Source organism: Symsagittifera roscoffensis, chromosome 6 (genome assembly GCF_963678635.1).
Source record: "Symsagittifera roscoffensis chromosome 6, txSymRosc1.1, whole genome shotgun sequence".
Lineage (NCBI taxonomy): Eukaryota > Metazoa > Xenacoelomorpha > Acoela > Convolutidae > Symsagittifera > Symsagittifera roscoffensis.
In genome coordinates, this window is record NC_087067.1 from 37,856,048 (window position 1) to 38,000,226 (window position 144,179).

A 144,179-nucleotide genomic window follows, 5' to 3' on the forward strand; every position below is an offset into this window, starting at 1 on the left:
ATTTATAGAATGACGTCGTTACCGTAAAAGGAAAATTGGGTAGGCGATTACGTCATTGTTAATATAAATATGCTTATTTTATCAGGTTAAATCAATAATTTTGTTTGCCAATCAGAAACAGTTAATTAAATTTTTCCTAAATTTCTACAATTCGTTAGTTCGCGAAAAGAAAAACGTGAGTTTTTTATTCAATTGGTACTTTAAACTTTTAATTTTGGAACACTTCTAGAATCATAAATATTTTTAGATAATGCCTGCCCTGAGCCGAAATGAGAAAATCAAGTGTGGAGACTGGGGAATTATGTACGTTAGGGCACATGCAGCTCGAAATCAAAAAAGATGTAGTAAAGGAGTTGTTTCTTGTCCTGACTGTAAGTATTTTACTTACAATCAACAACAAATGAACTATCGTATGGCCAAGAAGCATGCACCTTCAATTTCGAAGCAGTCAACGGTTTGTCCTTCTTGTGAACAAGAGTTCCCAAGTTACTAATCTCTCCAATAACATCGGACAAAGGAATATGGAGCAAAACAACGGAAACCCAAAGATTCTGTAGCGGACTTGAACAAGGTTGTGGAAGAAGAAGGGCAAGATGGTGAAAAACTAAAGAAGGAACTTAGTGCTTGTCAAAATTTACTGTCGAATACGGAGATTGAAAATGGAAGACATTAAGAATTTAACTTCCAAATCGCTAAATTAGACACGAAAACTATCAATGAGAATTTTGAAGAAGTCTTCAACAAGCTCGATTATTTTGCTAAAATCAAAATTGCTCTGAGTTTTGTTCTTCAAAATATTGAGAGTGGTGAATATCGATATTTCTACGCCCATGAAATCAATACTCTATTTGAAAAATCCTATTTGCTCTGCACTAAAGCAGACTTGATAACAATCCAAGGAAAAGTGGAAAATGTTGATACTGTTGAGCAATGTACCCAGGAACGTCAAAACACAAAATGGTGATTCAATGTGGTCGCAAATGTGACAATTTTGCTGCTTTACTCAAAAACATTCCAGTCTGTCTTACCCGAACCCTTACTACGACATACGCAAGTGAAATGTTTTTTATCTACCAAAGACAAGGAAACTTACAAGGATCATTTGTGTCTTTTCGCGCATTGGCAATGTACATGAACGGTCACAATGATCTTGACTCTCACACTTCTAGATACTTTACAGACTTTATATCAAAATCTGGTTCTGAACCTAAAATTTTTCGTGGAGTCTCACTAGAAGATTTACCTGTTTTCGAGGAAATTGTGCAAAGAAACATCTTTAATTACGATTTCGAAATCCAAGAAGGCGAATATGTAAAAGAACTAGCTCGACGAAGTATTGGAAGATTTGATAAAACAGTTAAACTACTGAAATTCAAAAATCATATAGTTCATACAAATGATTTCAACTGTTTTCGATGCCCTTGTTGTGACACTTTCTTTAATAAATCTGACAATTTTAACAAACATCTTCTGAGATGCAAGGATCGAGTGAGACATATTTACCCAAAGAACGTCTAAAAGCTCTGAGAAACGTTGTGTGAAAAGCTAGAAGTATTCGGTCTTTCAGTTTCTGAAAATAACAAGCTTTTCAATAATCTAGCAATTTTCAATTTTGAGTCGATTTGTGTTCCTAGAGAAGAACTAAAAGAGACGCAAACTACTACCTGGATCGGAAAACATGTTCCAATTTCAGTTTCTATATCATCGAATCTGATTGATGAACCCATCGTTTTGTACAACAAGGATCCACAGAACTTGATTATTGATTTTGTAACCAACCTCGAGCTGTTGGCTGAACAAAGTACGCTAGAGATGAGAAAAAAATTTCAAGATTTTGAAGTAGCTGTCAATGAAAGAATGAAAAAGATCTTTGATCAGCTAAACGAGCGAAGTCAAATCTATTCAAGCAACAAATTTGAGCACGAAGACGAATGCATTGAAGATTTGGAAGAAGCAGATATGTCAACACAATTCTTACGAATTCAGAAAAACCAGCTCATCGATTTGAAACAACATCTGGAGAGATATAGTATTAGTAGTAGTAGTAGTAGTAGTAGTAGTAGTAGTAGTAGTAGTAGTAGTAGTAGTAGTAGTAGTAGTATTAGTAGTAGTAGTAGTAGTAGTAGTAGTAGTAGTAGTATTAGGATAGGCTTCTGTTTGGACCCACGGGTGTGAACCCTAACTGATCAGTTTAAATGAGTTTTCCAGTTGGATTGCATTGTCGGCAGAGGCAGAGGATGCGCCAAGTGCACGGGACTAGTTCGTTGTACTGCGTTTCCACGTAGTTCCAATATACTCGTGTTAGATTTTGTTTCAGATTTGTTGCGTCGCTAAAGTCAACTTTTTTTGAGAAATGTTATACAGCAAAGCTGCTCTTTTCCAGAATATGTAAATACTTTAGCTGTTTTTGGATTTATCAGTGGTAGATATGAATTGAATTTGAACAAGTCCTACCTAATCCCTTATTTGATGCGCGATAAAGAACAAGAAACACCCGTCATCAAAAAAGCAAATGACTTTATATATTTCAAGTTTGGAGATAAAAATTTTCTCGACATAAGGAAGTTTCTGGGAGGGGCAACTAGTCTGAACTCTTTTCTCAAAGCCTATAAAGCTAGCGAAACGAAAGGATTCTTTCCTTATGAGTAGTTTGATAACCAAGATAAACTTGATTTTCCCGAATTGTCGCCGTATGAAGCCTGTTTCAATAAACTTAGAAACAACAATCCTCTAGACAAAGACTTCAATGATTATGAGAAGCTGAGAAAACGTAGGTTTGACGAATAACAGGCACTTAAAAAGCTTCAAATCAGGACTATTCCTTCGCTTGGATTGGATAATTAGCTTGGAATAGAAACGGAATGACAGTGTTCAAAGTCTTTTTGAAGTGGTACAACAACAAGAATGTAGTTCCAACCCTGGAGGCAAGGCAAAAAATGATTCAGTCTTATCATAACAAGGGGAAAAATATATTAAAACTTGGATGTACACTTCCAAATCTAGCAAACATATAACTACACAAATCTACAAATTACAAGTTTTTTTCCATTTTGCAAGAGTGATAAATATTTGTGTGAATAAATTAGAGAAAACATGACTGGTGGACCTTCCATTGTTTTCACTTCCATTGTTTTCACTTTCAGCTGTAGTTGATGACATATTCATCAGAAATTCAGAGATTTGACTTTTTTCGAAGTTCCAGCAGATTTCAGAATAGATTTGGGTAGATAGAAACAAGAGTAGCTAATAAATTTTTATTCGATCGAATTATAACAAATCTTATTGTGTTTTGAATTTTTTTTTGAATTTTAAATTTAAAAAATATCTCATGTTTTGCTCAAACTCTTACCGTTGACTTACTATGTATCAAAATACTAATTAAAAGACCTTCATTTTACAATCTACTCGTAATTAACCAGTGATATTTAACAGTTAGATAATGCGCGCCGAGATTTTTGCGAAAAAACCAGACATTTCCACACAAAATCCAAAAAATTTCGTTTTTCTTACCATTATCTTACCATCACACAAACCATAAAACCTTACCATTGGTATTCCCTATCTTAATACATTGTAGACTCTACACCCAATCTTAATACATAGCTGGGTGAGCGGATGATCTATTCCCTATTTTAATACATGGGGGTCACCCACCTCCCCCCTCACTTTAGCTCTAACATCTACTACTCTCATTGTAACCGGGAGTTAATTAACAGAAGACTTATTTGATACTGAAGAAAAAATCATGATAATTAATGTTGTAGAAGCATAAGAGAGATTAGGAACTGTTATGAAGTAGTTTTATTTGAAATATGACCACTTTCTAATATGCTTGTTTTTATCTGTTACCAAGATTGATTCAATACTGATACAGTTGAATAAACAAAAAATGTGTTTATCTGCAAGTGTGTCTATCCACTGAACTTTGTCAAATGATAATTGTAATTTTTGAAAAGTGTCTTTGAAGATTCCTCCTTCTTTTTCTTTTCTAAACACCAGAATCGTAAATGTGTTAAAGTCTTGGATAAAAAGGTAGGTTTTTTCAATTACGCAAGAGTAATGAAAATTCTCAGAATTTGTATCGATTTTAGTAAACTTCATTTGCCAATTTCAGTACCTTCAGGAAACTCTACCCTTAGCCTACAATTTTTCGGCGAATTCGCTAGAAGTAGCTTTCTTTTTTCTTCGAAATCCTCCATGCTTTCAATTACACCTTCAAGCCTATTGAGGGTGTAACTTTTTTCATCCTTGATACCGATTTCTACAAGTATATTGTGTCTGCTGAATACTTTTTCTGGACTGTCTCTCTGCTAATGCTATTTTTTGGAATTCTCTGCTAAAGGAAAAACCTGTTTCGTACTAAACCGCAATTTTTTGCTAACTTTAAGAATACATTCTTGATAAATCGTGAATTCCAAACCAAGAAGGCAGAATAATCAATTATCCGCCGTTATCAAAAACTAGAAGAAGTTTTCGGACTTTGGTTCCATTTGGATTTTGATGTACACACAATTTTTTTGACGCAAAGTTTTTAGCCGCTAATATTTTGATTTTAAAGTTTTTATGCTTCCCAGCTTTCCAAGATAATCATAAGTGCAAAACTTATGAGCGAAATGCTACTCCTGCCGTCTAGCAGTATCGATACCTTTTTGCCCTTCAGTTGTAACTCCCGATTGAAACTTTTTTTTTGTTAGTTGAACGTACCCTGAATATGTTGGTTTCCTCCTTGTTTTATTTCCAAGACAGTTTCCCTTAATGTTTAATGTGGGTTAAATCCGAAAATGATCAATTTTTCTGAACCTTTTTTTGGTTTGTCAGCTCGTTTTCTTCAACTTTGCGAGGAAATTGTTCAAATTACTTTTTGTATATCAAGAAGAGTATACAGAATTACAACCGGCCACAAAAGTTTTCAAATCGATCAACTAATTGTCATGGTTTTCTTGATGAACCTTAATTTTAACTTGATTTAACGATGTGTTTGATATTTAAAGAATTTTCCGACAAAGTCGGCAAATTTGGTCAATTCGATTTTTTTTTACAACCAACTTGTTCTTCTTGGTTTATGTTCTTTCCTCTGTCGCCATTCTAGTATCACATTAAGTGCCCCCGTATAGCTGGAAGAAAACTAATCCAATGTGCCAAATATTAAATACTTCCCAAATCAAACACCTTGAAAAAGTCTCAGGTATTTACAGAAACTCAATTTGAATAAACTATTCAAGGTTAGATTCGGTTATTGTTGGGTGATCAACATATGGTTTTGGGAGATTCAAAGTCTTGTTGATTGTGCCGGGTTTCACCGTTTTTCTCTTTCATTAGCTGAGCAAGATTTTGAATCTTCTCAGCTTTGTTTCTGCATGCTTGTTATATAAAGTTTGACTTATGTTTACAACGAAATTTAACCAATGGAAAACTCGTTTGTCTCTTTCCTCATCGGTTATTTAGGATTTCAGGTCTCAGACATTATAAATTATCTATCAAAACAAAATATTCATATTGTTCGAAATAGGCGTTTATCAGACTTCAAAATTTCTTTAAAAATTTAGAATGATAGATTGATGACGTTGATGAGGATCTTAGTTTTTTGTTGAACAGAAAGACCTGTAGTTTTATAAAAGACGTAGAGGATACTTGATAAGAAAGTCATAATGCTAGATTCATGAACAAATTTTTCGACTACAAGATTGGAGTTGGATTGAGTGCTCTGTAATTCAATAACAAACCAATGGAAAATCCTATAAAAAAAGTTGAAGAAGAGGAAAGTCAGAAAATTGTGGGTGAATCAATTTGATTGGTTGATTTTGAATTTCCTTACCTATAGATTTGCTAATAATCTGTGAATACTTCATTCTGTTAGTTAATATCAAAACTGTTTGAGACTTTCGAAAGATAAGGTTAGGTCAGTTTTGATTGATTGATATCAAATTTACTCAAATTTCCTTAAACAAATTAAGCACGGTTTCTATTGATTTGTACTGCAGTTAAAGTTCTTTATATGGGTAAGGCTCAGAACTGATTAGATGACATGAAAACGGATGAAAGTTCCACGATAAGAAAAGCTTGATTCTGATTGGTTTTAATCAAAATATTTAAAAATAAAAAGAGAAGTAAAGCTCGATTCTGATTGGATGATATCAAAACTGCTCAAAACTCCAAAATAAGAGAGAACACTATTGTGATTGAGTCTTTTTTTGTACAATACTTCATCACATTTTATTCGTTTTGACTTTCCTTGACAATCAAATCACTTGTTAAACTTAACCAACTAAATTTACAAACTAATTGGATGATACTAATTTTCGTTCAATATTTTGGATATTTCACAGCAGTTTAAGTCTCACACATAATTTTTTGGAATTTTTTAAACCTCTCACTTCTCAAAATTTTTTTTTATTTTTTTGTTATTTATTGAGATGCTGTCACTGAATAGGAACAAGAGCGTTGCATGTCTTGAATGTGGCAGAGGTTAAACTCGCTCTCAAGCATCCAAACTTTGTACTGTGGCAATGTAAAGTATTCGAAATGTAATATTTTGACATATAGCAGCAAGAAAATGAATGTTCACATCAAGAAAAAGACTTGGATTAGAAATCGGTTGTATAAAAGATACAATCGTCTACCTAAAAATGAAATTTTGTGGAAACTTTCATCCAAAATTTTTTCAATTACAAGACAATAATTTGAGTTTTGAGAATCTTTTTATTCAGATATCATTTGTTTAATTATGTAATTTTTTCGAGAGAAATTATCTGAGACAATTCTACTTTGACAAAAAAACTTTCAGTAATTGATACAGTTTTGCCACTAAACTATTAGGTTTAAGTTTGATGCAAATTGATTACTTTTGAAGATGTTAGACGAAGCAGAAATCAAAAATCTGCTTTCAAAGCGCTTATTTCCTGATTTTTCCAAATGAAAAAAATGACCTAAAACTTACAGAAGAAAGATTTTTTTGCAAAAATAATACGACTTTTTGATTGAAATTTTTCAAAATTACTGATAATTTTAGCAGAAATATATTTTAAACTGTAATTGATCTGATATTTGATGAATGGAATCAAGGCAAAAACTGCGATGTTTTTAATTTCGATCTGGTTGCCTCAGTTTCATTCCATTAAAAAATTAAGAAAATATTTAAGTTCGTTTTTTATTCGAACTTGCTTAAATTATGTATTACAAAAATGTTTAAGCGACGCAAATCAATCACAATTTTTATTTCTTAGTTATTTTTCCAAAATCGTTTTTTTCTAGCTTTTTTACAAAAATCAGAAAAACATAAGTATTTCGCTTGTATTTCAAGTGAGAACCTCACGAGAAAGGTATGCTATAGAAAAAATTTTAGATAACCAATAAAAGAATTGCTCTTATTTCAATTACTGAGTTTTTGGTTAAAATACACCTATGTATTCCATTTCTCCCTTGTTTTTATGTATTTTCTTTTGAACGCTTTGAATGGCTCCAAATCGCTCTGAATTAACCAATTTTGAGAATTTCGGACAAGTATCAGGATTTAAAAAAGGCTTTACGAATAATTTGCAAGAAAATTGTAAGTTTTTGGCCGCAAAAATTTAAGTTTGCTGACACGTTTAAACTAGCTACTCTTTTCGAGAAGTTCATTTGCAAAATATAAACTGCCCAAATTACAACATAATGTTCAGAAGTTTGAGATTTACCACTAATTTTACCTCTGCCGTCAAATTGTTTGTTCAATTGATACTTCTTCCCCTTAAATTCTCCGGTTTTGCCCAAATTTTCAGGCAAAGTGAGTTCAATAGCGAGAAATTATATAAAACAAACCGGGAATTAATTAACTGAAGACTTATTTGAAAAAATCATTATAAATAATGTTGTAGAAGCATACGAGAGATAAGGAACAGTTATGAAGAAGTTTTATTTGAAATATGACCACTTTCTAATATGCTTGTTTTTATCTGTTACCAAGGTTGATTCAATACTGATTTAGTTGAATAAACAAAAACTGTGTTTATCCGCAAATGTGTCTATCCACAGAACTTTGTCAAATGATAGTTGCAATTTTCGAAAATTGTCTTTGAAGCTTCCTCCTATTTTTTCTTTTCTAAACACCAGAATCGTAAATTTGTTAAAGTCCTGAATAAAAAGTAGGTTTTTTCAATTATGCAAGAGTAATGAAAATTCTCAGAATTTGTATCGATTTTAATAAACTGAATAAAATTCATTCGCCATGTTCAGTACCTTCAGGTAACTCTACCCTTAGCCTACAGTTTTTTGGAGAATTAGCTAAAAGTAGCTTTCTTTTTTCTTCGAAATCCTCCATGCTTTCAATTACACCTTCAAGCCTACTGAGAGTGTAACTTTTCTTATCCTTGATGACGATTTCTACAAGTAAATTGTGTCTGCTGAATATTTTTTTCTGAACTGTCACTATGCTAATGCTCTTTCTTGGACATCTCTGCTAAAGAAAAAACTTGTTTCGTACTAAATCGAAAATTTTTGCTAATTTCAAGAATACATTCTTGATGTATCATTAGTTCTAAACCAAGAATGTAGTTTATTGTTGGTTAATTCCGAAAGTGATCAATTTTTTAGAACCTTTTTTTGGTTTCTCAAGTCGCTTTTCTTCAACTCTGCGTGGAAATTGTTCAAATTACTTTTTGTATATCAACAACAGTATACAAAATTACAACCCGCCACAAAAACTTTCAAATCGATCAACTTTTTGTCATGTTTTTCTCTGGTTTTCTTGATAAATGTTGATTTTAACTTGATTTAACGATGCATTTGATTTTTTAAGAAATTTCGGCAAATTTGATCAATTCGTTTTTTTCTACAACTAACTTGTTCTTCTTGGTTCATGTTTTTTCCTCTGTCGTCACTGTAGTATCATATTAAGCGCCTGTGCAACTGTATAGCTGGAAGAAAACTAATCCAATGTGCCAAATGTTAATTAATTCCCAAATCAAAGACCTTGAAAAAGTCTCGGGTATTTACAGAATTTCAATTCCAATAACCTATTTAAGGTTAGATTTGGTTATTTTTGGGTAATCGAGATTTGGTTTCGGGAGATTCAAAGTCTTGTTGATCGTGCCGGGTTTCCCCGTTTTTCTCTTTAATTAGCTTACCAAGATTTTGAATCTTCTCAGCTACGTTTCTGCATGCTTGTTATATAAGCTTGACATAGGTTTACAACGAAATTCTATCAACGGAGAATTCGTTTGTCTTTGGCCTTATCGGTTATTTAGGATTTCAGGTCTCAGACGTTATAAATTATCTATTAAAACAAAACATTCAAATTGTTCAAAATAGGCTTTGTTCAGATTTCGAAATCTCTTTAAAAACTTAGAATGGTAGAGTGATGACGTTGATGAGGATCTTAGTTATTTTTGTTGTACATAAAGTAATTTTATAAAAAAACGTAGAGGAAGGATATTTGGTAAGAAAATAATTTTCAATAATTAGTAAAATAATTTTCTTTATTTCAATAAAAAACCAATGGAAAATCCTATAAAAAATTTGAAGACAGGGAAATTAAAAAAATTGCGAGTGAATCAATATGATTGGTTGATTTTGAATTTCCTTCCACATAGATTTGCTAATAACCTGTGAATACTTCATTCTGTTAGTTAATATTAAAACTGTTAAGACTTTCGAAAATAAGGAAAGCTCAATTCTGATTGGTTGATATCAAAATTACTCATATTATATGAAAAAATTAAGCCCGGTTTCTATTGATTTGTACTGCAGTTAAGGTTTCTTTTATAAGTAAGGCTCGGAACTGATTAGTTGACATGAAACCGGTTGAAAATTCCACGATAAGAAAAGCTTGGTTCTGATTGATTATAATGAAAAAATTTAAAAATTTAAAGAGAAGTAAAGCTCGTCTCTGATTGAATGATATGAAAATTGCTCCAAAATAAGAGAGAACACTATTGTGATTGAGTCATTTGTTATACAATACTTCATCAGTTTTTATTCGTTTTGACTTTCCTTGACATTCAAATCACTTGTAAAACTTTACCAACTGAAGTTACCAACTAATTGGATACTACTACTTTTCGTTCAATATTTCGGATATTTCAAAGTAGTGTCAGTCTCACACATAATTTTTTTGGGATTATTTAAACCGCTCACTTCCCAAATTGTTAAAAATTTTTTGTTCCTCATTGAGATGCCGTCCTTGAATAGAAACAAGAGAGTTGCATGTCTTGAATGTGGCAGGTTACACTCGCTCTCAAGAATCAAAACTTTGTACTGTGGTGTTTTAAATTGTTCGAATTGTAACTTTTTAAAATATTGTAGCAAGGAAAAGAATGTTCACATCAAGAAAAAGCCTTCCATTTCTGCTTAATCGTATTTTCGATATTATCTACATATTACACAAGACGATTGCATGCACGTAGAGCAAGCTCCAAAGAGAAATAAATATTCCAAGAAAACGTATTTTTTTAATTTCGAAAAACTAGAATAATGAACCAGTGGGAAAAATTAGCACAAATACTGAGTTTTTTAAATTGCGATATATGTATTGTAGAAAATAGTTCCAATGGAAAATGACGCAAATTTTTTTAAACCACAGTAATGAGGGCCGGAAAAGCAGACTGATGGAAACTCTGTTGTGTTAAACTTTCAATGAAAGTGACTTTATAGCCTAGTGAGTGAGGACATACGAAATATTAAAAATTTGTAACAATTTCTGAGAACTTGGACTAGTTGAACTGTTTTGGTTAGCTCTCAATTTCATAATTTCACTTGCTTAGTAAATTTGAATATTTCTGGAGTAGCGCTTTTTCCAAACAGTCAAAAGGTTGCTTATGCCTTGAGACTCATGATTTTCCTTTGTGTTTTGATTTTTCTGAAACTTAACATAGAAAAAATGGAAACCTTGAACAATTCAAGGAAAAAATTTGTTTTTGGTCTGAAAAATTTGCCATGTTCAGTACCTTCAGGAAACTCTACACTGGTTTTCTTGATGAACCTTGATTTTAATTTGATTTAACGATATACTTGATTTTCAAGCATTTTCCGACCAGGTCGGCAAATTTGATCAATTCAACTTTTTTTACAATAAACTTGTTCTTCTTGGTTCATGTTTTTTCCTCTGTCGTCGCTGTAGTACGACCCGAGTATCATATTATTGGCCTGTGCAACTGTATAGCTGGAAGGAAACTAATCCAATGTGCAAAACATTAATTATTTCCCAAATCAAACACCTTGAAACAGTCTCAGGTATTCACAGAAACTCAATTCGAAAAAACTATTTAAGGTTAGATTTGGTTATTTTTGGGTAATCGACATCTGGTTTTGGGAGATTCAAAGTCTTGTTGATCGTGTCGGGTTTCCCCGTTTTTCTCTTTAATTAGCTGAGCAAGATTTTGAATCTTTTCAGCTTCGTTTCTGCATGCTTGTTATATAAGCTTGACATAGGTTTACAACGAAATTCTACCACCGGAGAATTCGCTTGTGTTTGTACTTATTGTTTATTTAGGATTTCAGTTCTCAGACATAATAAATTCTCAAATACTTTCAAGATTTAGTCTTTAATTTTCCTTTTAAACACTTCCGATTACCTTCACAATATATAGTTTTGAAAGTTCAAATGCTGTCTTCCCTAGCTCAGATTTTTCTAGGTAAGATCTGTTAAAACTTTATCTTATGTACCGAGGAACCCAGGGCAGGTAGTTTTCTCAAGCAGGGAAGCTCTCTCTTATCACAGGTTGCGATCACTGACTGTGTACTTGGCACATACTGAATAAACTACCTACGAAGAAATTATGTATTTATTGAGCCAAGGGAACAAAAGCGCAGTGACATTCCCGCGCTCGTGCCCTCATTTCCACACTGCCTTAGATTCTGTCCTACGGGTGAGTACTCTTTCCGTGTTCGTCTCTTCTAGTGGTTAGATGTCGAACCGTTGGGCCAAAATAGATGGGGTTACATCCACAACTTGAAATCTTGATTCGCAAATATCAGACTTTCATTGCGTCGGTTGTGCACCACCATCATAGGTGGTGTGCCTGCATTAGCAAATCTCCTTTGATGTAGGTCGTTACCAGGGCTCTTATTGGTTTCTCCTTTGATGAGTCTGTCAAGAGTCCTTGAAATAATTTTATCAGTACAAGGTTCTGGATATTGGTTGCCCACCCACTGTTTTCTATTTACCTTTACGGCATCATCGAACTTATTCCAAGTTGAAGTGCTTCTAAAAGTTCGATGATCTTTGCCTTCTATTTTGTTTTTCTTATAATGGAGCGAAGCTCCTAAAATTAAGAATTTTTTCCGGTATCAGTTGTTTTTTTGATACCATCCGCAGATTACGTTCTTACGTGTGTCCACGTTAATGTTAATGTCAAGAAAGGTTTAGTTGCTCTTCTTGTTTGCCTATCCCCAGTGACATTCCCGCGCTCGTGCCCTCATTTCCACACTGCCTTAGATTCTGTCCTACGGGTGAGTACTCTTTCCGTGTTCGTCTCTTCTAGTGGTTAGATGTCGAACCGTTGGGCCAAAATAGATGGGGTTACATCCACAACTTGAAATCTTGAATCGCAAATATCAGACTTTCATTGCCTCGGTTGTGCACCACCATCATAGGTGGTGTGCCTGTATTAGCAAATCTCCTTTGATGTAGGTCGTTACCAGGGCTCTTATTGGTTTCTCCTTTGATGAGTCTGTCAAGAGTCCTTGAAATAATTTTATCAGTACAAGGTTCTGGATATTGGTTGCCCACCCACTGTTTTCTATTTACCTTTACGGCATCATCGAACTTATTCCAAGTTGAAGTGCTTCTAAAAGTTCGATGATCTTTGCCTTCTATTTTGTTTTTCTTATAATGGAGCGCAGATCCTAAAATTAAGAATTTTTTCCGGTATCAGTTGTTTTTTTGATACCATCCGCAGATTACGTTTTTACGTGCGTCCACGTTAATGTTAATGTCAAGAAAGGTTTAGTTGCTCTTCTTGTTTGCCTTTTCTCAAGTAAACTATAGATTAAGATGTAATTGATTTGCCGCGTTTAGCATTTTTTCTGGATCTCCTTTCACAGTTCCCGCGATATCATCTACGTATCTCTGTAGGAGTTTTTTTCCTCTGAGTGTTGGTCAAGCAAAACCAAACAATCTTAGCTATAATTTTATATTGCATTTCTTGAAGCTTACCAAATTCTTGATGGATCCAATTTGAACATTTTTTACAATAAACACATTTCTGACTAAACATAAATTTTTTAACATTCTGGCCAGATGCCACTTAGATCATCAACTGGCTTGCAATTTTTGGGAACACGTTCGAACTCTTTTATCCACAAACTTTCCAGTATGACTGCAGGAGAAACTCCCATAGCCAAACAATCCTTCTGTGTATACCACATGCTACTGCATATAAATTGTACTTGACCTACAGCAAGGTTTAGCAATCTCTTCATAATTTGGCGTGCACTGCCGGGAGTTTCTGTTGCTCAGAAAAATTGCTGCGTGCAATGTCGATAGCTTCTTTGAGTGGAATATTAGTGTATAAAGTATTTAGATTAGAGAAATTATGTTCTCATCAGAGTCTAATTCAGCGTGATCAAAAATTCAAGAGAATTATTATAAAAAGTGAATTTCAAACTTTATTGCACCTAGGTGCATCATATGGATTTTTACAAAAAACTAATCTAATTGACAAAAAAATATCATTTTACAAATGTTTTTTACAATAATTCACAAACATTTCGGATCTAAACCATCAGGTTAAAAAATTAGCCAACCACAGTTGACTTCTAGAGGTTCTGTTTAGAATAAAATATTTTTTACCTCTACAATTATTTAATAGACTTTCATGTATTTCATCTGGACGTTTCTGAGTCATAGTTTTGATTTAGAGATGTACGTTTTAAAAAAAAAAACAATTTTTTTCGGACTAAATTTTCAGTGTTAACCTCCTGCTCTAAACTCATCGCTTGTGTTCAAGATCGGTTTTTCTTTCCTGATATTTATTGCCTCTAGTGTTAACAGTTTTGTTTGGATGTTCGACCTTTCTATAATTTCCCAACTAACATCTGCGCTTTTCCCCTCAAGACTACATTGCTGATAGTTCAATATAGTCGCAGTATCTGATGGTTTTTGATACCAATTGCAGGTTACAACCCTATTCTGCGATACATTTTTTTGTTCAAATCCAGAAAAGGCAAACTTCTCTCTGAATTAGTTTCCTCTCGAGTGAACTGCAGATTTGGATGAAAAGAATTGGCGGCATCGAGAAAACAAATCGGCTCACATTTAACTGTTCTAACAATGTCATCCACGTATCTGAGGAACAAATTTATTTGAAGAGTAGCCTTCTCCTTGTTCTTAGCATGGGAGGAGCTTTCACTATACCAGACTATCTCGGCTTTTGAAGCGTATTAATCATCGGATACTTTTCCGCATTTTAGATTATGCCAGTTTTGGCAACTCTCGCATTCAACCTTCAACCCCCTTTGATCTGTATGTTACTTTCCTGCTGCAACATGGGCACAAACCGTTTTTGTCATTCATCGGCTGTATCTCCATTCTTGCCAGTAATTTTAATCTTAGAGCAAACTCAAACTCTTTCAGCAATAGGTTTTAAAAAATTACAGCGAGGGAAGCGCCCATTGCTAGACCATCAACTTGCACGTACCATGAATAATTAGATTTGAAATATATTTCGCTGGCCGGCATATTCGAAAGCCTTTTCATGGTTGCTCTTTGAATTTCAGGAGGAGACTCTTGGTTGTAGAGCTTCTGTAAGGCAATTTCAATCGCCTCCTTCAGAGGCACATTGGTGTGTAAGCTTTTCACATCAAGTGATATTATGATTTCATCCGAATCTAGATAAATGACTTCATTTTTTTCTGGCATCTTTAGTATTGTTATCTATATTGGATTCATCGATGTTGTCAAAAAACTATGCTAGCATTTTGTTATCCTAGCAACTTTCATACGAGATGCCCGGAAGTGATAGTACTGGTCGTACGGGGTGTCTCAGCATTGCTAAACGGTTTAAACGGTTGGATTGCGCCCCTGATGACCTCATCTTAGAGAATAATTGATAGCTTATTTCGTCTTTTTCGTTCATGGCAAATAATTTTTTGTTAAGTTCATTCTCAATTTCCAGCATCATCTCATCAGTGGTTGCCTCTTTTTTCAAAAGCAAAAAAACTGAGCAGATTGCGACAAAGATTCCAGTTTTCATTCATACATTTGTTTCTTCTTTATGGAAAAACCAAACCTCTTATCAAAAGGCACAGCCAGCAACCCAATATGTTTGAGACATTTCCTCGTTTTTTTCAACGGCTTTGCCTCTTGCGGTTTGCCTTACTTTTTTCCACATGCATTTACCGCGGCTTCTAAATCACAAAAAAAATTCAACAGATGTTTTTCTGTTTTTCGTTTGTGAGAGGAAAATTTCGATAACAGCCAAAAAGAGCGTTTTGTTGAATTTGTGTCTAATTGGATGCTTCGGACTCATTGATAGCACTTCATGTACCCATCCAGGCTGTTCAATTTTATCAAGCACTTTAACTGATCGCTGATTCCCCCCAAGAGGTTTATCTTGTCTCTCGGACAGTTGTTCGAACTTTTTTCTATAACTTTCTGATGTTGTCTTTAAGCTTGCCTTAATTTGACGCCTCAAGAAATGGAAAATGGATGCCCACCACTGTTCGTCAATTTATTTTTGCGCCAGCGATTTGGTTTTCACTACCGTCTCGTCATACCTTTTCCTGTCCTCATTTGCCCTAGACGTTTCAGTCCTAAACAGTTTTATTTAAAAATTATGCACAACTTGGTCCTAAAAACCCTGTTCTCGCGGACCCTAAGTTTCAAAAAGACCGGTATTGGATCGTTTTTCAGACACCTTCTCAGAAACTTCAGTCTATTTACACATACTTGAAAATTATTAAAGAACTTTTAATAGTCTAAGACATATTTCCAAGTTAATTTTCTTTTTAAACTTCGTCTGAGCGAAACAGCAGGCAAAAGTACTGTAGTCATTGTTTTGCAGGCTGCGAGTAAAAAATCTCACAAGTCACAAAATCAAACAAATCACACTCTCCTCACCCCTGTCTCTACTCCTTGTCACCTTCCTCCTTGTCTGCGATGGTCTCTGTTGTTTGCCCCTGATATTACCATTCAGTTCTGCCAGTCTCTGTTTGTGTGCCCTTACCAATCTCAGTGACTTCAGCTCCAATTCAGCACTCTGGGACAGCTTTAAGTATTCCTTGAGCTGCTCTGGGTCGTTCTGTTTGCTCTTGGAGAGTAGTCATTTTGATGCAGGAATAATGAGCACTCCAGTGACTCTTGCGTGTTGTTTCAACCTCTTGTGGTTCTTGTGTGTTTGTTTCTATGTTGCTTTTTCAGTTTTATCATAAAATTTGGCCAAAATTTTGTTCAAAATATCATATGAACGTCCAGGCAGAAATAGAGCAGGGCGCCGTGGTATGTCTTTCTTATGCACTGTTGCAAACCGTACAAACCAGCCGGCTGACCACCTGTTGATCTCAGTTTGGTGTAAAAATGTTCACTTAAGTCATTACTTTAGCGTATTTTGCGCATCTTCAGGTTTTAAAATTCTAAATTATCTGTACAAAAAGATCAAAGACCATAAAAAGTGTCATTGACATCAATTTTTCAAAGTTTAAAAAATTCAACCAATCACATTCTTACAAATAATACTGAAAATGTGTAACAACTATTATTTAACATTTTTGAGCATTTAGTCACAAATATCTCAGAGTTTTCACTTTTTTGTTTTAACAGTTTTGTTTCGTCGCTAATTTCATGCTAAAATGTAAGTTATTTCAAAATTTTTTGTTTTAGCCTTAGTGTTAGTTCCAGAATCAAAAATATCCGGCTAAAATAAAAAAAATTGAAATAATTCACATGTTAGCATAAAATTAGCAACAAAATGAAATTGTAAAAAGAAAAAATGTGAAAACTCTCAGAAATTTCTGACTAAATGTTTAAAATTGTTACTTAATAGTTGTAATATAATTTCAGTAACATTTGTAAAGTTGTGATTGGTTGAATTTTTTTAATTTTGAAATAATGATATGCGTGACACCCTTTATGAGCTTTGATCTTTTTGTAGAGATATTTTAGAATTTTATAACCTGAAGCTGCACAAAAATGTGCAAAAGGTTTGTTTGAACTTACAATTTTAACGCATCTCAAAATATTTAGATGTCGAAATTTGAAACCCTACGGCGTTGAGGCAATTCTCAATAAGGGTCTCTCCTACAAGGAGATGTAATTTCATTTTTAATTCCCTTTTTTTGGGGAAAAAACTTTTAAGAGGAAAAATCATTTTATAATTTACCATGTTAGAAATGAAATGGTCTACATTGTAGCGGCTAGCGACCTCTACCACAGCCTGGAACAACTTAGCAACCCGTAAAAAGAACAATTTCTGCCAAAAACATTGGCTATTCTCGGACTTTCTTTAAACCCGAACACCACGAACCCACAGAAGTAACTCGCAAGCCTACTCTTCAGGGCACCTCTAGCAAAAAAACGTCAAGTGGTGGTGTGGCAAAAAATCATCAATAATTCTATCAACAGCCACCGCACAAACAATTACAAAGCTTGCGTTGCAGAGGAATTTACAGAAATCCTGAATACACTGACAAATATCAGCGCAATTGTATATTGTCAGAGAAACGGTACAACGGTACCTGAGATATCAGGAATCAGCTGATCAGGTCGGGTATTCTTGTCATTTCTATTACGAGGTGTATCATTTCAAAGAGGAAGAGAAGAACGAAGCTGGTCAACGAATATCAGGCACTGCACCAGGACGTCCAGCTGGAGCTAAAGTCTTTGCGGATTGTGTTCGAACACCCAGACAACCAGCCAGCTGTTTTGTGCAAGCTTTGTTCAATCACGAAAAAGAGATCTCAAACGATAAGGAGGGTGGAGAAAAGAATACTGCTGAACAGAGGCGAAGAAACTTTTGGTCCGACTTACGAGGAGGCTTCAACGGAAATGGTAAGTTAGAGTTGTGTTAATTGTGTTGCTTTGTGTCACGTGAGGTTTTTTCCTCGTGGCTTGCTAACCAATGAGCACAGATGTACTCCCACCTCCAATCTTGATTTGGACTTTAAAAAACAAACTCTTTTTGAAATTAGTCGGTGATTATGCGTCCATATTTGTTATATTTATCATTTGCCACCAACGTGTTAAATTTTTGAAAATTTGTCTGGAATTCTACAGTATACCTGATTTTTTGAGGTTCAGGGTACCGGAACATGGGGTTTTTTCGAGCCAAGCGGTACACAGTTGTCAGATAAAACTTCTAAGAACGGTGATTAAAAAGGCAAGGACAGATGAGAAGAACGTTGAAGTCAAAGTAGAAAGTCGAGAGGCGCAGTACAGAGGGGTGTAGATGAGAAGTTTTGGCCTTCGGTAATGAAATACTTAAGTCTCAGGGGACAAAACAAACAACAACAGTCGGAGAGACCCATCAGAAGAAGCTAATGAAACTATCAGAAAGGCAAGACCGACCTCTAGGGAAGCAAGGTGAGGGTTTGGTAAAAGCTCTTGATGATGTTGAATTACCAATTTGGGTACAACAAGTGTCGGCATTAAGGCCGAAACATCCCTTCAGGGATAAATTTTTTGAGACACACTTTCTCGCCGTTATTGCCATATTTGTATCGGATCTCAAAAATCGTAAAGTCTTTGGAGAGGCCCTATGTGAGATCGACGCTGTGGCAAAAACCTACGCTAAACGAGGGAAAAAACACCATCTGACAAGGGGGTTGGGAAGACCCGAAAGTATCTGAAGAGTAATGGATTAGTTGCGGTACCACATGAAAAGGGAATGGGTTTTGGTGTAATGAGTAAGGACACCTACGAGAACAACTTGTCTGATACATTAGATTCAAATCAATTCAGCGAAAGCAAAGGAACAACTGATGCGATTATTAGAGAAACAAGATAGAAAGAGACATCAAAAAAAAGTTGTTGGCTATGAGGAAAAAAGACGATATAAGTGAAAATTTCTACACAAGGATAAGGTCTACTGTGGGGCAGCCCGCCAGGTTTTATGGGTTGACAAATGTGCATAAAGAGAATACCCCATTAAGACCGGTCGTCTCATTGCCTGGTAGCTATTATTATAACTTGAACAGGGTTCTTTTAAAATTTTTCGAGAAAATTGACGACGCAAACATCGAAATCAACTCACTAGATGCGAGAGAAATCATAGAGAGCATTAATCTGGAGCCCAATGATAATTTGATATCTCTAGATGTGTAGAGTTTGTATACAAATATTCCACTCAAAGAAGCAATAGACATAGCTCTGAGAAAACTGTATGAGAAAAATGAACCACCATCAATTGCTAGGAAAACCATGAAGAGACTGTTGAACATGACAGTTAGTCATGTCCATTTCCAGTGCAATGAAACACTGGTAAGTTCAGAAAGATGTTTTGGCAATGGGGGCATCTCGCCGCTATTTTAGCATATTTTTGGCTGAAGCATTACGAAACTGCACTATCGAGGGATATTCGTTATTGTTATATTCGAAATGTTATTGCCCGAAAAAGATTTTAACGGAATATGTCCCGAGTGCAATAAGGAGGTCACGTACAGGTCAAAAAGTGTAGAAGGTGAATGCTGTTTGTTTTGGTAGCACGTAAAATGCGGGGTGATATATCAGATGATGACTATCGAAATAAAAATGAAACCGTCTGGTACTGTAGACGGTCCGACATCTCACCACAAGGATTGAGGAACACCGAAAAAAAGGATACCCCAGTTGGACAGCATATAAGGCAGTGTGATAGTGAGAGTGGTAAGTCGGAGTTTAATTGGAAGATAAGTGACCAGGCCTCCAGCAACATTAGGTTACTTACTTTAGAGGCGCTGCACATTAGGAAAGAGAGACCGGCAATTAACACGCGCCACGAGTTTAGAAGTGGGGAGCTGACACTAAGGATATAGTTTCAGAACCAAAAGTTCTGGCGAAAACCAAAAATTTTGAAATATACATGTTAGCATGAAATCAGCGACAAAACGAAATTGTAAAAACAAAAAAGGTGAAAACTCTCACAAATTTGTGACTAAATGTTTCAAATTGTTACATAATAGTTGTTAAATATTTTCAGTAATATTTGTAAGTTTGTGATTGGTTGAATTTTATAAATTTTGAAAAAATGATGTGTATGACACTTTATGATCTTTGATCGTTTTGTACAGATAGTTAAGAATTTCAAAACCTGATGATGCACAAAAATGTGCGAAAACGTTTGTCTGAATTTACAATTTTAACGCATTCTCAAAATAAGTCATTGATCTTTTTCAGACTTAACAGCTCTTTGTTAATAATACTATGATACTTATGACCTGATTATTTGGAAAACCTGAAAAAAATTCTTTTCATTTTTAACACCACCGAATCATCAGTGTTATCTAATGTTTCAAAATGGTCTGACTGTAAAAGTCTTGTAGTTTGGCTTCGTATTGGTCTTTTTTCATGAAACAAACCAACCCCTTTGTCAAATGGCACGGCTAAAAGATTTCGGCTATATCACGATTATAAGTATAAAATTTGGGATATACAATGAAGGGACTCCTGACTATAACCTCTGTTACTATGATTTTTTTTACCTGATTATTTAGAAAACATGAAAAAAATTCTTAATTCTCCTTAGTCATTCTTCTTACTCGTCACAGATTCACAGGTTAACTTCTGATCTGTAGGCCTCCCAGGCCTCTGTCGACCAGCTCTTTCTTTAATTCTTCACATTAACTCTTCTGAATCATTTTTCAGTTTTTTGAATCGTGTTCTCTAGAATCGTTAGATGTCCCTAATAGAACATGAACAACTATGAAAAAAGTTCTCGAAAAACTGAGATGGTAGATTCTTTATTTGAAGATCTAAATAATTCTGGAGAAACAAAACATGTAGAAAACAATTATCCACCGGAACTACCTGCTGATCTAGATGTGTCTGATCCTTTGGCCGCTGAACTTGATCAAACTGGATCTACAGAAGACTCTAAACTAGAAGACAACAAAAATGAATTTATTTTAGCAGAAATTGACGAGATTGCCTTGACGAATGAAGAAGAAAATGTCGAGCCACTGGAACTTGACGAAAGGTTATCCTGTTTTTATTTTTCCACAGCGCATAAACCGAGAAACGAGGGCGGGGTGTTTTCTCAAAGAGAGATGTCCGTCGCAATAATGGTTGCAGGTGCTGCTTGTGTACTCAGCACAGTATATGATAAAAACTATTTTGAGTTTGGCTTAAAGTATGTTTCATCATAGAAGCTTATTGTATCATTTTTTGTTACACTCATTTGATCTATAAATTTTCAAGGAATTTTTGACTGGGCTACGTCATGACTGACAAGTGAAATATTTTTGGCTGTCATGATAATTTTGACCCGATTATATTAAATAATCGAAAAAATCATAGTCAATGTATATGTGGTAAAGGTTTTAGTTCACTTTGCTGCCCTAACAAAACTAGTTTACCTGGTTAGTCCCTGTCTTTTATTGCTTAGGTATTTTGCATGGCAATTAGAACTAACACACCTGGAGGGCGTTCACTTTAAAGTAATGCAGGCCTAAAGAGTCTCTTGACATCGTAGCGGTTGGGTATGGCATTTTTGAGGGATCAAAAAATAAAATAGCTCCACGGTTAGATAAATGTAGACAATTAGGTTGACTTTTTTTAAAATACAGGTGCGCCTTTTCTACACTAAAAATTTCTGCAAGTGAAATTTTTTGACCCATAGTTTTGGTCTCTTTGAAAAAATTTAACCCATTGATGACATTTTCAGGCTAACTGATCTGGATTTTCAGCTATTGGATGTATTTTTCTACTCAGCAACAATTTGGTATAAGAACAGTTCATTTTTTATTGTCAGCCGGGCCATCTAGTCTTGTGCAGTTTATTACGTTTTTTGCCTTCCCAATTCTGGTGCTCCTTTGTTCCTTTTAAGTTCTGTATTTAAGTTTAGTTGGCTGTTTTCCTTTTTTTTAACCTGAGTCTCATTTTTGAAGTGTGAATGAACGTAGTGAAGACACTTAAATATGTAATGTTGATTTTTTAATTTAAGGAAAAAATTTTAAAATGCTCTAATAATTACACAAGGTCATTCATGTTTTAATGGTCGTTTGAATAATGTTTGTAAATATTTGTTGTTCGAGTTCAATACAAATTCATTTTTAAAAGGTAGGCGAATTCCGCTGCCCAACTATGAAAGTGGTGACGCCGAAAGTTTAGTTTAATTTTCAAAATTACCAGCTGAATAAGAATGCTATACTTTGATCCAAATTTTTCAATGTGGGCTATTTTTATCAAAAAAAAAAATCAATCGTAAATGAATTTCCAGATTCAAAAGCTGCAAGGCCGTATAGTTTTTTGCTGAAACTCGAAAGTTGAAAAGCTTTCAAAGCGGTCAAGCAGTTTCCTTGAATTCATGGGCTCTTTTCCAACTGTCTGTTGGCCAAATTTTCAGTATCTGAACTTAGTCCAATTTCAGTATCTATTTACAGCTCAAGTTCTTTTAGACAGTTCGATAGCAAATGTTTGATTCGTTTTACGCGCACTAAATAATGGCTTATATTTTTTTTGCTTGTTTTTGCTGCTTGCCTGCGAAGTGCAGTTTCGCCTGTCTTCTAAAAGAAACTGAAAATTGTTTACGCTTCAAGCGTTCTAGATTAGCAAGCGTTCCAAATTGGAATATAGTCTCATTGAAGCACTCAGTTTCATGAAAATTCAAATATAACTAACGGGTACTAGTTACTACTCGTGCTATATCTAGAACTCAAAGCAATGTAGGTATAAGTATAATTTTGATGTTAATTTTTGCCCTAGCGATAGCAAGGGTATTGCAATCGGGTACTAGGCTTTTTCCCCCTTATATAGCCTTAGGCACAGGACGCATGTCTTCTGGACTCATCTCTAATAGTTCCTTGTTTCTAATAGTGCCAATGGTTGCTTAGCGTTGCATTTTTATTAGCTCCATGCAGTAACGACGGGGTATTTAGTTTTTCTACGTCAAGGTTTGCAAATGAGTTTTTGTATTGAAGGATTCCAAATTTGTTTGGTACATTTTTGGCACTGAGATCGATCGGCTTCAGTTCAGTCGGCTTCTTTTCCTAATGTTTTTTTTCGAATATTTTTCTCAGGTATTATATTTGAAAAAAAAGATAAATTACAAAGAGGCCCTTCCGTTTGGTTACGGTCGTTTCAGAAGCTGGATAGGGCCATACCAGCCTTGTAAAAATGCATATATATCAGCAAACTGTCTCATTGTAACAATGAAGTCATATATCAGCAATAAATGCATCGTCAAAATGTTAATTTATCTCAGCCGTCCTTCCTCTACAATAGCGCTTTTTTGAGTTTTTGGTAAATTGAATTTTGTGCAGCGATCTGCACCCCTTTATAGTATAAAGTTCCTGAAGTGCGCGAAGCTTTTTTTGCGGGTAGCTTTCTTGTCTTTTTTGACTTAGTTTTCTTGGTTGCGGGTAGCTTTCTTGTCTTTTTTGACTTACTTTTCCGGCTAATCGCTGCATCGTTCAAAACCAGCTGACAGAAACTACTCTGCTCTATTAAATGATTTGCTGATATTTGGATTTCTTCAGCGTTGCGTGATAATTGTATGTGAAAATTTTCACGTCGAAGACAGCGCGGCTGAATCGTCAACCCCAGAGTCTGTCTGATTTAATGTCAAGTCGTGCTCATTTTCAGCTGTAGTTGAATTGTTGATAAAGCTTTCGCCTTGCAGTGGCTGAAGTTTCGGCTCAATCTCGACGTCATGGCAAAACTTTTTCATGAGGTTGGCGATTGTGTCTCTTATTTAATTGTCTTATGTGTGTGTAACCTCCATTTGCACGGTAAAGGGCACGATTCAGGTTGAAATCTGCACAACCTGAGATTTCAGTACTATTGATGTTCCCTTATATCAGTCTAGATAGTTTTCATAGTCGGATAGCAGTTTGATGTTAATGACGCCCATTTTAAGGGGCAAGGAAGATATCTCATGGAACTGGGGGTTTAATGTGTCTTTGCCGACTAGGTTACGCATTAGTTGTTGAATGATAATCTTTTCACATGTTTCTAAGTTTTCCATAGTATTATGCGTTGTCCTGGTTAAAAATGAAAGCTGTTCTTGGACACTTTTAGTATAGCAGGCAAAAGTGTTAGTTTTTCAAAATTTTGATGTGCTCATTCTGTTGAAACTCAAAGAAATTTTTTCATTCAGATTTTGTTCCTATAACAGAACTAAGCACTCGGGCGCCAGTCTTTGTAGTGAATCCTGTTTTTCCGAAAAAAAAACTTCGGCTTCACCGAATTTTTAACCCTTGCCTATGGGCTGGAATTTGGATGCTTTAAAATGGTAGCCAAAGAATTCATTTAAGACGGTTCGTAGATTGCTTAATTTACCGACCGGGTTTCCGTCGTCCGCTTACCACTTTTGGGTTACGTTATCTACTGATAAAAGTTTTGTGAGGATTTTTATGGCCAAAACGAACAGTTCAGATGGATTGGAGCGCGAGTTCTTCATCGCTGTTTAAAGAGATGTGCAGGTATTTTCGAAGTTTTTCAATGCCATCTTTCGATTTAGTGAGTTAAAAGCATTTTCGGCATCTTTCAGTAAAATCGCATCGGCGTAGGTTTTGCTATATTAATCTTAATCTCTTAGCGTCTGATCGAATCGCATATTCAATGCCACATTTTCAAGCGTTTATCTGATCAAATATCGATGGATGGAAACGGACTGTTTCATTTGAGACTGTGTAATATAGTTATCATCAATAAGTTCAGATTGTGGGTGCTTCGCAATAAGAATCTGTTCTACTGTTTATCTTTGACGATCTAGTCGAGCGAAAGAATGCTTTTGGATGTGTCCTTAAGTTTTGCTATTGCGCTCGATATTTTTCCGGTATTCATTAGTTTGTTGAACTGTTGTGCTTCAGTTTCAGTTTTTCGTCTACTTCCTTTTATCTTACCTATTTGCAGCGCCTTTCCTCCGTTATATAGGTCATCCAGGTCTCCGTCCTGCCATTGCTTAAATCGCTTTGCTTTTGCTTTGCACAGTAGTAAGTGTAGAAAGATCATTGCTGCGCGCATATCGAAGGTATTTTTGTTGTTTTCTATTAGGCTGTTCATGGAGGGTTTCAATTAAGTTTTAACCAAAAATGTTTTTTGATAAGATCATAAAGACCGGTTTCCAGTGAACCACTTCGGTGTATATTTTTCGTGTGGTTTTATGAGTTCTGGACAGGGTTTTGAACATGGGTCTTGTGTTGTTACAGGTTCTTTAGTGGAGGGATCTCTTGAGTTTTGTAAGAGTGGATCAGTGGAAGGGTGAGGGTAGAGTTGGGCGAGTGTTGTTGTAGCTAGGGTTGGGGGATTGCATTCTTGTGTGTCGTTAGCTCGGTGAAATTGGGAGGTGCAGCGATGACAGCTGAAATTGTCATAGTCATCACTGCTGCCGTCTAGGCCGCTACATTTTACATGCATGCAGCCTGAGCATGTGAAGCACCAAACATCGCCTCGCAAGCTGTTTTTACAAATAAGGCAATGTGTTTGAGTAGCCATTTGAATAAGGACGACGATGTAAAGTTAGCGAGAGATTTTAAAGATTATATTTGCAAGAAAATTAGAAAAGAAATCATTACCGTAGAACGAGAAATAGATGTCAACACGGCAGAACTTTTCAGGGGTTGGATTTATATTGAGATTAGGTGAGACAATAAGTGTATGTTGGTGTACAAATCGAATTATCATAAGACGAGATTAATCAATTTTTTCCTTTGTTCTTTTTCTTGTGGATGCAGCCGGTTATCATTGTATCCAGCAACTATTGTTACCGAATTTAGGTGCTTTAGTTTGTATTGCAAAATTGTTTCAGACAGATCATGAAGCGTTGCGCCGCGGTAGGAGTGAATTGTTGATTTTGCTAGAGCTGTTTTGATATATTTGGTCCTTGAAGTCCCGATAACTAGTTTCCGTGAAAACTCAGGGATGCGTCTTGCCTGGATTTACCGGTATCTACCTGAAAATCTTACAACTCGAGCGAGAAAGGAAGGTCTTTGAGACATGGTGAGTGTTGGGGTGATATATGAATCTTTTCAATTAGGATATAAAAATGATTTTTAGTGAGACACGGACGATCAAAAAAAAATAAAATTAAAGAGTGGTACAATCTGAGGTCGTTTTGAATGTCGTTTCACCAGCTCACTTCTTCTTGCGTCTACTTACGCCAGAAAAACGTTACTCGCCTACGGGTGGGACGGCGAGATTTGGTAAGATAATCAAAGTCAGTGAGGAAAGCCCAGCGCATTTAATATGAAATTACACTAGAGGTAAATTTGATCAGACACACTATTTAATATATTTATTACAACAATAAGGCTTTTTTAAAACACGGGATTTAGTTTTATCGTATTGATAGATTTCTTCAAATGAAATTGTGGAAAATTTTAGCGCTATCTCCTAGACTCTTGAAATAAAGAAAACAAATGTTTTGTAATTTTTTTCTCACTTCAAGTATCAAAATTGGGTGAAACATTTGTTGTTTTTGGTTGTGTGATCGGCTGTACTTATAGCTTTCTCAAAATAGCGAAGTAATTTTTTGAGACTTTTTTGGGCCTGTGGTATTTTTTCTTTTTGTTTATGTTCGGCTTGATAGGTTTTGGACTGTAAAATCGGCTTAAGGGCCTTATTTTAAATATTTTGACAAGCGAAAATCTATTATGCGTGTGAGTGTGTTTTCATGGTGAGGGGAGTTAATAACTTTTTTATTCTTAATTTTTTGCCTTGCTCCAATTTTTCTTTTGTTTTGGCTTAATGGATTTTGGTCTGTATTATATGAAATTTTATGGTTGCATTTCACTAGCCAAGAAAGTTGTAATTGTTTGTGTTTTGAGGAATGAGTGTGACTGAATGATAACTCATTTTTATCGATCCAGTTTTCTCGACTTTTTCGGTTTTTTATGGCTTTCGTGTTTTGTATCGCACGTCGTGTTTTCGTGTTTTGTATCGCTTTCGTGTTTTGTATCGCACGTCATGTTTTGTATCGCTTTCGTGTTTTGTATCGCTCAGGTTCGCCTCTGTGTCTACCGATAGTTTTTCGGTTCATAGTTGTCCAAGTCAGGTCTGTCGGTTTAGTTTCAAAATTATGTAATGTATTTTACATATGCTACTTATATAGCTATCGTAGATCCTATGTGGGAGTTAAATGAAATTTTTTATTCGCTTTTTTGACGAAAATCTTGACGAGTTTCGGTTTCAATTATGTCGGCTTATTTATCGAGTTTTTTTCCTTGAAATGTCCTGTAGTACTTTGGAGATCAATAAGTATCTAGCACCAATTTTTTACATGCCCAAATGGACCCCACTAGGACCTTTTTAAAAACAAAATAATTCAAACACGAAAAAAACCTTTCTTTCGTGTTTCTACTTCCTTCTTCAATTGTAACATAGTTCGAAGTTCTGTTGGCTAATTTTTTAGTGCCATGGTGCACTCATTCTTTAACTGTTGTGGTTGGAACAAAAAATGTTGTTGGACAACCTATCCTGTTTAAAACTACAATTAAAGACTAACAAAAAAATTGAAGCAAGTTTAATTGATACTAGCCATAGAGACAGGTATGCCTCTGTGTACAAAATATTTAAACACAGAGGCGACGCTGAGCTTTGTACCATTTGCGATAAGTTGTGCAAAGCTCAGCGTCGCCTCTGTGTTTAAATATTTTTCCTAAGATTTGCTGCATGTTATCTACGTTTTTCAGTAATGAATGTTCTAGATTAATTAGGCTTAATTTGAATTTCACACCTGTCTCTTTGGCTAGTACCATTTAAACGTGTTTCAATTTTTTGTTTGTCTTTAATTGCAGTTTTAAACAGGATAGGTTGTCCAACTAATTTTTAAATTTTTTTGTTCCAACCATTTGCAAAATGTGGAAACAACTTTGCATCCGGGTGTGTTTTAATTTTTTTGTTTCTTTTTGTTTTCCACGCAAAATCAGGTACCAAAAGTAATCATCGGAATGGGTCGATTGATATATCATATTAAAGCACTTTCAGTCGTGTTTCGAATGACATATTAAAATTTAAAAAATTTTTTCTCAGTGTCGAGAAAAACTAGTTTGAAATTTTTTGAGTTTTGGTCTAATTTCAAATTAATAAGGTGAGCTTGCAGGCTTACAATAGCTTATTTATGCTGAATTTAAGACCTGAAAAACCTAGTACTAATTATACCTAGTACTAATCCGTACTAATTAAAACTGCCCTCTGGAATCAATTATAGCAGTTTTTCTCGGTTGTCCATAACAGGAACTGCACTCTAGAACAGATTCTACTCAGAATTGTACGGTAAAGTATCTATGATATCAAACTGAAATGTATTTCAGAGCGATTAAGGCATTAGAAATAAAAGAAAGAGCCAATCGATTGTATTCCTCTGGCGAAGTGAAGGAAGCGTTGGATCTCTACACAGAAGCACTCACTGTTTGTCCAGTGTCACGCAGGAAGGAGAGGTCGGCTCTGTATGGAAACAGATCGGCATGTTGCGTGCAGCTAGAACAACCCAAAATAGCTATAAGAGAATGCTCTAAAGTAAGTATCCGCTTCCAAAGTTGAGGCAAAATTGGCCACAAGCAATGAAATTTTGAGGCAACATTAGTAGGGCCAAACTGAAACCTAACATAGATTTTCATAGAATCCAGGACCCTAAAAGCCAGCGTATGTCTGCACTGTTACGGAATATCATATTAATTACACTTACGAAAGTAAGTGACTTGTAATCGAAACTAGACTTCTTTACCCTGAACAATTATTCTTAAATACTATTGAATCTTAATAACTTCCAGGTTCCTTCCCCTTGGCCTGGAGGTAACGCGGTCGCCTGTGCACTCTGATCTCTGGAATTTGAGTCCCGACAGTACCTTGAGTTTTTCAGTATGTATGAAATTGAAAAAGTTTTTTGGTTAAAATCGAATTGTCGGACTTTCGCTTGTCTGCTCAAGTTTTACCGGCTTAGGTGCCTTATCACAGATTTTTCTTGTGCTGTAATAAAGTTTCATTGTAGTTGCAAGTGTTGTTCATTGTAGTTTCATGGGGACTTAAAACTTTTGAAAGGGACTTGAAAGTTTTTTCGGCTCAACTGGTGTCTGCTCAAAAATAGTCGGCTTTATTTCCGCTACGTACGTTTTGTTCTATGTAAAATTCAATGTAAAATTCAATTATCTTGATTGGTATGTTAACCTAAATGATCTTTTATCGAGACATACGAAATTTTTGACCAACATAGTTTTTTTCAGCTTCCTTGTTTTTCGACTTCAATTGTTTTTTTTTTTACTTGCGAGAGCAAGTGTCTTGTAATCTAGAACTAGACTTTTTCCCCGTTAACAATTTTTCTTGCAAAACTTGAAGTATTGATAATGCTCTATTATCCAACCGTAGCAACTTCCATCTGCCTTCTTAGTTTTGTAATGCGCTTACTTTTGTATTCAATGGTCTGGGGTTCGACTTCCGAAATTGAAGTTTTTTTCCTGGAAAAATGCAATTGTCGTACTATAATTTGACGACCTATGTTTTGTCGGCTTCGTTGCCACATCACGGATATTTTTTGCACTGCAAGCAGTTTTTATTATAGACGCAAGTGTCGTTGAAGAACTCAAATGACACTTGCGTCAGTTTTTTGTCGGCTCAAATGACAACAATTTTCTTTGGCATTTTTGGTTTTCGAATCAATGAGCGTCTTACCACGTGTTGTCGGCTTAGTGAACATGGTTAAATACTAAAATTTGTATAATGCTAGTAGTTCTAGTTTTTTCTGAAATTGAATTTTTTCAAAAGTTATATTGATTTTCGTAAGTTTTTTACTTAATTTTTTCTATCGCATTTTCCATTTGGTAGCTTGCGATGCTTCTTTTTCATTGTATCGGAAATGAAGCGAAGCTCCGCTTCGTCTTTGTGTTCACATTATGTTGTATCACAAGTGGTTCCGAAACAAAAATCAGTTCCGAAGCGAAAGTCGACATTTGATAAGCGACTAAATTTAGTTGAAGAATTTTTGTTTAGGCATTGGAATTTGATCCTCGGTACATGAAAGTATTGAAAAGACGTGCAAAGTGTCACGAGAAAACAGAACAACTGGAACAAGCGCTGGAAGACTATAAGAAGATTCTAGAATTGGATCCTTCAGACACCCTTGCTAGGGAAAGAGTATTCAATCTGCCTCGCGAAATCAATGAAAGAAACGAGAAATTGAAAGCGGAAATGCTGGGAAAATTGAAGGATTTGGGAAACATGTTTTTGAAACCTTTCGGACTATCTACTGATAATTTTAAGATGAATCAGGATCCAAATACTGGTGGTTACAATGTACAGTTTTCTCAAAACTCATCAGAATAATTTTATTTTACTGATCAAATGTATAATTAATTTAGCTTGGTCGAATAAAAGTTTTTTCTTTTGAAGCTGACTGGCAAACAAAAAATACAAGTTTTGATTGAGATGTTTTTCAAAAAATATCTTCAAAATTATTTTTTTTAGATGAATTAGTGTTTGGTATAAGTCTGTGATTTTTTACCGGGCATTAGCGAACTGGGCTCTTTTGCTTTTCCTTCAACTGCAAATTTTATAAAGAAAAAATTATGTGTTAAAAAAATTATGCGATAAGCAAGGGTATTGTAATCGGGTACGACTTTTTTCCCGTAAATAACTGGTCATAGAATGGGTCAAATGGTAATCAGCATGGTTAATTAATCACCATGGTTATCTACATGCATGGTTAATTATTAGCATGGCTACTGTATTGGCCTGGTGTTTACGTTAACAGTTGCTTTATTATTTTATCAGATTCGAGATTTATTGGTAGATTTTCGGCACACGTCGTTCGGCTTTAATTCTGTCGGCTGTTTTTTCTAATGTTTTAGTTATGTTTCCAAAACTCATCAGAATAATTTTATTTTACTGATCAAATGTATAGTTAATTTATCTTGGTAGAATAATTGTTTTTCAAAAAATATCTTCAAAATTTTTTTTAGATGAATTAGTGTTTTGTATAGGTCTGTAATTTTTCCGGGCGTTAGCGAAGTGGGCTCTTTTGCTTTTCCCCCAACTGCAAATTTTATAAAGAAAAAATTATGTGTTACCCTTGCGATAAGCAAGGGTATTGCAATGGGGTACGACTTTTTTCCCGTAAATAACTGGTCGCTATTAGTTATGTTGGTTTTATGGCGATTGATCTCTAACCGCACATTTTTCTGAAGCTTTTCGTGGTACAAAAAGAATTAAACAAAGAAATTTGTCAAATTCTTGTTGAAAATTTTTTTAAATGTTTTTAAAATCAATTTTCGGCTTTTTAGTTCGTTTATTATTACGCTTGCGATTTGCAAGCGTTATTAAATCGGACTGTAGACTTTTTTCTAGTTAACAAATAGTTTAACGAAATCAGTTGAATCACTTGACATGTTAATTTCTCTTCTTTGATGTGCTCTTTTTATCTGACATGCTCATTTAAAGGAAAATTCAAATTTAACTACTGGATGGGTACTAGTTACTGTAGGGTAGTTTCAGGGGGGAACTTGAACTTTTTAAAAGTTTTTCTATAAGTTAATTTTAAATGTTACATTTTTTTTTCGGCTCAACTGGTGTCTGCTCAAAGATTGTCGGCCTTGTTTTCACTTCGTGCAGTTTGTCCAGTTGCTAATTTGAATTTCAAATGTCTTGCTGGGCATGTTTTTCTAGAATTCCTTTTTGATAAAAACAGATGTTATGAAAGTGTATTGCTTTTTAATTTTATTTTAGAGGCGCTTTGGAAAATCTTATTTTCTCAAAAACCCTTCTACCGATTTTCAAAAAAGTATCCATAGAAAAACCGCCTACATTTTTCTGCGCCTGCACACTCACCTGGTCTCTTTCTCCTTTTGTCTATAGCCTTCGAAAAGGTCTGTGGGGGAAATATTTGACAGATATTTTTCAATATTTTTTCGTTCTCTGAAAAACCAGCCTAGCAAATCTTATTTTTTAGTTTCAGTAATAAGAAAGGATTTGAAAAACTCACCGATATAAGCGGTTATGTCCAGTTTTTTTACATATAGAATATTGCCCTCGGAATTGTCAAGTTTTTGATTTTTTGACTGTTGTTTGATTTTTAAAAACTTGTCTCAAAAACTAGCATCCCAAACCTGAGGTTGTGTATTCAATGGAATAAACGGGCGATGGGAAGTTTCCCTGAATTAGTGGGGCCACTCACAATTTTTTTCACACAAAAAGTTTTCGCCCTCGGAGAAGTCAATTCTATAAGTTTTTGAGCGTGTTTTTTTAAATTTTATAAATTTAATCAAAACATACCGTCTCATGTCTGAGATTTTGGGTTCAATCCAAAGAACGGGTTATGGTACGCTCCCTTGCTTACGCGAATGCCCCCAAGTTTTTTATACACCTAAAGTTATGGTCCTCGGAATAGTCAAGTTTTTTTTTACCGTTTTTTGAATCTTTTGTTAATTTTTCTCAAGAACTAACCTCCCAAACCTGAGGTTGTGGGTTCAGTGAAGATAACGGGTAGTAGCAAGCTGCCCTGCAGTAGCAAGCTGCCCACTCACAATGGTATCAACTTCGGAAAAGTCTATTTTTTGAGTTTTTGAGCATTTTTTTAAAATAAATTTAAACAAAAAATACCCTCTCATATCTGAAATTACGGGCTCAATCCAAAAAATAGATTGTGGGAAGATCCTTTGCTTACCCGGTTAAGCCCGATTTTTCTTGACACAAAAGATATGGCCCTCCGAAAAGTCAAAATTTTGATTTTTGACTGTTTCGAGAATTACCCTCCCAAATATGAGTTCTTTGTTTTCTATCGAAATTACAGCTTAAGCGAATCTCTTCTTTATAAGCGGCGAATCTCAAATTTTGTTACACAAAAAGCTATGATTCTCGGAAAGTCAATTTTTTTGTTGACAGTTTTTGGTATTATCTTGTTGATATGTGTCCTGCCAAATCTGATATCATAGGTTTAATCGACCCTTTAAGTTGTTGGAAACTTACCTTCATAATTTGCTGTGCCTAGTTTCTTTTGCAAAAAAAGTTATGGCCTTTAAACAAAGGAAAGTTTTGAAAATTTAACCGCTTCCGGAGGTTTTTTTACTCAACTCGAAAATTACCGTGCGAACTCTCAGGGTAGCGTTCAATCGAGAACCCCGTTTTCGTAAATCTTCTCTATTTTACCGGCCACGACCGTTGAATTTTGACCGTTTGTTAGAATTGTTTTGATTTTTCTCAAAAACTACCCTATCAAATTTCAGATGAAAATTTCAATCAAAAGAAGCGGTCGCGCAAATTTTTCCTGCAAAACCGACTAATCCTTAATTTTTGTAAAAGATAGGCTAGGTATTTGGAAAAATTCCAAAATCTCATAAATTTTCGCTCTCAGTTATTTTAGTTGAGAAACAAGTAAGGTTTTGTGCTATTTAATTATTGAAATTACGCATTTCATCCTGCATCAGTAAAACAAATTCAAAAAATATCAAATATTTACCTCCAGCTTTAGCTGAGCCCTAGGTGTCCTTCATCGAGACAAACGAAAGTTTTCGCTCATCTAGTTTTTTCATCATTTTGCATTTTTTTCGGCTCGTGCTTTTTTATGATTGTGTTGTATCGCAAGTGGTGCGAAGCTCCGCTTCGCATCTTTTTCTGATTATCTAGACGAAAAAAATGTTTGAAACTTAGTTTTCTATTGGACAGGAAGTGAAAAGAGTTGATATCGATTAGATTTTCATCAGAGTTTTAAGGGTGCGGTTTTTTCAATTCGACCTAAAATGTTAGACCCAAAAAACGGGTCGTTTAGCTCCTTTTAGCCGATCAAAGCTTCACGAAAACTACCGGGTCAGTTTTTGAGCAATTTAAGCGTGTCTTTTCATTTTCTTCTAGGAAAGTTAATGATTGGTATAGTTTCCTAAATTTCTTAAAAGTAAATTTTTTTATGATAGCCAAAGAATGTCGTTTTAACTAATTGAAATACCAATTTGTTAGCTCTAAAAACTTTTTTTGAATGTTTTGCGCTGTATTTTGGAGATAATGCTTAAACATAGTTTCGCTATTTTTTGGAGATAAAGCTTAAACGTCGTCAAACATTGGGATACAAAAGATGCTCATTTTGAAATCATTTGCTCTCTTTTATTATGCAGCTTTATTCTTGATTGACCAAAAGCAGCCAAAAACGAACCGTTTTTGGGGCGACTGTTTGGGTACGAATTTTGATTAACAAGTTGCACCATACTTTTTACCTTAAAATTTTAAGCTATTGTTGTTCTTATTTCCTGGGAATGTCAAATCAATTTGAGGAAAACTTGTTTAAATTTTGTTTTTTTTTGTGTCCGGATAATTCAATTCAGCACTGAAATCGAAAAAAATCAAATGATTATCAGTGCCAATGTTTTTTCATCGCTCTTATTTACTGAATCTTTCAAAATCAAAAACCTAAGCAGGCTTGCACAGTATGATTTTTTTAAAGATAGTTTGAGAAGTTTTGATAGTTGGGCTATTAGGCAGAAATTAGTTGAGCGCATGAAAAAAATTGGGTCAAAAAGCCAAAAAAGGCTATTTTTTCCAAAAAAATGTCATTGCCTGGCATTTATTTTCATCAGTGCGAGTATCAGTGCCGCCAGTGCCTGCGATTTCGCAGACGCTGTGGCCACCCTGGCAATGTTCCGGCCATATTCTTAATGACCTACTATAAAAGGTTTCTTCTTTTTTAAATTAGTTTTGTTTTTTGTACGTGTGATGAGAAGATTTGAGTCATATTCGTTTGTCATACTAATTTAGTCATGCTGGACAACATTTTTTCGAAAACTGACTAAAACAATAATTAAAATGAAAAAAACAAACAAAAAAAAAGAATTTTTATTCACAAGAAGATGCTAAAGAAACTTCTAAAACTAATTTCACTTAGGGTAGCGGTGGTGAAGTGGTTACGTCTCCGCCTCTCAATCGGAAGGTCGGATGTTCGAGGCCCACTATGATCCGTGCTCGTTGCTTGAGGGTGAAGCAACATTACCCAGCCCAGAAAAATAACCAAAAAAATAGCATGTAGTTCTTAAACAGGGGCACAACAGCGGTTCGCCGTGATGAGCTGAACAGCTCTTGGGTCTTAATTCGTTAAATAAACGTGTAACGGCTCATTCTAATATAAGCTTGCTTGCTCGCTTTTTCGCTCAAAATTAGACCTTAAATCAGAAGTTTAAACCGGAGCGGTTTTTCTCGACACTGAGAAAAATCTTAATGTCGTTTGGATCTTGGCTGAAAGGACTTTAATATGGTTTATCGCTCGCTCCACCCATTCCGATAATTATTTGTGGAATATTTTTGCTGACAAAAATTAAAAGGTACATCTGAAGACGAAGTTCTTCCCCATTTAAACGTGCAGAACCGAAAGAAATAAATTGCTGCTACTGAAAAAGTTTTCATGGGAATAGTTGGGAGTCAGTATAAATATAGTATGCTGTGTTTTCACAGCCACCAGGTACAGATTGTTATATTTGGATTGTTTTAATTTTATAGTTTCAGCCTTGCTGTAGCTAGTCACCAAAAATAGCAGTGTTTCTGCTGTTTTTCAAAAACATCTATTATATTATGACAATGAATCTGAATTACGTAATTTGCTACAACGGTGTTTCTCCACTTATTTCCTGTAAGTAATGACGGTTGTTCTATTTTGAACCATGAAGTAAGATAAAATGAGAATTATTTGCAAATCAAATGCGGTTCTGATTTGTTTTATACAATTGCCAAGCAGAATTGTGTGTACCATAAAACGTTGTAAACGCTCGGCATTCAATTGGAACCATTTTTCAACAAAAATTATTCAGTTTGAATAAAATTCAGTCTTTGACAAGTTGAAAATAATTTTCACAAGTGTGCACTACAAATCAGCGGCATGTAAGTAAAAGAACATATGTGGTTTTAACATTTTAACTTTTTTGGGCATGCATTTTCTGAACGCTTTAGCGATGAAACGAAAATTCTGCAAAATTATCTTTTTTCAGCTAATTTTTCTTAACCATTTTACGTAGTTTTTGCTAAATCAAGAAACTTAAGTACAGGTTTTTTTGTCACAAAATTATTCGATCTCTTTATACGTAGTATTACTCTACATTGTTTATACAAAGGCAAATAACGAATATGTCGGGCGTTACCCTCAACTATTGACATACGTTTTCAAATTCACCATAAAATTCCTCAAATATAGGCGTTGATTTAACTTTTAGTTGAACTCATGTAAATACCTTTCGTTTTGACCACAAACAGCAGCCTGATCTAAACAACTGAAAAACAATCTCATCAATCAGCGAAACAGATTTGAAATCGATTAGATTGAACTCAGGAATAGCAAATCAAAATGACCACTTTTGAAACCATGTTCGGCGAAACTCTCGTCAAAAACGACAAATCCGAATTCAAAACATCCGAATTGTCGACGAAAAAAGGCGGAGTTGTCGGCGTATATTTCTCGGCTCATTGGTGCCCGCCTTGTCGTGGATTCACACCCGAATTCGCCGAAATTTACAATAAGATAAAAGCCGAAGACAAGGACTTCGAAGTCGTTTTTGTGTCGTCTGATCGAGATGAAACTGCGTTCGCCGAGTACCACGCTGAAATGCCTTGGCTTGCATTGCCTTACGACAAAAGAGACAAAAAAGAAGAGCTCTCAGAAAAGTTTGGAGTTGAAGGAATTCCAACTCTGGCACTGCTGGACGCTGAAACGGGGGAAACTATAACAAGCGATGGGCGAACCTATATTTCAGAGTTCGGCGCGCCTGGATTTCCTTTTTCAGAAGAGCATATTACAAATCTGAAAAAGGAAGTAGCAGAAAAGAAGGAAAAACAACTGTTGGAAATAGCTGAAGACATAAAGTCGTTCACAAAATTGGCCGAAATCAAAGACGGTTCAGAAGTTGGAGATCTGACAGCCAGTGAAGCGTTGGCATTTGGCTTCTTCAAAGGTGAAGGGTGCCGCGGAAGCGAAGCTGTGATCCCATCTCTCGTAGAGGCTCAAACGAAACTGGGATCCTCAAAACTGGCAATTGTTGTAGTCTCAGTGCAAGGAGAATCCGGACCCGATTTTTCAGAAAGTCAAGCTGAAAAACTTAAATCAGTGCCTGTCATACCCAAAGGAGAAAAGGCTGACGGTGTCGTGAAAAAATTCGAACCGGTTCTCGGGAAAATCGAGGCACCGCATGTTGTGATAATCGACGTTAGGGATCCCAGCTCTGTCAAATTGCTTGCCGAAGACGCAGCAAGGGACGTCTACATGATGGGCACAGACGCATACCCTTGGTCGGAAGCTGCTATTGAAGCCGCAGATGAGGCAAAAGAACGAAAGAAGCTAGAACTGAAAGCTAAACTGAAGAACTTTGAAGTTTTCGAACCTTCAGATACGTGTCATATTGTGGACAAGGCGAAAAATCCGGTTGCGCTAGACCATTTGACATCAAAGGACATTGTTGGAATCTACTTCAGCGCGCACTGGTGCGGCCCTTGCCGTGGCTTCACTCCAAAATTGGTTGAGTTTTACAAGAAATGTCAAGACGAGGGGAAGAAGTTTGAGGTAATTTTTGCCAGCTCCGATCGAAATCAAGAGGAGTTTGACTCGTATTATGAAGAAATGCCATGGTGCACTTTGGACTTCAAAGACAGAGAGTTGAAAGGGATCTTGTCGGAGATATTTGACGTTTCGGGTATTCCCACTCTAGTTCTTCTGAAGGGTAATGGAGAAGTGATCACGACAGATGGAACAGCGAAAATAGGGAGTGAATGCGATCTGTTTGCAGATGCGGCTTAAACAAGTTATATAGCAAATTAAGCGACTAACTAAGCTAATGTATAACTAAATTGATAATTGTGAATAACTTTGTATCTTCAACATTTTAATGAATGGTTATCTAATGGTTTATATACGCTATACCTAAAGTTAGTTATATCTGTCATACTGTTTGGTGCATTTATTTTTAAAATAAATTATTTAATAATAAATAATTCGGAAACCAAGTTTTTCTGTTCAATTGATCTCTGGGGATTAAGGAAAAGTCGCTAGACAATAACAATCTGCGTAGAATCTGCGTTGGCAATAACAATCTGCGTAGACTCTAAAACGGCTAATTTTTTGATAAATGGGTTTTCAGGGTAGATTCTCTTGGTTTTACTTGCGAGAACAAGTGACTTGTTATCGGTAACTAGACTGTTAATTCCACCTGAAAAGTTTTTGCGATAGCTCCTTGGTTCGATTCGGCTTTTGCTTTATCGGTTTGGTTGCATCGTTTTGGCTTCGGTTCAACTGGCGTCTACCCAGCGCTCAGTAAGAAGCGCTCATTTGGTGGCACTTTTGCTATAATCACGATCTGTAGCATTGGAATTTTCATCGCATCTGTTCTCTGCTTATTTGTGGCTAGTGGTTGTGAATTGATAAGCGTCGTTGACTGAGTGGTTAGTTCATGAGACTCTAAATCTGTAGGTCGCAGAATGAATCTGACTCGTAGCGACTTTTGTTCACTAATTCGAGGCTTATTTATATTTTTTTATTTCACTTTATAGAGCTGCTGTTTTGTCGTGTTCTCTCTAATGTTTGCGAAGCCCAGATTCGTCCCTGTGTGTAACGGAGGCAATTGTTTTCGCTGGAATTTTCCCCTTAATTTTAAGATCATTCCAACAAACTCGTGGAACTTTTGTAGACGTAGTTTGTAGATGTAGTTTTTTCGATCTTTAAGAAAATGATCGATTTGTTGATTCCTTTTAATTTTCTGTCTGCTAATTTACAATAATAGCTTTGTGTTGTATCGCAAGTGTTGCGAAGCTCCGCTTGCCTCTGTGTGTAAAATCTGGGTACCTCCTATCGACGAAATTCATCGAGCTGTTGGGATTTTTTGAGTCTTACGTCCAAAATGTTACGAGATCAGTACTTTTTACAACCCAACGCGCATAAAATGACATTTGCTGCGTATCTTTTCAACGTTGGTAGATTAATACCATGAGTTGTATCCGCTTTATTCATGACTCTTGTTAGTCGATGGGTAAGCGTGCGTGGCTAAGTGGTTTGTGCGTAAGACTCAAAATCTCTATATTGCAGAAGGTCGCAGATCGAATCCTAGACCTGGATGAATTTCTACTAATTCGAAGCTTATTTCTAATTTTTATTGCTCTTCCTACAGCTGTTTTTTGTTGTGTTTTCGCTAGTGTTTGCGAAGCGAAGCTTTGTCTCTGTGTTAAAAATTGGCTGGGCTGAAAATTGCTCCATTCAATGGCTCCGCCTCTGTGTAAACTCTCAACATTTTTCCCTCAAATTGAATATCATTCCAACAAACTCGCTGAACTTCTTTAGATGTAATTTTGTAGATGTTGTTTTTTCGATCTTGAAAAAATGATCAATTTGTTGATTCCGTTTCATGTTGTCTGCTAATTTACAATGCTATCTTTGTGTTGTATCGCAAGTGTTGCGAAGCTCCGCTGCGCCTCTGTGCAATAATTTCAAATTCAATCATTTATCCACCTGACGTCTGGCGTAGAGTTAACTCATATGCTTGATACGATAAAGGCATGTGGTTCGAATCCAGCTGGATTCTTGTTTTTTTTTTACCTATAAATGTTGTGGTGTTTCATGCAATCGTCCGTCTCCTTATTTTTTTTTCGGCTTAGTTCCCATTGCATGGCTAGTTTTTGAAGATTCAGCTTTCTTCAATTCTTCTGAAGGCCACTGGTGAAAGTAATTGAGCTTTATTTTTTTTTTGCGAAATTTTTGCTGCATTTTTGAAATCTTTTCAATATAAACTTTACAAATTAGTTTTTTTAAACTTTTAAGAATTTTTACTTGTTCGTTTATTGAGCACAAAATTATTACGCGTGCGAATAATTTTCTAGCAATTGGCATACGTTTTCAACTTCGCACAACTTTTTTAACTTTTAGTTTTCGTCTCAATTTCTGACTGCCAGTTTGTTGTCTATGTTTGTGCTGTATTCCAAAATTTGTGCTCTGTCGGTTTAGATCGATAAGACTATAGCTCTACATTTTCGAATGCCCAATATCAATCTCACAAGGTTTTCTTGAAGAAACTTAAATAAATTTAATCAAGAAAAACTTTTTTCTATCTTTAATTTTTTTTCTTGTTCCTTTTTTCAAATTTTCTCCGCTCGAAGTCTTCTTTGTAACTACTTCAGCGGGCGTCATGCTGTTTTAATCTTATACTTATACTTGCTTCGCCTCTGTGTATAAATTGTCCGATTGTCTTGAAAATTGACATACAGACATAATTAAGCTATGGCAATTATTGATTACTTAAGCTATGGTAAGCATTTTTTTTGTTCTTCATAACTGAAGTTGTAAAACCACTCATTACACCATAAATTAGATCCGAGGTGGGGGAGAAGATAAAAAAAGAGCAGCAAAGTGTACCAAGCTGGTGCCAAAGTTTCTTTTAACGGTAAAATAATTGAATGATAATGCAGGGTCAAAGGACACTAAAAGGTACAAGTGAAGGGTGAATGCAGCAGCGGATTTAGGCATGTCCCCATCTTGAGGAGTCGGATGACACTGGAATCACCCAAACCGTTACCGAAGTGGGATTCGAACACACGGCCCTCAAGTTGAGACGAGCGAGCTCTTGCCTTCACGACCGCTTTAGATATAGAGTCTTCGTATCCTTATTCGGCTTGGTATAATTATTGGCACATGCAGTAGCGGATTTAGGATTAGGGCGGTATTTTTTGCCTCTGGGATTCGACTCCCTCACGACCCAAAGTATCCCCTCTGTGGTACAATTGTACGATATCCATTTTAAGCTGACTTACCCTTTCATTTTTCGAAACGTGCTTTATATTTCCATATTTGTATGCCATTTTTGAAGGAAAATCGCGCACCAAAAACACGCAAGTTTTCAATAAGTGCTTTAAAACGTTGTTTTTGGCCTATTTTGTTAGTGTAAAAAAATGAAGTGATTGTCACTTCAATAGGTCCTGATGATTTTTTTTTCAGGAGGGGCTGACAAAATTCAGCTTATTTCCTTGATTAAAGGAAGCCATTTCCACTATCGAATAGCACAGTTCAAATGTCACCAGCAGAATAAAAAAATAACCTATTGATCCCGTTTTCTCGGAAAGGGATGAATTTAAGAAAAAAGTTCCAATCATAAACAATGCTTGAAATTCAAAGAGATCTAACGTGATATAAATTTTTCTTTGTAATTCGAAAGGTGAAACTTTTTCGGCTTTCTTGATCTTTATCATCTACCAACCATCTGTTGTCTATGTTCAAAATTTGCATACGGTGCCGAAAAGTTTATCAAAATAGGACCTGTATATCGTTTTGTGATAGGTTGGAAAATCAATTTGGTCGACCTCCAAGAAAATTCTAGATCCGTGCCTGGCTGTATCCACTGCTGATTTAAATAGGATTGATTCGACCATTTTACGGTGGACCACGACGAACCATTATGTAGTAAGTAATGGGTATAGAAACCCTCAAAAGAGTCGAGTGCGGCATGATGATAGTTTATTCAGTTGTTTTTTAATTGGTAACTGTTTTCCCAATGAAATCATAAACGAACGAGTAGAAGCTTCGTGTTTATGACAAAATTTTAATTTTCTCGGCCTCTCCTTGGATTTATCAGTTTGAGCTATTGTTCGCGAGACTTTTTAAAAAGCATATGTTAGACAGACAAATGTGCCGAAATAAGCATTATGAAAACCAAAAGGGGAAAAGATTCGATGGTCGCGGATTTTTATTTCTGAAATTTGATGATCGTGCAATTTTATTTCTGATGGTATATCATCAATCTAAATATTATATATTTAAATGCGGGCTTCACTATCTTGCCAAGTTTAAGCTTTTTCAACGTATTATTTTTGCATGTTCAGTGAAAGTATTTTTTCACGTTCAAGCTATATCGTGTATTGCAATGGTTAATTTTTTTTTTTATTTTCCAGTTTTTATTCAGTGTTTATTCACCGAGTTTAAAATAAGCAATCCAATAATGGGATGCTGCCAGGGATTCCTCAGGAGTTGCGAACTTGGCCTCCTATCTCTGTTACCCAAATTCTTTAAGCTTACGAGATACGACGGTTTTTGTAATTTTTTCGAAAATTTTTAGAGAACTTAAATTAAAAACCGATCTTTCTATAATATCTATCTATTTTATATTTAAATACGTGCTTCACTGTCTCGACACATTAGAGCTTTTTCTACATATAATTTTTGCATGTTTAACGGAAGTCTTTTTTCACGTTTAAGCTATATCGTTTATTTACAAAAGTTTTCAAAAACTCAAATTTAAAAAATTCAAAAGATTTGATTTTCCCAACCTGGTAGTTAAGTACTGTGACGTTACTCTGAGGAGTTCCAGGTTGCGAATGATGCCTCTAAATATGACTGTTCAAATTCTTTTAGTTTTCGAGATATGACGTTTTTTTGTGATTTTTTTCAAAATTTTCTCAGAAAACGTAAACTTAATTTTTTCTAAATTTGATTTCCTAACCCTGTAGTTGGGTACTGTGAGAGAACTCTCAGGAGTTGCAAATCTTTTTTCCAAATGCGACTGCCCAATTGCTTTTAGGTTCCGAGATGTGACGTTTTTTTATGTCATTTTTAAAGAATTTAGATTTAAAAAAACTTCACAAAATTGATATCAAAATTTGATTTAACAAAAACTTACAAAATTTGAAATTAGCAACCCTGCATTCGGGTGCTATCAGAGTACACCCAAATAACGCAGATATTGTTTCCAATATATGCTGTTTTTTGAATTGTCGAAAATTCAAAGCACCGGAGGTGCTCTACAGGCTAGTCTGATTTAAAGGAAATTTAACAATTGGAGTGGAGTGTTGAGATTCGGATTAATTCCCGAGGCCATTGTTCAGTTCAAAATTTTAACTCAGATAGGCAGTTGACGAGCATTATTAATTACTTGTTTATAATTGTCAATAAGCAAAGAGAAGACTCTTGTGTTAGTCGTGTGGTTTTTTTCTTTCCTTTCAGGAAAAGTCTTGAAAATTTGTTCACGCTCAGTTTTTTCTTTTTTGCGGCCTGAATTTTAATTTTTTTTCAAAGTCAATTTCGATTGCATTTCCTAAGATGACATAAAAGTATGCTCTCCAAAAACAAAAGGCCGAGTGGCGGAAAAAGTAAGAGAACTTCAGTTTCAGAGTTGGAGTTATTTTCAGAAGTGTGAGGGGAACAACAAATTCACCTACTTATTTCTACCGTTTTCTCAAATCAAATGAATTTTTATTGATGATTCTTGAAACTCATTGTGCTTTAAAGCAAAATATGGTGAAAAATATTTTCAGAAATGTCTTCATTTTTGGCCTTCAGTGATTTCATTGGCTTTCCAATTCTCTGTCGTCTTTTGTTATCTGCTTCAGTTGTTCATAAATACTCTATGTGCTGTGAGAAAACTACTATTCGGTTTGCATACTAATTGCGTAAAGTAGGTATTTTCTCTTAATAGTAACAAGATGAAAGAAGAGATTCCAAATGTGTCTGTGGCTGAAACTTTAATACAATTTTCACGAAGTAAATTAGTTTTTTTTGCCGGCATTTTTAACCGGGTACTAGACTTTTCCTTATTACGAGCTTTCGTCACAGGATCACTGATGTTTGTAATCTCCAATTTTAGTCAAGGTATTCTTACATCTAAATGTGTTTCCAAATGAATTTGTGTCTATAGCTGAAATTTCAAATCTTTCCAAGAAGTGTATTTTTTTTTATGTCTTTAATTATATGCTTCAGTTTTTCTTTAATGTTTTCTGTGCTGTGAGAAAAACAAGTGTCAGATTTTGGATATGAAGGCAAATATTTGTAATAAGATAGATTGAACAAAAGATATTGTTTAAGTAATTTTAGTCAAGGCATGCTAACATCTAAATGTGTTTGCAAATGCAAATATGTCTATAGCTGAATTTTCAAAAATATTTCTAAGAAATATAGTTACGTTTTGTCGGCTGTATAGAGTTCATTTTTTTTGTCGGCTTACTTGTCGGTTTCAATAATTTTTTTACTCTTGCGATAAGCAAGAGTAAAGCAATCGGGTATTAGGCTTTTTCCCCTTAAAAACTTTGTTCATAGTTAACTGAAATTCCGGTCGTCTTTACATTCGTCAACGAACAGAAAGATTAAAAACAGACAATTTTTCAGCATGTCTGCAATTTAAAAGCCCGCTCGTTTATGTCCGTTGCAACTCTGATATCAGTTTATCAATATTTTATTTTTTTATTCTTTGTTCGGCTTGAAAGGTTTCGGTTTTTAATGTGTAGGTTTAGAGGCTTTTTCGGGTGGGTTGAGGAGCAAACAATTTTTATCTAGTTGTTCTGATGGGGGACTTGAAACTTTTTTTCGGCGCAACGTGTGTCTGCTCAAGAACTGTCGGCTTTGATTCCGCTTAATGATTTTTGTTTTGATGTTTATTTACCTACCAATCTTTTTTTCTTAAGCATATTTTTATGACAGGAATTCTTATTCAAGTCAAAATCAGGACAAATTAAAGAAATTTTAGCAAGCATTTTTTTCAATTTTTTCTACGGCTTCTAAGAATTTTTTCAATTTTTTTACTACGGCTTTCATCTCTATTTTTGTCGGTTAGTTTGTCATGCTATGTATGGATTTTATTGCCCGAAGCACGATACTTTGCCTCATATTGTAAAATTTTTAAAGGTGCGATTATTTTATTCCAATAATTCTGATATTTTTGCGTATTTCATTTTTTTTGTAACGATTTTGTAAGGATTGTTTTTTGTTCATCTTCAAGCAGTGAGATTCGTTCATTTTTCTATCGCAAGTAGTGGGAAACTGTGCTTCGCTTCTACGTTTAATTTATTTTTTCTAACAAATGTTTTCAATTCGATATTGAGCATTGCATGAATAGTTTTCACAGATTATCTTATACAGTTCGAATTAGAATGTGGTTTTTTTTGGATGTATGGTGTCTGATTTTTTTTTACCATGAAGTGTTTTTTATACTTAGTTTTTAGCAACTTAGCTTCAGAATAAGCTTTTTGCAATTTCATTGTAATTCTATTCAAGGTGATACCTTATCGAATGGTTGTTTAAAAAATTATTGTTTTTTTCATTTTTGATCTTTATTTCTACCAAAATTCAGGCATTTGTCGCATGATATCCAAGAGGGGGTTGTCTGTTGTCGAAATTTTTTTAAAATCATTAACATTTTTTTTTTATAAACCGGCGTTCCCTTTCATATTTAAGTCTGTAAGTTGTAATTTTAATTCTTATCCTTGTGTATAAACTTGTGTATATGATGTGTTTGGGTTGATGTATTTGGAAATAATATAATTGGCTTCTCTTTATAGTTTTCCTGAGTTTTAGGCTGTCGTCTTTTGTTATCTGCTTCAGTTTTACATCAATACTCTCTGTGCTGTGAGAAAACTAGTATTGGGTTTGCATACTAATTGAGTAAAGTTGGTATTTTTTTCAATAGTAACAAGATGAAAGAAGAGATTCCAAATGTGTCTATGGCTGAAATTTTAATACAATTTGCACGAAGTAAATTAGTTTTTTTTGCCGGCATTTTTAACCGGGTACTAGACTTTTCCTTATTACGAGTTTTCGTCACAGGATCACTGATGTTCGTAATCTCCAATTTTAGTCAAGGTATTCTTACATCTAAATGTGTTTCCAAATGAATTTGTGTCTATAGCTGAAATTTCAAATCTTACCAAGAAGTATATTTATTTTTATGTCTTTAATTATATGCTTCAGTTTTTCTTAAATGTTTTCTGTGCTGTGAGAAAAACAAGTGTCAGATTTTGGATATGAAGGCAAATATTTGTAATAAGATAGATTGAACAAAAGATATTGAATAAGTAATTTTAGTCAAGGCATGCTAACATCTAAATGTGTTTGCAAATGCAAATATGTCTAAAGCTGAATTTTCAAAAACATTTCTAAGAAATATAGTTACGTTTTGTCGGCTGTATAGAGTTCATTTTTTTTGTCGGCTTACTTGTCGGTTTCAATAATTTTTTTACTCTTGCGATAAGCAAGAGTAAAGCAATCGGGTATTAGGCTTTTTCCCCTTAAAAACTTTGTTCATAGTTAACTGAAATTCCGGTCGTCTTTACATTCGTCAACGAACAGAAAGATTAAAAACAGACAATTTTTCAGCATGTCTGCAATTTAAAAGCCCGCTCTAAGCGATTTGTTTGTTGGTTGCAACTCTGATATCAGTTTATCAATATTTTTTTTTATTCTTTGTTCGGCTTGAAAGGTTTCGGTTTTTAATGTGTAGGTTTAGAGGTTTTTTCGGGAGGGTTGAGGAGCAAACAATTTTCATCTAGTTGTTCTGATGGGGGACTTGAAACTTTTTTTCGGCGCAACGTGTGTCTGCTCAAGAACTGTCGGCTTTGATTCCGCTTAATGATTTTTGTTTTGATGCTTATTTACCTACCAACCTTTTTTTCTTTAGCATATTTTTATGACAGGAATGCTTATTCAAGACAAAATCGGGACAAATTAAAGAATTTTTAGCAAGCATTTTTTTCAATTTTTTCTACGGCTTCTAAGAATTTTATCAATTTTTTACTACGGCTTTCATCTCTATTTTTGTCGGTTAGTTTGTCCTGCTATGTATGAATTTTATTGCACGAAGCACGATACTTTGCCTCATATTGTAAAATTTTTAAAGGTACGATTATTTTATTCCAATAATTCTGATATTTTTGCTTATTTCATATTCTTTTTTGTAACGATTTTGTAAGGATTGTTTTTGTTCATCTTCAAGCAGTGAGATTCGTTCATTTTTCTATCGCAAGTGGTGCGAAACTGTGCTTTGCTTCTGCTTTTAATTTTTTCTATCAAATGTTTTCAATTCAATATTGAGCATTGCAGGAATATTTTTCACAGATTATCTTATACAGTTCGATTTAGAATGTGGTTTTTTTTGGGTTGCTGATTTTTTACCATGAAGTGTTTTCTATACTTAGTTTTTAGCAACTTAGCTTCAGAATAAGCTTTGTGCAATTTCATTGTAATTCTATTCAAGGTGATACCTTATCGAATGGTTGTTTAAAAAATTATTGTTTTTTCGTTTTTGATCTTTATTTCTACCAAAATCAGGCATTTGTCGCATGATATCCAAGAGGGGGTTGTCTGTTGTCGAAATTTTTTAAAAATCATTAACATTTTCATTTTTTTTATTAACCGGCGTTCCCTTTCATGTTTAAGTCTGTACGTTGTAATTTTAATTCTTATATATGATGTGTTTGGGTTGATGTATGTGAAAATAATATAATTGGCTTCTCTTTATAGTTTTCTTGAGTTTTAGGCTTTCAGTAGATTTTCTGCAAACTTTTTGCTAATTGTTTGAAACTTTTTGATTCAAGTTTTTTTGAGGTTTTAGCATTTTTGTATTTTTAGTTAGCTCCTTGTTATACGCAAGCATTGAATGATTCTAAAAATTTTTGAATTATTGATGATATTTTTTTTTATTTTTGGAATGATTTTATGAAGGAAACTTCATTTTTGTCTTATCATTTGTATCTATTTGTTATCTGAGTGGCAATTAATGTTTTTTATATATATAATAGGTCCAAGCTTTCTAATGGTTTAAGTTAATGGTTTGCATACAAAATGTAAGATTTGTTGATATTTTAGCCGAAAATTTTTTCAAAAGAATTGCAAAATCTTTTCCAATCTGTGAATCAATAATTTGATTTGTCTAATTATTAAAGTTCTGAACAAATAGTTACTCCCTGTTGAAATAAAATTTGACGGATGGTTTTTGATCATTTTTTTTTTTAATTTTTAGAATTTTGCATATAATTTTGTTTCGCAAGTGATGCGACGGTACGCTTTGCCTCTGTTTAACTAATTTGATTGAAATAGTAATCAGACATTGGGGTATTCGGTGCTACCTGCTTAGTAATTGATTTTCAAACTATGTTCTGTGGCATCCTTTTTATTTTTTATTCCTGCTTTCAACTCAACTTCAGAACTTATGGAACTGGATGAAAACCAGAGAGTGACCTACGACAAGATCAAGCTACTACCAAAAGCTGTAAGTCTTCAGGAAAGTCAAGTGTGAGTCTGTGCAATTTAAGTCTTGATGATAAGAGAAAGCTTTAGTTTTGGGGAAATTGAAGCGTCCTGTGTGGTTGTGCTTCTGTTAGCTAGCGTTAAGAATACATCGGGTGGATTAGATTGTCAATTCTAGTCAGTTAAAGCAAATTACTCGCTAGAATGGAGGCGACATGCAATGCATGCAAAATCAATAAATAACTTCTTCCAATTGAAATTTTTTCCACTCCCAAAGCATGTATCTTAAAATTGCCATGGCTTCATGCTTTTGAGGGAAGGTACACAGACCTATGCTCGTCCTTTAACACAAAGGGCATAAGCTCGAATCCCGCTTCGGTAATGAGGGACCGACTGCGTAAAAGCGGATGACATCTCTCTACCCCATTGAATAAAATGTCCGAGGCTGAAAGAGAATAAAAGGTCCGATGCTATATAGAAAATGTAGCATTTTCTTTGTTTGAGCTCCGCTTTGTATAGGCCGAAGACTCCTCCTTTGATATTTATAGGCCGAAGTTTTTAAAAAGAAAACTATCTATTTGATGGAGTTTTTTGGTCGGAAATTTTCTTTAACCAAAGCACTGGATTTTCAGGACTACTGTTTGCTGTTATATCTTTTTTTTCGGATCAAGTTAACATAACCAGTTCAAGTTAAAATATATAGACTAGCTCGCTGTTGTTCAGTCATGTTTTTGAACGTTACACTACCCCCTACGAATTGTAATTGGGGAATTCGAAATTGGGCAAGAACATTACCCATAGTTCCTCTCAGTCAGTTCGTGACGTTGTCGCAACAATAATTTTGTTTTTAAATATTTCTAAATTTTGAAAGATCGCTATTGTCGCTCATTAGCGAAAAAATTTACACGAATGCCAATCATCATCAATTGAAATTTAATCAGTGACCTTTGTTGTCCCAACCATTGAAAATGGAGAGGAACTTTGTATAGGGTGTGTTTTAGTTTTTTTTTCCACGCAAAATAAGGCACCACAAAAAGTCATCGGATTGGTTTGAGTGATATATCATATTAAAGCCCTTTCAGTCGTGATTGGAAAATTTTTCAGATTTTTCATCTTAATTCGAGCGAATAAAGCAAGCGAGCAGGCTTAGAACAGCTGAATTATGCCTAATTAAAGGCCTGAAAACTTAATTTTAAGCAAGAAAAACTAGTTTTTGGAGTTTTTAGCTTCATTTTTGGAACCAAAAACGTCTAAAAATTCAGAAATTTTCTGCAAAAAAATTTTGAAAAGAAAATTATTACTTTTTTTTATTTTCTAGTCATTTTTCCACAAATATTTTTGTCCAATTTGCCTACACTATTCTGACTGTCTTATATGCCTAAATTATGTTTTTATTTGCCTAAAGACTAGGGTCGGAACATTCTGTGCTATTTGTACAGTAACCGGCTATCCTTGTCCAAATTTTCAATTTAGTGTAGCCGCTTGTTGTGCAAGTAGCGCAGAGAGTTTTAATTGTTATAATTTTGCAATTTTTTCATTATAAGAGCAACAAGCCTGTAAATTAGTCAGAGTTTCAAACATTCAGATTCAGACGAGTGAAAAGCCTGTGCGAAAAACCCAACCTACATTATAAGTACTTAGGTATAAGTACATTATAAGTACTTTAAGTACATTATAAAAAAACAACCTCTACAACAGTTAAATAGCTGTATTATACGCTACGAATGAATTAATATTCCCAAAAAATTGATGAAAAAAATCAAAAAAAAGTGTCTGCACAGTTTAGCAAATTTGTTAGCCATTTTTCAGCATTTGTTAGCTATTTTTCAAAGTTTAACAATAAAAGAAGCTAGTGCCCTGTTTCAATGCACCTAATGATCGAACAATGGTAATGAGGAATTCAAATAAACTGATGTTTATAATTAAGGATCAAAAGAAGGCATTTATTTAGGTAGTTTTGTTTTTGTTCCATTCTTCAGAAAAAATTTCTTTAAAATTGTTCACTCAAATTTGTTTATCGCGTTTTTAACTTGATTTTTCTAATTAAATTAAATTATTCTGCTGAAATGAAAGCAAACGACGCATTCCTAAAATTGGAAAGGACGCCAAGTATACGTGAATCGTTTGGTTTCTGAAAGGAACCTCAATTTTCTGAATTACAATAAAAGAATTTACATACTGCCCTATTTTTCTCTAAGCTGGTTTAGTTTTATGAAAACAAGACAATCATAGAAATATTTTGAACTTCAAAGACCTTAAAGTTGATGCATTTTTTACACTGGCGAGCTTCTTTTTTTCTAGCCTAACTAGCAAATAAAATTGTTCATAAAAATTGCTCCATTTATTTGGAACTTTTGCTATATTCTCGATCTGTAGCTTTGGATTTTTCAAATCATCTGTTCATTGCTTTATTTGCGGCTGCTGTTTGTGATAATTTAAGCGTCTGTGGCTGAGTGGTTAGTGCGTTTGACTCATCATCTAGATCACAGGATCGAACCCGACAGGTAGCCGAATTTTTAAGTTTTTAGTAGTTCGAGGCTTATTTCTAATTTTTCTTAATGCGCTTTGTCGAGCTGCTTTTTGTCGTGTTCTGGCTAGTGTTTGCGAAACTTTTGTCGTGTTGAAATTTGATTTTTAAAATTCTTTAAGCTGATGCATTTTTTGTTAATACTTATGTTTAAAAAAAGTCAGTCATCTGGAGTTCATTAAAATTTTTCCAAGTTGTCTTTTGGCTACTTAAAAACTGATTCCTCGGGATGCTTCTCAATAGTGCGGTTTGTCTTAGCCATGATTTGGATTCAAAAAATCTAAAACGTTTTCTCAGTGTCAAAAAGTTAGCCTACAACTTTCCGTTTGCTAAGTTGATTAACCAAAATTAGTGCCAACTTGATCTTCACTTGCTGTTCGCTTATCCTACTGGGTTTTTAAGTTTTTTAGCTAATTTTTTTCTCATTGTTGCAGTTTTTACCTAATTCAAATTGACTTTTGCTAGCAACAAAAAACAGCAGGAATTTTGTAATAGAAATTAACTTTCCAAATTTAATTTTTGATCATCTGTGCTGGTGATCAAACTATTTTGTGCTACTTGAGCAGCAACCGGTCACTTTTATTATCCCGAACACTGAAAGGGTAGATGATTTTGTATTTGGCTGTGTTTTAGTTTTTTCTTTTTTTCCACGCAAAATCAAGTACCACTAATAATTGCCAGATCGGGTCGAGTGATCTATCACATCAAATATCTTGCAGTCATGATTTGGCCCCTGTTTTGAAACTTCGGAAAGGTTTTCTGGGTCGAAAAAAACAATGGTGTGAAATTTTTCAGGTGTAAAATTTAAGATTTTTGGTCCAAAATTTGTTGTTGTTTTTTATCGCGGTCGGAACTTTCTGCGCTACTTGCACAGGCACCCACTATCTTTCTTCTATTATGCTTCTGTATGTTTATTAAATGAGTAAGCTTGTTAAAGCGAGTTTTTTTTAATATAAAGTTTTTTATCGGAGTCATTTTTTTATTTGAATACACCATAGTGAAAAATTTTTTATAGCAAATCGAAATGGGTTTAAAAGAAACAAAGTATCCAGAGTGTATGACAATAACAACCAAACAGAAAATTATTCATTCGATTGTCTCTAGTTTTATCATAGTTGGACTCGAGTCCTCGTCCTCTTCTGTAAAAGACTGTTGTGTAAGCAGATTCAAATCATCCGAAAACGAAGAATGCTCACTATCCGATCGATTTAGAGCATCGTACAGGGATACTCCTGTATCTTCGCACTTTTTCTCAAGTCTTCGCAGATTTTTGAAGAATACTCGGACATTCTCTTCTGTGAGTCCGAGATGACTAGATAAGAGGCTCCGACCATCGGCTGTTAGATACCTTCCGTTTGAGAGATACCATTCGAACATTACTTGTTTTGCAGACCTGCTAATTGTTGTTCGTCTTCGCATACGTTTCATGTTCTGTCCAGATGATGTTGAATCTATAGCGCTCGATTGTTGCTGCATTGCTTTTGCAACTTCGCTTGATGTTGAAAAATAGGAACTCGCTTTGCCACTTAAACTACTACTGTTAGGTGATATTTGAGGCTGATTAGAAGCTACTCCTGCTGTTGTAGCGTTTGCAAGAGAGGTAACGCTTAAAACACTCGCGGGAGTCGGGGTTAAATTTTGAGTTGGGTTCGTGTCTATAGAATCGCGTTGCATGGAGCCTAAGAGATGAAGTGAATTCAGAGCTCCGAATACATTTTGAGTGTTTCTGCTGTTGGGAAACAAGTCGTTTAAGCTGTTGAGGTTGTGTTGCATCATGTTGTTGTTGTTTATTTGTTTGTTTGCACCAGGGAATGATTGAATTTCTGATGAGGTTGTTGCGCCATTCTGAAAAACATCAAAATTGTCCATAAGTTTCCTTTTTTATGTTACTAAACGATGTTCCACCAATAGTAGAAATCTGTTTTTTTTTTGGAAGAAGCATGCGATTAACCTCACACTTGGACCCGTTTTTGTTGGTTATTAGTCTAGATCTCCATCTTCATAATATATTTTTACCTGAAGTTGGTTTGATGGTGTCTCTTGTGATGTATGGCTATGATGAGGTAAGGTATGGCCTTGAAGTCCCCTCCCCTGGCCACCATTGTTGCCACTACTAGCTGTAGCTGCTGCCGCATTATGTGCCACTCTTTTCAACTCCGTCTTCACTCTGCTGTAGATTTTCGCCCTGCCTTCCTCACACTGCATGAAGTGTCTCACAATAGGGAGGAACTTCCCACTCCCGTCCATGTACTCTCCAGTTGGCAACAGTAAAACCTGAAGGAAAGTTTTTTTGAAATTTATTCTTTAAATTTTTTCCCTAATTTTGTGATTATTTTTTTTACACAAAGTGATCAAATATGGCGGACAGGTTCACTGAATGTTACCAATATCGTCTCCTGTTCTTCCAAGCCTCATTATATGTTGAATTAATACTGGGGTATGTTTATTATGCTTGCGATTAGCAAGCGTTATCAAATCGAATTGTAGACTTTTCTCGGGTAAACAAGTAGGTGAACAAAATCAGTTGTATCTTGGTTCACGATGAACTCAAACTTCCATCCGTGTCCGACTTTTAGCCTGGAGGTAAAGAATACGCCTGCAACGGTTAAGGTAATGGGTTCGAATCTGACCAGGAAAATTTTTTTCAACCTGGAAATGTTCCTTTCGCAAAAAATGCGGCCTTTAGTTTGTCTGCTTGTTTTGTCGGCTTAGTTGCCATATCTAAGATTCGTTTATTTTAGCTGTGAACAATTTTCATTGCGAATATTTTTAGCATGTAGAAAATGCGGCCTAATCGAAATTAGCTTTTCACATCGGTTGTAATTTTATAAGCTCGATTTATTAAAATTTCACTTTTTTAACATTTTTTCGTCTTTTTTATCGGCTTAATAAGTTTCGGTTTAATTCATATCGAATTATTGGACTCTTATTGCGTCGTTACGTCCGAAAACTTGATCTTCACTTGCTGTTCGCTTATCCTACTGGGTTTTTAAGTTTTTTAGCTAATTTTTTTCTCATTGTTGCAGTTTTTACCTAATTCAAATTGACTTTTGCTAGCAACAAAAAACAGCAGGAATTTTGTAATAGAAATTAACTTTCCAAATTTAATTTTTGATCATCTGTGCTGGTGATCAAACTATTTTGTGCTACTTGAGCAGCAACCGGTCACTTTTATTATCCCGAACACTGAAAGGGTAGATGATTTTGTATTTGGCTGTGTTTTAGTTTTTTCTTTTTTTCCACGCAAAATCAAGTACCACTAATAATTGCCAGATCGGGTCGAGTGATCTATCACATCAAATATCTTGCAGTCATGATTTGGCCCCTGTTTTGAAACTTCGGAAAGGTTTTCTGGGTCGAAAAAAACAATGGTGTGAAATTTTTCAGGTGTAAAATTTAAGATTTTTGGTCCAAAATTTGTTGTTGTTTTTTATCGCGGTCGGAACTTTCTGCGCTACTTGCACAGGCACCCACTATCTTTCTTCTATTATGCTTCCTGTATGTTTATTAAATGAGTAAGCTTGTTAAAGCGAGTTTTTTTTAATATAAAGTTTTTTATCGGAGTCATTTTTTTTATTTGAATACACCATAGTGAAAAATTTTTTATAGCAAATCGAAATGGGTTTAAAAGAAACAAAGTATCCAGAGTGTATGACAATAACAACCAAACAGAAAATTATTCATTCGATTGTCTCTAGTTTTATCATAGTTGGACTCGAGTCCTCGTCCTCTTCTGTAAAAGACTGTTGTGTAAGCAGATTCAAATCATCCGAAAACGAAGAATGCTCACTATCCGATCGATTTAGAGCATCGTACAGGGATACTCCTGTGTCTTCGCACTTTTTCTCAAGTCTTCGCAGATTTTTGAAGAATACTCGGACATTCTCTTCTGTGAGTCCGAGATGACTAGATAAGAGGCTCCGACCATCGGCTGTTAGATACCTTCCGTTTGAGAGATACCATTCGAACATTACTTGTTTTGCAGACCTGCTAATTGTTGTTCGTCTTCGCATACGTTTCATGTTCTGTCCAGATGATGTTGAATCTATAGCGCTCGATTGTTGCTGCATTGCTTTTGCAACTTCGCTTGATGTTGAAAAATAGGAACTCGCTTTGCCACTTAAACTACTACTGTTAGGTGATATTTGAGGCTGATTAGAAGCTACTCCTGCTGTTGTAGCGTTTGCAAGAGAGGTAACGCTTAAAACACTCGCGGGAGTCGGGGTTAAATTTTGAGTTGGGTTCGTGTCTATAGAATCGCGTTGCATGGAGCCTAAGAGATGAAGTGAATTCAGAGCTCCGAATACATTTTGAGTGTTTCTGCTGTTGGGAAACAAGTCGTTTAAGCTGTTGAGGTTGTGTTGCATCATGTTGTTGTTGTTTATTTGTTTGTTTGCACCAGGGAATGATTGAATTTCTGATGAGGTTGTTGCGCCATTCTGAAAAACATCAAAATTGTCCATAAGTTTCCTTTTTTATGTTACTAAACGATGTTCCACCAATAGTAGAAATCTGTTTTTTTTTTGGAAGAAGCATGCGATTAACCTCACACTTGGACCCGTTTTTGTTGGTTATTAGTCTAGATCTCCATCTTCATAATATATTTTTACCTGAAGTTGGTTTGATGGTGTCTCTTGTGATGTATGGCTATGATGAGGTAAGGTATGGCCTTGAAGTCCCCTCCCCTGGCCACCATTGTTGCCACTACTAGCTGTAGCTGCTGCCGCATTATGTGCCACTCTTTTCAACTCCGTCTTCACTCTGCTGTAGATTTTCGCCCTGCCTTCCTCACACTGCATGAAGTGTCTCACAATAGGGAGGAACTTCCCACTCCCGTCCATGTACTCTCCAGTTGGCAACAGTAAAACCTGAAGGAAAGTTTTTTTGAAATTTATTCTTTAAATTTTTCCCCTAATTTTGTGATTATTTTTTTTACACAAAGTGATCAAATATGGCGGACAGGTTCACTGAATGTTACCAATATCGTCTCCTGTTCTTCCAAGCCTCATTATATGTTGAATTAATACTGGGGTATGTTTATTATGCTTGCGATTAGCAAGCGTTATCAAATCGAATTGTAGACTTTTCTCGGGTAAACAAGTAGGTGAACAAAATCAGTTGTATCTTGGTTCATGATGAACTCAAACTTCCATCCGTGTCCGACTTTTAGCCTGGAGGTAAAGAATACGCCTGCAACGGTTAAGGTAATGGGTTCGAATCTGACCAGGAAAATTTTTTTCAACCTGGAAATGTTCCTTTCGCAAAAAATGCGGCCTTTAGTTTGTCTGCTTGTTTTGTCGGCTTAGTTGCCATATCTAAGATTCGTTTATTTTAGCTGTGAACAATTTTCATTGCGAGTATTTTTAGCATGTAGAAAATGCGGCCTAATCGAAATTAGCTTTTCACATCGGTTGTAATTTTATAAGCTCGATTTATTAAAATTTCACTTTTTTAACATTTTTTCGTCTTTTTTATCGGCTTAATAAGTTTCGGTTTAATTCATATCGAATTATTGGACTCTTATTGCGTCGTTACGTCCGAAAAAATTTTAGTGCGCGTGTGTGTGCTCTGAGTGGAAAAGGGATTAACATCTTTTATAAGTTTAGAATTTTTGGAATTTGTTTTCGGCATGAAGGGTTTCTGCTCAGGTTTTTTTCTGCTTTATTACCGCTTGGTAATTATAAACTCCAATTCAATCAGCCATCTAGTGTAGAGGTTAAACGACTGCTTGAGATGGCAAAGTTTTGCGTTCGAATCCGGCAGGGCCCTTTTTGCAAGCTAGAGTTTATGTGCTTTTTCGGACTATCGTCCGTCTGTTTTTTTTGTCTGCCTAGTTCCAGTAGCTCGATCGTTCAGCTTTATTCCAAGTTGCTTTAACCCTATGCTTGAGAGGACAAAACCTTTGAGTTTGACGTCAGTTGAGACCTGTTTTTCTGGCAAATAAAACTTTTTGGCTAATTTACATTGTCAATTTTGTCTGCTTTGTTCCGCAGAAAGGACTTTTTTAAAACTTGGCTTCTTTTTAGCATTCCCAAAGCTCGTTGTACAGTTTCTGTTGGTGTAGACAAACTTGTTCCGGATATTTTGCTCATTTGTTGCAATTTCTAATGACAAAAACGGTTTTTTGATTTTTTTTCCGTTTGATTTTCATAGTCATTCATATTTATATCGCAACTGGTGCGAAGCTCAGCTTCGCCTCTGTGTCAACATGTTTTGACATCTTTAACTTTTGGATTAAATTAGTGTATTTTAAATAAAAAAACTTCAACTTCCTTCGTTCATAATTTTTGGTTCCTATTCTTTATTGTATTCTTTGTATTCTCTCTTATTAGTTTTTTGTTTTCAATGAACGAAATGAAGACACGTATTCATGTCTTCTTTTTTTCATCCCAAAATTTTTGAAATTTTCCACCCTCAAATTTGATTAATTTGTGGTTTGATTTCCGATTTCCTTAACATGGTGCGCAAAATGCTATATTTTATTTACCTTTTCCATCGTGGCAGCATTACACCCCATAGTTGCATGTGAGAATATCTCGGCATTGATATTGAATTTGTCTATCTCAAAGTGGATACAGTACTTCAGCACTGCTGGAACCAATAAGAACGGGTTGAAGTTGAACGGAAGGGGTGCCATTCCTGCACTTGCTGCTTCCAGGAATGGAGATGGGAAAGGTTGCTGTGTTAATGTTGCTTGTGGCTCCCTCTTTTCCTCTGGAGACTTAGATTGGTGTGAGTTTGTTTTGGGCGATGTGTTTTGAGGTTCGTTTCCCGTACTTGATGTTTCTTTGGAGTCATGATCTGTGGAATTGGAAGTTTTATCTGAAAATTTACGATAAAAGAAAACTGTTTCGGCATGCTTGCTATCGCTAAAAATGTTTTGACGATGGTGTAATCGACCTTGTGTCGCAATGTACTCCAAATCTGACCGCCAAGGTTTTCAGTTGAAGCGACAAAAATTAACATAGAAGATTTTAATTATTCAGGAAAACAACAGCGGTTATCCGTAAATTGCTGAATGGCTCGTATGTTCTTCGTCGTGGATAAATTGTCTTAAAAGGTTAAAAAAAACATTTTTTGTCCCCGCTATAATCCTCGATCCTCCCCTGTGTGATTCTACTAGGTGCGATACAGAAAAGTATTAAGCTCAATTTAGATTCTATATAACAAAACAACTTACCATTTGATGTGGAGCTTGTTTCCATTTCACCACTCTTCGCTTCCTGTCCTTCACTCGGCTCTTTCTTGTTCACGCCCTCTGACGTCATCATCGCTAATTTTTCACACTCGAGCATCATCACCACTTTTCTATCAACTTCCTTCATTCTTTGACTGTCCAACAGTCGGATAACCGAGTGCTGTGATTGGTTAGTTCCAGCAGATCCTCCCGACAGCTTGTCGGCAGCGGCGACCAGTCCGAGCACTTTGCGGTCAATTGTCTGAGACAGAAGTGTCCGAACTTGGAATACAGTGCAGTTGTCGTCGAATTCCATGATTATGGAACCCTCGGGTCCCTGGAACTTGAAACGATTGGGCATGGCCAAGTTTTTTTGACTATTTTTTTCACTGATCTGCTGATATTTTGAATTGAAAATGAATGTAAATCGAAGAGGTTGAAAGAAAAGTGATATCTTTCATTTTTTTTTTTGGTGAGACAACTTGATGTAAATTCCTTGAATTTCAATGCCAACTTGACTATTTTCTGGATGTGATATAACTGGTCGACTGTTTTTCGTCTTGCAAGGACAATAATTAGCCCGTCTTTGATGAAAAAGAAGAGTACTTTAGGTGTAGTTATGTAGATAACGCTATCTGCTCGATTTGTTGGAAGTATTTTTGAAATAATTTGCTATACTTTGAAATAGCAGAGATAAGTCCGCCAGCTATGTAATTGTGCAAATAGAGCCCTCTCTCTAATTGAGTAAATGCTAGTAGGTTGCTTTGCCTGTTCAAAATATATAAGCCGATTAGAGGATTAAACCAAGCTAAGTCTCACTCCTAATACGAGAAAACATAGTCAGAGTCTCGATAAATGGTTTAGCAAATGTCGAGCAATCCAAATATCCAAGTCGCAATTGTGCAGTAAATCCTTTTAAGTAAGTTTGGCTAATGGAGCTAAACAATAAGTTGCTTTCTCTGCCAACCAACTTATTAGACGGAGAAAAGAGGGTTTAAGTTGTGTTAGCCCACCACCACTGTTTTATAGCATTTGGGGGAGGTTAGCGCTACCAACAGGGCCATTTTTTAGTCTCTCTTTCCCAGAAACGCTGATTTCGGATTAAGCATGATTCAATAAATTTGTACCTAAGTTCTTCGTTTAGACAAAATATGGAGGCAAAAATGAAGTTTTGCTTTATGAATTGAATTGATGTCTTTTCCAATAATTAAAGTAATTGAAAAACTCTTAGAGCTAGGTAATAATTCACTAAAAGTGTGCAAAATTGGTCTGATTAGTTTAACTTTTAAAACGCTTCGATGACAGAAGGTTTTTATGAAGCAGGGTGTGAAAAGAACTACCAAGGTTTTAGTAGGATTAATGTTACTGATACTGTACACTTTATGTATCGATGAGTGGTGAATGTTGAAAGTACTTCAAACAGATATTTTTTCAGATTGAGTAAAAGAGATTCTTTTTGTGTTTTCGCCGTTGTTTTGATCGAACCTATTTCGCTATCATACGAATAAATTTTTGTTGTTGAAATGGAAAGACTTACTAAAGGGGTAAAAATTGGAGCAGTGTGCGGCTTAGATCTACTAAGATGGCTTAACTCCGTCATAGAGGAAATGTGTGCGTCTTACTCAGACAGCGGAAGGGGATTTGTGGCTGAAGACAGCGAAGCATGCAACTGTCACACCGTTCTCACGGCAGAATCTTTTCTTCAGTCTCTCCAAATGATTTAACACGTCTTCATCTGAAATTAAATTTTTTAACAAATGAGAAGTTAGCAGCAATCTTAATTGAAATCGATGGAAATGAGAATTAAATTCAATAATATGAATAAATCCTAATTTAAAAACAGTAGTTTGTCAATTTTAGCTACTGAAAAATGTTTGCATTCTTTATCGTTGCCGCTGAACAAAGTTTTGTGTTCTACGTATCATTGTGTGTATTTTATGCTTCTATCCCGTTCTCCGAAGTGCACCTCAGTCCCGTAATCAATCGGCATACTAAGCCACGGTTCTAGCGGACCACAAGCGGATATGGAATACGGAGGGTAACGTGTACAGGAGAGAGGGGGAATAGAGCGTTGCGTACGACGGGCGGGTGGGGGAATAATGAGGGAATTACTGTGGTCTTAGGGGGGATTAAGTCACTCTAAATCCCCCCTTGGCTGCACGCCGTAATTCTAATCTCATCCCCATTATTTATGCCCTGTTTTGAGCTCCCATTTTGAATATAAGCAAAAGTAGGAAAATGAAAAACAATGAGCTTATTAACTTCACAAGACAAATTATTCCTTTTAAGCTGAGCAAAAAATGATTAAATTCAACATGCATAATTTAGCGTTTATCAATCTGTGCGCGAAATATTTCAGAGTGTTCATTATTTTCAAAGGAAATGGCTTTACAGAAAAAGAAGAGATTAAAAAGGACTTTGGAATTCCTCATTTTCTTTTTTAAATCTCAAAGTAATGCTACAAGAGGCATATGATAAAAAGAATAATCGGTGGCTATTCCTATCCAAGTTTCCTTTGCAAAGAAATTGAAAGAAGAAGATGAAAAATTCATCAAAAAAATGTCTTTTTCAAAAAAGTTTGTTTTTTTTTGAAATTTTTCTTGTTGTTTTGATAGGTCAGGTTATAAAGAGTGATGAACGTAGTGAGTACTCTTATATAAGTCCTGCTGATTTTTTTTGTCTTTTTTTTCAGGAAAAAGTCTTAAAATTTGTCCACACTCGATTTTGATTTTTCATTTCCATTGTTAAAATTCAATGCGTTTCCATGGTTAAACGGAAGGCAAACCACTATCGAACAACAAAAGTGGAAAGGTCACGAAAAACTTGATCGACTTCTAATTATCAGATTTCCCAGCGAAAGAAAAGTCTTGCCTAATTTTAACAAAAAAGTGTCCATCATAAATTGTTCCACAAATTCGAAGAGCTTTAAGGCTATCTATGTTTTTTTTTTCAGTTCCTTGCTTTAACTACTTTTTTCCAACTGTCAGTTGGCCATGTTCATAGGTTATCAATTTGTTTTCAATTTTCTATCTTTTTCAAGTTTTCAAATTTTCTATCCTTTTCATGGGTAGCAGTAGTGGGCTTAAAGCAGGCTCTAAACAGATATAAATTGCTGAATTATACTAGGAATTCTTCCAGAAAATAAATGCAATCAGTCTCAAAATCAGTTGAAATTTCGCCTGGAAAGCGAAAAGTTCAGACCGTTTTTCTCGAGCAAACTTTTTTGAAATATCTTTTTAGAATCACAACTTGTAAATTTTAATTTTCGGAAATCCAAATTACAAATAAAAAGGGCTTTATTTTGATTTAGACCCACTTTAGACAACAGTTCCATTCCAATCTACGAAAATGACGCGAACAAAAAAGAGCGAAGAAAAAACGCTAGCTTTCATTTCTCACAGAGCGCTCCGCCTCTCTATCGCTTCTCAAGTAGCTAAGTATCCGCCTCTCAACCGTGAGGTCAGATGTTCGAGACCCAGCATCATCCGTGGTTGTTTCTTGAGGGTGAGGCAATATTACCCAGCCCTAAAAATAACCGAAAAATTGCATAGAATTTTTAGTCAGTGGTACAACAGCTGTTTTGCACAAAGAGCTGGACAGCTCGTATGTTGGTGCTTTTCCTTGTGGATAAATCGTCTTAGAATGATACAATACTTAACAATTTAGGAGCTGCATGCGCACATTAGTGGATCAGTTTCTTATGAGACGTTATCAAAGTTTGCAAAAACTGAATCTCAGAAAGACAAGCTACGTCTATGGTTTGACAATGACTTCAAGAAGTTCACGCCAACATTAAAACAGTAAGTTGTTGATTTGTCGAAGAAAATTGAGTTCTCTAATCAAATACTAAATGCATAATTTACTTCATACGTCAGTTTTAGTATAGATGCACGGCGTTGATCTTATAGCGCTCCAACGTTTTCCCCCCACATCGCAATTTTTGAGCGGCGAAAAATTTATAATTTATACTAATAATCTGACGTTTGACACAATTTTTTCCTTTATTAATAAACTATCGACTAAAATGATTTTTTTGTTTGTTTGTTATTTCAGAATATTCGACGCGTTCGCTCCAATGCAAGACATATTGAGTGACGAGCTGGCTTTGAAATCGGCAATTGAAGATATCGTTCGAAGCTACTCGGAAGAGAATGTCAAGTACCTCGAACTCAGAACCACTCCAAAAGAGCTTCCAAGTAAGTAGAATGAGCTGGTGTTATTGATGGTATCAAAGCACAAGTCAAGTAAACCATGCAAGTTAGCTTATATTTATATCATTCATAATTTATTTAGCTTAGATGATACATTTTTCTTATCAGCTTAGATATTGCTGTGATTTATCCTCTCGAAAACCATTTTTTTTATATTGTGGTCCGTGAAAAACGTGTTTCGAATATATGCTTCTCTGATTTATCACAAATTTAGGGAAATTAGAGTGAATGAATGTACCGTAGGTTATCGCATTTATCATGGCAGCAACGCGAACTCTTCCAATAAGCGTTCAGAATAGGTTATTTAGCACACTATGATAGAATTTTAAAAATCGGTTCTACTCAACAATCGCCACCCCTATGGAATCTACCAAAGAATTGCCATCACTATAAATAAAAGATTTAAAAAAATTAGCACTAGAGCGTTCCATTTTTAGTTAGAATTTTGCTGCGTTCTGATTGGTCAAAAATTTGACTAACTTAATCTACTTAACAACTACCCCCTTTCTTGACCCTAAAATTTCGAACTTTTTATCTCAACAATTCTTTAGTAGAGTGAAAAACCAGACAAAATTTTCGTTGCCTCATTTGACCTGACCCCCTATGAGCCTACTTTGCGGTAGCCACAATGCTTCTGGAAAAAAAAACATACCCACACCATAGTTCTTTCCCATTTCAAGATTTACTCAGAGCTGTTACGTATTATCACTTGCGCTATGTATTCGAAGATGGTATGATAATGTAAGAAAACTGTTTTATTAATACTATTTTCGAGCTTTTGAACTCCAATTTATTGATGTTTCAAAAAATATTGGCATGAAATTTACAAAAATGCGGGAAATTTGTTTCACATACTTGATCCTCGGCCTCCAGTTGAGCTCAGGTTAAAGTAATTTTGAATCGGAAAAAAACACGTGCGGTCTTATGTCGTCAAGACTTTTCGGGATCCTTGCTATGTAGTGAAATCGGGATCCTTAATCTAGCTTATGTAGTGAAAATTTTACAAGGCATCACTTAGTTTGCTTCAGCAAGGCCGGTAAGAACTCGCTTTGCAGTCTTCAACAGATGTTGAGGAGCAATTTTTGTTTTGTGCAGTCAGTTTTGACCAGTATTCAAATCAGAGTGAGAGTCGATCGCTTCGAGTGATGGTTTGCTGAATATATGTTGGATTTAAAAATGATAACGTGTGATTGGTACTTTTTTGTCCGTGGTTTTTCCATAAGTATAGCAAAGTTTTTGGATCCCAGATCTACCAAAATAGTTACTTTTCTATCTGTGTTAATCGCTCCCAGACCTAGCAAGAATGAAGTGCTTATGGTGGGTTCAAAATTCCATTTGTTTTTAATAACAGCTAGTTTCGTGGAAATTTGATTCTTAATGCATTCTTTGACACATCTTTTTTGTAAAACAACTGAAGGATATAGCGTTGTTTTTGTCCGTTCGCTTAAAGTTTTCAATAAAAATTGGTTGCTGATGAACGAAATGCAAAACTCTTCTTTTTTTTGGAAAACGGGAAGATTATAAAGGTATCATAATTGTATTTACGTTTTAGGGTGCTCTTAGGAAAATCTTAAGGAGCCTTTAGAAAAATTTTAGGGTCCGTGGCCAAAAATGGATTTTTTAATATAGAACAAAGGGGGACCCATTGGGTCGGCAGGGGTTCGAATTCCTGAGGGGGGTGCGTCTGCCCCTCTCCTAAATCCTGGGTGTTAAGAAGATTTCTACGCAAAATACGAAAATAGAATTATTGATTGGACGTTTTGCTCGTTGTGAAAATTCAAACGAGGTTAATAGCTCACATGTATAAATAAAAACTTTGTGTTCGATTTTTGGAGAAAAAATATGAAATTCGCTCACAACTTGATTTTTTGATTGTGCTTGTCTTCTCTTAACTCTAATTGCTTCGATTTTTTGCTTCCTTCTTTTCTACCATTAAGTTATTGGCACAACTGCAGTAGCGGATTTAGGGGGGGGGGACGCCCCCCTCAGGGATTCGACCCCCTGCCGACCCGTAGGGTCCCCCCTTTGGTACTTTTTAAGAAAATCATTTTTGGCCAGCAGACTCTAAAATTTATTGTATTTTTAGTCCCCCCCCCCCCCCGAGAAAATCCTAGATCCGCCCCTGCACAACTGTGTTTAATCATTTTTGTGTTATATATGTTTTACAAAGGAAGTGAGAGTGAGAAGGAACTATGACTTAGAATTTTTTCCCACGCAAAATCAGGTAGAATGAATGAACATAGCCTCGCGTGATATATCATAGTAAAGACCTTTTGTTTTGTATTTTGATCCGAAAAGATTTATCATAGTAACTTATGCAAAAGCAGTAAAGCAAATTTAAAAAATGAAATCTGAACATGATTCTTTTCTGAAACTTCTTTTCGAAATTACGATGGTCGGAATATGCTATGCTACTTGCACAGCAACTCGTTTGTTTTATTGGTAGTATAATAGCTGCTAAAAGAACAATAACTGATAGTTCGTTTGCTACATAGGTTTATCTGCTGAAAAATTTGTTTCAACTGTGGTGGAAACTCTAATGCAATCCGAACAGAAGTACGCCATCAAATGTCGCCTCCTGCTTTCAGTCAATACGCGGCACTCGGCACAAGCCAGTGAAAAAGTTCTCAAAATGGCGGCTGCCGATTCGTCAGGTTACATCGTGGGAGTCGATCTCAGTGGGCCTCCAGTTGAAGATTTGAATATTTCAACAATTGTTCACGTTTTGAGAGGTGCTAAATCAACTGGGTTGAAAGTGTCGGCTCATATTTGTGAAATTGACGAATCTAAAGGTTGGTCCAAGGATACTGTTCATGAATTTCGAAGACCATTTTTTTCTCAGAATGCCAGCAGAATTTTAATGCTTTATTTTGGGTAACTAATTATGATGATTGTGATAAGCAAGTTTGTTGCATCTGGGTGCTAGATTTTTCCTCGTTCACAAGATTTCCTCGTTCACAAGATTTCGCAGATTTTTCATCTTGCTTGATAATAAATGCAAAATAAAATGTCCATCCAGCACAGCTGGCGTAGAGCTTACACACTTGTTTGAGAGGGCAGTGGCTTATGGTTCAAATCTAGGTGGGCCCTGTTTTTTATTTAATTTCCGCTTTTTCGGGCTTATGTCCGTCTGCTTATTTTTGTCGGGTAAGTTACCGTAGCACGGACTCTTTTTGAAGGTTTAGCTGTCTTCTAAATTCCTGAATCAATTTCTAAAGCCCCTTTAATGGACGGAATTGAGTTACAAGATTTTCGAGGTGTATCAGTTTTATTATTTTTCGAAAACTAAAAACGTTTCAATTTTTTGCTTCGTCGATTAATGCAATGATTGTGCTGCGATTAGCACTCACTATCAATTGGGAACAACTGATTCTGTAAACAATTTGTTCAGCAAAATCACTGAATCGTTTCCTCAAATTTGCTTTTCCCTCCACCAACAGACAAATTTTGAGCGGTATCAAGGGTATTGCTATCGGTTACTAGACTTTTTTTCACGCTAACAATTTTGTTCACAGAATGGTCAAATGGTACTCAGTGTATTTCACATCCGCGACATACATGGTTAGTGTACCGCTGTATTGCTAATTAATTGCGTGGGTAATATATTGGCAAAATATGTGCCGTTTACGTAAAGAGTTGAAATTTAATTTTTCGGCACTGAGGTCGGTCGGCTTTAACTGTATCAGCTTATTTTCCTAATGTTTTTGTTGTATTAGTTTTAGTTGTTTACTGTAACGATTGAAGACCAACAATAAATTTTCGAAAAATACCTGTTAAGCCCTCCGTAAATATTTTTTGTTGAAGTTCGGTACCAAATTTTGTCGAATTACTTGCGGGATGTTTTATTTCAAGAAGCAAAGTTTTTGAGTATATTCAGATTTGTTGGATATCAATTTTTTCAATAATTGGATATCAAAAAAGTGTCCATTTATTGGTTATGAGAAAGACATGAATGGAGTTTGTATAAATTGTTTTTTTTTAAACAATTGCATTGAAGTTTTTTTGTTTTTTCAAGCTTACGATTTCTTTGACAGAATTCATCTAATTTGTTCACTTTGTGTCAGACACATTATCTTTTGATGTTCCTAATTTTTTTATTGCAAGTGATGCGAAGCTCAGCGTCGCCTCTGTGTTTATATTGGTTCAAATTTACCAATTAAGGTTTGGTATATATACTTTTTCGTTTTTCTTGTTTTTTTGTGTACTCAGCATAAAAGTGGTTTTTTTTCGGTTTATATCTAATCGGCATTATGAAGTCAATTTGCATCGTTGGATGAGCAAAACAAATGTTTTATACGTGTTAGTCTTTTTTTGGGGGTGGGTGCCAAAGTTTTGTTTTAGTTGTTTTAGTTTTAGTTTGAGTTAGGGTTTCGTGGCATTATTAACTTTTTTCCGATTTAGCAGCTTTCGTCTCAACTTCTGACTGCTAGTTTGTCAAGCTATGTTTTGTTGGGGTTTCGGCGCGACTTCAGATAATGCTTTGGCAGCGCGTCTTATGAAGAGACTTCGAGGCGCGGTGCGATTTGGTGAAAGACTTAAGCGTCGCGACTTTTAAAAAGACTAAGAGCTGCGGCGCATCTTAATAGACGACGGCGCGATTTTAGACAATGGTGTCGCGACGACGATGCGATCGTAAAGACGATGGCTTCGCGACTTATAAAAAGACTCTTCGGAACTGAGGTTGGTCGGCTTTAACTCTGTCGGCTTATTTTCTTAATGTTTTTGTTGTATTAGTTTTAGTTGTTTACTGTAACGGTTGAAGTCTAACAATAAATTTTTGAAAAACACTTGTCAAGCCCTCTGTAATAAAAATAGAAAAGTTAAACAAAAAAATTGTCAATATTATTTTTTAAAATTCGGTACCAAATTTTTTCGAATAACTTGCGGGGTGTTTTATTTCAAAAAGCGAAGTTTTTGAGTATATTCAGAACTGTTGGGTATCAATTTTTTCAATAATTGGAGATTAAAAAAAACGTCCATTTTTTAGTTATGAGAAAGACATGAATGGAGTTTGTGTTGACAGATTCTTTTCATGAAGTATAAATTGTTTTTTTTTTAAACAATTGCCTTAAAATTTTTCTTGTTTTTCCAAGCTTACGATTTTTTTAACAGAATTCATCTAATTTGTTCACTTTGTGTCAGACTCAGACACATTATTTTTTGATGCTCCTTGTTTTTTTTTATTGCAAGTGATGCGAAGCTCAGCTTCGCCTCTGTGTTTATATTGGTTCATATTTACCAATTACGGTTCGGTATATATATTTTTCGTTTTTCTTGTTTTCTTGTGTACTCTGCATAAAAGTGTTTTTCTTTCGGTTTATTCCTAATCGGCATTATGAAGTCAGTTTGCATCGTTGGATGAGCAAAACAAATATCTGATACGTGTTAGTCTTTTTTTTTGGGGTGGGTGCCAAAGTTTTGGTAGATTTGGGTTTTGTGGCATTTTCAACTTTTTTCGACTTAGCAGCTTTCGTCTCAACTTCTAACTGCTAGTTTGTCATGCTATGTTTTGTTGGGGTTTGGCAGCGCGTCTTATGAAGAAACTTCGAGGCGCGGTGCGATTTCCTGAAAGACTTTGGCGTCGCGATTATGAAAAGAATTAGAGCTGTGGCGCATCTTAATAGACGACGGCGCGATTTTAGACGATGGTGTCGCGACGACGACGCGATTTTAAAAACGATGGCGTCGCGACTTATAAAAAGACTTTGAGCTGCGGCGCATCTTAATAGACAACGGCGCGATTTAAGAAAATACTTTGAGCTGCGGCGCGACTTGATATAAGACTTTGAGTCCCTTCCCTGGTAAGACTTTGGCAGGCGTGACTTAGGAAATGACTTTGAGCCGCGGCGCATCTTAATAGACAACGGCGCGATTTAAGAAAATACTTTGAGCTGCGGCGCATCTTAATAGACAACGGCGCGATTTAAGAAAATACTTTGAGCTGCGGCGCGACTTGATATAAGACTTTGAGTCCCTTCCCTGGTAAGACTTTGGCAGGCGTGACTTATAAAAAGACTTTGAGCTGCGGCGCATCTTAATAGACAACGGCGCGATTTAAGAAAATACTTTGAGCTGCGGCGCGACTTGATATAAGACTTTGAGTCCCTTCCCTGGTAAGACTTTGGCAGGCGTGACTTAGGAAATGACTTTGAGCCGCGGCGCGACTTTAATACTTCGTGTCCCTGTGCGACTTAAGAAAAAATTGAAGCGATATGACTTTAAAAAGATTCTTGAGCCACGGTACGACCTAGAGATGACGGCACGGCCTCGGCGCGTGTTTAGTAAAGACTTTGAATCACGGCGTGACCTAAGAAAATACTGTAAGATGCGATTTTAAACTGCGGCGCGGATGCAAAATTTGGTTTAAAAAAGATAGGAGGCGCGGGTTTTGAAGTCGCGGAGCTGGATTCGGGTCTCTTCTTCACGCTTAAGTTATAATTGATAGTTTGCTGCAATTTGATTAGACACTTCGATTGAGCAAGCAGTAAACCGTTCTATTACAACAATTGTCTTAGATAAAAAATTATGCTTAGATAAAAACAGTTTTTCTCTGGCTGAGGCACTGCTGCAAGGTGGAGTAGTGGACAGAATAGCCCATGGGACTTATCTATTTTCCAGACCAGATCTGTCTCTGAAAGTGATAGATGCAAAGTTACCAGTAGAGATATGTCCGACATCTAATTTTTTCACCAGTGTTAGTACTTCATAAAGTTTGCCAATTTTCGAAAAATTTTAACGCCAACTAAATCTTATTCTGATATGATCACATCAATTTTATGTATTAAAGGCGAATTTTTTGAGGAGCTCGCTCGAAACCTTTTTTACGGGCTTGGAATGACTCCTACTGTTATCCGCCTCTTGAAGGTGATTTATATTATAAAATATGGAGAAATATATTCCTTTCTTCTATAAAACTCAGGTCTCTGCCTGATGAATTGTTCTTTGTTTCCAGGAAAGGCGCTTCACATCTTGTCGTGATCTCCATTTTGACGAACTTTTCCAAATTGGGCACCCAGTAGCCATCTGCTGTGACGACAGAGGTCTCTTCAAGTGTTCACTCACAGACGAGTTTCTCCAAGTGGCATCCGATTGCTCTTTAACGATGAATCAGATCCAAACTTTAGCTAAAGACTCGTTCACATTTGCCTTCAATCTGCAGTAAAATTATGTCAACTTTTTCTACCGCCATTTGTTTTCTTTTAATACTTTTATAAAATGTTTGTGAGGGCAGTTGCGGATTTAGGGGGGCCGAAGACCCCCTCAAGAAATGAAACCCCTGATGAGCTAATGAGTCCCCACTTTGGTTCCATTTTAAGATTATTAATTTTGGTTGAGTGGCCCTAAATTTTTTTCTTATGTCGCCTTCGGTCTTATACTAATGTCTTATACCAATTTTGAGGGAGGAGCGCGCTCGGAAAACAGTCCTAAAAAGCCTAAAAACACCATTTTTGGCCTGCTTTTTTAAAAATTAAACTTGCCTGCAGCGCAGAATTTTTGGTTACAACAAGGTCTATAAAGGTCTTGAACGAGCTCTGAAAATCGATTTAGTCAAACTAAAAAAAATGGTCGACAATCGTCTCCCCAGGGAAATATCCGCTCCCCATTGAGAAAACTTTACATCCTCCTCTGCTCCCCATCGAGAAAATTCTACATCCGCCTCCGCTCCCCATCTACATAATATATCCAAGTTTTCAAGCGTTCTCGGCCAACTTAGCCTGGAGGTAACTAATATGCTTGGGACGGCAAAGGTCCTGGGTATGAGTCTGACCAGGACCTTTTTTAAACGAGAAATATTCAGTTCCAAATTGTCGGCTGATTATTTGTCTCCTTGTTTGTTGTCGCCTTAGTTGTCACATCTTAATTTTTTTTGCTCTCATTTTTTTCTAATGTTTTTAGTGTTTGATACTCGCCTTAGTTTGTAATTTTACCTACCTTGACTTCGTATTTCCTTTGTTTTTTGTTTTGCTTAAAAATCGCTTATTTTGGCCTAATTTTATCGTATCGGCTTAATAACCTAATTTTGTGCCGTTTCAAGTTGGTTGTATGTTTTTTCGTTTTCGAATTTTTTTGCACTTTTTGCTAAAATCTTAGTTTTTCTCAGAAACTTCTCCTGACTTTCAAAAAAGGGGCATCAATTAAAGTACTGCTTACTCCATTGTGTGCCTGCATGCTCCCCTGGAATCTTTTTTTACTTGACCCTCTTGTCTATGGCTTTCGATAAAGTGTGGGGAAATATTTGACCCATATTTTTGATTTTTTAGTTTTCGCGATAATTACTCACCTCAAATATGAGTTTTTGAATTCAATGAATAGTACTGTTTTGAGAAGCTCACCTGCTTAAGCAGCTAGACTCCCTTTTTGTACACAAAGGTAAGGCTCTCGAAATAGTCAAATTTTTGACCCTTAATTGAATCTTTTCGACTTTCTGGAAAACTAACCTCTCAGATCTGATGTTACTTCAATGAGATAACGGGTAGTGGGAATCTCCTATGCATAAGCTAAGCAGATACTAACAGAAAATGTTACACAAGAATTTATTGCCCTCGGAAAAGTAAAAATTTTAATTTTTAAATTATCTCGAAAGTTTTTGACCTTTCTCGGAAACTACCCTCGCAAATCTAAGATTTTGGGTTCAATCGAAATTACAGGATGCGTGAATTCCTTCTACATAACGGCTCTGCATAATTTTTTCAAACAAAAAGCTTTGATTTTTGGAAAAGCCAAATTTTTGGTTTGTTCACCCTTTTTTTGGAGTTTTCCCGCTAACTATCCTGCCCAATATATTATTGGTGTAATCGAATCAACAGATTGTTGAAAGCCTACCTTTATAATTGACAAAGCCCAGTTTGCTAGATAAAAAATACTGCCTTCAAACAAGTCAAGGTTGTAATAATTTGACAGTTCTTTTGAAATTTTTTAAGTTTACGCGAAATCTACCGGTTTTTTTTAGGAATAAGTTTTTCTTAAAATTTACGCATCAAATCTGAGATGAAAAAATTCGACTTTTCTTAAAATTTAAGTTCAATTGAAAAAATTTGTTGCAATAATTCTTCGTGCAGAAGCGGCGACTCCTTATTTTTTATAAGAGAAACTTTATCTCCTCGGGGAAAACTGATTATCTGAAAATTTCCTACTCTTCGCACTTATTTTAGTATAGTAACAAGTAAGGTTTTAGGCAGAATCCAATATTTGAAATGACACTCTTCGTACCGCATCAGTGTAGCTTCTTTGTTCAAATTCAAAAAGTTGCCTCCAGTTTTAATTGGACTTCTAGTTGTTTTTTATTGAGAATTGCGAAAATTTTGTTTCATCTTGTTTTTTCAACATCTAAAATTTTTTCGACATCTTTTTTATACGTTTGTGTTGTAACACCCCAAGTGGTGTAAAACTCCGCTTATCCTCTATGTACACAATTGTAATTTTGGTAAGGTTAATTTTTCATTTAAAAGAAATACTTGCAGCTTTCTGTGTTAAATTTTTGTGTAGTTTAATTTTTTGTATGCTTGCTTGATTGAAACGCAATCAATCATGCGCAAATTACATTTTGGAAACTGATAGGAATCAATGAAAAACATTCGCTCTAAACATTGAATTCCGCGGTAAAATTGTGCAGTAATCAGATACGTTTCAAAATTAAATACTTAAAACAATTTTGTTTTTGTTCCGACCATTAAAAAAGGAGGAATTTTGTTTTCGGTGTTTTAAGTTTTCCACTCAAAAACAGCTACCACAATTAACCATCGGAGAGAAATGAACGATATATCATATTAAAGCTCTTTCCATCGTGATTCGAACGAGATTTAAACGCTGCAACAAACCAGCTTGGTGTATTACTACAAAGGAACGTTTTTTCCAAGTGAAATCGAAACTAAAAAGGCTCAATCGGTGGCATTTTGGTATATTTCAATTTGATCATATTTATGCCTATTGAAGCATAAGGAATTTAATAGCATATGCTGCTGTTTGATTTTTGGCTAGTAATGGTTCACGCTAGTTTTTTTTCATTTGACACCACCTACGGCCCTCGAAAATTGCAGTAGGGAGATTTTGACTTAATATTTTTTGATTTTTTTGTTTTTGTTCAAAAATTTGTTTGCGTAAATCTATGATTAAAGTTTCAATCAAAAAAGAAATTATGGGAATCGCTCCTTCATAAACGGTTAAATTGATTTTGGTAGAGAAAAAATTGTTTGAATTTTCACCTAATTTTCCTGTCAAATCTAAGATAAAAAATGAAATCGGAACAGAAAGATATAGAATTTTTCCTTGCATAGATGGCTGCCCCTTATTTCTCAGGAAAAAGTTGTGATACTATAAATGTTCATTTTTTAACTTTCGACCCATTTTTCGGAATTGTCATTTTTCTCAAACAGCACTCTGCCAAATCTGAAATTTAAGGTCCAATTGCACAAAAAGTCCAGTTAGACAATTCGTTCTGCGCAAGTGGCTATGTCGCACATTTTGAAAAAAAATTGTAGAATTGTACATTCTGAATTTTCGCCCGTTTTTTGGAAACTTATTTATTCTCAAAAACTGACCTAGTGGTTATGATGTTGGTTTATTCATATAAACTTCCTCTTTTTCGTAGAAAAGCCGGTTTGGATTTTGGAAAAAATGGATTTCGGAAAATCATTTTTTTTCGCAAAAACCGTTTGTTAGAAGTTCCTGATTTTAAGCTAAAAAAATAGGCTGTGGCAATCTGCTTTGCCTAAAAGGCTCTTCCCATGCTAAAGTTGAACAATTTTTGAATTTTCAACCGTTTTTTGGAAACTTTTTCATTGTTTTTTCCAACAATAACCATCCAAATATAAGTTAAAGAATTCTATTCAAAGAACTAGTGGTACTTATATCCTATTTATAAGCGGCTAATCCCGTAGTTAAACACAGAAATCACTATGGTTTTGCGTAAAATCGAATTTTTGAAATTTTGTAAAATACGCATTTCCATATCATACCAATAAATGATTTAAAATATCAAATTAGTTGCGTTCAGCAGGAACTGGGCCACTAGTTTACTTTCAAGCTACCGGGGTGCAGATGCGAGGACGTGAGGTTTCTAATCTACAAGTCTGCTGTTAAAATTTAGAACAACTAAATAGTTTTTTTTCTATTTGGTCGTTTTTTTTACGCATAGATTTGACAATTTGACAGCAACTGTAGCTGTTTTTGATAAACTATTAAGGTTAACTAGACGCTTATTTAAGTTTTGATGATATTTTTGCTTTTTTCAGGAAACGTTTAAGGGTTGTTCAGGCGAAAATTTGTTGTAAAGCTACTTTTTTGTGTTCTAGCTTGTGTTTGCGAAGTGCAGCTTCGCCTCTGTGATATGCTAATTAAAATAATATTTTTAAAATTTTTGCTATGCTTTGAAAAATCAAAACGCATGCGAGCTAGTAAGTGTAGTGTTTGTTTACAAAATCCAATTTTCCAACTTGTCTCGCAAAGAAAAGTGCTCTGTTGGTGGCACTTTTGCTAACATGATCATTGGGTGATAACTGTTTTGTTGGTGGCTTGTGCTTGCCAATTTTCATGCGATTGTACCAAAGAGACTTCTAATTTACAGGTCTGGGTTCGGGTCCAGCACATAGCCAAAAGTTTTATTTTTAAGGCTTATTTCAACTTTTTTTTATTCCATTTTTTGACTTTTTGGAGCTTCTTTTGCTCTTTTTGGTGGTGTTTCCGAAGCGAACTATTACGGTTGTTTGATACTTTCTCTCGCAAAGATTTTGCGACCTATGAGCTGACTCTGCACTAAATAAGTCTCCTCGTGAGATAAAGTGTATGAATCCTTGTTCGGTTTTTAAAAACGTTTTCATATGTCAAAATTGAGGCCTAAATATAATAGGTATTGAAAATTAAAATTATCCCTTTGAAAAAAAATATTTAACATTTTACTCGCCGAAGTTGAAAGTGTGTATGTATATTTGCAGTTGCACAGCCTAAACACACTTGCAAAATAGCTGGTCGCTGTGTGAGTAGATCAGAAGGTTCCGAGCACAGTCACATCAGCTTGTCAGACGTTTTTCGACGCCTCGCTGAAAACGCGGATGCTTCTGGCTATATTATGAATGATGATGACCGAAGTCTTTACTGATGTTTCTATGATTCAGTGATATCTATCGAGAGACTCAAACATGTCTATTTTTGGTATTTGTCTTAATTATATATTTATCTTAATTTCAACTCGTTTTCAACAGTTTTAGTGTTTGCTCTAACATCTGGTTGACCCTATTGTGTACCACAAGTTACTTTTTTTGCTATATCCTTTGAAGTTTCTTGAAGTTTCAAGTTCAAATTGAATTTTCATATTGCTTCAGTGAACCATAAAACTGCAGTTAAAATTTTGCGGTTTTAGTTTTTATGTTTGACGCGTTTCTAAAATGGAACACATCTTGCAATGACATATCATGTAGTAGTGTATAACATTTTTGGCTTTGGAATCGATTTTGCACAAAAGCTTTGTTGGAAACTTGTGGTGTTTTCTACTGAAAAAATCTATCATCTTTGCAAACACAGCAACTTTCTTTTGAAATGCGAGTATAATAACATTTTGTTTAGTAACTTTTATTTTGGATATTACAGTTTTTCAAATTGAACGCGAGGTGTCACAGTTGCAGTCGTTATGGAATATCTGATTGACAGTTACGTTTCTTCAGATGAAGAGGATTCACCAGTAAATAGTCGAAAAAAAGGTTGGTTCAAAATAAATTCTTTAACAGGTTTTAAAGCAAAAGTTGATAGTTTCTATGATATAATTTAGTGATTTTGGTATTAAAACCGGCTGACTATAGTTATTTATTTCACAATAACAAGAAACATTGATGCGTTGTTTTATCTGTGAAGATGGATTGAACTTCGGGTTTAAAACTTATAATATCGTAAGCTTACTTTTAAATATCTAGTTTTTTTAAATCTTCGACCCTGATTTCTGTCTGAAAACTAAGCAACATCGGCTCTTCCCCCCCCCCCCCCACGTCACTCAAGCTTCAACTTTTTAGTGTAATGAGTGGTTTTACGAGGTTGATTATGAAGGCCAAAAATGTTGTCCTTGGCTTTATTAGTCTGTATGTAAATTTTCATAACAATTGGACAATGTGGTCAATGAATTTAGTTGTAAAATTTTGCTGGTGTGGGGAAAAGGAAACAGAACCGCAACATCTAAACATGGCTTTGCTATAGTGATTTATATCATTTTTTCAAGCATCTTTATTTGGTTTTATAAATTAATCATCAATTTGTGATATTTTCTGAATTTTGTGTAAACATAAAAATGTTATTAAACTTGCGAGAGCAAGTGTCTTGTAATCGGGAACTAGTCTATATCTTTTCAACGCCATATATGAACAAAGTAACACCGATTTGAACAAAGTTAATTGTTCCAACTTTCTTAACGAAAGTAACGGAATATTTGCGCTCGGCGTGGGTTTTTTGTCTTCAGACAAGTTTCGACTTTTTAACTAGCAATTTTTGACGGAATTTTTAATATCAACCGAAAGCTATTGTTGTCTTGAGCTGAAATTTGAAAAAAATATATTTCACCTTTGATCATTTTTTGTAAAGTTATGGGGGTTTAAAGTTGGCACTGTGGCCAATTTGGGACATTTAACGCGCGATATATCTCGCGCTGTTAACACGTAAGCGAGATTTAAGCCGTTATTAGAAACCGTTCCAAACTGATTCGAGGAAACTTATATGTCATAACTGATTTGTTCATAGGAGCAAAATCTATCCTTTTGTACTTAATATGGTGTGTGTGGGGGGGGGGGGCTGTTTTCACAAAAAAATCTCATTTTTTTAAAATTCAAATTTGAAATTTTCATGTTGTTGCTGCTCCTTAGACTTTAAAAGGCAGTCGGAAGATTCAGGGCTTCGCCCTAATATATGCAGTCTTGTTTTGATTTGGACGCGCCACAGAAAGTACAAACGAATTGAACAAACTTTGACTGTATTTGAACAAACTCCAAACAGTTCAAACAAAAACTGAAAAACCTGAAATGCCACAAAAAATATCGAAAATGTTCAAATGAAGCAAATAAAAAATTATTAATGCTGCTGACAAGGAAAAAGACTTGTCGAGGATGGTACAACCATACAGTATCTTTCATTCCCAGATAATTGGCGAGTCAAAACATTAAGGGACAAAGAAAAAAAAATGAAAAACTGAAACGTTGAAATTGTTATGCCCTCTGTTCAATTTAATCGTTTTTTTGCTATATTGTCCAATTTAGAACATATTTGTTCAAATTGTTTTTATTTTTGCCCTGAAAATTAGTTAAACAAAAACTTTGTTCAATCTGGCGTTACTTTTGTCAGATATGGCGTTGAAAATGTATATTTTTTGTGAACAACTTTTCATAAAAAACCAGTTTGTGTAGTGATTTTTTGAAAAAAAGTCATAGAAAATATTCCATGTTTTTTTTGGGATTCGTGGTGTTCGTCGCAGTTCTCATCGACTCATTTCTGTTTTTTTTTCATAATATTTTGTAATTTGGTACGGTTTTCTATCGGCCTCAATTCCGAAGCATAACAGTTCCGGCTTATTTTATGTCAGTTAGGTCTATTATCATTGCGTACTTAAGAGGAAAAATTAGTTTCCCATTTTGGTATTTTTCCAAAAGGTTGGGACGTGAAAACGTGAAAACTTTTGAGTTCAAAAATTTTTGTGCCTAAATTTTTTATTGTTGGCTTAGTTTTTTTGGCTTATGACTGCTCGGTAAATTATATCCAAAACTTTATAAGGTGGTTTATGAACAGCATCCGAGGCGAACATTTGATTTTTTTTGAACAAATTTTAGACTTTTTCAAGATTTTTTTTTTCAAGTTAGTTCCGTGTCTTCCCTGTCTTTTCTTTTTTGTTCACTATCTTGTTATGAAATATTTTTATTGTCGCAATTTTAACATGCTTCTTTGTTTGAATAATTAGACAAGCAGAGCTTGTGTTATAGTATGAACTGTTTTTTTTCCAACCTAGGTTGCAAATATTGTTGCGAACAAATAGTGTTCCTTTTGATCAATAACCAGCTATTAAGTACAACCAATAATAAGGATCTTAACACAGACTATTTTATTACAAATAGCGCTTAAGCTTCAAAGTATCTTGGATCTGTAGAGTACAGGCATGGAAGGAGACCCGCAACAAAATAAGAGGGCTCGGACTTGGGCAGGGTCGGATATTTTTAATGATTTTTTTGTAACTAGATCATAATGAGATTGCGTCACTGAGAAAATATGTAGACTCATAAGTGGCAAGCGTCACTTACGAGTTTTTGTAGACTCAATCAGAAGTTTCACTCATTCAGATTTTACTAGTAGCGTTATTGGTCATATTTTTGCTTATGTTTGCGAACTGCAACTTCGGCTCTGTGTAAAAACTTGCATTTTACTTCTCACTTGGTGTCTAGAGGCAACGTGGTTGCCTTTGCATACACAAATTTTGAGTATTGCTTAGGGAAAGTATGTTTACAATAGAAAAAGTGATTGTCGGAGTTCTTTTTTGATTTCCTTCGTTATATGACGATCATCGTTTGAGTTTTTGATTAACTTTTTTAGATATATTTTCAATTAAAATAGTTTACCTTCTGTTTTATTAATTTAGTGAGCTTATTTTTTATAGCTAAAACGGAAAAAAAATGAATAATACATTGAAGGGCAATTCAGATCGGTTGTTGTGCAAAAATTGAAAATCTTATCTCTCAAAAGTTGCTAAATGACAAGTTTCTTATAGCATTTTTTGTTTTAGGGTCAATGGGTGCCTTCTACATGTTTTCGGCTAATGGCCGCTCCGTAAATATTCAAAACTCATTACATGCTGGTGTTTGTGTTCCCGGCAGTTTTGCTGAAATTGAACTTTTCAATTTTTCCCAGACTAAGTTGTTTTCAAATATCTATTTTCTCCTTTTCTATTCGCTATTTTGCAATGCTGCGCTTGCGTTTTATCGCATTGATTGCTGCTGCAACTCTGTGTCTCAAAAATAATTGCTGTTTTTGTGGGAGGGAGCAGTGTTCTTTTCATAGGGCTCTGAACCTCCGACAATCAAAGGATCCCTTCATTGGTACTTTTTTTTATCATGCTACCTAGTTCAAACTAGTCTGACTAGCCCCAAATATCTATCATACACAATATAGGCTAAAATTGAGGTTAGAGTTCAAACCAGTATAACGCGATTTTTCGGTCAAACCTTCAAAAAAGTGCCATAAAACTTCAAATTTTTTTATGTCAAATATTTCTGTAGTTCCAAATATTTCAAAATAACTTTTGAACTCTTTTGAAATGTTGGGATAGTTTATACGAGAGAAATACCATGTGAAACAATAGATACCACAGATAATTTTGTGGATGTTAAATACTGCCTGTGGTTTAAAAAGTCCCAAGTAATCAAATTTTACAACCTCGTAGCAAGTTGGTTTATGGCGTTGTGTCTCAACTCCTATTTGGTTTCTACAGACTACATTGCTCGTTTCTTTCTTCTTGTTATTGGCTGTTTTTTACGGAGTTTCTGTGTTATCCTGCATATACTTTTCAATAATTGAGGTTAATAAAAACAGGTGGATCAAATGCAAAATTTGATTGACTTTTTACTAAATTATCAACTTATTTTTTTTGTAACCAATTACGATTTTTTCAATTTCCCTTGTGACAAAATAAAATTATACAAAGACGCAGCAAAAATCTTTAATTTTATGAATAATGATCTTTAAACTGAACAATCCAAATATATGCCCGAAGAACTATTCTTTTTTGGTTATGATTAAATGGTCGCATTGAAAGGTTAAAAAATTTACTGAGCGGCGGTCAAGTGGTGCTTCTCAATCGAAAGGTCGGAAAATTGAAAAAATTATTCAAACTTGTTGCAAGAGATTGTTGAAAATTTGAAAATATACCTAGTACAAAGAAATCGTCGAATTAGTCCTGTAAATGGCTACTGGATGAATTCAACGAGTTATCTGGGCTGGCAAGTTTTTCCGCAAGCTCATGCAACAAACAACAAACCTGGATTATGCTGGCTCTCAATCTTCTAAACGTTCAATTGAGAAGCGCCACTTCACCTCCGCTCAATGATATTTTTCTAACTTTTTTACATTTCAAAAAGGTGTTTTTTGGGCTGTGAACTTCCGTGGAAAAAAATGTATTTTAATTGTTCAGTCTCAAAATCATTATTTTCAAAATAAAAACTCTTCGCTACGTCTTTAAAAGGCTTAATCTCATCACAAGGAGTAAATGAAATCACAATCGATTATAAAAACTAATTTAACATTCAAGCAAAAAATTATCAATTGTAGGTCACGATTTGCATTTCAGCAATGAACGTATTTTTATTAGCCCTAATTGGAGAAAATAAAATGCAGGTTAAGCTATAAATTCTTCGAATTTCAAATTTTTTAATGGGTCGAATAATTTGATTCTTACCCACTGAAAAAACTCCCCCAGTATTCTTATTCCAATTATAGCTCAATTTTTTTTTCAAAATTCTTAATCAATTTCATATAGATTTTCTGAAATTTTTTTCACAATAACGGAGATTTTTTATGCGTTCAACATTTTGTTAAATCTTTTACTGTTTAATAATTTGAAATTTTTTTGTAACTGCCGTCGTAACTGCCGATCAATGAGCACTTTTTCGAAAGTTTTCAATTTCTGTCTCATAGTTTTCCGTCTACAGAAAATCAATCATGGTAATCGAAATAATCATGGTTTGTTTTTGGCTTTTTGACATTTATGTGAATATTTGTGAGCTTAGTTACCAGAGTGTTTTCAAACTTTCAATCAAAAAATTGCATGGTAATTTTTTTATGTTTTTGAATCAAAATTCTAGCCATTTTAATAATGTTTCATTTTGAGCCAGTATTAACCCTTTTTTTCACCATTTTTTTTGCTGAATGTTTTGCGGTTTTTCGTTTCATGACAGTTCAAACTGTTTCGTTTTACTCTTTACTACCTCTCTTTTGTGTAAAGCAATTTACACTTACGTCGTCTCTTCAAAAATAAAATAAAGGCAAAACTAAACGCACGCAATACTACCTTTATTATTTGTAATAGGTTTATACAATGGTGTGAAACTATAAGAAACGTCAGCCTTGAGGAAAGTTGTCCCTTTCAAAAAAGTTATTTTTTTTTTATCTTTTAAAACGTGTTACATCACATGATCAAACGTGTCGACTTCGCTTATTCTAAAAAAGTACAGTATTGTAGAAAAGTTTTTAAATGCTTATAAAGAAATGCTTGTTCAAAATCAAACTGAGTTCAAGGCAAACAAATTGAATCTTAATTTTTATCAAAATGGGTTGTGGCTGTTTCTTAAGCAAGCAAAAGTAGCTTACAATGAAAATTATGGCGTTAATGTATTATGCACATGTTTGAATCCAGTGTTTGAAAAAATAAACACAAAAAAAATCTTTTGTTTTAGACTTCTAAAACTTTGGATTTTCCTGGAAAAATCTTAATGAAACTCAACAAATCGGAAACGTTGAATAATATATTAAAAACCATAGATTAGAACAAGCAGTGCCAGGCAAGTCGGTACCGCGGGCAAGGCGAGAGGAAAACAAGACTGCTCGTATGTCAGGGAGAAGCCCTGAACTTTCGGACTGCGCTGAAGGCCGATTAAAAAGTTATTTTCTGGTTGAATAATTGTAAAAAAAAATAGAAAAAAAAAGAGATAACATTAAAAAAATTCAAAAAACCAAGGGTGTTTTTAGTGTCTTGGTTGCGTTAATAGAAATAAATTGCCGTCATTAATTTAATTAGGGACACAGTGACTCGATTTTTACGCGAGTTGTAAAAACGCAATATATCGCACGCTAGTTCTCCCAAATAGGCCAAATAAGCATCTTTTCAAACCCCCGCTATTATAGAAATTGCTATAAAAAGATTATTTACTGTTCCGACTTTCGAAGAAAGTGCGGAAAACTTTTCAAACCCCCGTCACCGGTAAAATATCATTTTAAATTTGAGTTCAAGACAGCAGAGTTTTTTAGATAGTAAAGAAAAAATTTCGCCAATAACGTTCAGTTTACAAGAGGAAAAATGACTGAATAAAAAAACCTCACCAAGCATAAGTATTCCGCACTTTCTTCGAAAGTTGGAACAGTAAATAATCTTTTTATAGCAATTTCTGTCAACTCCTAAAACATTCGACCTCTCGCTTGCTGAGACCATTGAAAAGACTATGGTTCTAAGACATACCATTTAACGCTATCAAAAGAAATTCACTTCAGAAACAATCTCAAGGGAAAAAAGACTGCTTCAAGTGTAAAACTTTAAGTCGTACGAAAATAATAGGCCCGATTCAGTACTTTAAAACGTACCGAAACATAGTTTAAAATTGTATTGGTTTCTCTGGGTAAAATCAATTATGGGCAGCAATCATAGAATAAAAACTAAAAAATAGTTGAACAGAGGACAAATTTTTTGTATATTTGTGCGCTACGCAAACAGTAGAAAGCCAACGGAGGCTTATTTGCGTACATCTACATATAATTTTCCTTCAGAGGGATGATAAAAATTTAAATTTTGGGTATAATTTTTGCTATTTTTTTAGCTCGAGATTGAAAAAAAAATTATATATTTTTGAAAATCGCAAAATCAGAGGTCTCGGTGCATTTTAGGAGTAGGAATATTCTACCGATAGTCAAAAAATGTAAAAATTATTGGGAACTCCTAACTGTTAATTCCACTATCAAAAGTTGAAATCCTTTTGCTGCTTGGGAATGCTCAAAAAGCTCACAGCAAGCAATGATGCTTATAAATGTTTTTTTTTCAGTTGAGAGTTCTGTTAAGTACAGTTTGATACGGAAGAATCAATCAAAATTTACTTTGTTTACCGCAGTGGTTTTTTATCTTACTTCCTTATTGCTTGGTAACATTTCTTTAGGTATAAAAATCAATTTTCTTGGCACTTTTTTGAGCGTTTCTTATCGAGGTAGTATTTACCTTTTTTTTTTCATCTAATGTTTGAAATTTTTGTATCAGTTATACTTTTTTATTGCTTAGTTTATTGTTTTTAGCGAGCCATATAACTGTTTACCCTTTTCTAAGCTGCTTTTTTTGTTCCGATTGTCAACAAAAATGGAATAGTTATGCTAGGTGTAGTTTTTTTCAGTTTTTTCTAATTTATTCAGTCAATTGTGGGCAATCGAAATATTTTAAACACAAAAATTTCTTATACCCCATTGAAGATATCGATTCTTTGAAACCAAATTTGTTTTTATTGCTTAGTTTATTGTTTTTAGCGAGCCATATAACTGTTTACCCTGTTCTAAGCTGCTTTTTTTTGTTCCGATTGTCAACAAAAATGGAATAGTTATGCTAGGTGTAGTTTTTTTTCAGTTTTTTCTAATTTATTCAGTCAATTGTGGGCAATCGAAATATTTTAAACACAAAAATTTCTTATACCCCATTGAAGATATCGATTCTTTGAAACCAAATTTTAAAAAAATATATTTCATCTCCAATAATTTTTGCAAAGTTCTGGGAGTTAGTAAATTGCAAATTTGGCCATCCTTTGGACTAAATTACGCACGCTTGATAACATTTTATTCATAATGCGAAAAACCTGAAGCAAAAAATTTATGGCAATTTATCCCGCTCGACAAAATTGCTCCAAACTTAATTGAGGCTAGCTACTCGGTCGCATTAATTTTGTACGACTCAAGTTTTCATACTTGGGTGGTTTTTGATTCCGACCAATTTTAGAAAAGTTGAGTGCTGGCCATCGAGCCGGAAATCTTGTGATTGCGAATTGAGTATGCTGGCACTTGTCTAAATTGCAGCTTTGCTGCTTGAATAATATTTTGATAGTTTGTTTCAATACGCGAATTATTTATTCGTGGCAAATTATCCTCCTCTTTTTCGCGCCAAATTGAGTTTAGGCAAGCTAATTGATTTTTTTAAATTCTATAAACGACTAAAATTGTAACACTTCATTCAAAAAGTATTGTTGTCCTAAGCTTATTAAAAAGATTATTTTTTCATTTGTTATGGGGGTTTAAACAATGCTTTTTTGGCCAATTTGGGACAATTCACGCGCTATGTTTTTCGCGTTATATGGCATGTGGTGGGAGCATTTTCGAAAAAAAAACATCAAAAACCGTTTAAAGTTTTTTCTGTTTTTTTTTGAAAAATTCATCGATTGTTTCAATTTAAATTACTCGATAAAAAGTTCAACGCAGTCTTTATGATTTTCAAAGTTAATTCAGGAGGACATTGTTTGGGATGACATTCTAAGGTAGATCATTTAGGGGGGGTGGGGGGAAGTACGGTTGATTTGAATTGTTTTTTTTTATCATTGGAAGTGTCTTGTAGTCTTGAGCTCAAATTTAAAATGATTTGATTAACCTGTAATGTTTTTCCGTGAATTTATGGGGTTTTAAAGATTGCTAATTTGACCATTTTGAGACATTGACATTTTAAGCTCGATACGTTTTGCGCTATTAATGAATAAGCGGAGAATTAATCCGTCTTAAAAATTGTTCCAAATTGGTCGAAGGAAATCTTTTTGCTATAATTGATTTGTTACTAGGAGCGAAATCTATCTCTTTGGGTGTAGAGGGATGATTTTCACTTAAAATCTCAAACTTTTGAAAACAAAAATTTTTTCTTTTTTTTTTAAATTTAATATTTTCGTGTTATTACTGCTCCATAGAACTTGAAAGGCAGTCAGAATATTCAAGGCTTCGCCCTGTTTTTAGCAGTCTTGTTATGGTTCATACATCAAATTTTTAGGGGCACTTTTTTCGAGAACTTCTATAGTTTTTTGAATCCTCTCCGTTTTTTGAAATAGCATTGTCGCGTTCAAATTTTTGGAATTGTTCAGTTCTCTTGACTCTGTAGTTGTTTTTTTTCTTCAATTTTTGCTGATTCATAAGTTGATCGATCAGCGCTCCATCTTGAACATTTCCCGTGATTTTTGCCGTTTTCGTCCTCTGTTTTTCTTTGAGAATTGGTGTTTTTCTTCTCACTAAAATTCTTTCTCATCTAAATGCTGGAAGTTACGGATTTGAATTAGTTACATCCGCTATATGCTTTTGTTTTGATATCAAAATAATAGTCGAGTATTTGGAGAGGTCGGCTTATTGCCGAGGTTAAATTTGAGTCTATAGGATTTTGAGTCTACCAATATAGAGACTACAAATGTGTCCGTATAGCAAACCAAAAACTAATTGTTAGTTAACTTAAAATAATACAGTAGAATGGCGTAGGATAGAATATTTTAGTGTATGTTCCCATCGGGTAGAATATAAGAGAAGTAGTATAAGATAGAATGCCTAAGTTTATTGCTCTGACCATTTGAAGATTGAGGAGGAACTTTGTATTCGGGTGTGTTTCAGTTTTATTCTTTTTTTCTTTTTTTTCCACGCAAACTCAGCTACCACAAATAATCATTAGAAAAAGTTGGGTGATAAATCATTTTAAAAACTTTTCAGTTGTGATTCGGACGATATCAAAAAAAATTTTCTCGGTGTCGAGAAAAACACACGTTTGAACTTTTTGATTTTTTTGTCTAATTTCGAATTAGCGAGCATGCTTACAATAGTTTTTTCTTAAGATTAAAATGAATCCCTTTAGTCATATCCCTTTCGTGAACCTAGCAACAAAAATTCCCCTTATTAAGGAATAAATCATAGTTTAAGCATAAGAGGAATTTGTTCCTTTTAACGAAAATCCCCATTTTTGCAAAAGAAGTAGCTAAAAAAATCCCTGAAAAGCTTTCAATTGCTTTCGACTGAAATTAGTTTTTCCGAGTATTTCGGCGCCTTTTTGAAAATTAAAAAGTCGCCAATTCAAAAAACTGCAAAAAATTGGATGAGAAAATTCTTTTGATTTTTTTTAGTTTTCTAGTCGTTTTTCTACAAAAACTGCGATCAATTTGCTTGTTTTACTATAATTATCATAAATGCCTAAACTCTTGATTTTTGTTCAGAACCTTTTATTACACCACGCAGAAAAAAACGACAATAATTTCAAAAAGAAACTTTTTTGTGATATTATTTTTAAGTCCATGATTGGAAAATTCTGTGCTAATTGAACAGTAACCAGCTAAGCCTTGTTTAAATGCGTACTTTGCTATCATTTGATTGTCTTTCGGTCGATGTAGTGTCAAGGTTCAAGTTTAGATACCTTTTTACTGTTCCGACAGTTTATGAAGAAAATGAAGGAACATTTGTGCTCGGGGCGGTTTTTTTCTCAGAAAAACTTTGACGGTTTAACTAGTACTTTTTGAAAAAATTGTGGGATCAGCCATACAATATCCCCCGTTTGGCAATTGAGGAGGGGAAGCTATTATTTTTAGTAACTGTTTTTGAGTATAGCTCAGATTTATTCAAATTTAACAGTTATAATAGGGAAAACTGATTTAAAGTACATTAATTTGGTCAGTAACAGCACTCATATGCAATCCAAAAACTTATCATACCTGAAATATAGTGGAAACTAATTTGTTTGTGCGTTTTGTTTGAAATGCATACTTTTTCCATAATTGTTCAGAATATCGAAGAAAGTGACGGAATATTTGTGCTCGAGTGTGGTTTTTTTTCTCCAGACAGTATTCGACTTTGTAACTAGCAATTTCCGACGGATGTTTAAAAAATAATTCAAAAAAAAATGTTGTTTCAAGCATAATTTCAAAAAGCTATCTTACCTATGACTCTTTTTCCCCTGTTTAAAGAATGCCAATGTGGCCAATTTGGGACAATTAACGCGCGATATATTTCATATAAATAACGCGTAAGCGTTTTTAATATACAAAATTGTTCCAAATTGAAATGAGGCATGCTTTTTATTCTATTTAAAACTTTGGCACATGAAAGATAATTTACTTTGCAGTTTATATAGCGTGTGGAGATATCATTTTCAAAAAAAAACATCAAAAACCGTTTACAATTTTTTCCGTTTTTTGAAAAATTCATCAACTGTTTTAATTTAAATTCAAAGCATAATTTGAATTCAAAACTTCAACGCTGTCGGAACATTCAAGGTTTTGCCTTGTTACAAGCAGTTTTTATGATTTTCAGAAATAATATGTTTGGGATGGCATTCTAAGAGGGGGGGGGGGAGAGATAGTACGGTATACATATATTCTAAGGTGAATAATTTAGGGGAGGAGGGATAGTACGGTTGATTTGAATTGTTTTTTTTATCATTCGAAGTGTATTGTTGTTTTAAAGATTGCTAATACTACCATTTTGAGACATTTATTGTGCGATACGTTTCGCGATATTAATGCGTAAGCGGAGACTTAACCCGTCAAATTGGTCCAAATTGGTTGAAGCAGACTACTTGTCATAATTGTTACGTAACTAAGAGCTTAAATTATCTTTTCGTTTTTTCTACGGTGTGCGAGGAGATTGTTTTCAAAAACTTTCAAAAATAAAAATAAAACTTTGAAAAAATCATTTATTTTTAAAAAACAAACTGCTCCCTAGACCTAAAAGGCAGTCGGAATATTCAAGGTTTCACCCTATAACAATGAATCTTGTCGTTTTTGAGTCTTTTTAAGAAATTCTTTTAAAATTTTTTTGTATACATATATTTCACATTTGGTTCCTTTTTTGGCCTTGCCCATCATTTCTGCATTTCTGGTAGACCAATGTTAAATTTTAATTTAGATTTTTTTAAGTTTAAATCAGCAGGTCGCGGTACTTTCTAAACCACATTTTTAGCAGCAAAATTGAAATGTTTTTTTTCAAAGAGTTCATTAGGTTTTGAATTTCAGGAAGCACAAAAGCAAGTGTTTCATAAGATATTAGCATTTCTGCAATTGGCAGAGCATCTATTTGAGGCTATTCAGGCTGTCTACTGATAGTCTGTTTCATTTTTTTCCACATTCCAAACTGAATTACTTTGTTGCGTGAAGTTCTATTTTTTGCAGCTCAGGGCCGTTTTTTTTTCTAAAACTTCTAGGTGGTACCACTATTGCAGCCGAAACATATTATTTTGCTTCTTTGTGTAGTAAAGTGTTCAGAAAAGATGTTTCACAATTTGATTGTGAAACTCCTCAAAAAAGGGAAATTTATATATTCCAAAAAAGCGATCATGAAATGCCCGTGAAATCGTCCTTTCGGGCTACACTTAAGTAGAAAATTTTACTTCAAAAGTCTTTTCTTTTCAATATATTGCACATTGTTCTGTAATTTAGTAGCAAAAACTGTTCGTGAATTGTAAGTTATAAGCCCTTGGTATTTAAACCAGCCGATAGTACGTAAGTGTTTGTTAATATTTATGTAACAATTATGTAACAGTTACAAAATTCATGCAAATTTCATTGAAGTGACGTAACATTTTGGCTGGCTCATATACTCCGCGCATTTTCGGTTGGTTTGTTTATTCTCAGTCAAACAACATAATTGTGATTTATTCTACTTACTACTTGGGGCAGGTTTTTGTAAATTAACATCAGAAAAAAAAGACATTTCCTAGTAACTTAAGTAGAAAATATTACTTTAAGGGTTTTTTCTTTCAAAATTTTGTATACTTTTCTGTAATTTAATCATAAAAGGATTTCATGAATCGTAACTCAAATTACATAATGTTGATCTTAAAAAAGTGCTCATGAATCGTAAATCAAATTACATAATTATGGGCTCTATTTCCTTCCCCCCCCCCACCTCACACGAGCTTCAATATATTAGTGTAACGAGTGGTTTTACGAGGTTGAGTATGAAGACCAAATATGTTTGTCGTGGCCTTATTAGTCTGTAAATTTTCATAACAATTAGACAATGTGGTCAACAAAATTACATGTAAAAATTTGCAGGTGGGGGGAAAAGGAAAAAGAGCCTAATTATGATTTATTCAATTTACATTTTGGAGCAGATTTTTAACTATCCCCTTCCCCCTCTCATGGAAACCAGTACGAAATCTCTCCCCCCCCCCCCCCCCCCCCCAATAAAAAACTAAATTAACGGTTAAGCATTTTAATTGTTAATTTTCTACTAAGAAACAAAAAAACCTCTCCCCCACCCCACATTTAGCGGGGAATAATTAATGAGATCCAATTTAGTTAAATTAACTTCAGAATTAAACATTTCCCAACAAACAAAAGCAGCGTCATAAATTTTTTGAAATTATTTCAAAAAGTTCCATTATTTTAACGAAAATGTCAAAAGCAGCTGAAAGCACTTTTGTTTTGAAGGCCTTTTTGGTGATAATTGCACGCCTTAAATGGTATCTTGACGCCTAAATGTCAGTTAGAAGTGCTTCACGGTCAAGATAAAAGGCTACTCATTAATTTACCGCTGTTTTATTTTTCATTTCATTAGTGGACGTTTAATTTTATATCATAGGAATGCGATGCTATGTCGTTGCAAGTTCCGTTTAATTTTCTTTGAATTATCTTAGGAAAAGGAAATAATTACTGAAAGCATCAGTAAGATTTATTTTCTAAATCCATTTTTCCACTTGGCAAATTTTTTCGATTGCTTATACGCTAAGCAACCATATTGCCATTTACCGATTATGAGCCCTTTGTTTGAGAAATTGACTTTCGATGATGACTATAGTGCATTTGCCTTTTCCGTCAATTGTCATTATTTTGGCCGCCGAAAACGCTAATTTATTCAAAAGGAATCACTCCTCATTTCGATATATGCCAAGTGTGCCGAAGCCCCCTTTGAACATATATGCTCCATTGAGCCAGAAAAAAAAGATAGTTTTTCTGAAAACTTATTCAAGAGATTTCCGTTAAACCGAAAAACCTACCCTCTAAATTGAATTTAACTTAAAAGATAGAACTTAAACTGAAACATTTTAACTTAAAAACAAGAACCAAATTGGAGAGAAAAAATATTTGATTTGAAAATCGATACTAGAAAACATAATTTTCCGTTACAAATAGTGAGTTCAGCTTGTTTTTTTTTTCAAACACTTTAAACCAATTTTAAACCATTCAAACCACTTTTAAACATTTTCTTCATCATACTTATGGACAAAAATAAGCATTAGATTTTGTCGAGGAAACTCAAATTACAACTATCGACCTTGTCGAGGAAGCTCAATTTACAGCTTAAGTAATATTGTCGAACAAGTGAGCTTTCGGGTAATTGAGCTTGTTAGGGAACAGTGGCACACAGCGAAACCATCAGGTGTTTATTCCCATGCAGTCATAAACATCTTCACAAATCGCTTATCTTTTTATTACACGCACTGGTTGGCTTGTTTTTTTTATCTCATTTCAAATTCAAACATATCCATGTACTTAGTGTATCGCGCCCTTCCCTCAAATCAAAGATAAATTCTAACTTCCCCTAAGTCTGAGATAACTTCTAACAAGGTGGCCGTAATTACACTTAGTTTTCAGCTCACTTGATCAGTAGTTCAAGTTGGTATACACTCTGACCATTAAATCAAAAATTAATACCATAAATCCATCTAAAGTTCATCCATTTTTACCATATGATATTTGCCTTTGAAGCTACAAAAAATTAGCCCCAAAATAAATTATTCTCAGTTTGGTAGCTAATTGGTCCAAGCTAATTTGTAGCATATTTTCTTTCATTCTTTTTATCAGAATATTTATGACAACTATTGACATTTTTGCTGCCGTATTTCCTCGGTTTTTTTGAATTTTTCAGAACTCATTTATTTCAAATTTTCTGCGTCGCAACTTGTCATTTTACATCCTAAAACATCTAAAACTTTTCAACATTTCTTTTTGCCTCTGTTTAACCCTCTAGCATTTAATGGCATTCCCTTAGTTGAGTTGTTTTGTTATCATTGTTATCATCGCAAAGAAAACTGTTTTCAATTTAAACTACAAACGTTTTCGCTACTTCATTCATTTGGAATAAAATACAAAGGAAAATAGCGAACAGTTGTAAGCAAGAACAAAACAATAGCAACAAAAAATATATAAAGTTTGAACTCTTTAAAAATGAACCGTATTTGGAGAAAGAAAAGTGGAAAATCTAGACGAAAATGGAGTTCAGCAGATGAAACGTCTTCGTGTGGTTATCTTCAGCTCACCTGTCACGAGTTTTCACTAGTCTGGCAACAGTTTGACCGTGACAGTGAGTTTTCCTTCTTATTTCTTTGATGTTCACTCCTGGTTGAAATGATTTCAGGCGGCATGAAGAACAAGAAAAGTGACTCTTTCATGGAGGAGTTCAAACACAAGGCAGAAATCACAGCTGATGAATTCTGGAGAATTTGGAATAAGTTTGACGAAGATGGTTTGTTTTGTGGGTTTAGAAGTAGGATCTACGATGGTGGTTTGATTTTTGGACAATCATGTTTTCGCATTACTTCTAGACATTTCTTCACCCGATTTTGATATTTAAATTTTCATTTTGCCTGATTCAAGACTACACAAAGATCAAACAAACTACATTTAAGATACTGTTGAACGTCTAAAGGGATTTGAATTTAACTGTTATAAAATATTGGATATTTTTAACCTAGAAAAATCTTTTCACCTGCTCTAAAAATGAGTAAACCTAACAGTTCCGCTTACACGCATTTAGTTCACATTCACTGTTTTAGTTCATCGAGACAACTGCTTTGTCTAAACCATTTTCAGCCATATATTTTTCAGGAACTGGTTATTTGGAAGGCGACGAGATCAAATCATTCTTCAAAGAACTCATCACAGCAGGAAATGACCGGGTAAGAAAGTTACCAATACCAATTTCAGACTCATATTTGTTGTCCCTTGGTAAAAATGGCTGGAAATGCGGCACAGTGAGGCTTTTCAAGCAAGGATTCACTAGTTCCTGGAGACCAAATTTGACCCATGAATGTTATGGCTTACAACTGAAAGTCAACATGTGCGTTTGCTTGCTGCTAGACAGCAAAAGCACCATAACTTTACTCGAAAAGAGAAAAATTGCGTGAAAACTTCTTCTGACAGCTTTTTACGCAGTCAGTAATCAAATTATCATCAATCAGCAGACGTGTTTACAACAACCGTGTCTATATACTTAAAGAAGGATATCTGTTTACCATAATCTCCATAAATAATGAATTCCAGGGTAGAGTAGTCAGCGGTAATATTAACATAATCTCCATAAGTAATAAACAAACCAAGGAATCTTCTTAAATACCCCTCCCCCTCTGCAAAGGGGAGTTGAATTCATTACTAGCTACAAAATCTGCATTTGCTTAACCCTTGAATTCGTCTTTTATAGTGGTGAATTTTTTTTACAATATTTACCATGGGGAAAAAATTGAAGAGATTGAAGGACGGTTTTCAAGTAATTCCGTGTGAAATTTGAATCTGTTCAGGCGATATCGGAGGAGGCGCTGAATGAGATGATCAGGACATACATGGACGCATATGACGTGGACGGAGACGGAAGGATATCCATCAGCGAGGTGAGAGCCAAGAACAGGCATGACAACACCCCTCCCTCTCTCCCTGAAAGCGTGACATGTATCCGCTCGCGGACTAAATCACCCAGGATAAAATCCCACCGGATAAAATCCACCAGGACTAAATTTCCCTTAGGACCAAATCCCCCTAGGACAAAATACCCCAGTGTTTGTTTTAATATCCCTACTGAGCCATAAGTGGACTATTTGTTCAAATCATGAGTCTATTCAATATTGTCTGGTTTTTGTCAAGAAAGAAGAAACGGAATACCCTTCCTTCTTACTAGTCAAAAAACCAGACAATATTGAACAGATTCATGATTTGAGCAAATATCCACCGGTGTTAGCATCAGATACATGCCATCCCGGGCTGAGGTGTTCGACTCATGATTCGACCGACACGGTCGAATGATGTCCGATTTTCGTCGCAAATTAAGACACTCAAACGAAGACTATAGTCAAACAAAGTCGAATCATGGGTCGAACATATGCTTGCAGTTTAGTTTGGGTGATTTATTAAAGCGTTAGAACATTTTACAGCAATTTTCCAATGGTACTTTAGCTCTTTCATTAGATGAACTATTGATTGTTAAGGTCATCGATTTTTATTAGGAGGAGCATTGCAGTAGGCCATCCTTCGTCAAAACGGTTAACATAAAAACTATAATAAACAAAAAAATTGACTTTGTCCGGCAAAATCTGTATGCATGTAAGACCAATTATATGGCTTTTTATTTGCCGGTACATTCATGATCCAAAATTTTCATTTTGCTGTTTAAAATTTGCTGTTTAATTTACGAGCTCTACATTACAGATAAAGATTGTTAAAATGGGGACCGGTTTTTTACAAGGCAAAGTCTTACTAAGGAAACTTAAGTTCTAATTGTGAATTAATTCGATCGATGCTCACGAAGTCCAAATTTCTTTTTATCAGACATCTTTCACAAAGCTGTTGACTAAAATAGTTAATTTTCATGATTCTGTGATTTTGTTTGCAAGCAGTTTAGCTAGCTTTTGCGTAGAAAAAATTTTTTGATAGAATTTAACTGGAGAGATCAGATTCATTTTCCATCAACTGTAGTTTTTTGAGAAAAAAATTCTTCATCATTTACCTGATATCTTTTTATTAGCTGAATAATGAAGCGCTGTCTAAAACAATTTGTGCTCTAACAATTGTATCAAATTCAGTGCAAGCGTCTCATCAACGTCAATTTTTAAGAGACTCAATTTGAGCCAAAAAATTTAAACTGAATAGCCAAAAAGGGAGCTCGTGTTTAATGATGAGAATTCAACAGAAATGCGCTGCAAAAAACCGTGGATGTCACTGAGTTCCAATTTGTAGCATTTGTCACCCTTTTTCCATAGTAAACCGACTATGTTTGAACCATTTCTTTCACGAACTGTGCACTGCAAAAATTTGTTACAGTGAAGCAAACAGAATTTCGTACCATTTGCAAAACAACAAAAAACGTAATACGGCAAACCATGGGACAAAAATTTATCGAAAAATTGCAAAAAAAAAGTCAAAACAAAGTTTTTGGAGAGTCAAAAAAAAGTTTTGAAAATGTCTAGAAAAAGCTTTTGTTTAAAAAAAATGACAAATAAGAAAATTAAAGACTATTGTATAGAAAGAAAATGGAATAAGGGCTGGAATTTTTTGAGCAGACAACCGTTAAGCCAAGAAAAATTGTTTCCACAAAAACATGAAAAATTTTATGAAAAATTTTGAATTACCCTCTCAGAAGACTCACACGCATACGAAACCTGTTTCTCTCATCTAACGCTACAATATTGTGTTACAAGGGCAATTTAAAAAGAATTAAAATTGGCTTGGGTAAACAAACAAAACCAAGAAAAACGGAGGAAAAACAACAACAAAAATTTATCCAGCCGGAGTGAAATTGGAAACAAGTATGAAAATATTTTGTGAATAGAACGTGCGTTTCAAAACACAAAAGGGCAGATTTTGGAAAATGGCCCATTGATTTTGTTGGACAAGTTGTTTACAAGAACAAGTCTATGTTCCGAGTTGACAACGTTGTCTACTCGTGAGCGCTATCATCGCATATTGAATAATTCAGCGCACATTACTGAACGGAGCAAAAGTATTCAAAAAAATTAATTGTTTTTATTCATTTAAAAAGTTTTCAATAACTTGAAAAAAAATTTGCAAAAAATCTTGTAGATTTCACCTATGGGGTTTTTAGAAGGGTCATTCAGGAAGTTAAAAGAAAACTGAACCTTCAAAAAGAGCCCGTGCTACGGAAAATCAGACAATAAAAAATAAACAGCTGGACAATAGTCCGAGAAAGCAGAAAACTTCTAATTTGAAAAAAATCAGTGATGGCCGTTTTCAGACCACAAGTTTTTTTGTCTCAATCAGGTGTGTTACCTCTACTATTTAATGCATTTTGAAGTTAATATGAAGCAAGATATGAAACAAGAATGAAGCAAGAATCATCGCCGAAACCTAGTGAACAAAGTTGTTTTCGGGAAAAAAAAGTTTAGTACCAGTTTGTATAACCCCTGCGTATCGCAAGAGTATTAGCTATGCACAAAATTAGCCCCTCTGATTTGTTCGTTGAACTGAAATTTTTTTATTTGGCTAAACTATTTTCTGTCTAAACATATATTTTTGCATTCTTAACTTTGAACTTCTTGACCAATTTGATAATATTCAGACAATATTCGGACAATGTCTTTTCATCCTAATATTTATCAAATTTCAAAAAGTCATTCTTTTTAGTTTTGTATTTTGTCTAGAAAAACGGGTAAAATAAAAAACGATTGCACACATACTCACATGGGCGATATATAATAGTATAGAAAAACCAGATTTGCTTTATTGATTCAGCAAAAGTTTCATCAGTTTTCGACCGAATAACAGGATTGATCTCAAATATTGTGGGGTACAGTGCATGTCTGATGTAAAGCGGAACTCCTGGGTGGGTTTTACATACTAGGCTAAAGCAGTAAAACGGCTTTAAAAAAAAAAGTTATGCAGCCAGCAGCAGTCAACATTAATTCCATGGCAGGCAAGTTTAGCTTTTTATCAGACCATTTGACCAAAGCTATAATCTACATTTATTACATTTTGTCTTGTGCAAATTGTTGGTGCTGAAATTATGTTCTGTTCACAATTCTTTATCGAGTCACAATTCTTTACTCGCTTAGACGTTGTCGTTTAAAAGCTGGGACATGCCCACTTCATTGTTTCCACATGCAAGTGTAGTGTCATACTGTGAAGTTTCTTTTTCCAAGCGAGTTCGCAAATAAAAGTGCTCTTTTGGTGAAAATTTTGCTAATAAAAGCATTGACAAATAAATACCATCTTCTCTAGCCACCAATATCTGCTATATTGGTGGCTATTGCTCAACGATTGTCAAGCAACTATGGCGCAGATGCGACGACCTGAGACTAAATCTCCAGGTTTATTTTTATTATTTTTATTTTTAGTTTCCCTTATTTCAGCTTTTTTCACCGTCTTTGACGTTTGTGTTTGCGAAGTGCAGATTCATATCTGTGTTTAGTCTACAATTTTTACTTTTGCTTTTTCAATATATCTACAATTTGGGCTGCGCGAAGTATATGACTGGTCTGCTTCATATGTTTCAACCAATCAGCTTCAATTGCTTATTTCTGGGCTCGCAAAAAAATTGACTACTCATAGACGGAAAATCATTTAAAAAATCAACGGCAGAACGGGTTCAAGTGCAGAATGATTCAAATCCGAATTACTATAAACTGACATATTTTTCCGTAGTAACTTTAGAAGGATACAAAGTACTGGTTACTGGATATGTTTTCGAAGTGTTAATACGAAATGGTTCACAGAAGTAGTATTCAGACCAGACCGACCAACTTCTTTTTTGTTTTAAATTCACATACCGAAAGTATGAACTTGTATCATTTGCTTGGGTTTAAGTGCTAGTTTTGATCTGAATTTAATATTTTGTTATAATCGTTGACTCTAGCAAAAAGCTTAGTCAATAAATTGCAGAGTATTCATACACAAACTGTACTTTTGTGATAACGAATATTTGATTCATTTTTTCGGTAGTGTAAATTGTTACTTATAAAGACAACCGAGCATCCATTTTCAAGCGTTAATAATCGATTATATTATGATGTTAGCACTAGTCCTACCAGGGGTGGATCTAAGATTTTCTCGAGGGGGTGCGGATTTTCAAAAAAATTTCAAAAATTCGGTCGACCTTTTTTAGGTCGACCAAATTAATTTTCCGAGCTTTCCCAAAGCAATAAAAAGACCCTGGTTTGACCAAACTTTTTTATTTGGCTAAAATTTGGTTGAAATTCTTATTTGGCTAGGGAAAATTTAAAAAAAAAACTCGCCAAAAAAAGCGTTTTTAGGCAGTTTTTGGCAAATTTTGACCAAAAAATTGCGTTCTTTCGGCGGGCACTCCCCCTCAAAGTTAGTACATATTGGCGCCAAAAGCGCCTTTAGAAAAAATTTAGGGCTCGTCTCCAAAAATGGATATCTAAAAATAGTACAAAGGAGGGACCCTTCGGGTCGGCAGGTGGTCGATTTCCTGAGGGGGGAGGCGCCATTTTGTTTGCGCATTTTATCTTCGACCTTTTCATCTGAATTGCTTATTATTTAGGCTTTTTTTAGACGTTGGTTTTTGTGAAAATGAGGAAAAAGTTTATAAATGTTTCAAATCAGTTCAAACTTGCATAGTTTTATTTTTTTGCATAGAGTTGCATAGAGTTATTTCATGATGCACATTTTAAGTTTTTCTTAACCATCAAAACATCAGTTTATTGATTTATTTTCATGATTTATTTGAATATTTATTTTTCACCTACCGCGTAAACTTTTTAACTAATATGAACGGATATCCATGAAATTTTTGTTTCGTGGTAAAACTTTGTGTTCAGATGAATCAAAGTGTGACAAGACATCTGGCTTTTAGAGATTTTTGCTTAAAAAAACATAGGATAAAATTAAAATATGCTTTTGATGTGACAAAATTTTGGCAAAAAAAGAAGATAGGATTGATTAAAATCGACTGTAATTGATTTTAAAAGTTTTGTGTATGAATTATAATCAATTATAAAAGATTATAATCTCCTGGAAAATCTCGCGATTATAATCGGCCATAAATCCTTTACACCTAATTTTGATAATTTTAATCAAATATAATTGTACAATATTATACAAATCAGTTTGTATCCAAAATTTCAATCCCAAAATAGATTCATTTTTGGCTCTTTTCATTCTATGAAAAGTTTTTTTTTTGAAACTACCGGTTCAATTGTTGAGCAAAGTACAGCAAATCAAATCTCTGATGTAGTTCAACACATTGCCAGGCCAAATTACGAAGTTCGTAGATCTCCTCCTACAATTTTACACGTAAATCCAGTATCCAGCGTAAATCCAGGGAAAGTTTTGCCTTTTAATGCCAAATCATAACAAAATGTCATTTTTTTTTGTTTGAAACCATTTATAAATGTTTTGCGCCAATTTTTGAAGAATATGCCTTTGTTAGTTTTGGTTGGGCTACATAAGAGGCTTAAATTGAAATAATTTTCCCAACAAATAATCAGGTAGTTCTGATTGACTAAAAGGAGCAAAATTACTCGTTTTAAAATAGTGGGTTAGTGGTTCGCAACTGTTACTCGATATTTACGCTGGTAAAATTCAAAGTAACATTTGCTCCGGTCAATTTTTGTCTAATGTCTGATTGTCTGGACAAATTTCGACTATCAATATTAAAAGTTGAGGGGCAAATTTTGTTCAGCTGGGTGAGATTCTTCCGGTGGAGGAGAACTTCCTGCTGCTGTTCCAACACGAGCAGGAGCTGAACAGTGTGCAGTTCATGGAGATATGGAGGGAGCACGACAAAGACAGAAATGGATTCATAGACTCCAACGAACTCAAGGTTAGACACGGTTGGGTGCTCTTCAAACATTTCACGTTGTACCGCCGAAAATAGGGGGGGGGATGTAGGGGGTGGGAATAAATGAGGGACGAAATGTGCCATGTTCTGATTAGATAGAGATGAACAACTGTGAAAAAAATTTCATAACCAAAGTCGATGTTGGAAATTAACCGACTGTTTATTTACTAATTGACTTGCATTCAAGGCCAAAAAATTCACTTGCAATTCAATCGAAAGCTCAGTTGTTGGACTAGGCTTGCCCTTAAAAAAAGTAGTCATAAAATGGTTATGTAAATTTTACCCAGCGCACAACCGCGTTTCTTCTCTTCGTCAAGAGTTGAACAACTCTATGCTGCTTCTGATCAATTAATTTCTTCTTTCACTCGGTGGGTAAATGGACTTAACCTCTGTTAAAATATAAACTCGATGTTGCAAATTTTACTGAAAACATAACCAAGACGAAGCTGACAATAATGTTCTCGCTTCGTAAATGTAGAAAAAATTCAAGAAACGATCGGACAAATTTTAGCGTGTTCTGAAAAGGTTCTTTTTCAAATCAATAGTTGGAGTGATTTCTTAGAGTTTCTTGCACTCTGTTCTGAAGAAGAAGTCAGCCCAAGTGTCAAAAGAGAGACTGGAGGAATACGCACAAACTATTGTAAGCTCAAAAACAAACAAAAATCAAGATGAAACTTTTTTCACTTCACGGCTAAATATTTTTGTTCATCATATTATCATCATTTGCAGCTCCAGATGTTCGATTCCAACAATGATGGCAAATTGGGATTGCAGGAAATGGCCAGGTAAACTTCATTTTTGCTTTCTGAACCTACAAAAACATCTATAAACAACTTCGAAGTACACATTATAAGAAGAGTATTTGATATAAAATTATGACTATATTAATTTAGTTTTTTCAGTTTGCCTAAACTTACTGTGGCTAAGGGGTAGATTGGTCGATTTTTTTAAACATTTTCTTTAGGTCAAGCAATTTGATTTTCCGTGCCCTCTTAAAACCTTATAAAGACTCTATTTTGCCAAAAGTTTCCGCGCCGCAGACGAACTTTTGAAGAAAAAAGAACAGCTCAAAAATGACGTTTACGCTCTTCCTTGAAATTTAAGGTCCTTTCGAAGAATTTTGATATCAGTCAACCCAAAGGGAGACCTTATTGGAAATATTTGCCAACCAGAATTGAGGGGGTCATGACGTAACAAGTACAGAATTTCCTCTCATATTCTTTTGTTCTTTTTGCTAATGGTGTTGGTCTTTATGTAGGTTGTTGCCGGTACAGGAGAACTTCCTGGTTCAGTTCCAGAACAAACCCAATCTCACCAAAGAAGAATTCAACACTGTGTTCAACCACTACGACACGGTACCTTTCTTTTTATGCCTTACTGTTGGTGAAAAGAAAAACAATCAATCATAATAAATTGTTTCCATATCAGAGATTATTCAACAGACACTTGTCAATTTACGTAATTCTGACGTGTACGCTCAAAAAGCCAGAATGACAGAGCGTGACATCATTTATATTGCAAATTTGTTCACGTGAACAACTGGATTGCTATGAAAATGAAAAAAAAAAATTAGTGCGACAACACCGGAAAGCGGTCTGTATTTAGACAACCGCGTATTCGTACTCGCCAGTAAGCAGACAAATACCGTATTAACAAATCAGAATCGAGATGAGTAAGCAAATTTACGATATAAATAACTATTAATTATTCATTTCTTCCTTCTCGCGATTCTGATTGGTTAATACAGTATTTGTCTGCTTACTGACCAGTCTGAATACGCGGTTGCCTAAATACTGCTACGTAACCGACACACCTTCTGCGCAAAAAAAAAGATATCTTCGAACCCAATTTTTTCTTATTTGATCTATGTAGGAAACAAACTATTGCTTTAAATGTGGAGATGTGATGTGAAAATTGTTTTTAGGATGGCAATGGTGTCATACAAGGAGACGAACTGGCAGGATTCCTGAAGGACCTAATGGAACACGAAAACCAGGTTAAATCAATGATTTTATGACATAGTAAAATGATTGTTGCAATAATTGTAGCGCTGAATATCGGAAAACAATCACATAATTTTGTATTCGAGAGATCCCACGCGAATACCTAAACACAAACACTTAATGGTCATTGCAAGCACGACAGTATTTTTTTTGAGAATCGCAAGCAAGCTGGCAAACAAATGATGGATCTGGATGCAGGCTGTTTGGTCTTACGTGTCGTCTGTATCCAATTGATCCGGCTTTGGAAGAAATTGCGAAATATTTATGCTTGAGTTGGTTTGTTTCATTCAGTCAATTTTTGTTTTTCAACTTGCATTTTTGACGGAATTTTTACTCTTCCTGGAAGATGTTGTTGTCTGTAGCTCAAATCTAAAACAAATTTCATCCATGATTGTTTTTCGTAAAGTTATGGGGGTTTCAAAATCGCTGTTTCGAAAAAAAATAATGCGCGTTATTACGTTCCCACAGAGCACATGTAAGCTACGACTGAATGCGTTCCAAATTAACGGGGGCAAATTATTTTGTCTAATAATTACGAAACGACACGCTAAAAAAACATTCTTGTGATGTTCCGACAATTTTCGAAGAAAATGACAAATATTTGTGCTCGGGGTGGACAAATCTGTACTTTTGAACTAACCATTTTTGACAGAAATTTTTTTTATCATTCGAAAGTTATTGTTATCCTAAGCTCAATTTTAAAAAGATCTTGTGATTATTTTTTATTAAGTTTGTGATCATGGGGGTTTAAAGATTGCCATTTTGGGACATTTAACGCGCGATATATTTTGTGCTATTAATAATGCATAAAGAGGAGATTTTATTCGTTGTAGAAATTGTTCCAAATTGGATGTATGGTGTTTGTTTGGTCTATTTAATACTTTGCTAAATACAGAATACATGGCTTTAGTTTTTACATAGCGTGTGGGGTGATGATTTTCAAAAAAAAACTCATTTTTATATAATTTTTCATTTTTTGAAACTTTCATCAATTAACTTAATGTTAACTACTCCATAGAAGTTAAATTGCAATAGTAACATTCAAGGCTACCCCTTGATACGAGCAGCCTTGTTGTTCCGACTGTTTAGTTTTTTTAATTTTTTTTATATTTAAAAAAAACTTCAATTTGCAACATGCGCAGCAATCGGCTATCCGTTTTTTTTCCAGCTGCTTTTGTTATAATCTACCATTCTAACTGACTTGTTTGCTACTACAGCTGTCAAATTTTCCAAGTTGCTTTTTGTTACCAAATTAAAGAACACCATTTCCTCATTAGAAAAAAAATTTTTGTTTTATGAAACTAAGGACCCTCTTCTCTATATGAGTATTTTCCGAATTCAATTTCACACAATTATTCTGGTTTAGTCTAAAACTTTTGGGATTTTGGTTCCTCAGTGTAATAATTCACTGTGTGACTCATTCGTTGCCAAAATCTTCGCAACACTCGCCGCAAAAAGGGGCGCTGTAGCGCATTTGCTGTGAATTTGGTTCTAAATTTAACGAGCCTTAAGATATAAAATGTACTACAATAAACTACGGAAAGCCGAACAAATTCTCACTTTTATAATTTGAAGACTTCTTTCCACCAATAAGCAGGCCCTAATACAATTAATAATTTCAAATTGATGATAATGAAATTGCACATAAATACTTTTTAAAATTTTTCCAGCTTCAATATTTGTGCTCGAGGTGTTTTTTCTTCAGACAAGTTTCGACTTTTTAACGAGCCCTTTTTTGACAAATTTTTTTTATATCATTCGAAAGATATTGTTGTCTTGAGCTCAATTTTGAAAAGATATATCACCTGTGATCTTTTTTCGTTAAGTTATGGGGGGTTTAAAGGTTGTCATTTTGGCCAATTTGGGACAATTAACGCGCTATATGTTTCTCGCTATTAACGCGTAAGCGGAGATTTAATCCGTTTTAAAAATCAGTCCAATTTAGTTGAAGGAAGCTTATTTGCCATAATTGATTTGTTACTGGGAGCAAAATTCATTACTTTGTACTTTATATGGCGTGTGGGGGTATGATTTTCACAAAAAGTATCAATTTTCAAAAGTATGTATTTTTTTCATTTTATTTCAATTTTTCCATTTATCAATTTTTCAATCAATTTTTTTTTAAATTTGATCTTAAAACGCTGTCGGAATAATCAAGGCTTCGTCCGGAAATACGAGCAGTCTTGTTCTTGTACAAAAGTTTTTCTAATTGTTTCAGCAGAAAAAGTATTTTACTCATCAATTCAATTTTCGTATCGTTCAACTATGGCTTTTTCCACGTAAAAGGAGCACTTGAAAACTTAAAACCAATTTTTATTTTTTTTTGCAGAGTATATATTCCATTTTTTCTACAACCAACTTTTTTTTCATTCGAATTTTTTGACGGACATTGCTTGTGCGTGACTTAAAACAATTTTTGGACATTAAAGTTGGACGGTTGTTTAAATACATGCTCGCAACTTAAAGAGACAAATGGAAGACAAATGGAACGTGACAATCAGGAGGCGCAACCAAACCTTAGGGATATTTAAGAGGCATAACTACACTCGAGGTTTTCAAAAAAAAATTCCGACCAGCTATTTTATTGCATCTTGCAGTTCGAAGAATACCAATAGATGATGACTTAAACTTTGAATTTTTTTTAAATTTAACAGAAAATTTAAAAAATGGGGTTAAAAAAATTTGCTTCAAAAAACTTTAACTCCTATACGTTATGTGCTGCAAACACAATCACCAAAATTCATTGCCTTTTTTCTAAAATCAGGGGCGAATTTAGGGGGAAAATTGGACGCCCCCCCTCTAGGGATTCGACCCCTTACCAACCAAAGGGTCCCCCCTTTGTTATTATTTTATGACATTCATTTTAGGCCAACCCACCCTAAAAATTTTCTAAATGCGCCGTTAGCGCCAATATAAACGAATTTTGAAGGAAGCGCGCGGCGAAAAAAGGCTTTTTGACCTGTTTTTCAAAAGTTTGCATGCAGCGCAAAATGTTTGTTTAAAGTATGGTCTCTTACTGCTCTGGGAGTGCTCGAAAAATCAATTTGGTCGACCTAAAAAAAAGTGAACAAAAAATTTTTGAAAAATTTTTGAAAATCCCCCCTCTCAAGAAAATCCTAGATCAGCTCCCGTCTAAAATCTAATTTTTCAAATCTCATTTTATCGCTATCGTGACAGTTTTTCAGGAAGTTTCCATTTGCAGCTCAAATTACGACTGAAAGGTTTCGATCTGATACATCACTCAATTTTGTACGAAGCTTCTTTAAGCTATTCAATTATGCATGGAAAAAACTGACAAGACTGTGGAGTACCTTTCATTCCCAATGAATAAAGAATCGCTCAACCTAATTTTTGTTCAACTTTTAGGACGTTGCGGCTTCTGAATTGGAGGAATATCGAAGAGTTCTTCTGCGCATCTGTGATTTGAACCGAGACGGGAAACTTCAGAAAGCAGAACTTAGTATGGTCCTATGTATGGAAATGGGAAAAAGCATGGAGGACAAATGAACTCCATTGAACTTTAAACCTATTACATCGAATTAATTTTAAATCTAGTATTTATAATATTACCAATCATTTTTTTACTATTTATTTTTCAAATACGTCAATCAAATTTCAATAAAAAGAAGTTGAATATAGCTGATAATAAAATCGATACTGAAGAGGTAATCAAATTTAGAAAGGCAAAAAAATGCGCAGTTAGCAGTTTAGAATTACTATATTCAACTTAAGATAAACGATGTCACCGAATTGTGTTTTCATTATATTACAGCGCTAACAGCTATATAGTTAGTAGCTATAATCTGCCAATTATTGTTTCATTAAATTAATTTTTCCCTGGCTTATTGTTTTTAAAAACCTACTTTTAACAAAAAAAGTAATAACAATTGGGCCTATATTTTGCTTAAATCTCTTGATTTATTTCAATTTTGATTTGCCTCAGCGCATTCAATACCAGGGGTCGATTAAGGGGGGGGGGAGGTGGCGGACGCCCCTTTCTCAGAGATTCGACCCCCCACCGACCCAACGGCTCCCAAAAATGTGAACCAGAAATTTTGTATGACTCAATTAAAAAGAAACAACTAGGGGAGTAGCATAAACTGAAGGCAAGTGTTTCATATTTTTCGAGTTTAAAAATTTGATGCGGTACGAAATGCATAATTTCAAAAAATAGACTTTGCCCAAAACCTTGGTTGTTTCTCTACTAAATAATTTGTCATATATATAAAATATTTATGTTTAGTTCAGTTTACAGTCAGTTGTGGCAGTGACCTCGATGGTCAATAATTGATACCTGCCAGTGGCGTTGTTACTCTCTAGTGGTGCTAAAACAGTTAACCGTCTGAGTTCGTATAGATTAAAATTTTTATAACATCATTAATTTTGGAATTTACTGTACTGGAGAAACGTTTTCAACATGGTGCAGCCAGCAGCAAACGGCGTTCGGGGAGGAAAAAATCCACTGGGCATTACGGCATTCTGGCCGAGCGAAAATGCGAAACCTCCAGTGTTGTGGGAACATTGGATCAATAAATTCACCTGGGACGTGATTGCCAAGCACGCGTTTATCCCGACGTCGTACTACTTTTTAAAAACGTCGAGGGACGCGCGGAGGTGTTGGGGAAAAACCTGGTCGAAGCGGAAAAAAACACTTATTTCTAACATGTATTTATGCTTTAGAGAACTTGGTCAGGACGAGCTTCACAACCGAAAACTGGAAACCGTATTTGGATTTGGCTACTATTAGGTACCCTCGAATACTGGATGCATTTGAAGAAATCTTCAAGAAGGAGAGAAATGAAACGTTCGAAACCCACCAACTTTTGTCGCGCAGGCAGAGAGAAGGGGAGTCGCTCGAACAATTTCATTCGGTGCTAAAGGGACTCGCGGCGATATGTAGTCTTGGCACATTGGAACGGCGGATCTTACGCGACGTTTTTATAGTAAACATGACTAACAAGGAGGCACAAACGAAAATATACAGGTCAACTAAAACACCGTACGAAGTGTACAAGATTGCGTTATCGTACGAAAGGGGCAATAAGTATGCAAAGAGTTACAAAATTACCGGTGGGGGACTACACGCCAGGAGATGCCTTACAAGTAAAGGCCGAACCCATCGTTCTATCCGAGGGGGGTTTCGAAGGCCTTCTCAACGGGGTTCAAAGGGACTATTCCAAGGAAACACAAGAGGCGGGGCGGAGAAACGTTGCTTTAACGGCGACCGAGCAAATTTTACCACGGAGCAGGCTTCAAAATGTCCAGCTCGCAATGCAAAATGCAATTATTGCAAAAAGACAGGCCGCGGGAAGAGAGGCGCAAAGCGCGGACGGGTTGAACTTATTCACGGCAAGATGGACAGGGATGATCAATTTGCGGAAAACGATGACGTCGCATCACGGCAAGATTCTTCGGTAGGATGGGTAAACATTTGTCCACCACAAACTCGCGGGTGGGGTTCGGACAGCTCCGAGGACTACATCGTCATGTCGATTAAGAAAAACAAGGTGGAGCGCGAATTTAAAGTAGCCCGGTACAATTGCCATTGAAGATCAACGGGAAGACGACGACGGTGTGGATCGATAGTGGGTCGCCAATTTTGGTCTTCACCATCGGTGAATTGCGGAAAACCATGGGGAAAGCGGGTGTCAAATTATTACCTTTGAGCTCGAATGACGACCAGTTCCGCAATTATGGAAACAATCCGTTGAAATTCATGCGGAAAATGAAGGCGACGTTGACGTCGAATGGATGATCGACAGAGACGTACATCAAGGTAATCGGAGGTTGTAGACCATCGATCATTGGACGGTATCTGATGCCACTGCTGGGTCTCCAGCTGGTCCAAGCCGCCGCGGGATATGTCATGAATATCCTAGGGCACGCGGAGCAACAGGAGGATACATCGTTGGATGAATGGCAACTGCATTTCAGAAAGCAATTATATAAAGTATTTAAAAGGGCATGGCGAATTCCCAATTATAAAGTGCAGGCTGATTTCTTCAAAGCACTAATGCCGGTGGAACAGAAAAATAGACGCGTTCCGATCACTTTTCAAGAGAAAGTTGACAAGGAGATTGGAAAAATACGAAGCCAAGGGCATATCGAAAAACTCGAAGAGTGTTCGGATAAATACTTTGTGTCGCCAATCGTTATCACAGTAAAAAAGACGGTTCGGTAGAACTAGCGCTTGAATCAAGAGAGGTAAATAATCAGTTACATAAAAACAAGTACCAAATGCCAAATATTGAATAACTAATGGATAGAATTGGCCAAACAGTTAGCGAACGAAAATTGGGTACGGTCTGATTTACGACCATGGACTTAAACACATGCATACGGACAGCTGCCTCTAGGTAATGATATGTGCAAACTTTGTGTTAGTGGGTGGAAAATCAACCGGTTCATTTTGATTCAAGACGGGGTTTTACGGCTGAACCACGATGCCGGCGGAATTCCAACAGGTAATGGATTCCATATTGAAATGAATTTCCTAATGGGTATGCAATCATTGACGACATTCTGGTTTTCTAAAAAGCACAGAGACAGAACATATTGCAAACGTCGAGAAAAATTTGAGAAAATTGAATCGCGAAAATTTGGCCCTCAAACTACAGAAAGGCGATTTTGCGAAGTTAGAATGCGAGTGGTTAGGGGATAAAAACAAATGCCTCCGGAACCACTACGCTAATTCGGAAAACGGAACCTATAGACAAGTTGCAACCGCCACAAACACTGTCGCAATTGAAATATTTTATGGGCCCGATACACAGCCTCCATAAACTTTCGCCTGCACTTGCAGAAACGTCAGCGCCCCTCCGGCCGTTGCTCAGCAAGAAATCCAACTCGCGTTTGAGGACCTTAAAACACAAATCGCAAATATAGTTGAACTAAAGCACTTCAACGTACGCAAGGATATTCGTATTGTGTGCGATGCCAGCCATAATGGACTAGGGGCGGTGCTTGAGCAACTAGGCCCCGAGGTCTGGCGGCCAATCTCGTTTGCTTCAAGATATTTAAACGCGGCGGAAAGAAAAAATTCCACAAACGAGTTGGAAATGCTGGCGGTAGTATAAGGGCAGAATATTTTCAAAATTAAGTGTTTGGAAGGAAAATTACGGTAGTAACCGACCATAAAACGCTCGTCCTATTACTTAACTGAAACAACAAGGAAATGAGGACAATTTTTTGTCGATTGACCCGGTGGATTGATCGTGTCACTCCGTTTGATTTTGTCATCGAACATGTGCCGAGGTCGAAAATCGGACTCACTGACAACCTTTCAAGACATCCGGTAGGGAAAGCCCAAGGAATAAGTAGATACGATAACACTTTTACAGTTGAGAAAACTAATTTGATCATCAAATTGCTCGGTTTTACTCCAGTAGCATCAAGCTCAATGGCTGGAAATAACGGCTCATCTCTGTTTCAGCCAATCAATATGCAAATACAAGCATCAATTGGCGCCGGATGAAGGCTCATATGCATGCGGCGAAATGACAGCCCATCAGTATGCTTGTATTTGCATATCAAGGGACTTAAATTGGAAAACCGACAAAACAGTTGGAATTATTACTGTGTGAGCTAAGTAATTATTACTGTGGAGTGTGAGCTAAGTAATCCTTTTTATTTTACTTCTTCCAAAATGAATACCTCTTTAAAGAAAATGAACAAACTTGTTCGCAAATATCCAGATATCGTATCAAGCAGTGAAAACTCGTCGGAAATAGAGGTGGTGAAATCACACACGGAGGCCAGAATCACAGGAACGGTAGAGCCAAAAACCAACGCGATTATTTCGATTCCTTCAAAGTTTACAGGGGAGGTTTACCCGCCACTGTACCCTGCAAACAATATAATGAGTGGGACTCCAAGAGACTGCAAGCTAGTAAAGATGCAGGTTTGTTTACCCGAGTTGTTCAACCTCAAGCTGGTGGAGGCAAATTATAAAGCGGAAAAAACAATTAGAAGCTATTCGCAACATGCTAGTACTGAAGGACTCAAATTTTGCGGAAAAAGTGAGAGCCATGGGCGGCTACCTGGCGCAGTACGGTAATGACTTCCATGTGAGGGACGGTTGGCTTTGGATGGCTGGACGGCTGGCTATTCCCATCCCGTTACGCGACCCATCATCAATCGGATCCATAGCTATCACCACGGGAAAGCCAGAGTGTTTGACGCAGAGAAAAACATTTGATTCCGTATACTCATCGAAGCCTGGCGTTGGCCGCGAAAGAGTGTGCAATGTGCATAGCGGCAGTTAAAAACTTAAAAACCCTATGCATAAAAAAATGCACAGGGATGAGTCTAGGAAATTGAATGAATGCATTCAGCTAGATTTCTGGGGCCCTATCAAGTATTTAAACGAAACGGACAAATACGTGTTGGTAGCGGTCGATCGGTTTACCTGATAGCCATCAGCAATGATATGTAAAAAAAGTAAATCGGACAAGGTCCTAAAATTCCTTTCCAAATACATAAACACGCATGGGGTCCCTCGGAAAACTTATATGAATCAAGGGTCAATTTTTACCTCAAAAGTAGGTAAGGATTTGTGTAACACCGAGGGAATTGAGTTTGTATATTCCCCGATTAACGACCATAGAGACACCGCGTGTGTCGAACGAACCATAGGTGGTATTAAGAATTTTGTTCTAACATACGCAAAGGAGGAAAATCACGGGAACCTAGACACAATGGTTGAGAGGGCCCTTGGCGCCCTTCGGTTAGCGCCTAATGCTACGTTCAAAATGTCGCCATTTGAGGCACCTCATGGCCGGGAGGCAAATACCTTCCTACATAATCTAAATAAAAAGCATTCGCTTCAGAACTTGAATTGGGATGAAATGTTACGTGAAAATCTGCTTGTTTAGACACTGACGAGCCAAGGGCGCAGAAAAAGCCACATCCCGCTACAATAAACTGGAACATACGCTCGGATGTCGATTGCGATCAGGAGAATATGAACCACCCCATCAAACTGACAGGAAGCTTAGTGTCGCGTGAAGAGGCACTGAAGGGGGAAGCTAAGGATAGCAAGGGCACTCGAGCAAGAAACCGTCGCGACGATCAGAACTCTTACTTCAGCGAACAAAAGAGAGAAATCACAGGTACAAGCCAATCAAGAAACCAATTGTTAGTGAATCCAAACATACATTTACGCTTACCGACGGTTCTGTAGTTAGAAAAAGCGGTGTACGGGGGACGGAAAAAACGGGTGACGGAAACTGGGGGACGTAAACTGCCAAGCCCTCCAAGAATGACCAGCCTGCGGAAGAAGCTGGAGAAAATGAACAAGTGCCCTGGCACTAATAAATCAGTTATGTGAAGTGTAGCGAATCAAGCGAAGTCATGGGAGGAGGATTTGGTCTCTGATTACGAGCCAGCATTACAACCGTGCGGAAAAAGAGACAAACGAAGGCGAAGGTGTTTAGAAACCGGCGAACAGTGGAACAGAGAAGCAAGCGAATAGGGGAACGGCGAGCGAGAGCACGAGCGTAAACAAACAGGTGGTGCACGGAGAGGACGGAGCAAAAAAAACGAGGCGACCCAGGGAGCAACGACTGCTGTCGTATTCCAGTCAAGATTCAAACAGCCAGGACGACACGGGCTCAAGAAAAAGCACACTCAAGAGAACGGCCGTGTCAAAATTGGGATCAGTTATGATCGATCCCATTACTCGAGACGAATGGAAAGGGAAGCCAGCGCCAGCGGAGAAAGGTCCGGACACGGCGTAATCGGATGGAGAGAAAAAAAAGAAAGAGATAAACTGAAACTTTACTTAAGCCCAAGGCGAGGGTTGACCGTAGGGTCTAATACTGAATTTAGTTATTAAAATTCAGTTTTCTAAAGAAGAAGGAATGTCAAATATATACATATTTATGTTTAGTTCAGTTTACAGTCCGTTGTAGCAGTGACCTCGATTGTCAAAAAATGATACCTGCCAGCGGCTTTGTTACTCGCCAGTGATGCTGAAACAGTTGACCGTCTGAGTTCGTATAGATTAAAATTGACCTTTTATAGCATCGTTAATTTCGGAATTTACGGTAATGGAGAAACGTTTTCAACAACTACTCCATAAACAACTATTCCATCGACCATAACTTTATGTGTAAACGCGAAATTTCAAATAAGATTAGTCAATTAACACCCCCTCACTTTTTCGAAAGCTGTATTTAGAAGGTAATGTAAGAAGTGACTAATTAGGTATGCAGGCACTCAGGGGCTTAGGCGATCTTTCCTTTGATACCTTTTTTTTGAAAATCGGCAGATTTTGTCCTCGAGAATCGAGAAAAACTTGAAATTTTTGCAAAAAAAAATCAAAAATTTACAAAGCGTTTCAAAAAATTTAAATAACAGAGCCCCATCCCATGCATTGCCAAAAACATCTTTTAATAAACAGAATGTTTGAAATTTTTGAAATTGTAGCAAAACGCTTCTAGCATAACGTAGCAAATATGCCAAGCAAAATTTTTGAAGCTAAAATAGCAACGAAACTAAATTAACGATGCGAAAACAGAGCCGACAATTTTTGAGCAGAAACATGCTGAGCCGAAAAAAAGGAATTTAAAAATTTTTTAAAAGTTTCAAGTCCTCTTGAAACTACAACGAACAACTTTTGCAACTATAATGATATTTGCTTTGACCGCAAAAAATCCGTGAGGCAAACGAAAGACTGGCAATTCCAATTTTATCGGAAAAAAAATCAATTTTGTACATTCGAAAAAAAACAGGCTCCTTCCGGGGTTCGAATCCTGGAAGCAAAAGCAGCAAACGGCGCTACCTCTATGCCAAGTGAGACGGAAGGTGAGAATTGTTAAGATTCAATAAAAAAGCACATTGAAAATTTGAAACAAGATTGTTTGCGGTAAAAAAAATTCACGATTACAAGACACTTACTTTTGCAGGTGCAATCAACAAATCAAAAATTTTTCACTGGTTCAACCCAAAAAGGTCTTACTATTTCAATTTCATACCGTCTCATCTCCCTTCTAAGCGCTGCCGTAACGTAAATTGAAGCATTTATAAACCCGTCTCAACAGTTATCTTATTCTCAAAAAGCACAAGCAGCGTTTTACAGCTAAGAAAGCACAAGCACAAGTGCGTTTTATAAATAGCGAACTAATTACACTTTATAGAGAGATGCTCAGGACCAATAAAAATCCACAAATTCGTTGAAACTTGCAGCTTCGACTTCTCAAAATTTCTTGACTGTGAACATGACAAAAAGCTACTAAATTGAGAAACCAATATCTCCTTTCTATCGGGTTCGTTTTCCCGCTGGCTAAACAAGTAGATGGGCAAAAGACAGATCAGAAACTTTTTTAGAGACCACATTTCTATGGCGGGATGAGCCTGCAGCGCAATATCTTTTTCTAATTTTACTCATTATTACAGATGCGAAGCGTAGTCATTATTATGAAGAAGTTTTTTTGGTAAAGCTAAGTCGTAAATAAAAATGCTCATTTGGTGGCGCTTTAGGTATTTTTCAATTTAATAGATTTAAAGCTTATTGAGGCATAAGAAAATTAATGGCATATGTTGCTGCTTTTTTTTGGTAGTGTTAGGCCCTGTTTGAAAAACAAAACATGTATAATGAAAGCCGTAAGAAATTTATTATTTTTCGTTTTTTTTTGCGGCGCTTTGGAAAAATTGTGCACTTTTTGCAGAAATTTTAATTTTTCTCAAAAGTTACTGTGCCGATTATTTAAAAAAATGGCACCAATGCTAAAACTGGCTGCACTTCTATTCGCTAGTCTCTTTTCCTTTTATCTCACGTTCTACAGCCTTCGAAACTTTCAGTAGATGGATTTCTGGCCTACTTGTTTTGAGTTTTTCATTTTCTCCAAACTAAATGCATAAATTTGAGGTGAAAGATTCTATCAAAAGAAAGAATTATTGGGATTTCCGTTCTCAAGCGGCTATTTCCTAAATTTGCTCGAAAAAAGTTATGGCCTCAAACAAGCCCATTTGATGATATTTTGGATTAAAATTTTTTCTCAAACATGACTCTTATAAATCGAAAACTAAGAGTTGAACTGAAAAAAAAATTCAGTTACCCAAATCTTGCCTGCGCAAGCGGCTATGCACTGCGTTTTGAAAAAAATTCTCTTCGAAAATATCCAATTTTTGAAATTTCACCTGTTTTTTAGTTTTTTTTTCAGAAACTAACCTGCTGATTTTGAGGTTGATAGTTTCTTAAAAATAATATGGTGCTTCAATTTTCCCTGCGTAATCTATTTTACCCTGTTTTTCATAGGAAAGTTGATATGGGCTTCGGCAAACTCCTTTTTAAATTTTTACTATTTTTTAGAAATTTTGTCACTTTTCTTGAAATCTTCAATTTAAAAATCAGGGCGTGGAAAACAAAGGCTATTCCCATGATTTACTAGAGAGAAGTTTTTGAAAGTAGGAATAGTCAAATTTTGCATTTTGATCGATTTTTGGGTTCTGCGATAGAGACTTCAATTGACAAAGCGTGTAGTAGTTTACTCCTTTCAATAGCTGCTAACCGCTACTTAAGCAGGAAAACTAGAGAGTTTGGTCCGCTTTTTGAAAGTTTGAAAAATACGCGTATCTATACTAGTACAATATTTGATTAAAAGCATTATAACACTTAGATCCAGCATTAGCTGGGCCACTAGTTTACTTCCAAGCGTCCGTGACGGAGATGGGAGGACGTAATTCTCATAATCAACAGGCCGGCTATTCTAATCAGGAATATTTATATAGTTCTATTTTGTGGTCGAAATTTTGCTGTATAACATTTGCAATTTGATAGAAGCTGTACCTGCTTTATTGGTGGCTAGAGTTAGTAAAATAGAAAGCTAAGTTAAGAAAAAAGCAGACCATCTTTGCATAAAATGCCATTTTTTCCCAATAACCCAGCACTCATTTTTTTCTCCTCGCAGAACACCCAAACCGGAAGAAAAATCCTTCAACAAAACCCCTCAGTTAGTTTCAGCTCTCGTTTAACGGGGCAACCTCTAAATTCAGATCTATTGGATCCAGCCAAGTATATAGGCACCTAGAAAGCGCTACCTAGAGTCCTACTAACACGAATAGTGTCTAATTACATCGAACATGCCCCTAACTTGCGAAAACTGAATGACGCAGCGCTACTTTTTATATTCCCGTCTGAATTAAAACACGGAATTAAAATACCTCAGTGCAAGTTCTAAGAAGCAGCTAGCTGCCTCAAACTATTTTTTTTACGCGCATCCGTTGAACCTACTCCTGATGGCCAATGTCGATTTAACACTGGTTCATAGCCCCAATTATGAAATTTTTAAAGAAATGTTCTACTGATACAAAAAAATGAAAAATTTGACACTATCGTCCTGTTCTACAAACAATTAGCCGTTAAAAAACTCTCCGTACAGAAATTATGAACAAAATTGAAGCCTGATCACCAAAATATTTTTTGTTCAGATCTGTATCAGATATTCAGCATGTCTAAAATATGCCTGAACATATCTGATTAAGAAATGCAGCAGATGTGATAAATACAAAAAATTCTTCACGCCTGCTCATACCTGGATTCGACAAAAATATGCATGGATCACACCTGATCTCACCTGGATTAGAAATGATCATACCTGGTCATATATGGTCATACTTTGAGTAGCGCTGATCACCCAAGGGTCAAACCTCAGAAGAATGTGATCATATCTGGATCAGTCTTGATTTCAGTTTGTTTACTTTTATTGATTCTGGTCTTATATACAATCACCTTCTATACCATAAAAACTCATGTGTACTATTCTCTTAAAATTTTATGGAGAATTTTTTCATGAAAAAAATGGCTACCATGAGAGCTGAATTACAAATTTGATTTATAAAAATTAACAAACTGTAAAACCACAATTGAAAAATATTTAAAAAAATCAATAACTCAATAGATATTTTCAAATCTTCGTCTTTTTCATTTCTCAATTTTCTTCTTTTTTTTCAAAATGTCGTTAGCATTTTGAACTGTGCCATTGCTGTTTGATCAGGAATGCCTCGGTTCTGATGATAAACTAAAACAAAGTTTAACTGAACTATACATGAAACTACTTATCTAAAACTTTTGATCAGTTTTAGAAAAATAACAACTCTTTTAAGCTTCTCATACTAGCATTTCAAGAAATAATCGGGTGGTCAACATTTTAAGGGTGGATGACATATCTTTTTTTACGAACAAGTTGGCAAATTTGCTGACAAAAAATTTTGTCGATTACAATGAAATTTTCTAAAAACCGATTGCAGTTAATTTTTTGAAGAAATTTTGTACAAAAAGAATTGCATAATATCACCACGGATAAAAAAACGACAAAGACCCGCTCTTTGTTCTTTTTTTGTTCTTTTGTTTTCTTTTGTATTTGCGACAAAATTTTAAGGACTTTTCTCTGGATTTCAGAGACCTACACACATCAAATTTTGCACCTATCCAGTTCACAGTTTGGCCTCGCAATATTTTTTTAAGAATTGTTTAAATAAACAGCCTCAACCAGAATCTCGAAAAAAAAGTGTTACTGCAAACCTTCTTTATGTGTTCTGTACAAAGCCATTTTCTCTCTCAAATAAAACTGCTCTCCCAGATTGAAGTGGTTGCAGTATCCAAAAATTACTTCGATTTGAAAGCCGCCACTTCTTCTGTAGGTTTTCTGCGTTGATTTGCAGTCAATCTTATCGATTAGAAAGAAAAATAAAGTTCGAAAAAAAATTCGAACTCAAACAGGTACAAGGTATTTTTAAATTGTATGAAAAAATTTTTTTAACCGTTTTTTGACCTTGAGGTCATCCGTTACATCTATTTTTTGGACTAGAAAGTAAAATTTTCAATAGGATATCACTGGTTTAATTTGATTGAAATTTTCAAGGCATGCCTATTAAACATGGCTCGCCCAATTTAACAAAAAATTCTAAGACAACAGCTGCAACCAAAACTTTTTTTGTTCTGTCAAAAAGACAGAACAAAAATATTTTATAGCAAACTTACATTACGTGTTCTGTACAGAACCATTTTATCCCTTGTGTGAAACTGGTCTCCCAGACTCTAGTGGTCAAATTATACAAAAACTTCAACTTCTAGTTGAAAGCCATGACTTTTTCTGTAGATTTTCAGCGGTGATTGGCAGTCAACATAAATTTAGAGAGAGGGAAGGAAGATAAGGTAAAAAAAAAGAATTTCAGTCGTTGATGGTCAAAAAACTTGCATAACTCAACATGTACGAGCTATTGTCAGATTATATGAGTAATATTTTTTGCCAGTCTCCGACTTTGATGAAATTGGTTAGGTCTGTTTTTGGACTATAAAGTAAGACTTACAGTAGGTTCTCACTGGTCTTACTAGCTCGAACTTTTTAATGCATGCATTATTTTCTCTAGGAAAGAAAGATTGCTCGCCCAATAAGAGAAAACACTGTATTTGTCCTTATCTTTCTGCAGATCCAGTTTGATAACAAATATAACTAGTTGGATCTCTTGGATTTCTCGAATACGAGGTGGAGTCATACATGAAGCCGTCGAGTCTTGGACGAGACACAAAAATTTCATCAGGAAAAAGTCGTTTCCCCGCGATAACCAACTCTGTATTAAGTACATACAAAATGATTTTAACTATTCAGACAAAACTGGAAACAAATTGTCTGTCTCAATTTCATACAGAAGCAGTAATCGCTTTCAAAGGAGACAAATCATTCAGATTGCAAAAATTTCTGGAGTTTGATGTTAATTCTGACGGTGCATATCAATCTTTAATATAGCAGTTGATTTTTTTTCTGATCACAAGTAAAATGGGAAAATTGGAATTGGAGCAAAGTTTTATAAAAACCCATCAAACTACAATGCATAATATAGTGAATGGTAGCCGCCATCGGTAAGCTGAAAAAAAATATATTTGATTAAAAGCTTCTTCGCTTAACGCCGACAACATTGAATAACTGCTTCCCACCATTCAAATTTTCAGCTAACTCAACATACCTTTCATTTACTTCACTAGAACGATACTCAACGTCCTGAGCGTAGTGTTAGTAACTATGGGACCTATCTATAATTTTGCTGCCTAATTTATAATTAAATGCCAAGGAGGCTTTTTTATGAAATATCTGCTGACTGTAATTTGGGCGGAAGTAGTGCAACTGAAAGCCACACTGGCCAAAGTTCACACTCAGATTTTCGGATTTACTGACCCCGTCTGTTGATAAAACAATAATATTAGCTTTTAGATTGGATCAACTTTGACTTTTTTAAGGTAAAATCAAAAGTTTTTATGAATAGTTCGACCAAATTTGAATAAGACAAAATAGTTTCCCAATTCCTACTAACAATTTGCGCCAGATCATGTCCAAACGACATGATTCGAGTATGACCTCCAATGACCTGTGTATCGATGCGCTTTTCATTTGGAAGCTTTTTTATGTTTTCAGCGAAAGCGTAATTAGATGGTAAATTGTTATTATCCACGATCGTGTTAATTAGTTTATTCAAATCCGAAGCACTTTTATCAGAGAGTTTATTCCAAAGACAAAAAATTTTCATAGCTAGCTGTGTGCTGAGAAGGACAACTCGACAGTTTTTTTATTGGTTCTGGAAAAATTGAATTATTCTCAAAAAAACGTTGATGCCCAATTAGGTTCAACTTGTTTAATGGATGAAAAAAATTGCTGGGCAAGGAATCGTCATGAGTCACGTTTACCGGCAATGAAGTTCTGTAGCGATTAACCGAGTCAGAGAGGCTTGTCGCCTTTTTTAATTCAGTGCTTGAATTATTTTTGGGGGTCTCATAGATTTGCAAGTTTTAGCTTTGAGATAGATGTAGCTCTTCAGAATCAAAATATGCCCATTTGTTGTTCATTTTTTTTCGTTTTTTTTGTTCAAAAAACAAAGATGTTCTTTCAAATCAATCAGATATCTTTGAAAAAACTTCTTAGCAAACCTGATTAAGTAAATCTAACAGCAGAGTTCCGAACTGAGAGAAAAACAATCTGTTGTTAGTTGATTATTATAACCTGTTTTTTCATTTTTAACGAAGTTCTTGACCTTTTCCAGTTGTTTATTTTTCTCGTCACTCGCCATACAAGTCATGCATTTACACTCGTTCTTTTTGAAAAAAATTGTCGCTATATTTTACCAGAATTTCGTCACCTGGTTTCAGTCGCTTGATCGTTTCAACCCTTAAAAGGTTTTATCTGTGCTCGTGAAAATGTGCCTGGATTTTGTGGAACAATCTGAATTAATGAACCGTAATGGTCCGAGTAATCAGTTCAGTTGGCCAGGATAGTTTCTATCCATAACCGACATATGAGTCAATTTTCCAGAATAGGCGTAAAAACCCGATCGGAGAATTTTTTAAAAAAAGTCCAGCTGCTATATTTTGCGGTCACAGTACGCAAATTTGTAGCCGCCATACCAATCATGAACGATTTCAAAACTGTCAGAGAACTATAATCTGCAAAGCAAATTCGAAAGCACTGTTCCCAATGGTTCTTAACGTTACATTATTTCGCGAACAGCCTTAATGAATGCAGCTTTAAAACTGGCTTTGCTTCAGCCCCACTGTTTTTAAAGAGCGCTTTAGTTGCCTGAGCGTCGCAATGCGCAAAACTTTTCCAGTTTGTAGACTTTGGCAACATGATTATCCTAAAAATCGAGGCTTGGGTTTTACAATTTTATGTCTGTTTTGAACATAAATGACTATAATTTGATTGAAGGTGAACTAAAGAAATAATTTGCGGCTTGGCGGCAAATCATTTCAATCTGTGTTATTGAATCTCCCCAAAGCATATTGGTGTTAGCAAAATTCGTACAGTTTTCTTTGAAAAATGGGAAAACTCTTGGAGATTTTTCTTCTTTTTAGGCCGTGGAAGTTGTGCAGTTGTTGTTGTATAACAATTAGCAGGAAAAATTTTGACGCTGAGAAAACTGTCATGGTTATAACTTTCTTCAAAAAATTTCAATATTTTGTGATTTTTCATATTGTCAAAACCCCGAACATTACACCGAGTATTTTTAAGGAACAAGAGCTTCGAAAAAAGAGAGGTCTTCAAATTGATTCCATTTTTGGCCTACATATAATCCGGAACAACAAAAAAAAAACTGAAATAAGTGAAAAACTGTATATACCTCTGAAAAAGAGGTCTGATATTTCACATCCACCGAGATCGGTTCTCGTTCCTTGCGAGGGTGAGGTACAAAGCCCAAAGCCTAAAATGCCAACAAAAAATGAATGTGATTCAAAAATTTGGTCACAGAAACGGTGTTCACCAAATAGATGAACAGCTTGTCTGTTTTTCTCTATCCAAAAGATGGAGATCAATATACAAAATTTAACAAAGGAAAAATTATTTTGTTTCGTTATGAATATAGAAACGAAGTTTTTTTAATTACATTTATTCAAACAACAAGCTTCTATATCAATCGTGTTTTCATGCAGTTATTTTGAAAAAATTAGTGCATCATTGGAGTTTCTGTTTTTTTTTAACATTTTTGCTATGCGGAAAAAATGTCAATTCATTTGTTTCCACTTTTAAATTAAAGAAAAATTTAGCTTAAAAAAATGGGAACTCGTAAGAGAACAAGCAAAATGAAAAAAAAAATGATAAATGTTTTAAATCAATTTTAACTTGAGAATTTTGAAGAAAAATTAAAATCATGACAAAATTCTCTGACTTTTAAGAATAAAATATTATTGGTTGTTTTACATGAGTTTCAAATATTATAGAAATTTATAGCAAAAAATAACTTTTCTTATTCTGCTGGGATTTCAGAAAACTGATCTCCGTTTTTTATATTAAAAGTCAATCGTGTTTTTGTGATATTTACACTTTTGCTGATCGATAAAGGAGTTTGCCTTCGAATTAACAAATAAAGCAAAACCAAACCGGGTGTATAAGTTCCTAGAAGAAACTCAGTCTTTCTTTTCCCGGTAATCTAAAAAATCGTTTGCATTTTGCTCTATCGTTGCCACCCCTTTTACTGAGACTGTTCGTATCAAGGCCAAGCCATAAGTAATCTGTTGGATTGTGTTCATGTATGAGGTAGGTGTTTTTTATCAGTTATGGGGAGCGCCGTGAATGTAGATTGTGACTTTATTTTTCCAGACTTTTTTTTTCAATTTCAAGCTGAAAATTTTTTCTCGTTTGAATTTTTGCTTTTTAGTGCTCAGTTTTTTTGCCAAAAAGAAGCAAGCTTCGAATCAAACAGCAAAAATGTGATGCCAAGAAAATTGTGAGGTTTTTACAGTTTTCCAGTTTTCCTAAAATGGTTCAAATCAATCAAAAAATTTTCTTCATACAATAATAGTTAGTTTCAGAAACTGAGCTCACCTACCAGTCCTACTTTAATGATTATTCTGTGAACAAAAAGATCTACGTGAAAAAATCTAATTCTTGTTTGCAAACCCATTTTGATCGCAAAGATAAAAATCTGGTGATTCGAGACTTCAAATGTACTTTTATGAGCATTCAATTACTGAGGGTTGTTCAGTATTTGTAAGAAGCATGTTTTTAAGAACTCAAGTTGATTTAGGCAGGAAACAAGCCTCGAAAAGAAAAGTGAGAGGCAAAGTAAGCAAAGGTATATAATTAAAAATATACAAAGTAAGCATTGTGCACTATTTTGTATCAAAATAAGCAAAAATTTTTTAGCTCAGCAAACTGAATGAGATAAACAGAAAATGAATTCAATTTTTCATTGCAACACAACCAAAAGCAAAACAAACACGAACGTCTGTTTGAGAAAAGATGAAGCACAAAATTGATCAAAAAAAATCTAGCACAAGAGAAAAGTTAAAAACACCTCAGCGAAAAATTAAAATCTCTAGCCTCTTTTAGGTCAAACATTTTTTGTTTTAGTAAAAAATATATCAAATTTTGAAACAAAATTAAAACGCTCATTTCCAATTTTCTGAGAAAAATGGATTTAAAAAGCATTAAAAAGCGTGTATGATGCGTCGAATGGATAACCTAATCGCAATTCAAATTTGATTTTTTTTAAATGCTTAGATAAGGAGGTTTACTGCCATACACTAAATTTTTGACAGCCAAAAAGCGGGCCTAGGAGTTTTAACCGAGCTCACTGAATGGTTTTGACTAAGTTAACAACAAGATGACAATCTCCACTAAAAGCAACAATCGTTGACATGTTAAGCGCTTTCTGTTGCTGATGAAAAATATTCCCAATCTGTGGTTCAAACCATTCAATTTACCATTGAGTTTCGAGCTCAGTAAAAGTATCTCAAAACCACAGCAAGCAAAGAAGTATCAAAACAAAGTATCGTATTGAAGTGATCATAAAGAAGTCCCAGGAATCAAAAAATTATTGATAATTGACTAAACTGTAGATTATTGGCCATTGCTAGGGCCAACTGCCTCCCGACTGTTTGTTGCAAAACTCATCACTTTTTCGTATGCTGCCATTTTTTGCTCAAAACAAATTCTTTTCGACTTTTTCTCTCAGCCAAATGTGTTGAATTTTTCTTTTGCTTGAAATCACACAATCTGCGGTCATGTAGTAATGGCTTGTCGAATCCCACAAGCAGCTGCAAACAATTTTTTCGAAGAACAATTAACAATGATATGTTTTCATAAAATTAAAATTCCGCAAACTAAACTGTGTACTGACTGTTTGAAAATTATTTAAGAACCTCAGAGTCTACTAAGGACTTAAAATCATTGACGAAAAAGAGTTTTTTTTGAAAATTTAATGATGAGTTTTTGAAAACAATCCTGACAAGGTGCTGAAAAAGATCAATATCAAATAGTTATATGAGGTTAAAAATAATGTTTTAGAACGAAATTGGCCATTTTTCCTGCAAGTTAATCAGTACTGACAGAAAACTTCAAACAGTTTTCAACCTAATTTTGAACTTGTTGATTGGAGTTGGCGACGGGAATTGATTTCTTGTGTTGATATCGATACGATGGGGCTCCAAAACATATTGTTCAAGCTTCTCGTTTTTAAACAAAACAGTCGCTACAGATCTTCTCCAAGGCCCTGGATCATTCGCACTCAGTGTCACCAAATTGCCATTCCCATGCTTAACTGGCTGCAAATTCTCTAGCTCTCCTTGTCCTTTTGTTCCATGTAGCCATTCTCTCGTGGGATTCATTCTAGAGGAACAGCAGAAAAAAATGTCAAAACTAAGTCTTAACTTTGCTTTTTGTCATTATAATCTTCTCTTTTCCATATATTTAAAAATTTGCGATTTTTAAAATTTCACATTTAATTTTCACTTCTATTGCAGCTGAAGAGGCAATTAATTTTTTTCGAAAACTTTTTTGGTTACAGGAAAATGATTTACAAATTCATTGAAAAATTTTGCATAAATCGTGATTTCCTGTCAAATATCATGTTAGCCCTGTTTCAAGTGTGATGATTTTTTTTCAAAAAATTTTATTTCTCTCTTACCAATTTATTGAGGTTTTTTGCAGACTTCGTGATTTCCTCCAAGTTTCTTGTAAGCATTGTATCCACGTTTTGTTTTAGTCGCACTAGCTGTTTTTTAAGTGGCCGGTGTGAGGCATCCGACAAATTCAGAGAGTTGAACTTGTTTGCTGGAAAGTACTTTGTTGTAAGAATTCTGATAGTTTTTCAATATTGAAAATTAAAACACTTTCCTAATTATTTCGTATGGTTCTAATTGATTATTTCAAAGTATGTTAAGTTTGAAAAATTCAGAAAGAAAACTTGTGTAATAACAAACCTGCACAACAGTCACACAATACGCAGCTTGGTCTAGGGTAACATAGTTTTTCTTAGGCTCGGGTAGTGAATATGGTGTTGATTTTGCTTTTTAATTGAACGCTTTAGAGCTGTTTAGAAGCGGAATTTGCAATGAGGCCTGGAAAAATTAAAAAGATAAAAATTTTCAAAATAAAAAATTGCAGCAACAAACAAATTAAAAGTTTCTGAACTTTTGAAAAAAAAGTTTATTACAGATTTTGTTTATATTTTAAGTATATGTCTTAAAATCACTTCTGCAATTTTTTGGTATTTGAAGCAATTCTCTATGCACAGTAATAATCAAACGACTAGCAGTGATGTCAAAGTTCTCATCAAACAAAAACTCGGTCACGTCTTCGGGAGTTATGTTGATCATGACTTCGTTTTCATTTCTTTGATCAGTAACATCGTTTGGAACTTGTGCGTTTCTCAAAATTCTCATCCCTTGGTGGAAGTCTTTTTTCATGAAGATAATTTAAGCGGGCGAACATAGATGATACATAGATGATATATAGATGATACTTAGATGTCACAAAGATGATACATAGATGATACTTAGATGATACATAGATGATACATAGATGATAGATAGATAATACATAGATGATAGATAGATAATATATAGATGATGCATAGATTATACTTAGATGGTACATAGATGATACATAGATGATACTTAGATGATACATAGATGATACATAGATGATACTTAGATGATATATAGATAGTACATTGATGATAAATAGATAATACAAAAATGATACATAGATTGTATATAGATAATACTTAGATGATAGATAGACGATACATTGATGATACATAAATGATACATAGATAGCACATTGATGATACATAGATGATATATAGATGATACATAGATAGCACATTGATGATACATAGATGATATGTAGATAATACATAGATGGAACATAGACAAAACATAGATGATACATAGATGATACATAGATGATAGATAGATAATACAAAGATGATAGATAGATATTACATAGATGATGCATAGATGATACTTAGATGGTACATAGATGATACATCCATGATACATAGATGATACATAGATGATACTTAGATGACAGATAGATAATACATAGATGATACATAGATGATATATAGATAGTAATTAGATGATAAATAGATAATACAAAAATGATACATAGATTGTATATAGATAATACTTAGATGATAGATAGATGATACATTGATGATACATAAATGATACATAGATAGCACATTGATGATGCATAGATGATACATAGATGATACATAGATAGCACATTGATGATACATAGATGATATGTAGATAATACATAGATGGTACATAGATAAAACATAATTGATACATAGATGATACATCCATGATAGATAGATAAGACATAGATGAGAGATAGATAATATATAGATGATACATAGATGATACTTAGATGATACATAGATGATACATAGATGATACATAGATGATACTTAGATGACAGATCGATAATTCATAGATGATACATAGATGATATATAGATAGTACATAGATGATAAATAGATAATACAAAAATGATACATAGATTGTATATAGATAATCCTTAGATGATAGATAGATGATACCTTGATGATACATAAATGATACATAGATAGCACATTGATGATACATAGATGATACTTAGATAGCACATTGATGATACATAGATGATATGTATATAATACATAGATGGTACATAGATAAAACATAAATGATACATAGATGATACATCCATGATAGATAGATAAGACATAGATGAGAGATAGATAATACATAGATGATACATAGATGATACTTAGATGATACATAGATGATACATAGATGATACTTAGATGACAGATCGATAATACATAGATGATTTATAGATGATATATAGATAGTACATAGATGATAAATAGATAATACAAAAATGATACATAGATTGTATATAGATAATACTTAGATGATAGATAGATGATACATTGATGATACATAAATTATATATAGATAGCACATTGATGATACATAGATGATACTTAGATGATACATAGATAGACATTGATGATACATAGATGATATGTAGATAATACATAGATGGTACATAGACAAAACATAGATGATACATAGATGATACATAGATGATAGATAGATAATACATAGATGATAGATAGATAATACATAGATGATGCATAGATGATACTTAGATGGTACATAGATGATACATCCATGATACATAGATGATACAGAGATGAGAGATAGATAATACATAGATGATACATAGATGATACTTAGATGATAGATAGATATTACATAGATGGTACATAGATGATATATAGATAATACATAGATGATAAATAGATAATACAAAGATGATACATAGATTGTATATAGATAATACTTAGATGATAGATAGACGATACATTGATGATACATAGATGATACACAGATGATACAAATATGATAAATAGAAGGTCATAGATGATACTTAGATGGTATATAGATGATACATAGATGATACATAGATAGCACATTGATGATACATAGATGATAAAAAGATGATACATAGATAGCACATTGATGATACATAGATGATATGTAGATAATACATAGATGATACATAGATAAAACATAGATGATACATAGATGATACATCCATGATAGATAGATAATACATAGATGAGAGATAGATAATACATAGATGATACATAGATGATACTTAGATGGTACATAGATGATACATAGATGATACTTAGATGATACATAGATGATACATAGATGATACTTAGTTGATAGATAGACATTACATAGATGATACATAGATGATATATAGATAATACATAGATGATAAATAGATAATACAAAGATGATACATAGATTGTATATAGATAATACTTAGATGATAGATAGACGATACATTGATGATACATAGATGATACACAGATGAAACAAATATTATGATAAAAAAAAGGTCATAGATGATACTTAGATGGTATATAGATGATACATATATGATACATAGATAGCACATTGATGATACATAGATGATATGTAGATAATACATAGATGGTACATAGATAAAACGTAGATGATACATAGATGATACTTAGATGGTACATAGATGATACATCCATGATACATAGATGATACATAGATGATACTTAGATGATACAAAGATTGTATATAGATAAAACGTAGATGATAGATAGATGATACATTGATGATACATAGATGATTCACAGATAATACAAACATGATAAATAGAAGGTCATAGATGATACTTGGATGGTACATAGAAGATACATAGATAATACATAGATAGCGCATTGATGATAAATAGATGATACTTAGATGATACAAAAATGATACAAGGATGATACTAAGAAGATACATACATGATACATAAATGATACATAGATGATACATAGATAAAACATAGAGGATACATAGATAGTATATAGATAATACATAGATGATACACAGATGATACATAGATGATACATAGATGAGACATTGATGATACATTGATGATACATAGATGATAAACAGATGAAATATAGATGATACAGAGATGATAAATAGATGATACATAGATGATACATAGATGATACATAGATGATACATAGATGATACATAGATGATACATCGATGATGTGATTCATAGACGATACATAGCTAATGCATAGATGATACATAGATGATATATAGTTCATACATTGAGGATACATTGATGATACGTAGATGATACTTAGATGATACAAAGATAATACATGGATGATACATAGATGATACATAGATGATACATAGATGATATATAGATGATACAGAGCTGATACATAGATGATACATAGATGATACATCGACGATACATAGATGATACGTAGATGATACATAGATGATTTATAGACGATAATTAGATCATAAGAAGTTGATACATAGATGATACATAGATGATGCAGAGACGATACATAGATGATACATAGATCATAATAGATGGTACATAAATGACACATAGATGATACATAGATGATGCATAGATGATACTTAGATGGTACATAGATGATACATCCATGATACATAGATGATACAGAGATGAGAGATAGATAATACATAGATGATACATAGATGATACTTAGATGATAGATAGATATTACATAGATGGTACATAGATGATATATAGATAATACATAGATGATAAATAGATAATACAAAGATGATACATAGATTGTATATAGATAATACTTAGATGATAGATAGACGATACATTGATGATACATAGATGATACACAGATGATACAAATATGATAAATAGAAGGTCATAGATGATACTTAGATGGTATATAGATGATACATAGATGATACATAGATAGCACATTGATGATACATAGATGATAAAAAGATGATACATAGATAGCACATTGATGATACATAGATGATATGTAGATAATACATAGATGATACATAGATAAAACATAGATGATACATAGATGATACATCCATGATAGATAGATAATACATAGATGAGAGATAGATAATACATAGATGATACATAGATGATACTTAGATGGTACATAGATGATACATAGATGATACTTAGATGATACATAGATGATACATAGATGATACTTAGTTGATAGATAGACATTACATAGATGATACATAGATGATATATAGATAATACATAGATGATAAATAGATAATACAAAGATGATACATAGATTGTATATAGATAATACTTAGATGATAGATAGACGATACATTGATGATACATAGATGATACACAGATGAAACAAATATTATGATAAAAAAAAGGTCATAGATGATACTTAGATGGTATATAGATGATACATATATGATACATAGATAGCACATTGATGATACATAGATGATATGTAGATAATACATAGATGGTACATAGATAAAACGTAGATGATACATAGATGATACTTAGATGGTACATAGATGATACATCCATGATACATAGATGATACATAGATGATACTTAGATGATACAAAGATTGTATATAGATAAAACGTAGATGATAGATAGATGATACATTGATGATACATAGATGATACACAGATAATACAAACATGATAAATAGAAGGTCATAGATGATACTTGGATGGTACATAGAAGATACATAGATAATACATAGATAGCGCATTGATGATAAATAGATGATACTTAGATGATACAAAAATGATACAAGGATGATACTAAGAAGATACATACATGATACATAAATGATACATAGATGATACATAGATAAAACATAGAGGATACATAGATAGTATATAGATAATACATAGATGATACACAGATGATACATAGATGATACATAGATGAGACATTGATGATACATTGATGATACATAGATGATAAACAGATGAAATATAGATGATACAGAGATGATAAATAGATGATACATAGATGATACATAGATGATACATAGATGATACATAGATGATACATAGATGATACATCGATGATGTGATTCATAGACGATACATAGCTAATGCATAGATGATACATAGATGATATATAGTTCATACATTGAGGATACATTGATGATACGTAGATGATACTTAGATGATACAAAGATAATACATGGATGATACATAGATGATACATAGATGATACATAGATGATATATAGATGATACAGAGCTGATACATAGATGATACATAGATGATACATCGACGATACATAGATGATACGTAGATGATACATAGATGATTTATAGACGATAATTAGATCATAAGAAGTTGATACATAGATGATACATAGATGATGCAGAGACGATACATAGATGATACATAGATCATAATAGATGGTACATAAATGACACATAGATGATACATAGATGATAAATAGATGATACATAGATGATATTTCGATGATACGCTGATGATACGTAAATGATACGTAGATGATATATAGATGTTAAGTAGATGATACGTAGAGGGTACCTAGATGATATGAAGGTGATACCTAGAAGATACATAGATGATATATAGATGTTATATAGATGATACACAGATGTTGGTGTTGTTGTTGTTGTTGTGGCTTTCCAGTAGAATACCGGTGGGAAGTTCTTCCACAGAGTTTATAATATTGTCCAGTTATGTTTGCACGTTGTGCATTCGCAGCATATCTGTCAAGTGCAGAGGTTGAGGGTACTGTATTTTTCACTGTAGAATTTCCACATAAGAGTTGTGATGCGCTGTTTGAGTCCCTGTTCTATCCTGAAATTGACTAAGTGATCAATTCTATTTGCAACTCTAATTGTACGAAAAACGAATTCTCCCCTGCGTTTTTCTGTTCAAGTTTTGGGTAATTTGAAGGGCTCTAATCGTCGGTCTAGGGTATTGTTAGCTGTGGGAAGTGGGATGTTGTGGAGTTCGTAGTCAGTGCAGAGTTTTGAAAGCGAAAGTAAGTCATTGGTCTGTAGGAACATTGGAAGAGGTAAAATGTTGAGCATTCTAAGTTGATCAGTGTATTTTTGTGTTTTCCACATATCCACTTTACTACTTTCTTTTGAAAAAATTCAAGTTTTTGTAGGTCTTTTCTCAGAAAGTTCGCACAGTGACAGCCGTAGGTTAGGACTGGTAGTAATATTGATTTGTAGAGACCTAGTTTTACAAAGGTGTTGACGTTATATGCTACATTTCGTCTTAGACAGTATAGTAATTTGTTTGCTTTCTTTAATCGTTCGGTTAGATGAGTGCTCCAACTAAGATCTCCTAACATGTGAATACCCAGATCTTTTATAGATTTATGTTGAGGTACACGATTTCCGTTCAATTATAGATTTATATCAACACCTCTGAAGTTTATTTGAGCGCATTTTTCGAATGCCAGTTCCATGTTGTTTTGTCTAACCCAATCTTCGATTTTGTTTAAGTCAAGTTGTATTTCATCTTGTTTGCGTCCAACAGATAGAATTGTTAGATCGACAGCAAATATTGAGGGGTCACTGAAGCGTAGGACTTCAGGGAGATCATTTATAAAAACACAGAACAGGAGTGGGCCCAGGAGTGAACCTTGGGGTACCCCGCTGGTTATTTCGAGGACGGTGGGTGTGTAGAAATCAACCCGAACAAATTGCCTTCGGTTTCTGAGATAGTCGTAGATGATTTTGAGTAGGCATCCACCTACACCAATATCACTCAATTTTCGGAGTAATAATTTGTGGGGGACTTTATCGAAGGCCTTGGAGAAATCAGCATAAAAAGCAATGATCTCATCATGGGATGATCTCATAAAAAGCAATGATCTCATCATGGGGATGATACATAGAGTATGCAAAGATGATACATAGATGATAACTTGATGTACAATTATATATACCATACATGCTATACATACCACACATACCGTACATACCTTACGTTCAAAAAATTCCATGCAATTCATGCAATTCAAACATACCATACATTCCAAACATTCCATACAGACCATTCATATCATACATAACATACCTACTATACATCACATATTTTCCATACATAACATAAACACCGTAAATACCATACATAACAAGTATATCATACATTCCGTACAAACCATACATTCCAAGCATTAAATACATTCCACACATTCCATACAATCCATTCATACTATACAAACCATTAAATCCATAAATTCTATAAATTCGATTCATTTCTTACATACCATACACACCGCACATACCATACATACCGTACACCAACCATACCATACATTCCATACTATCCATTTATTCCATACATTCCATACATTCCATACATTCCATACTTTTCAAACTTACCATACATTCCACATGCGACATTTTTTCCATACATTCTTTACAATCCATACATTTTATACATACCAAATTTACCATACATACGTGCATACAAATCCCATACATACGTGCCATACATTCCATACACTCCGTACATACGATAAATTCCGTACCACTTTCCATACAATCCAATTATTCCATACATACCCTACATGACATACATTCCATATGTTCTATACAATCCATACATATAATTCATGCCATAAATAGCATACGTTCCATAAATTTTACACATTCCATACAATTTATTCATATCATACACTCCATTTTTTCCATACAGTCGATACACACCATACATACCATACATACCATTCATTCCAAACATACCATACTCATCATACAGTCCATACATTCCATCAAAACCATACACACCACACATTCCACCCATTCCATTTATTCCATACATTTTAAACATACCATACATATAATAGATTCCAAACAATCCATTCATATCATACATACCACAAATACCGTACATACCGCATATTCCAGAAATTCGAGATATACCATACATTCCATATATATTCCATACATACCTTACATATAATATATACAATACATACCACACAACCATACATACCATACATATGACATTTTGCTCATTTAGCAGAAAAACAAGCTGTTTTGAAAAAGCAAATAGGCTCTCAAAATGCTTGTTTGAGTTAAAGTTTAGAAAGTATCCGAGGGCTCAGATAATTTTCATATGAATCAAATTTTTATGGGAACAATTCAATTTATTGTTCAGTTGCAAAATTTCTGCCGATTGCAAGTCTAACACTCTAAGTTAAATATGAATTGATTATTAACAATGAAAAAAAAGTTTCGGAAAACGTTTCAGATGGATTGACGATTCTCAACAAAAGAACAACAAAAGAGCGATATACTTTGGCGGAATCTCTTTGACTATAGTCCAATTGAATACCACTATGCAATGCCGAAATGATGGATGTCGAATTGTCTTCTGCAAGGTGAAACATCCCAAAAGTTCCAATAAGGTTTTGTATTGCCAGTTGTTCCACCATCATGTCATTTTGATGAGCTTCTTTTGGGCCTCGTGTACACCTTATCGGTGGTTGAATTTCATTCTCATTACCTTTTGACGTTTTAGCCTGAAACCTTTTAGCTTGGAATTATTATATCGTAATCATCTGCCAAATGTACCCTAATTTTCTTTTTAATATGGATTTTTGATGGACTTCCACTCCACCTCTACTAGATACCACCGTTAATTGACTTGAAGTTAGAGAGCCCCGCCCACTCAACTTTCAAAAAACCCTAGCTCCTCGACCTCCATTCTTGTGCCCGAAGAGCATCCCCTAAATGATCGGTAACACTGCCCGTTACACCGTTTTTGCATTTTGAAAAATTTTTGCAAAAACGAGTTCAATGAAGGTCAAAATTCTCACCATATGTAAATTAAGTTCAAAAAAACTTTTTTCGAACATCACTCGTTTGAGGAGGGGGTGCGTGGGGGGTTGTTGCTGGGGGAAGGGATGCTGCTTGGGGGTTTGTGCTGCTGGAGGGGGGTGCTGCTGGGGGGGGGGGGGGTTGATAGGGGAGTCATTGATGGGGGGTTGATAGCGGGTGGTTGATTGGGGGGGGGGTTGATTGGGGGAAGGGGTTGATGGGGGCTTTGATTAAGTCTGTTAGTCCGTGGCGGGATTGGTTACGCCCTAGGGGGCTGAGTAGATAGTTACTAAATTCATGAAAATTAACCTCTTTGTTTGGTATCGCTGCACCACCGAGATATTGATTTTCAGCGAAACTTTTTATGCTTGCAGATGTAAAATTTGACGGACTGGTTTTTTCAGGCAAAATAATCTGAAAATGAAACTGTAATCTGAAAAAATTAATCAAACTAATTAGTATAATATGTAATCTGAACGGCAATCGTGTGGAAAACAGCACTTAGAAATTTATTATGGAAATGGTATTCAATTTATTGAGAAGAAAAGGAGACGTTGCCTCTACTTAATGATTATTCGTATACGCAGCCTGGACCTACTTAACAATCCCCTCCCCCATGTTACCTACTTAGGAATCTCCTCCCCTATAATTAAAAATTCTTTATCATCAAATTCAATTGTCAAACGGGTACAATTGATGGATATGATCACAGATATTAATAAAACAGTTGTTGTTTTTAGCATACCGGTCTCTCCACATAAACTCTTGCAAGTACCAGTTTAACATTACGCGGCAACACCCCAACAGTTTTTTTATTTGCAGTTTTTTTTGTATTCCAATACAATTTCACATTTTTTGTGTGCACACCAGTGGTCGGCTCAACAAAACGGAGGGAATGATTGACAGTTTTGTGAATGAAACCACAATTTTTCAACTGACTGTCAGCCCGCCATTCGTCAGAGTGAATGACAGATCCTTTTTCGACAACTGATTCGATGATAGGAAGCAAATTTTCCACGTTTCGTCGGTCCACAATCTCCATGTATTCAATCGCCGGCTTGAAACTGGTGTCAACTATTCCAAAAACCCAAATAGGGTCGTTCGGGGCTCGTCCACGATGATGTTTAGGCATGTGAGAAAAGCAGCTATCGTCGATTTAAACGATAACATTATGCCCACCAAGCCTAATTAATTGGGTAATCCAGTTTGGAGTTTTACTTGCTTATTTGACGTCTGAATACTCCATAGATAAATAACGTAAGTCCAAAAGTAATTTCGAAAAAGCTTTCTTTTCTAAAGGAAATTGACAACTTATGCGGGAAACATTTCGTATTTTGACATTTCCAAGAGTATTCATCCTTTGTTTTTTTTATATTTAGTCCACAACAAATATTTTTGGCATTCTGAACACCGAGGACAACGAGGAATTAAGTTAAGTTGTTTTAAATTAAGTAGGCATAAATCAATGTCGTCCAAACAAGGCGATATTTCTTCCCTAAAGTTCATTTACGAGCTTATTTGCTAAGTGTAACAGCTGTTTCCAATTAGAACTATCTCGGTTTTAGAATTTGCTGCATTCTGATTGGCTGAAAGTCCGAATAATTTGCTGGTAAATTGATAGCTGAACCTATTTAACAATTTCCCCCCTTATGTAAAAGGGGGGAATTGTTAAGTAGGTCCCGCATCCTAACGGCAGAAGCAGAAATTGTCCAAATACAAGAAAGCGTTCAGCTCAGCTTGCTTTTATTCGTTGCTTGTGCTAAATGTAACCAAAAAAAATTACAGTTTTTGCGTAGTGCTGTTTGTGTCTGTTCGATCAAGATCTGCAAATAATTGATTCAAGTATTATCAAGTCTGAGTCACGTATACTCATGTTGAGTCAAAGTATGCTCAGCTACACTGCAAAAAAAAAGAAATTATTTCATATCTGATCCAGAATGTTTCATATATTAGCAGACCAGATGACTGCTGAGGCATCTATTTTGCAAGATCAAAGTAGTGAGCAAGCTCAATACGCGAATAGCAAGACTGCTCGTATATCAGGGCAAAGCCCTCAATGTTTCGTTTCAACTGCCCCTTAATCCATATCAATTAATTTTTTGGGAAAAGAATGTGAAAAACTATTGATTTTGGACAATAACAAAGATCAAGCACAAAAGTTCAAGTTGAAAAGTTAATACGACCGATTAGCTAAAGTAGCTTCACATCAATTTGGAACAAGTTTTTTGTGCGGGATAATTAGTCACGCATAAATAGTTCGCGTTACACCTGCATGAACTTTGTAAAAAATGATCGGAGGTAAAATAATTTTTTAAATTTATTTTCAGGGAGTCGATATCCTCAATGGGTTAAAAAATGTTGATTTAAAACTATCATTTTGATTGCCGAAAATTTACCGAGTAAAAAACCACCCCAAGAAAAAAATTATAAATATATAAAAAAAAATTCAAAAATGGCTACTTAGAAATTCGGAATTTGACTGAAAAAAAAACCATCCCGAGCACAAATATTCCGACATTTTCTTCGAAAATACTCGGAACAAAAATCAACAAATATCGGGAAAAAAAGCAGCTCAAACATAAGTTGAATAATTTTAGAGTCCTCGTTATCTTAGAACCGTTTTGGCATTTCTCGTTTTCGAGAAAGAGCCTAAAAATCCTAAAAATAGCTGAGAAAAAATTAAATTTGTGTTAAGTTTTGAACATGTATTCGAAACAAAATGCAAAGCAAACGTAGAAATAATTGGCTCCCATTTTTGCCATTTTTCTTCTTCATTGACTACACATCTTTATTTTTGAACCTAACGTGCACGCTAAATTTGCTTACTATAGATTAGACAATTTTTTTCTCAGTTGAGCCGTTACCCAGGAGGTAAAAAACAATTTCACGCATGAGGGATTTATAATAGATTGCATAAATAGAAATAAGTCAGACGAAAAAACATTTTCAACGCGTAAGGAGGCAACGCCTTTTTCATGAAAAAGAGCAAAATATTCAAAACTTACAAAAAACATGCTGCTAAACTTCGCACTAGGGGCTCGAGAATTAATTTTTCCCTCGTGCGGTCAAAAAAACTTGACTTCACATACCATCAGACAATACCGTATAGGTTGACCAACCTCTTAGACCAACGAGGTTGTAGATAGATAGCTTTTACGTGAATGTCGCACATTCGGCGCATCGCACATTTGACCTTAACACCCCTAATGCTTCTCAAAAAAATATTGACTTAGTTCACATACCATCAGACAGTTTCTTAGGTTGACCAATCTCTTACGAGGATTGTAGATGGCCTCTTCCTGATTGAGGCAATTCGGCCCATCGCAAATTTGACCCTGACCCAGGGGCGCATCTAGGGTTTTCTCGAGGGGGAGGGGGCGGATTTTCAAAAAACTTTTTTGTAGGCCAATCAAATTGATTTTTCGAGCTCTGCCAAAGCACTAAGTTTTGGCCAAATTTTCTGCGCAGCAGGCAAAATTTGGACAAAACATGCCAAAAAATGCGTTTTGAGGCACTTGTTGGAAAATTTTGACCAAGTAATCGCGTTTTTTTTTCGGCGCGAGCTCCCCCTAAAACTTAAAATATATTGGCGCCAAAGGGTCCGTCGGCAGGGGGTCGAATCCCTGAAAGTCAAGCGTCCCCCTGCCCCCCCCCCCCCAACCCGCCCCTGCCCTGACCCCTTAAATTTTTGTCAAAGAAAATCTCGCTTTGATTGGTGAAAGAACTGTTTCAGAGGAGAAACACGCACTTAAAATCAAATGAAGCGAAATGAGTGAGAAGCGAAACGTATGATTTTTTGTAGCAAGTCTGTCTTATGGCCATAGTTTTTTTATTACTATGCCTAATCTTTTATCAACCAAAAAACGAACTGAATTGTTCAAAACCTGTTTTTTCAACATGAATCGAAAATGATAATGAAGAAAATTAACAGCAATAGATTAGGCAATAAAAGCGGAGCCTTTTAACCAAAGCTTTTCGGTCTTTCGAGGTTTTTGGTTGCACGCTGAACTTGACAATAAGGCAAACAGTAATGAGCAAAGGTATCAGTTATTCCATATTTTAATTGTTCAGCTAATTGAGTAACTGATCCCCCTTTAAACTACAACAAAGATGACTTTTTCGTTTCTAATCTTAAGCATTTCCCTAATAGTTTCCCTTTAGACAGGATCTTTGATCTATTTGCCTTCAAAATCATACTATTAAACTAAAGAGCCAAAGCAGCGCCAATACCCTCTTTATAACACCCAAGGGTAATATAAGCGCATTTTTCACATCAATTAGTAGACAGTGTTTGCTGAAAAATGTTCAAATTTCTACTTATTTTTTTATCAGTAATAACTTTGTGCTTAACAAGTATTCTCAATTTTAAAGAGCGAACTTCAGCTAAATTTGGTTTGGGCTGGGGAAAAAATCAAGATTATGAAGCTGCGAACCAAGAATTACTTCTCAATTCTTTTAACAAAATTCAATACAATGCTTTGAATTCACCCGATGACTCGCAGCGAAACTTGCCGAAGTTCTACAGAGGGGCGACTGGAGGTTTCAGTGTGGACAAGAACTGGTTTTTGTTTCTTCTGGGTCAACACCTGAGCTCGCCTATTTCAAAAAAATCAGATGATTCTTCAAAAATTCATTCCAGATCATACACAAACGAACAGAAATGGATCGTAAGTATAAGGTTGACAGTAAAAAAAAAGAATCATATCATTTGGTTGACAAAGATGGTAAAAAAGAGGTGCTACAGTAAAAAAATGTTTATTTCTTTATTCGGTTGATCAAGATGATAAAAAACCTGGAGCACAAAACTTGTTCCGATAGTGTTCAGCGCGTTTGATCACCCCCTCCTTCTCATACGGAACATTCACATTCAATTAAAACCCAATTGTTTTCATGGTGTAAGCAATACTCGAAAAATTAAAAAAGAATCACCCAAGGAGCACGAGCTTAAGCCAGTGCAGAATCTGAAAATAGCTAGTTCAACAAAATGAGGCGTCTCTGAAATTTTTTTAATATGAGTTATCTTATCTAGAATTAAAGGGTTATTTACCAGTTATTTGGGAAAGTATGAAATTACAACAATTCTTAGGCATTCCAAAAGCAGCCAAAAACAATGTTTGTTTCTTGAGTATAATCAAGACTGTAAAAACATGTTTGGGTTTGGAGGCTTAAGCCAATAGTCTGTTTAGACAAAAAAGAATGGTTTCATTTTCCGTTCCAAAAATTTTAGATTCGTATAATCGTGTAACGCTTCAGTTTTTCGACTGTTAATAGTTGTAAATTTGAAACTTTTCAAAGCTGATGATCTTTTTTTGCTGCAGTTGTGATATATTTATTTAAACATTTCAATACGTTGTAAAATTGTTCGTAATTGATTTGCTGCCTTTATTCGTAACTGCCGCAAAAGAAATTTCACCCAACCACAAATTACTGTAGATATGAGAAAATTTCAGTGCTAAGATTTCTCCACACTATCTGACTTTACTTATAAGTTGAAACTAATACAACAAAAATTCATCTTATTTTGCTTTTTGCTTTGGAGAGTTTGTTGCAATCGGGAGAAAGTTAAAGAGGTAAAAGGAATTTCCTCTTCATTGACAATTAACAGAAATGAAGTTTTCAAAAATGAGCTAGGTGAGCAAAGGGGCTAAGCCAATAGCATGTGTGCCTATTAGCATGCGCTTTTTGCTTAAACTGGATGTGCTTTTAAGAGAAAAAAGAATAAGTGTAAATTTTCAAATAACTTCGACAACCACACGGTTTATCAGTGGGGGTAAAGTTTCACTTCTGCCTTATTAAAATTTTTGCTAAGTGCACGCTGTTTAAAATTTGAGCAAGTTTGAGCAAACAAAACGTGAAATAGAAAATCCTCAAACAACATTATTTTACATGTGCATGTTAATCGACACACCAGCTAATAGACCGGTACCCGGTGAGCAATGTATTCAGCGACTCAAAAGACTCAAAGCGACTTCAAATCAGCTTAAAATACCCAAATTCAAAAACCGAATTCGGTCATGCTTTTGCCCAATTTCAAACAAAAAATTGCTATCATCTAGATGTTACATTCAATCAAACTTTTTAGGAAAATTGATTTTAGTTTTTAAATTTTTGTCAGAAGAGTCTTAAATGTAATGTATCAAAATCATCAAATATATGACAACTGGCTTTGCGGCTTTTCATCAAAATGTAACCTAATATATTTCATCAAGTTTCAGTATAGAATTGCCATAGAATCGTATAGAATCGAAATATAATATAATCAAAAACTAATTTTCGTTTTACTTAAGAAAACTTATACACAACGCAGATCAAATTTATAGTTTATAAAATTTTTCGGCTAGGATAAATAATAAATTTGATAAAGATTGATCCAACACACTTTTTTTTCTAGCAGCTTAGGCTTCTTTGCAGAGACTTTTGGCCTTTTTTGAGACTATTTTTAAAATGATTTTTTACTCATGCAATGACTCGATTTTTTAATCAAATTATTTAAAACAATTGTTGCCTCATATTGTGCTTGATGCTTCAAAAACTCAATGACAAAATTATTGATTGAAAGTAGTTTTTCTAAGTTTAAGTTAACCATTTCAGAAAAAATATATATTTTTTGAAGAAAAAAAACTGTTTGAATAATTTGTAACACTTAAACATGGTCGTGCTAATTAAGAAGAGCTGTCAATTTTTATTGAAAAAATTAATTTGCCAAACTAAACGTTTCGTGGAACTCTCAGGGTCGCTAATTGATGAAACCTTGGGTAGTTTTTTCCAGAAGCAATCAAAAGCAATTTAATTTCATTTTTAGCTTTTTTGCATGTCGGTTTTTTGTAGGTAGGACCACAAAACTTGATGAACCACATCTAGTTCAATTCATTAACTTCCCAGGTTCAGTCATATTGAAAATATTGCCAAAGTGTTAAAGATTCTTGAAGATTTATCAAAGATAGCAAAGGAAAGTTAAAATAACTCCGGCTTTTTCCAAGGTACCTAAGTGTCTAAGCTGCATGAATACCACCTCAAAAGCATGTACGATTGCTCCGGCAGCTCAACAGAGGAATTTGTTTTTTCGTGCAATCTTCAAAGATATCAAAGAAAAGTTCCTTATTTTCTTTCGAAAAAAAACCATAGCAAATTAATGAGCAAACACTTAGTCAAGCTTCTCCTAAACTACATTAAGATACCAAAACAAAGTAAACTTCAGAGACAATTATTTTAGAATAATTTTAAGATTAATTTTTTTTAAGATTTAACCAAGATTCTTCAAGATTTTTGAAAGATATCTAAGATTGATGGACTTGGGTTCTTACTGAAAAAATACCGTAATCCGCAATTTGAGAACTTTTTTTCTCAATATTATTTCAATTCCTTCCTTTCTTTCCTTAATCAGCGTGGTTGGAACATCTTTAACTCGTGCACAGCGACCGGTTATCCTTGTTCCTACTTGAATGAACTTATTTGCACTAAATTACATTTATCATTGCTTTCAACGCTCATACGGCACTTATTGAGGCAAGATAATTTTTCACATATGTGTCCGATTAAAGGCAAGTTTTTCTCTTTGTTATTTGATAATGCTTTGTGAGGGTGAGGTGAAACTTCTACATTTTCTTTTACACAGTATTCTTTTCAACAAGACAAGACATTGAGACCAGTTAAAGAGAGCCAGACAATCCGAGAACTTTTCCTGGTATGTGCCCTTTTGGCTTCTTTTTCAGTCTCGTCAAAGTATCTTACATACCTTTTTGCCTAGATTTTCCCTGTTCACTGAATTCTAAACAAAAGATCAATAACTAAATTAAACTTAGACTTTTGATGTTTCTTCTAGATCAGCAAAACTTTCAAGGAGATAGAACATGTAAAATTCAGAGATGAGTCTTTCTCTCAGTCGCTCCAAATTTCAATTCATTTTGATTAGTTCTGATTGATTCAAAATTGGTTCAAAGTTCTGATTTGATTCTGCTTTGATATTGAGTTTGAAGCGTGTTACAATCAATTTGTTTCGGCTCAACTCATTTTTAGCTTAAGTTATTACAAAATCAAGGTCAAGTTATCACAAAATCATTTACGCCGAAATTGAAATTTCGGCCTAAGTGATGTTCGCAAAGAGCTGAAGTTCTTACCTGTTTTTCACGTAGTGTGCAAAAAAAATAGTTTCTGATGCAAAATTTTAGCAGTATTTGTTGTCTGCAGAAACTATTTGTTTTTTTTTGGATTTTTAACGGTTCAAATAATTTTGCATCATAGCTATTTGATTCGGTTTTATTGTTAACTTCCAAGTCAAACTGAGAGAAGAAAAACTAATTTTTCGAAAGTATAAAAAAACGGTAGCGAAATCTTTTCAGGAAAATAGGATTATAAGAAACTGTACGAAATGTGTATAGTCCTTAGCCATGGCCAAGAATAGTTGTCAATTTTGATTACTTCACAATTAGAATGTTTTTTTTTGTGCCAAACCAATTTAAAAGATCTCAAAATTTTCATTCTTTTGTATATACAGTGACATCAAAAACATCATTAAAAAGAAATCCGCGCCAATTATAAAACATAAGCTTTTAGATACATAGTATGCTGTTTCTACTTTTCGACAAATTAGTCTAAGAAGTTTTCCAAACAATGTAGTATTTGTTTAATAAAGCTTAAGCGTAAAAATAAAGCGTATTTTGGCACCACAGAAACCTCATGAAAATGGCAAAAAGTCGTAAAACGCTTGCCCAAAAAAATTTTCAGTGCCTCAAAACCAGATGTTTAATTTTCAGTATAATTTAGTTAACGTTCCGACCTTCAATCGGAATTTTCTGTTCTTTGGTATATTTCATCTGTTTTTGAAAATATTGCCTATTGCTTGAAAACGTTTTTCGTTTAGCAAATTTTTGCAAGATATAACTGCGATTGGAATAACTAAGCTAACAGTATAATAACTCTATCTTTTTGTTTTGTCGGTCATCAAAACTAACGAAGAACTTGGAAACAGGTGTCTAGGAGATCTGTCTGTAAACCAATGTATCAGTTAACCAAAAACGGGTAGACCAGAGCAGTAAACCAAAATAACATGATTCAGTTGCATAATCACCAGAATAGAAAACTGAATTTATTGCTTTAGTTAGAGAAAAATAATTATGTAAATCTTAGATTCCGCAAAAGATCCAATGATTACGTAATTCGTTATCTAGTAATTTACTGGCACAATTACTGAACGCATTCCGGGGTTTATTTTCCATTAAAAAAATCAGACACTTCAACTAAACATTAGTTGGATTTTATACTTTCGTCACTCTCAAAGCAAACCAAAGAACTATGGCGTAGTGTCAATTCTTTTAAATGTTTTTTCAGTCAATTTTGACTTGCTAAAGGAAAATTTGTACAGGTTCAAGTTTCAAGAGTGGTAACCGGTAATAAAAATTTTTCCTGTTAAAAACTTTCTTACACAGAGGCGAATCTGAGCTTAGCAACACTTGCGATACAGCAAGTATAGGATTAAACACAGAGGTGAAGCTTCGCTTTGCAAACACTAGTAAAAACAAGATAAAAAGCAGCTTTTAAGTGCAATAAGAAAAAGTAGAAATAAGCCTCGAATTAGTAAAAACTCGGCTACGCCTCTGCGACCTACAGCGACTAGCAAATACGAGTCTCAGGCACTAACCACTTAGCTACGTACGCTTAATAAATCGCAAACACTAGCCACAAATAAAACAAAGAATAGGTGCTACAAAACTTCTAATGCTACAGATCGTGATTATAGCAAAAGTGCAACCAAATGAGCACTTGAGCACTTTTATTTGCGAGTTAGGTTAGGAAAAGAACGTTTGTACTTATACACTACTCTGCACACACAACAAGTGCAAACAGCAAGGCACTCAAGAGCTACCAAAGAAGACTTCGAATTTTTTAACCGTAGAAACAACTAGAAAAACAAAAAATGAAAATCATTTTTTTATGTTTAAACTTATTAAAATTTTTTCAAAGAGTTTTGAGTGGAGTTGATTTTGAGCTTTTGAACAATTAAATTTGAAGTAGATTCTTAACGATTTCTTAAATAATATCAAAAGTTTGAGGGAATTAAAATATAAGGTATATAAACCAAGAGAATTCAAGCCGACAACCAATTAACTAGAAATCAACCAAAAATGTTATTGAAAATTAAACATGTACTACCCAAATACTATCCACGAAAGCCATAAAAATACTGAACTTAAGTTGGTATACATAATTTAGAAACTAAACCGAGAGCTAAATCGAAAGCCGCAAAATCATGAGCGAAAAAGTAATAACGATGTTCTGTAACTATACATAAAACAATCTATCAAGCTGAATGAAGATAACTTTGAAGAACAAAAACACGCCAAGGCAGTAGCATGCAAAATTAGCATCGGAACAAAACTTATCAAACGGAAACAAAACAAAAAAAAACTCAGCAGAAGCCCTTCATGCTGAAAAAATCCAATTCTTTATTTAAAAAAAGTGTCAGACCCACTTTTCCTCAGAATTAACACGCACACAATTTTTTTTATCAGTCTTTAGACGATGCGTTTATGGGTCACTAAGTAGATAAAAAATAAGTCAAAGCCGATTAAATCAACAAAGAAGACAAAAAAGATTCAAAAAATGAAAATTACAACCAATGTAAAAAGCAAATTTCAATTGAGCCGAATTTTTAGAATGCTTTGACCTCTAAAACAACTAACTGACTCTTTTGCACCAAAAATAAACGATTTTTAGATCTGACAGCTAAGCCGACAAAACATAAGTAATTATATAATAGGCCGAGATTTTTCTAGAACCGGTCTTTTACCGTTTGAAAAAAAACAGGTGTTGGTCGGATTTGAACCTAGAACCTTTGCCTAACCAGGCGTTTTCGTTACCTCCAGGCTAAGTGTACAGGAGACAATAAAAAATTGAATTCGCTATGAGCCAATGTACCACCAGGACTCATATTTACGGGCAGAAGTCTAGTACCCAATTGCAATACCCTCGCTTTTCTTAAGGGTTAAAATCTAAAAAAATATATGAGTATTTTCTTAAGGGTAACAATCTAAAATTTTTTCTTTGTCTTTTTGGTGATAAAATTTTGCTATTTTTAAGTGTAAATTTTTCATCTGTTTCAATGTTTTTTTTTTCAAGAAAATACCGAAACTTAGAAACAGGAAAAAACTTTTTTGAATTGCTGTTTTTTTATATGTAAAAATTTTTTTGTTTCAATTTTAAATCATTTTCTTATTAGAGTGTAGCCGAGACATTTTTTCAACATGCGTATTGGTATTTTTTTTACCAGCTGATTTTGTTATAATCTGCCGTTCTTACTGACTGGTTCGTTACTATATTAAGTTTTCCAAGTTGCCTTGGTTATCAAATTAAAGAGCACCAGTTTCCACATCAAAAAAAATCAGTTCTTTTATGATACTAAGGACCCTCTTCCGAATGAGCATTTTCCGACTTCAATTTCAAACAAACATTTAGGTTTTTCAAAACTTTTTGAATTTTGGTTCCTTGGCGTATTAACGCAGTTTGTGACTCATTCGTTGCCGAAATCATCACAGCGCTCGCCGCAAAAGTAAGATATAAAATGTACACACAATAAACTACGGAAAGACGACCTCATTCTAACTTTTAAAATGTTGAAGAATTGGTTCCAACAATAACTACTCACTTAGGCTAAAAATGAGTTCCAGTAGATGAAAATGTAATTGTACATATATACTTTTTAAAACTTTTCCAGCTTCGTTTTTAATCTTGTAACTGATTGAACTAACTAACTAGCTCACATATTCTCGCATATGTAACACAATCATTTATCTCAAATTTTTCAATGTATTAGTCATTTATTGTTTTTTATTGTTAGTCATTTGTTGTTTTTCTGTTAAATCAAGTTGATTTGGATAACTAATAAAAACAAGACTGCTCGTATCAGGGCGAAGCCCTGAATGTTCCGACTGCCTTTTAGGGTTTATTGAGCAGCAGTAATACATAAAAAAAATTAAATGAAATAAAATAAAATGAAATTTTTTTTTCTCCAAAATTTGAATTTTTTTAAATGAAAATCATCCCCCCACACGCCATATAAAGTACAAAACAATAGATTTTGCTCCTTGTAACAAATCAATTATGGCAAATAAGCTTCGTTCAACCAATTTGGAACGATTTATAAGACGGATTAAATCTCCGCTTACGCGTTAATAGCGCGAATTATATTGCGCGTTAATTGTCCCAAATTGGTCAAAATGGCCAAAATGGCAATCTTTAAACCCTCATAACTTTACGAAAAATGATCACAGGTGAAATATCTTTTCAAATTTAAGCTCAGGACAACAATACGTTTTGAATGATATAAAAAAAATTCCGTCAAAAATGGCTAGTTAAAAAGTCGAAATTTGTCTGAAGAAAAAAAAACCCACCCCGAGCACAAATATTCCGTTACTTTCGTATCGAAAGTCGGAACAAAAACTTAAATGACTGCTAGGAAAAAACTTCGATCCTAGAAAAATATATGGAAACGGAAACACTAAGCTCTCTTAATCAAAATTAAATAAAACAAGACTGCTCGTAACAGGGCGAAGCCCTGAATGTTCCGACTGCCTTTTAAGATTTATGGAGCAAAAATAACTTAAAAAAATTAATTGAAATAAAATAAAATGAAAATTTTTTTTTAGTTTGAATTTTTTTAAATGAAAATCATCCCCCACACGCCATATAAAGTACAAAAGGATAGATTTCGTTCCTTGAAACAAACCAATTATGGCAAATAAGCTTCTTTCAACCAATTTGGAACGATTTCTAAGACGGATTAAATCTCCGCTTACGCGTTAATAGCTCGAATTATATCGCGCGTTAATTGTCCCCAGTTGGTCAAAATGGCCGAAATGACAACCTTTAAACCCTCAAAACTTTACGAAAAATGATCACAGGTGAAATATCTTTTCAAATTTAAGCCAAGGACAACAATACCTTTTGAATGATATAAAAAAATTCCGTCAAAAATGGCTAGTTAAAAAGTCGAAATTTGTCTGAAGAAAAAAAAAACCCACCCCGAGCACAAATATTCCGTTATTTTCGTACCGAAAGTCGGAACAATAAAATAAATATAAATGAAGATTCAGTTGAAAAAGGAAATTGTGATTAATAGTTGTTGTTTTTAGGGTTAGCAGCAGCTGTAATCCCCAGTTCTTGTTGTGCCTCGGTCTCCACTTCAACATCACAGATCTTCATCCATTAACCACAAGTTTCAACATATCCGATGGCCTCTAAAATGACTGGACTATCGTTTGTTTGACTATAGAAGAATGTACGTTGAGAAAATTTGGCAATTAACTGATTTTAACTCATCTCTGAGTCTGATTTATTTTGAACACTAAGACAGTATAGCACTTCGAAAACACAGCAAAAAACTGGGAGTTTTTCACGCAGAGACGAATCGGGGCTTCGCACCACTTGCGATACAACACAAACATAGAAAAAAAACATAAGGCGGACAAAATTTTAAATGTTGAAAAAATCTAGGTGAACCAAAATTTTCGAATGTCTTGATAAAAAACAACTAGGGGCCCAGCTAAAGTTGGAGGCACATGTTTGTTGTTTTTCGATTTTGCTTAACTGATTCGGCACGAGAAATGAGATTTCAAAAAATTAGACTTTGACCAAAATCTTAGTTGTTTATCTATTAAAGAGAAAAGTAAATATTTTGATTTAATCAGTTTTCCCAAAAAGATAACATTTTTTTTAAAAAAAAACTAAGGAGTCGGCGCTTCTGCACGAACAATTACGGCAAACGTTTTTTTCAATGGCTTTTTACTTCTGATTTAGTAAGTTTAAAGAAAATTCGAAAAGTTTCTAGAAAACGGTCAAAAGGTTTAGAAAAACAATCAAACGACTTTCCAAAATCCATAACACTTTGCTGCAAGAAAACAGGCAGGGTAAGACCACTTAAGCAGAAAAGATTTCTAAAACTGGGTTTCTCGATTGAACACAACGTGAGAACTAGCACGGTAGTTTTCGCGTAAAGTCATATACTTTCCAACAAAGCTGTCGAAGTTTCGAAACTTTGACTTCTTTGAAAGCCATAAAAATTTTCTTGAACGAACTGGGCATAGCCAATTGTAAACCTAGGTTTTTAAAAACCTCTTATTT

The 144,179-nt window shown here is 34.7% G+C and overlaps 6 protein-coding genes and 1 long non-coding RNA gene across 10 annotated transcripts; 5 read left to right on the plus strand and 2 right to left on the minus strand.

Annotated features, from left to right (window-relative positions):
• The first annotated feature begins 20,547 nt into the window (after positions 1-20,547).
• On the plus strand, positions 20,548-30,405 carry LOC134847583 (tetratricopeptide repeat protein 1-like). The gene is made up of 3 exons (XM_063864681.1): positions 20,548-21,080; positions 28,357-28,561; positions 30,029-30,405. Exons 1-3 carry the CDS (start codon positions 20,797-20,799, stop codon positions 30,359-30,361), a joined length of 822 nt encoding a protein of 273 aa, XP_063720751.1. The 5' UTR covers positions 20,548-20,796; the 3' UTR covers positions 30,362-30,405.
• A 5,300-nt stretch (positions 30,406-35,705) lies between these two features.
• Positions 35,706-37,996, plus strand: LOC134848062 (uncharacterized). Of its 2 annotated transcripts, none has more exons than XM_063865399.1 (2): positions 35,706-35,887; positions 36,217-37,996. In XM_063865399.1, exon 2 carries the CDS (start codon positions 36,348-36,350, stop codon positions 37,788-37,790), a length of 1,443 nt encoding a protein of 480 aa, XP_063721469.1. In that variant the 5' UTR covers positions 35,706-35,887; positions 36,217-36,347; the 3' UTR covers positions 37,791-37,996. The 2 variants fall into 2 exon arrangements, with proteins under 2 accessions (XP_063721469.1, XP_063721468.1); XM_063865398.1 differs by having other exon boundaries at positions 35,709-35,887; positions 36,257-37,996.
• Positions 37,997-47,939: 9,943 nt separating this feature from the next.
• Positions 47,940-69,167, plus strand: LOC134848416 (adenosine deaminase-like protein). The gene is made up of 6 exons (XM_063865856.1): positions 47,940-48,000; positions 61,349-61,482; positions 61,736-61,878; positions 64,389-64,685; positions 68,427-68,587; positions 68,846-69,167. Exons 1-6 carry the CDS (start codon positions 47,941-47,943, stop codon positions 69,053-69,055), a joined length of 1,005 nt encoding a protein of 334 aa, XP_063721926.1. The 5' UTR covers position 47,940; the 3' UTR covers positions 69,056-69,167.
• LOC134848262 (uncharacterized) lies at positions 51,487-52,790 on the minus strand. The gene is made up of 2 exons (XM_063865648.1): positions 52,522-52,790; positions 51,487-52,350 (listed from the first exon to the last, which is right to left on the minus strand). The coding sequence occupies exons 1-2, from the start codon at positions 52,750-52,752 to the stop codon at positions 51,592-51,594; spliced, it is 990 nt and encodes a 329-aa protein (XP_063721718.1). The 5' UTR covers positions 52,753-52,790; the 3' UTR covers positions 51,487-51,591.
• LOC134848023 (uncharacterized) lies at positions 54,186-59,425 on the minus strand. Its single transcript, XM_063865353.1, has 5 exons — positions 59,220-59,425; positions 57,686-58,450; positions 56,993-57,327; positions 55,116-55,373; positions 54,186-54,944 (listed from the first exon to the last, which is right to left on the minus strand). The coding sequence occupies exons 2-5, from the start codon at positions 58,041-58,043 to the stop codon at positions 54,186-54,188; spliced, it is 1,710 nt and encodes a 569-aa protein (XP_063721423.1). The 5' UTR covers positions 58,044-58,450; positions 59,220-59,425.
• A 5,044-nt stretch (positions 69,168-74,211) lies between the features above and the next one.
• On the plus strand, positions 74,212-102,764 carry LOC134848179 (calretinin-like). 3 transcript variants are annotated; one of them, XM_063865547.1, is made up of 10 exons: positions 74,212-74,585; positions 89,950-90,057; positions 90,420-90,490; positions 91,109-91,198; positions 96,958-97,098; positions 97,679-97,756; positions 97,846-97,901; positions 98,375-98,471; positions 99,041-99,112; positions 102,486-102,764. In XM_063865547.1, the coding sequence occupies exons 1-10, from the start codon at positions 74,516-74,518 to the stop codon at positions 102,624-102,626; spliced, it is 924 nt and encodes a 307-aa protein (XP_063721617.1). In that variant the 5' UTR covers positions 74,212-74,515; the 3' UTR covers positions 102,627-102,764. The 3 variants fall into 3 exon arrangements, with proteins under 3 accessions (XP_063721617.1, XP_063721619.1, XP_063721618.1); XM_063865549.1 differs by lacking the exons at positions 74,212-74,585; positions 89,950-90,057 and adding exons at positions 78,301-78,391; positions 89,563-89,895; XM_063865548.1 differs by lacking the exons at positions 74,212-74,585; positions 89,950-90,057 and adding an exon at positions 88,726-89,895.
• Positions 102,765-134,225: 31,461 nt separating this feature from the next.
• On the plus strand, positions 134,226-143,367 carry LOC134847654 (uncharacterized). Its single transcript, XR_010162871.1, has 2 exons — positions 134,226-134,731; positions 143,192-143,367. It is a non-coding gene; the product is annotated as an uncharacterized LOC134847654 (long non-coding RNA).
• The last annotated feature ends 812 nt before the right edge of the window (positions 143,368-144,179 follow it).

What these genes read in the sequence shown, in the direction of transcription:
- LOC134848062 (XM_063865399.1), top strand. Translation starts at nt 36,348, where the DNA reads ATGACCACTTTTGAAACCATGTTCGGCGAAACTCTCGTCAAAAACGAC.
- LOC134847583 (XM_063864681.1), top strand. Translation starts at nt 20,797, where the DNA reads ATGAACAACTATGAAAAAAGTTCTCGAAAAACTGAGATGGTAGATTCT. An exon ending in CCACTGGAACTTGACGAAAG is followed by an intron (nt 21,081 to 28,356) that starts GTTATCCTGTTT and finishes AATGTATTTCAG; the next exon opens with AGCGATTAAGGCATTAGAAA. An exon ending in CTATAAGAGAATGCTCTAAA is followed by an intron (nt 28,562 to 30,028) that starts GTAAGTATCCGC and finishes ATTTTTGTTTAG; the next exon opens with GCATTGGAATTTGATCCTCG.
- LOC134848179 (XM_063865547.1), top strand. Translation starts at nt 74,516, where the DNA reads ATGGAATATCTGATTGACAGTTACGTTTCTTCAGATGAAGAGGATTCA. An exon ending in AGTAAATAGTCGAAAAAAAG is followed by an intron (nt 74,586 to 89,949) that starts GTTGGTTCAAAA and finishes AAATGATTTCAG; the next exon opens with GCGGCATGAAGAACAAGAAA. An exon ending in GGATTGCAGGAAATGGCCAG is followed by an intron (nt 97,902 to 98,374) that starts GTAAACTTCATT and finishes GTCTTTATGTAG; the next exon opens with GTTGTTGCCGGTACAGGAGA.
- LOC134848023 (XM_063865353.1), bottom strand. Translation starts at nt 58,043, where the DNA reads ATGCCCAATCGTTTCAAGTTCCAGGGACCCGAGGGTTCCATAATCATG. An exon ending in AACAAGCTCCACATCAAATG is followed by an intron (nt 57,328 to 57,685) that starts GTAAGTTGTTTT and finishes GTAAATTTTCAG; the next exon opens with ATAAAACTTCCAATTCCACA. An exon ending in ATGCTGCCACGATGGAAAAG is followed by an intron (nt 55,374 to 56,992) that starts GTAAATAAAATA and finishes ACTTTCCTTCAG; the next exon opens with GTTTTACTGTTGCCAACTGG.
- LOC134848262 (XM_063865648.1), bottom strand. Translation starts at nt 52,752, where the DNA reads ATGGACGGGAGTGGGAAGTTCCTCCCTATTGTGAGACACTTCATGCAG. An exon ending in CACCATCAAACCAACTTCAG is followed by an intron (nt 52,351 to 52,521) that starts GTAAAAATATAT and finishes GATGTTTTTCAG; the next exon opens with AATGGCGCAACAACCTCATC.
- LOC134848416 (XM_063865856.1), top strand. Translation starts at nt 47,941, where the DNA reads ATGGAACTGGATGAAAACCAGAGAGTGACCTACGACAAGATCAAGCTA. An exon ending in TTCACGCCAACATTAAAACA is followed by an intron (nt 61,483 to 61,735) that starts GTAAGTTGTTGA and finishes TTGTTATTTCAG; the next exon opens with AATATTCGACGCGTTCGCTC. An exon ending in CATCTAATTTTTTCACCAGT is followed by an intron (nt 68,588 to 68,845) that starts GTTAGTACTTCA and finishes CTTTGTTTCCAG; the next exon opens with GAAAGGCGCTTCACATCTTG.